The sequence below is a fragment of the Pinus tabuliformis genome, chromosome 7, assembly GCF_031772625.1.
Source record: "Pinus tabuliformis cultivar Carrire ecotype Pingquan chromosome 7, CPIR1, whole genome shotgun sequence".
In the NCBI taxonomy this organism is placed as follows: Eukaryota; Viridiplantae; Streptophyta; class Pinopsida; order Pinales; family Pinaceae; genus Pinus; species Pinus tabuliformis.
The window spans coordinates 346,870,106-347,014,284 of NC_142293.1; the positions used below are offsets into that span (position 1 = coordinate 346,870,106).

The 144,179-nt window shown below is 38.5% G+C and overlaps 1 protein-coding gene across 1 annotated transcript; it reads right to left on the reverse strand.

Annotated features, from left to right (window-relative positions):
- Positions 1 to 5,272: 5,272 nt before the first annotated feature.
- On the reverse strand, positions 5,273 to 108,679 carry LOC149247373 (uncharacterized). The gene is made up of 2 exons (XM_089444053.1): positions 107,972 to 108,679; positions 5,273 to 5,329 (listed from the first exon to the last, which is right to left on the reverse strand). The coding sequence occupies exons 1-2, from the start codon at positions 108,677 to 108,679 to the stop codon at positions 5,273 to 5,275; spliced, it is 765 nt and encodes a 254-aa protein (XP_089300179.1).
- Between the last annotated feature and the right edge of the window lie 35,500 nt (positions 108,680 to 144,179).

Consider the following 144,179-nt stretch of genomic DNA (forward strand, 5'->3'; position numbering starts at 1 on the left):
AATGCCTATAGACCCAATCTACCCCCATACATGTGCATGGTGAATGTAGGTAAGATTAGCCTTCCATGCTAGATCAAGAAGAGGAACAAGTCCTACCTTCTATAAAGGATTTGACACTAGATTCTTAGGAAGAGTTGATAGAGGATACAATTTTGTGGAAGAGGTATATAAATACAAGACGAGGGTAGGATGGCCTTTGGAATATTGGGTTAAAAGGACAACTTTAAGGAAAATCTAAATGGTTCACTCGAGAGAAGTTGGAGGAAAAAATTCCTCACCTTATTTAGTAGAAGATTTTGGGGACGAAAACCCTCTAAAAATGGGGAGCTGAGATCTGGATTGGATCATTATATTATTGTCCATCCATATCAAATATTTCAAAGTGGAAAAAGTGGAGGAATCAACTAACAAGACCATTTTTATCAGTGGGTCCCAATTTGGAAAATTGGGTTTTAAAACCTTTTGGAAGCAATTTGAGGCATCAAACGACATTTTTTTGGCGGGGGAGGGGTAAAATTTGTTCACTCAAGCATGCACCTCCTAGCACTATTCTACACATAGATACCTTCCAAAGGAAGCATGAATCACATGAATCAAAGTTTGTATGCAAAATATATGCCACTTGGAAGTTGAACTTCCTCTTTTGACCACCATGATTTGAGAGAATTCCATGTCAGTTCCCATTATTCATGGAAAAGATGTTAGCCACATGATTGTTATGAAGACAAATATATAAGAGTTGATATTGTAACTCTAGTTAAAAGTCGAAATAATCAAACTTAACCACTAGTAGTCTATTGGGTTGTGTTATAATTGGGCCACTGGGAGGAAAAAGGGCTTGATTATATTCAATTGAATTTTGTTACATAGACAAGAAAAGTAGCCAAGAGAAGATAGGGAGGGAGAAAAAAGAGAGGGTTTGTGCACTATAACAGTCTATGGGCCATAAGCCTTAGTTCTTTAGAGTCACATCCACTTCCATTTTGAGAAGCATAGAGTGCAAATAACTCACCTTCCAATTAGGTTTTCTTCTGAATGGGTTTACCAGGTTATATCTCATGTTAATTTATGTTTTGAGAGTTTATTTTTCTATTCTCTATATTCTACAAATTTATTTGTTGCATGCATAAGAATAACACAACAATTAACGAGATTTTTGTGTTGGCAAAATAAGCGAATGTTCCCGTCGGAGCTCGCGGCGATGGTGGAACCCTAGCTAGGGTTACGGTTCAGAACCCCATTTCATGGCGACTAGCACCTGGATTACTACTGGACTGACAGAGCAGACTGCCTGAACACCGACAGTGGTATCGCATTTCAAGGGGTTACTTTTGTTTTTTATTGTATTTACCCTGCCACGGTCCCCTCCCTGTTTTACCCGCCGTCAACGCCTTCCGTTCTTTCCGCTGGACGGCCCCAACTTCGATCACGGTTACAGGCTATTCACACCGACAGTTGCTATGGGTGAAGAGGATATTGTCGATTATGAAGCGGACCCCATGCCCCAACAGGAAATCTGGGCACACACCAGCAGACAGAGCTTTGTACCGAGGAGTGTTGCGCTCAGGGTTGAGACAGGTGCTTCATCGAGGAACCCGCATTTGTCGCTCAAAGGCAAAGATAAATCTCCTGAGTATAACCTCGCGGACGCTTCCCCGCTGGATTGTCCGCCATTATCTCCTGCTACCCTACAGATCTTGGGTCCTTGTTTCCACTCCTCGCCATCCTTGGACGCTCCGCTACAGCTCCACATTAGACCAGATTTCCCCCCGCCCCCGCCTCCTCCGCCCCCTTCTAGCTCACATTCCCCCTCAGTCTCCTTTATGCCGCAGACCCAACGGCTTCCCCCCCATTCCTCCTTTCCTCCTCCCCTGGGCACTTCTACCTCGGCCCCCCGTTCCCCTATTAGGTCTGGCATCTTCACCCCGTCGTTACCTGCTCGCTCTGTGGGCTCCGCCCAACACAGCTCCTCGGACCCGTGTCGCAGACTACTGAAGGAGACCCCATTTGGCAAACGCACTGAGAAGGTAAAGAAAGGCAGATGCCTTCGTGCTATTGATCCTGATTTCAGCATTATTTTTGGGCCTGAAGCTCCGATGCCAGACGTGATGGACGCCTCTCGTAAAGTCCTGGTGGGTCGGGTTCGTGGGCGCACTTACACGGCAAAACGATTAAAGCTATGGGTGGAGGAGATTTGGGGTTCATTGCTTAAGGATCTTCCAGAAGTCATGGTCCTCACCCGGGGCTGGTTCGCTTTGCATTTTAATCGGCCAGATCTCACCCAGTGGATTCTTTCACAATTCTGGCACATAGAGCTAGCTCCTGTCATGCTCAAGCGATGGGATCCCTTATTTGATCCGGAAAGGGAACAATTGGGGGCTGGCCCCATCTGGGTTCGTCTTCCTGGATTGCCATGGAAATTTTGGAACACGTATGCATTTATGAGGATTGGGAACACACTCGGTACATACTTGGAGCACGACCGTTCATTTGAGAAGACGGGCAATAGGTCCATGGCTCGTATTCTTGTTCACATGGATATCAAACCGGGCCTTGTAGAGAAGATCACGCTGCACCACGGACATGTATCCCGGAAACAGCTACTGGATTATGAGGGCGTCCCATTCCGCTGTCGTAGGTGCCATAAAATTGGTCACCTGTACAAGGATTGCCCATTGGTTACAGGGTTGTCATCAGAGGAACCAAAAGTCACTCGTCCACAGTCTACTGGGGACCAGAATGCGGGAGACAATATACCTACATCGGGTGGTCTAGCTCAACAGGACAACTCTACTAAGAAGCAGGGTGTCGAGGCAAATAAGAGTACTCGAAGGAAGGCATCATCCTCCGCAGAGCCGCCGCGTACACGTTCCAGGACTGCAGAGGCTGCACCAAAGCCGGCGGAGGCTGCATCTACTCATTCGGGGAAAGAAATGCGCTTGCTGACCGGCTCTCGAAAGAGGCGGCGGATCGTCACATAGGTGACTGGCAGATTGAAGAGCACACTCCAGAAGGCGTACACAGTTACTACCACCGCCCATATATCGACGGCCTTCAACAGGGGGATCCTCCTGATACTTAGTAGTTTTTTGATCTACATGTTTATATTTTGTATATAATAGATACTATAACGGCTCTATGTACTGCATGAGGATGTTTATGCCTCAGATACCTGTTTTACTTTCTGCTACTAAACTCTGTTTATTATCGGCACTTTGTGTTATGGATAACTGTACACAGTATCTATCATTTTTGGACATTACAGGACGGTTTGTAATCATTTGATCAGTGGTTAACCCACATTACTGCATATGCTTCGGCATCTACTACATGTAATCTCTGTTATTATCTTTATAATAGAAATTACGAACTCTATTTCTTCGGAAAAAAAACACAACAATTAACGAATCCAAAAATCTAAAGAGAGATAAACCCTAATAGTGTAGATTTTAGATTTTCAAATATATTTTAGTAGATTGGTTGTGATGAACTATCTATTGGAATATCCATAACAGTTTAAAAATCAATATCCATAAATAATAAGTATATGCTAGCACCACCACATAAGGGCCCATTAATTAGTGTGTATGATTACATGGTTAATGGGGAAAATATGATGGTGTGTGGGCACCGAAATTGACCTTAAATCAAATGAACATGGTTATGTAAAGCCATTGTTCAATCAGGGATGGGCCACATGGCTATTAAAATGAGTTTGCATCTATACATTGAGGTTTGGAAGCATTAAATTCTCCCAAAGGTGCACTATGACCTTTTCCTTGTTACACCTCTAAAAAATCCAAAGTTAAACCCTTGATATTATTTGGAGATTGGAGGGAAAAGTGAGTTGTGAGTCTGAGTAATATGATGTGGATATTATGTTCGCTAGTGTATTGATGCATAGATATGAGATTCGACGTAGAGGCCATTTCATGGACCATGGTTTTGAAGCCCAATTTGTGGTATTCGAGCCTTGACCAAATGTTTTTTGGCTAACTTCCAAAACACTCAAGATGGACATGGGAGTTATAAATGCCTTTGGAGTGGTATTGGGGCCTTTGGGACCTTAGGAATAATGATTTCCTACCCACACCAAACGTTTTACATCCCTTTAATCAAACCTCAACAATGCACCACCATCTGATCTCATGCATTGTGATGTGGGTTTACATGGGTATGTGGACCCTTGGTGACACCATGAAATGCGTGGAAGCCACATGGAGTGTGATATAGATGAGGGTTTATATATATTAATTAAATAATGCAAATCGAATTACAATTTTAGCTCTATAGAACCAACATAGATCTGTATTAACCTTAGATTTATCAAGTGTCGAGAGGAATCAAATATTTTGTGGTGCAAACCTCTTTTAGAGTGCAAAAATTGAATAAATGTTTACATCTATAGAAATTTGATCCCTATTACCATTTGATAGATCTAGGGTTAACATGGATCTATACTAGTTACACACACACACACACACTCACACCCACACCATGTGTCAACTCCAAACAGAACATAGAAGGAATTATACATCTCCGTCATCTTGAGAAACACACCTATAAAATGTTTTAATTAAAGAAATTTTAGTTCAAATTCAAAGTGGGGTAGAGTATTTACACCTCCATATACTTTAAAAGTGAAATCATTGCTTAGAGACGGGTCCTTTCTCTCAACGAATAGGGGGTCTCATACACCAATTTGGGCCTTGGCTTAGTCGTGACCTTAAAAATAGATTATTATTATTATTATTATTATTATTTAATGATCATTGAAATATTTTATTTATGACCCACATTCTTGATATTAAAACGTTCTTTTGTTATTATTATATTTTGAGGTACACAACCCCTAAATGGGATATAATATCTCTCTCTGAATATATGTGTGTGTGTGTGTGTGTGTGTGTGTATATGTATATATATATATATATATATATACATACAATATATATATATACATATATATATATATATATATATATATATATATATATATATATATATATATATATATATATATATATATATATATATATATATATATATATATATACACACACACACACACACACACATTGAATTATTTCCATTATTGTTGAGGCACTCAATATATGGGAGATGTTGTTATAAGAAATTTACGATTGTGGACAAAAGTAACTTCCTTGTACCTAGTGGACTAGTCTAGAACAAAAAAAATAAAAGAATATAGAGTTTCCCTTAGAGAAATTAAAGAATTGGACAAAGGCTTACTTGGAATCCATCACAAGATTTAATTTCCTTTTGGATTGTAAGATCCAATCGTAGTTCCAGATGCTATAATTAGAACCTACACATACAACCAAAACAAGCCAAGGATCCAAAAAATCTACGTAGCATAATTCAATTACTCTATTTAATGGATTAACTAGGCATTGAAATACATGGATGTAAATTAACACAACACATATGCAAAAACATGATACTCTTTGTATTAATAGAAATAGGAGAGAGTTTACAACCAAGTATAGTAGCTGATCTTGTAGAGTTCTCCCCAAGTTGACTTGTCCTTCCTTGTCATAAAGCACACCTTAATAGCACCCTAATACATGAAGATGATGATTCTCTTAGATTCAAGGTAGCAACATGAGGGCATGATTAGTCTCCAAAAGCCAACCCTGATGTTATGGATGGCAGTAAATTTATAGGAGAGGGATGGTAGTTTAGGATTTACCATAATGAGCTTGAGATCCACTTATGATGGGAGGATGAGCTCAATGGATAAGAGGTGAAGTCTACAAGGTAGGATCAGATAGGACTCGACCTTCTTATACATATTAAATGGTTAAAACAACCCCTGGAAGCTTCTCGAAGAGGAAGCTTTAAAAATCTTTTTAATTTTTCCGAATTTCTAGAATCAATGCACCCCCAGCAAGGAGTAACTAGTACTGACTACTGCTGGTGCAGAAAGGAGAAACCAACTCTGAATGCAGGTGGCTAAAGGGGCATGGTGTGTTGGGGCTAAAAATCATTGATTTTTAGCAATTAGACCCAAAAAATCAGACATTTGGAAAGATCATTCCTAGGGATTTGTGTAGGGATGATGGAAACATGTTCATGAATGTGGATTGATTTGGTTTGCATGCCTATTGACCATACGCGGCAAAATTTCCTATAACAGATTGCCCCATAAAGCGCAAAGTCAAAAACTGTAGTTGATGACTGAAGTACTTTACTTGGTGACAAGTTTGGATCAAGAAAAACAGGTCGAGACCATCATCTATTACAATACATTTTCATCATGATATATTTGTTGAGAGAGGCATACCCATGCTCAACACATAAGCTAACATTACATGTACAATGATCAAGAAGTCTATCCATTTCATCATAGCCATCATACTTTGTAATCTTGTATTAATCCTAAAAGCGCAACCCTGATGGATGAAACAAGATCTAGGGTCTTCTATCTTGTTCAATCAATCATCCAATTTACGAGTATAACCATGCGAATAAATGAGTTGGAGTTGAACATGGTAGACACCATATGGTTCCTGACCAATGATGTAAGTCGTTAACAGACGCGAGAGAAACCACCAATGGTGTTAATGGTTCTCAAGGTAATGTAGTACAATCTATATGGTTTGAATGAATGAGTAGAAGTCAAACACCACACAAAATCTTTTGGTTGAAGGCCAATGATGAAAAACGGTCACCGAAAGTGAGGAAACTTGCCATTGATGTATGCAAACTCCAAGGTACCAAAGGGAATTTATGAGTCAACTTCTTGTGTAATGATCTAATGTCGATAGGAAGCAACCTATCATAGGAGGGCCTTGATGTATCCCCCATCAACGATACAAACAAGTATCAATATTTGAGACAAAATGATATTGATGTGGAATTGGTTCAGGAACGACAGACATGGAATGAAGGCTTAGGAGTATCATAGCAGGTATCAATTGAATGAATTCTCTTGAACATATCAGCGACACTGAGTGGAGTTGACAACATTGACCCAAAACGGAATGTGGAGGATTTGATATGACGAACCAAAAAGACAAGATAATTTCACAACCAAACAACCACGAAGATGAAGTGGAAGAGTGTCATGTTCAAGAGCGACTCGCTACCATTAGTAGGTGGAGTACCCTATTTTCCAAATTTCCTCAACGATTTATGGTCAATACTTCTTTATTTTCTAACAAGCTTGAGGAGGATAAAATATGCCTGATCTGTAAGTTCATCCTTCAGATGAATCCTTATGAGTATCTTTGACAAACCCTGAGAAGGAGTGGTTCGGTCCTGTCATGTTCGACGAGTCCATCGTTTTTTTATGCTTTCACAAGTCCAACGAAGGTGAAACTCGACTCCTTTTTCATGTTTAGAGAGTTTTAAAAAATAGGTGAAAAACAAAAATCCAAAGGTTCCTTGTAGTAAAGTTGTCTCTTGATTCCAAAAAGGCCAAAAATGATACTCAGGAGAACCTCTTAGCCATGTTCGACTAAGGTATTCCTTTTCCATAAATAGTCTATCTCATTCCAGAAAAGGGTTAAAATTATACTGAGTAGATGTATTTTCATTTACTTTAATGAGTTCGGAAAGACAAGTGATTGACAATCTTTTCATGTTTTGGGAGTCTGAAAAGAGCTAAAACAGGACTCCAGGGGGTTCTTTTTTCGTAAGTTTACAAAGCCCAAAAAAAGCGATAAAATTATGCTCTTTGGTCAAAATGATCTCTTTCGATTCAAACATCATTAAATCTGTCAAAAGACTGTTAACCTACTCAGAACATCACCAAAAGATTAAAAATATGTGATACATTGTAAAATTAGTTCATATTTAGGTCAAAATAATAAAATAAGGATGAAAATGACCATAAATAAGAAAAAAGTAATTTCATTCTTACCATTTTACATATTACCTCTTGGTGAGTGAGCTCTGAGTAATTTTTCCCCCGATCTTCTGCAACTGATTGCGGGCAATTTGGTGGATCATTTTGAGTGTCGTCACTTCCAGATAGGAGATCTCACCTTGCTCTTTCTTTTTATGGTTCAGATTTTACATTTCATGCATATTTTTTTCTAGTTTTGGGTGACCTATGTTGGGTGTGGAGCTTGATTATCTTTTGTATTCTAAGGTATTGCCACATTGGACCCCAGTTCGTAACGTTGCCGCCCGTAAAATATTCGTTGTAGGGGGGGGTCCAGGGGGGGTGACTGTGACCTTTGGGAGCCCCCCTTGGCAGGGGGATCGGGGGAAGTGCCCCTGAAGCTAAAAATAGATGTAAAATTGCCTTGTAAAATGTTGTAATTTCGTTGTCAATATGGGTCATTCATTAGGCGGAGATCTGACGGTAGAAGCTATGTTTAATTTAGGGTTTTTTTCCCTAGAAGTAAACCCCTCACTATATATGAGGGAATTGTATTGCGTCTATGTAGATCTGTATTCTAAGTGAGGAAGAGAGAGGAGATTGAGAGCGAAGAGGGAATTACAACAGATCTTCTGTAGGTTGTATCTCTTCAATTTGATGGATAATATAAAAGGAAGGACTGGTTGTTTCTACGTGGATGTAGCCCAAATTGGGTGAACCATGTATATCTGTGTCTCTCTTGTTTTATGCATTATATGTGTTTATATTTTTGCAATATTTTATGTGTTCCATTGCTCTGTAATATATAATTTACTAACAACCTAGGGCTTTAATTTTTTTCCCAAGATACAACGCACCCCAACAGTGTCGAAAGGTGTGCTGGGCAAGAAAACATTTCACTATGGAGGGTGTTGCAATGCACTGTCTCCCTTTGGTAGCGTGCATTGGGCGCATTTTAAAAATTTGTTTTGCTTGTTTCACTCAAAATTCTCTCAATTTTTTGCACGAGATTCACTCTAATGATTATTCTTGTCACGTTTCATTCCATCGGGACAAAATGGCTCTAATATGGAGAGAAAGAGAGCACGAAGAACAAGACATGACTGTTGCTAATTATCTAACCACCATCCAAGCATTGAGAAACTGTGGGATTATGAAATTCTTTTGGCTTCTTGGGATGACACAATAGATGGATTTATTAGAGTATCTTGTTTGAGGAAGGGATGTTCAGGCACAGGGTTTCAGGTTTGGAGCACATATGCTTAGTATATAGGTGGAAGACATTTATTTCTTCACATGTTTATCGAGGGGAAGTACCCTTGTCTCATTATCTAGTTCGAGTAAGGGTGGAGAGACTCTCAAGGACTATATCATTACACACTATAGAACTCGATCCCAACCAATCAAAGATGGGAAAATTGAGATAAAAGATGTGGTTTGTTTGCTTTTGAGGACAATACTATTTATCATTGCTAGATTGGCCAACAACACTACCTTGCACTTGGCCAGCAAGTCCCAAATTCAATATGCTATAGAGTGCATAGAACCAACAATATTTAACTGGAGCGAGGGAGTGCTAGCAAACATGAAAGAACAACTTACCAAGGAAAATGATAGATGGTTGAAAAACTTTTGGTATGGTTCGATTTTGATTTCATTTTCCTTGGAGTGGATTCCATTACTTCAACCACATCATATCTCGCTCAAGCTCCCATTTCCAAGAGTCCCACAGATGAGGAGATGGGTGGATCTCATGTCCATACATGCAGGTCCATCGTCTATGAGTTTCACACCAGTCTTCTTTTGATGGTTGCACATGCAACTCATTATGATTGAAGACTATCCATATGCTGGGATGGATTTCTGTGGAAAGCCAGAGCTCGTGCTTCCTGATGGCAAGCGATGGGGTGCCATATGTAAAACAACAAATTTTGATCATTTTTTAAGTTTTACAATTTTTTTTGTATTTCCTATGTATTCGAGACTAACTATCAATTTTGACATGCAAATGTTGGACCTGTTCGACCTATGGGTTCATCCTATCTTCAGCATGCTGGAGACCCACAACAAGCACCAGTTGGAGCACATATTGTTGCAGGGGCACGAGAGGTATTTTAGGATCTTAATGTGACCGAGACTATTGCAAAGGTTGAGTGACACATGGAGGGATTGAGCCAGAGCATAGTTGAGACTAGGGTTGATCAGATCCCTATGAGATTGTAGTATCATACTATTGGCGTGCCTAGCTATATCAGTCGATTACTGTGCAAGATGGCCCGCGCAGTTGCCTGTTATCATGAGCATCATCAAGATTAGTCTACTAAGAGGCTATATAGCTGTATTTTGACTGCATGCACATTTTTTGATATGATAGGCCGTGTGGCCATATGTGTCTCGGGTACAAGATTTTTTCATATCAAACATATATATATATATATATATATATATATATATATATATATATATATATATATATGTATGTATATATATATGTATATATATGTATATATATGTATATATATACTTACATATATATATATCTATATATATATAGATATATATACATACATATATATGTAAGTATATATATCTATATATATATAGATATATATATCTATATATATAGATATATATACATACATATATATATATATATATATATATATATATATATATATATATATATATATATATATATATATATATATATATATATATATATATATATACCTATCAATTTTTATCATGCATTCTATTATCTCGTTCAATGTATGTGATTTGAATTGAATTGAATTTACATATGTCGCAAATGTCTGTCTAAAACACGATTTGCTAATGCATTCATCAATGTGATTAGACTTCTATAAATGTGTTGATATTGGATATAATAAAAATGCCTTTCCAGAAGGCGAACCCTTAAGAACATACGAAGCATAGTTGGAATTCTAACTGAATAGACATTAGTCAACTATAGTACTACAAGTTGTGAGTCAAGTCTGATAACTATACAACAGATACCATGAGAAATAACATCAGACAATAGCTCGATCATTGTGCTATACTCAACGATATTATTTGTAGAGAGATCGATACAAATCCCTTGTAAAATCACTAACTCACCACTCGGAGCATATATATCCCATGCTGTGGAAGAAAGGTTCCGAGTACTATGACTAGCACCATCAGCATAACCAACATATGGTTGAAGGGATGCTGACATATGCAAACCAAATGTAAACAAGAATAATAGAAATCATAAGAAACTCCGAAAGGAACACACTACAAACACACTCAACACACCTATATACAACATTTACATAGTGAAATATGCAAAAATAACTTAAGCACATCTTCTTTTAAGGTACAACCTATTTATAGGTTGTACCAATGGAAGTGCATCGAAATCAACAAGCTCGTAGGACCCTTTAGTAAGAATGCATTTAACAATGTATGGGCCTAGCCAAATTGGATCAAACTTTCATAATCCTAACTTATTAGACTCTTGATCAGACAACAAGACAAGGTAACCTTCCCAAAATACATGAGGCTTTACATTCTTGTCATATTGCGCCTTAACTTGTTTCTTATGGGACTCATTATCCATCGTGAAATCACGCCAGGTTTCATCTAATCACATCAAATGTAGGAGATTCTATTCTTTTGCAGAAGTGGAAAGGAGGAGCTCGACAACAAGTTTCAGAGATGGAATTTCACATTCAATAGGAAGGATTTCTTCTAGACCATATACCAATTGGAATGGTGTGAACCCTGTAGCAGCCAGAGAAAAGGTTCGATATGCCCATAAGGCTCCATAAAGGATAAGATTCCAATCTGATTTGTGGATCCCTATCATGTGTTGAAGCATTGTTTTCAAAACTTTGTTGATTTCTTCAACTTTCCCATTCGTTTGAGGCTAGTGGGGAGTTGAACTCTCATGGGAGAGGCCCAACTTGGTAGTCAATTTAGACATCATGTGGTTACATAAATGTTTCCCATGGCCTACAAATATATCCTGTGGCACACCAAACCTTGCAAAGACAAGATTGAAGAAAAATATGTTGGGTTGTGTTATATTCTTTCCACGACTAGCCAACGTAGTTAACCGGGGGGTTAGAGGGGGGGCAGAGCCCCCCTTCGTTGCGCTGATTGTGTAGCAGGGGGGGTCACAGGGGGTTTGAGGCATACCTGTAACCCCACTTTATGGGGTTCGGGGCAACGCCCTGGAAAATTTTGGTTTTGGACCCTACGTTAGGTGGGGCAGACCCACCTATGGTTTTGTGCATGATTTTCGCACATGTTTTTTGGACGTGATGGTTTTTCGGTCCATGGTTTTGGACGCAATGGTTTTCGGTCCATGGTATTGGATGCTTTGGCATGTATAAATATGTATTGTAACATTGAAAGGAACATAATGAAAAATCAAGTTGGTAGTCCCTATTTTGGGATCGAGGGGAAATCTCTGTGTATATGTGTTTTATGTGTTATTCTCTCGCATTTTTTATTTTATGTGTTTTAGAATTCGTATGCAGGTAATTTCTATACGGGGTTAAAACGTACAAAATAAAGTAGTTGTTTCGCCGATGTTATTGTATGTAGGCATCACCTTGGCCCACTTGGTAAAATAATCTACCGCCACAATGATGTAGCCATTATCCCCAGCTAAGAGAGAGTTACATGACATAAATTCAATGCCCCACTTTGTGAAATTTACAATGACGATAATATGGTGCAAAGGAGCGGGTGGAACACAGGCTTTATGATCGTATATCTGGCAAGCATGACACTTTTGGACTACAAGGATGCAGTCACAAAAATAGTAGGTCAAAAGTATACAGCACACAAAATCTTCTATGCGGTGGCGTAACCAGACATATGTCCACCACATGCCCTAGCATGGTATTAATTCATGGATTTCTCATCCTCCTGATGAGTGAGGCACCTTCAAAAAATCATATTGATACCTCGATGATAAAGGGAATTGTGGATTATAATATAATTTTTAGCTTGATATCAAATACATCGTTGGTTAGAGCGATAGGTATCAGACTGGAAATTCTGGGTTTGGAGATATGCAATAATGTCTCCATACCACAGGTCAGATGACACGCTCAGAAACAACAACTCGTTTGGAATAGAATTATCAGATGTTGTTTCAGTTTCGGTAGTGGGAAGATTGCAGATCAACTCAACAAAGGCTAAGGATTTATTCAACTTGGATTATATAAACTCCAAATAGAACTCTTGGAGGAAGAAAATCCATTTGGAGTACTCACCTGCCAATAATTTTCATGAAAAGATGTATGTCATGGGGTTGCAATCATAAATAACCATAGTATTACGAAGCAAGATATAGTGAGAAAACATTTGGACAACTTGGATAGCCGCCAAAGACAACTTTTTGACATGAGTATATTTGATCTCAGTATCATTTAAGTTCTAACTCAAATAATAAATAGGATTTTTGGTCCCTACATCGTCTTATTGGACCAATACCATAGTGATGGTAGTAACTACATCAACGAAGTATAGGAAGTAATCACATTGGTAATCTGGGGCATACAACAAGGATGCCAAAATCAGAACATGTTTCAAGGCATCAAACGCCTTTTGGGCGGTGTCATCCCAATAGTAGGGAACCCCTTTCTTTAAAAAGAAAGTAAATCCTTTGGTCAATTTGGCATAGTTGGGAATGAATATCCGTAGAAAGTTAGCCTTCGCTTGGAGTCATTGAAGCTAAAAAAGAAAGGAAGGAGCGAGCAGACCTAGGATCGCTTGGAATTTCAATGGGTTAATACAAATTCCATGCTTCAAAACAATGAAACCGAGAATTCAATCGTAGCTTACAAAAAACACACATTAGTGTGGATTGAGACTAATGTTATATTGCCAACAACGTAAAAATATAGCCCTAATATGCATCCGATGATCATAACAATGTTTCAAGTGAGCAGGTAGGTCATCCAAATATGGTTGTACAACGTGTTTAATGTCATGGAAGGCATAATTTATTTCCCTCTGAAAAGTAGCCCCAACATTTTTCAATCCGAAAGGGAGATTTCGATATGAAAATGTGCCCCATGGACAAATACATGTGGGTTTATGTTGGTCCGATGGGAGAATGTTGATCTAATTGTAGCCGGAAAATCCTTCCTAAACAAAAATATTTCACATGCACAATCATCAACAATGTAGTCAATGAACGAGGTAGGATAATTGTCCTTAGGACAAGCATGATTAATGTCTCGATAATCGACACACACATGAATTGTTCCTTGTTTTTTCATGATAGGAACACTTTTGGATACCTAATTAGTTAGAGGTATTAGGTATATGAAACTAGCGAGTACAAGTTTTTCAACTTCAACTTTAATAGAGACAACCTTCTTGGGATGGACAGGACAGAGGCATTGCCGAACTGGCTTAACATTAGGATATGTCTTGATTTCATGTACAAAAATGTTTAGATCACTACCTCACATCTCTTTATAAGACCAGGTGAAAATGTCTCTAAATTCTTAGAAAAGGGCTTTATAAGTCTTGATCTCATCGGGAGAGCAAGATGCACCAATATGTACATTCTCAAAAATTCCATGTTTGATTGAAATATCAAGAGGGATAGTCTCTTCGATATTTGACAAATTATTCTCAAAATCGATGTCATGGATAAATACAAAATTCACAAACATCTCAATGACATTGGGCCAATAGAGATCACTAATATTATCCTTGAAGGAATCTGGCAAGGAGGAACGATGGTGATGATCGTCCCATGTCACATCATCTAGCATCATGATATCCATGATTCTCTCATCAATAGAAAATGTACCAGAGAATGGATCAGAGGATGTGCCATAATCTAAGGAATGGTAAACCCAATTGATCAAAGAGGAGATAGAAAAATGCATCGAACAGGGCGAATATATGGCTTCATAGTCTAGCTCAATGGGATTAAGCGGAATGCGGTCACCAAAAGTGTCAATATTAGATTCATTTGGCACTATCCAAGGATCAGATGGAGTAGTACAAGAAGATAACATGTTGATATAGGCAACCGGATTAGAGTTGTCAGGAATGGAATGAGGAAAAGGTTCCCATGAGGGAAGAATCCTTAAGCAATCCCGCCCAAAAATGTTGATATGGATGTGGGGTTTCTCCCACAAGAGGGATGTTTCTAGTAACTTGAGAATTGGTGGCAAATAAAGTGAGCTAATCAATGGCTACTATACCTCCCTTATGAGGGAAAGTGATCATTCTAAAATATGTCGAAACAACAACAACCATAGCATAAACCCACGTATGACCCAGTAGAAGGTTATAATCTAACGACCCGTCTATAACTTCAACTTCTATCGATGTTATCTTGTCGCCTAATTCTACTTGTAACGAATTCATAATTCCATAAGGCTTGAAGCCTCTTCCATCAAAATCCTTTAGAGTAGTTGGTGACTGATTTAATTGGGGAGAACCAATGGCCTTCCAACAAGAAAGTGACATGATATAGGTTGAAGCTCCTTCATCCACAATGGAGCGATGGATGGTCTTACCTCGAATGACAACCTGAATCATGAAAGATAATTGGGCTGGAAGTCAAGGCGTATAATTCTCATGGTTAAAAACTACAAGGTTAGAATCTAAGGGATCAATACATCCAATTGCAGAAAGTAAAGCCTTCTTCTAGGCGAGACAATTTTGCAACACCTTGAGAGTTGACATAGTTGAAGGAGCTTGAGCCAGATCCTCAACTATGTTATAATTCTGAGTAGCTCTTTCACAAGGGTTGAATGTGGATTTATGGATAACTCTTTTGGGAGGATTCATTCTCAATTCAGTAGGAAACACATTTGGAGTAGGATCTGATGGAGATGCGGTAGAACTAGTAGGTTGATCAGTAGCCTGACCAGTCGAGGGATTCACATTACCATAGTCTTTATTCCTAGTGGCCACCATAATGTCATTTTTCGGCTTGGTGGAGGAAAGCATCATAACTGAGTTAGAGGAAGCGGGATCCCGAGCAACCATATTAGTCTCCTGATTTGGAAACGGATCTATCAACACAATGGGTGTAGTGGATAAGTCAAGGAATTGATGTACTTCTACCAAATGTGGATTGTCATGAGTGAAATTCTCCTCATTAGAAATTAAGCATGGATAATTAGGTTTCCACTTTTCTTCAAAAGACTGATTATTTTGTTTATCCTATGGAGGATTATATTTCTTCTTTTTACCTTTTCCTTTCTTCTTACTTCTTAGTTACTGAGATTTGTCTTTGGTGGATTAAACGATATTGATCTTGGAAGTAGAAGCCACAAGAGTAGTGGAAAGAGGGTTTTGGGTAGCCACAATAAGATTTGAACCAAATGTTTTACTCACCAACTGTTGGCTAGAAGAACCTATCACACCATCAGCGGCATGTGATTCATTACCAAGAGGGTTAGGAACAATATTGGAACGTCGTGGAGCATTTGGTATTTTATCATAGAGTGTGCTAGATTGAATATAAATAAGATCAAGATATTGGGCATGAGAAATTACCTGCTCTTCTATCACAACTCTGCCTTTAGGGACGTATTTTGTTATGGATGGTAACAAAGAATTAATAAACCATTCAACTAACAATTGGTCAAGAACGAAGGTTTTAACCAAACGATGGTCATAGTGCCACTCATAAATGTGAGTGGAATCAGATTATTTGAAAATGGTTAAAAGTTAACTTCCAGTCTCATATCGAATGGGTAACAGGAAATGCATTAAGAATGTGGTCGCTAAGGCACTAAAATTATTGAACGAAGCTCATGGCAGTTCAATATACCATTTTGTTGTCGTACTAGTAAGTGTGTGTTGGAAAATATGTAAATGTATAGAGTCATCATTGAGAGAGTGCGATGAACACCACAAATGATAAGTCATAACATGTGAAGATGGGTATTCTCCAGGATTTCCATTGAATTTAGGGATATCACAAGGAAATTTTGTGGGAATAACCAACCACCAAGGAGAATAGGAAATAGGATCATTGGCAAGCTAGGTCAATTCTAGAAATTCAAGAGTTGCTACAAATGGCAACTTCCTATTAAAGTCTGGTGGAGGATACCCTAGGTAAGATGGGATGGCTTGAGCAACATGTATCTGCGCTCCAGGATAGGGAGGATTCTGATAACCAAAATGCACATAACCTTGCTACCCATCTCTAGGATAACCTCATAAAGGTTGAAATGGATGATTTTGGGTTTGTTGACCTTGGTAAGGTATCTGAGGCATACCTTGATACGATTGATATGATTGCCCTGTGGGATTTTTCATCATCCCAACGTAAGGTTGGTTAGGTTGTTCCTGTGCCATACCATATACATTTTTACCCACTTGAATTTGAGGGATATCTTGAAAAAGTGGTGGTTGTAAGATAACTTGAAGAGGCTGGGTAAATGGGGCCTGGGAGGTGCCAAATACTGGTAGAATAGGTTGAGTCAAAGATGCAACCTGTAAAGATTGACTTACATTAAATTGAGCTTGAAAAGGTTGGGCTATAGGCTGATAAGTAGGAATCTGAGATGCGGATGGAACATGTTGAGATATAAGAGATGGATCCACAACTAAACCAGTTTGCACAGGAAATGTAGGTTGCCAAAAATTGACAACCATTCTTGAATGTGGAGGACTCAAAGGAGGTTGAGCATTAACTTGTGATATTTTATGAGGAGATTGAAATATTCCAATGACAGGTTTCCCCCCTACTGAAAGAGGAGGGGAATATGGAGGCAACTTCCCCCCAAGGGGAGGTTTCCCAATATAAAGTGGATTGGGCTATAGTAGGTGTCCATACCCACTGACATAAGAACCAAGCTTCTGCTCAATTGTAGGTGTATATGGAGGAGAAATAAAATAATATGTAGCACTCATTAAAGAAGTGCTAGATAGGATTCCAGAAGAGGATGACATGGGAGAAGTCCATGGACTAGATGTTGTGCTAGAAAAGGTACCATACAATGATTGGTAACCAAGCAGGACAAATGGGTTATCATACAAATGTGTCTATGGCGATATTACAAACATGGATGAAGTTACAACATGGGTTTTTTCGATTAGAATAATAGATACAAGCTGAGAAACCATAGTAGATTCAGTCATGGCTAATTGTCCCAAAGAGGATTTCCGAGGGAAACTCGAGGGAAACTCAAGGGTGAGTTGAAAGGAAATGAACTAGACAAAGGAGCTTGTGATGGAGTAGGAAGAGAAGGAAAAGGATGGGCCTGGTAAATATGACTCCCTCTCAAATGGATAGGAGAGGAGGGTTGAGGCACTTCCCAAGAATATCTTCGATACTCATAAGAGTAGGCGAAAGTGGTTCACCGCCGCGTCCAAGATATGTGGGTTGTGGTTGAGTTCAAGACAAAGCAAGAGAAAAAGAATATCCTGAAGTAACAGGTGTAGACAACTAAGGTGCCTCAAGTTGTATAAATTTAGGTTGTATTGTTTCTGATTCAATAAAGTTAGGTTCAATAACCTCAGGTAATGAAATATCAAGTGCTTTTGTTTCAACTGTGTCAGATTCACCAGTAAATGAAGAAGTGATATCGGGTTCAATACTCACAAGAAGGGATGATTTTGGTGGGTCTATTTTTGGTGGGGACCAGAAGTAGTAGCTCCCGAAGTACTAGATTCATTAGTCTGGATTTTTTTTCTTTTGACGATGTCTGAGAGTTGCGTTAGGTGGAAGAGGATGAAATCTGTGCATCCTATGCGAACAACAAGGTTTTGGGGGTTGTTCTTCCATGTTGGTTTAAATTTTTTTAAAAATTAACAAAAAAATTAAATAAAAAAGGGTAATGTAGGCAAAAGTATTTACCAAGCAACTATGAACTGCAATATTCCACCTTGGAGAACCAAGGATTTATGTACAGGCAGGAAATATCCCTGAATGTTGTGTTATGTGTATCACAGGATACAAGGATGCTGAATCAGTTACCTAAGGTGAGGATAGCAACCTAGAGTGGACTTCCAAAATATAATCGACATTACGTGGAAGTGTAGTTTGTATTAGTGTTTTCTAATGTGTAATCGTAAGATGAGAGTGTTCCCATATACTTATCATGCATGGAGTTCCATCCGATATACCCGAAGGTATGTGGAGAACGGTCTGATACACTTACGTACATGGAATGAGATTTCATCCCCAGAATGCAACGTTGGAAAAAAATGATAGCTCTTATGTTTATAGATGTTGGAACACGTCTCTAGCATAGACCTCTATATGTTTGCGCTAATGTTTCAAATGCTCCATAAGATTGATTCAATAAATTTTAAAGTTTATCTTGAATTATGTTTGAATTTTCAAAGCTCATAGCGAATTTCACCTGAATATCCTAAAGATGCAATCTAGCATGATAAAATGAAAATTTTCTTTTCAATGAAAATATATGTACAAGAGGGAAGAGAACAACGAGTAATGCAACATACAAAATGCAACAAACTGTTTTTGTTAAATCAATTCTCCTAATGCAGCTGTTCCAATTTCCAATTCCACACACAAAATCCTAAATGCAATGCAAAATGCAAAGTGATGAGATTTTTCTTTACAATCCACTTAATTTCAAAATGAAATGAAAACTAAGATGCTTTCTAAATCACTAATAAAATAAACTATACAGAAAGGTGATTGTAATATCAATTATTTCAAGCAATCATTGATCAAGCAAAAGTTTTCTAATGACCTAATTAATAAGAACAAAGCAAAATCCAATAAATTCTTATCAAAGGCTACTAAAACAAAAAGAAAACAAAGTGAAGGCTTTTCAGAAACCAAGACACACTTAGGAACAAAAGGAAAACTAGCTTGAACAAAGCAGATAAGAGAGCAAGACACAAGAGGCAATTTTTTGGATCTAAAAGGGACCAGCGCAGATGCAAAATAGACACCAGTGTTCTATAACGCAGGTGTAGAGAAAGAGAGGGTGCGCTCGAGCGCTATGTCTCCATACCAGGGGGAGCGTTAAAGCAAATCCAGGAAAATTACAACACAAAAAATCAAATCAAGCTAAGAGAAGGGTTTTCCTAGGGTCAATCAAGGTCTGAGTGAGGCAATGAAGGTCAGTTTAAAAGGTGAAACAAGTGCTATGGTCAAGGAAAGCTCTATGGGAAAGAAATGTTTCCCTAGTGGAGTCGCCAAATTTTTATATGGAATTTATGATTGGGGACAAAAGTATCTTCCCTAGATCTAGTGGATTGGTATAAAACAACATAAAGCAAAGAATATAGAGTTTCCCTTAGAGAAATTGAAGAATGCAAAAAAGGCTTACTTGGAACCCGTCACAAGATTTACTTTCCTCGTGGTTTACAAGCTCCAATCATAGCTCTGGATGCATAATTAGAACCTTCACATACAACAAAAACAAGCCAAGGATCCACAACATCTACGTAGAACAATTCAGTTACTCTATTCAATGAATCAACAAGGCATTGAAATACATGAATGTAAATGTAACATAACACATATAGGAAAACATGATACTCTTTGATTTAATAGAAATAAGAGAGAGTTTACAACCAAGAATAGTTGTTGATCTTGTAGAGATCTCCCTGTTGCACTAAAAATTGTCACCTTGACATTCTGTTATTTGTGTGAGTTCATTACAACTCATACTTTCCTCCTCTGCAAGTCTAAAACATCAGTTCCTCATACCAAGTCTGGAAAATAAGAGAAAAGCTCTCAAAAGTTTTAAAACTCTGGTTCCGCACTTTCTCTTTGTCTTACCTGCGGTCCCGCACCTAATGGTCATGTCTCTTGCGCACCTGACCGCACTGTCTCTGTGTTAAAGGTGCGGACCGCTGTAAAAGTTAAAAAGGTGAGAGCATATAAAAAAAAAACAAAAAAACAAAAACAAAAACAAAAAACAAAAAACAAAACAAAAAAAAAAACAAAAAAAACAAAAAAAAAAAAAAAAAAAACAACAACAACAACAACAACAAAACAACAAAACAACAAAAAGAAAACAACAAAACAAAACAAAAACTCACTTTCAGTTATTTCTAGAGGCTTTTGGAAGGAATCCTGAAGTGGCAAGTTCGCTTTTTTAAGGTTCAAGTAACCCGTACCTTAAGGAGCTAATCCCTTGATGTGAGGAGCTTATTCCTTTGAAGGAGGATTCTATCCCTTCATAGGTGGACCAGTAACCTCCTCCTCTGCACTATAAAAAGAAGCATTGAGTTGGTTACTTGGGAGTTAGAAGCTTAGTATTTTTGAGGTAAAATGCTACTGGAACTTAGTCTTCTTTAGTTGAGTTTTTATGAGGAGAGATTACATACCTCTAAGATCTCATTTGGAAGAGTGCAAGACTTGTCAAAGTAAAGAAAATTCTTGTTCAACATCACGGCTGAAAAGGTTGTAAGGTTCTTCTACTATTCAAAGTTAATACAAATATATTTGTTTTTCTCAATAAGCTGTTAATTCATGGTTTATTTTATGGATTCCTTAATCACCATAATAGACATGATTTATAATATTTTCTATTCAAGTGCTATTTAATGTTTGCTTGTTTTTTATTGCAGGTCTTCAAAGGTAACTCTTTCGAATGGTTGGAGGATGACTACTACGAACAAGCACTAGATCTAAGGTAGGATCTTAACACCTTTGTAGTATTTACTTATAAATCACATATGTCTAGAGAAAGATAGGTTTGTTTGTCTGTTTGTTGCTAGACTATCTTCTGATACTAGGGAGATCAGTCTTGTCCGCAAGATCGATTTATCCAGCCAACAAATTGGCGACTCCACTGGGGAAGGGTATTTGATTTTTGGTTTTCCTTTGTTTTGACTTGAGAAAATTATTTCTTTTCTAGTTTTTTATTGATGTATACTGGCTTGGGTAGCTTTTAAACTCTGGAAGTATTTTTGTTTTTTTTGAAGTTTTCTCGGGACCACACTTTCTCTTTACAGACAGTGCGGGCATCTCTGCATTTTCCTTCAGTAGATATTGCGGAACTGCACCTGTTACTTCTAGAGCCTGCGGACCCTGTTAAATTTTTTTTTTAAACCTAAGATATCTTCTTCTAGTTAATTTTAGGTTTGATTTAGGATTTTTAGTGTCTACCCAGATCTGTAATTTTCCTGTCAAAAATCTCTTGTGAGCGAGTTCCGATAATATTTTTTATTTGAATGATTTTCTAGAAGTTTTGCATGCTTGGAGTGGTTTTCACTTTGTCTTTGTAGTGACTCAAAGATCATAAGATTGAGAAACCTTAGATGACCCTGGTGTCTTTTCGTCTTCTTGATGAGTCTGACTTGGTTGTGAAATCTATCCTTTGTGAGAAATAGATTTAGTTTTCTCGTTGCAAATCTTTGAACAAACTTTGTTATAAGTTCTGAATTTCATTTTTACAAAAGAAAACACATCTGGATGTTTTTGATCAGTTTGTTATTCTGTGCAAATCAATCCTTAGTTTATTGAACAACTAAGTAAAATGTCCTCAAAAAAGAATTGAAGCTTTTATTCAATTAGATTTTTAAAGTTTTTAGATCTCAAAATTAGTTTTTGTAGTCTTGAGTGTTTTTCTAGAACTTGTAGATCTCCTTTGAAGCAAATTGGTTTTTTTTTTTTTTTTTTTTTTATTTATTTATTTTTTTTTCTGTAGTTTCGAGTTTTGAAAAAGGGAAAGGGATTTATTGTGAGCATTAATTATTTGTCTCGTTTTGAGTTCTTATTAAAAAAACAAAAAGATTTTCTTTCCATTTCCATGTTGAAAGAAAGAATTGTTTCTTAAAGAATTGCATTCTCGAACTCTTTCTTTTGGCTAGAATTTCATTGAAAGGAAAAATGAATTTCTTATCATTTTAGGTGCATTTTTTATTGTGTTTGGATTCGAGTCTTCACACCATCAAAGTTTCATTTCCATACCTATCGACTTAAAGAACAACCCATAAAAGCAACACTTAATTAAAATTGATCTAGTAATCTTTTCTATTTCTAGGGCTCTTATCACCAATATAGCTTAGGCTAGTATCTTGGAGTAAGGAGTAATTAACTCTCCAAGATAGTTAAAACAAACAAGTAGATACATCTTGCGGTAGGAAATAAATCCAATTGTAATTCATACATTCTGGGAAGCTTCTCTTAAAGGAGTCAATCACGAGATCATGTCCGAACCTTTGAGACAATCAATTTTGTTTCATTAGGAAAGATAGAAGATCTGCGTGTATTATAAATGGTAAACCTCAGATTAACTATTGTTGAGGAGCCTGGGGCCACTTTTTGGTAAACCTCAAATTGACCATGTCAAGGAGCCTTCAAGGGGATTGAGCTTTGTTAATCTGCCCTTGCGCGTAGATCGGATCGTAGACTGTCCCCCCAATTGTATCTTTTGCTGTTGGTAACCTTAGTGTCCATAAACTTAAGATTATTTCCTAAGGTGACGGTGAAGGAAAGATCTCACTGTACCTGGAGCAGACATCGACTAGACTCACTTGGACTCTATGGGGGGTTCTCTTCACTCGAGATAGTTTCATGAAGAAAATTTTGCCAGTCTGTTTCATTAAGCAGGTTGTCGGGGTAACTATTCCAACCGCCCTTTCTGTATTAAACTTCTACTAAGTTGGATTTCATCACCAACTAGTGTTTTTAGTACGGGAAGTTACTATTTGTGTGTGGTTTGAACTCTTATATTTTTTAGGCATGTGATTCAGTTGTTTGTTTCTTTAGAGACTTTAGGTGTTTTTATTGAAATTTTCTTTGTTTGTGTGTAATTCAGTTGTTTGTTTCTTTAGAGACTTTAAGTCTTTTTATTGAAATTTTCTTTGTTTGCGTGTGGTTAATTAATATTTAATCATGGTCGAATTACTGAGACAATCTCGTAGAATTCAAGGGAAACCTCCTGAGTATACACCAAGCCAACTTGAAGGGCTGCGAGCTCTCGTATCACCTAGTGACAGTAGAGTTGGATCACCAAAAGCTAGAGAGTCATCTTTAATTGTTCATCCTGATTATCAAATACAAACAACAAAGTATATTCAAGAGCCAATTTCATTTTTTGAAGTTACTGGTAGTATTCCGGAATCCTTCCAGTGAATTAGCTGCAGAACCTGAAATTTCTGAGCTTGACATTGAACCTGCTGTTTTGGAACCATCTTCAGATTTGTTACTCCAACTTCTAGTGATCCTGGTTCACCTAGGGTAAGAAATATCATTACTCAAAATCTTCCTTTTGGCCTCATTTCTATTAAAGAACTTGTTAGTCTAGACGAAGACGTAACTCTTCCTGAAAACCAACAGACTTTAAATCTTAGGCAGCGTGAATCAATATTCTACAGTCCTTTTAGGAGTGACGCTTGGTATTTATCATTGACAAACTTTTTAGAAAACCCGGGTCTTAGTTTTTCACCACCTCGAATTCCTTTTCATCCTACACCAAGAGGTTATTATCCTTCATCGCTCATGTCAAGACAGTCATCTATGTTTTCCCAATCACCAGAAACATTTTTATCCGGTGGTCCTTCTGTTCCTTCAGGGTACCAGACACTCTCTGGTAATTTTTCAAGAGCAACTCCTCGACCAACTGAACAAGAGTTATCATCTAGTAGGAATGGAACTCAAACGTTAAATGCAGAACAAATCCTTATGATGTCTGGTAGTATTCCAAATCCTCAACCTCAAGGTAGTCAGTTACCGCCTGGGGGGCAACCCCAAGGTAGTCAATTACAACTTGGGGGGCAACCTCAAGGTAGTCGGTTACTGCCTGGGGGGCAACCTCAATGTAGTCAGTTACCGCCTGGGGGGCTACCTCAAGGTTTTCAACCTTCAGGACAATACATATCCCAAGGTCAACCCCAAACTCAGTACATACCCCAAGGTCAACCCTAGATTCAGTACGTGCCTCAAGGTTATCAACCTCAAGGTCAGTACCCAACTCAAGGTTTCCAACCGCCTTCTGGTCAATCATTTTTACAAGGAGCTGGAAATGTACCGCTTAATTATCAGCCCTACGTTCAACCAGGTTATGGTCCTCCATATGCACAACCTTTTATGGGTCCATACTCCAGAATGAACATGGTGTGGAATCCGTCTCAAAATCAACAGACTATGCAACCTAATGTGCAATTACCTAATCAACCTGGACAACATTTGGTTTCTCGTCCAACCTAGCAACCTGTCCAACCTATTTTTCCAATCCTTGCACCTGGTTTAGTTCAGCAGCCTGGGCCTAGCACACCTCGCACTCCGCCTCAAACTGCTGAAACTACTGCAACTTCTGTTCAACCTACAACACCTGTTTCTGGAGTATTTGTAGCTCCAGTTTCTACTATCCCTGCATCAATGCAAATTCCTCAAGTCTCTGTGCCACAGTCAGGACCTACAGTTCAGACTTCGGTCCAGATGCCTGCAGGACAAGCTGGTACAAGTACGATTGCCACAAGTCAACCGCAATTCATCTATCAACCATACCAGGGACAGTATCAATTCGGTCCTACTATACAAAACTCAGTTTATCAGTATCAACTGTATCTTGGCTATACTTATCAATAGCCTCAACAACCCCAGTTTGGTCCAGTTAATCCTGGTTTTCCAGGAGGTTTTAACATTCCTAATGCAAATCTAATTCCAGGTTATCCTAAATATCCTCCTCCTGGAACTGGTCTCATTACTCAAGGTTTTCGCGACCCTAACTGTCAGTTACCATTTATTGCAACTTTGGATTTACCTGATTTGTCACGCCTTACAAACGATCTAATTTACTATCTTCCGTATTGACCGCCAATGCCTAGTAAGTTGCCTAGTGATATCCCAAAATTCAAGGGTAAGTTAGGAGAGGATCCGTCAAATCACGTTATGACTTATCAACTCTGCTGTGCATCTAATTCAATCATTGATGATTCAATTCGATTGCGTCTTTTTCAACGAACTCTTATTGGTCTTGCCACCAAATGGTACATTGAATTACCACGAGGCTCTTTTAATCATTTCAATCAGTTAGCCATTGCTTTCTTAACTCATTTTCAGTTGCCTGTCAGATACGACAATGGCACGGAACTGTTAACTTCAATGAAACAATCCACGTCCACATATATTTCTGATCATATTCATGAATGGCGACGTGGCAGGCGTTTAGTGAAAGTTTTCATTCTGGATCAAATTTTAGCGGAATGGTTCATTAAATCATTGTTACCCAAAATCACTGAAGATGTAGCTAAGGGAGGAGTTGTCACTGAAGAGCAAGTCATTGCTCAGGCTCAGTACCTTAACCTTGTCTATACGCAGTCAGGTACTTCACATGAAAAAATCCCTGATCTTCCAAAACACGGTCAAATAACTGTAGCTCCTTTAGGGTCTCATGCCGCTGATGGTATGATTGGTTCAGTTAGTACTAAAAGTAAGAAGAAATCTTCAAAGAATTCTTCTCCTATAATAACTTTACTTGATTCCCCGAAAGGAGATTCTTTTGTTGAAATTTCTGCTGACATCCATGTCGTAGAATCATCTACGACCAAATCAAAATCCGGTAGTAAAAAGAAGGGGAAGAAGAAAAACAAACAAAATTCAAAAGATAAAACGGATAAAAATGAATCTACTGACGAAAAACGGAAACCCCGCTATCCTTGTTTCATTTACGACGAGGATCATTTTACCAAAGAATGCCCACATCGAGCAGAGGTTTCAAAATTCGTTAAAGGTTCTCAAATGCCTGTTGTCTTGAAGGATCATTTTCCTACTCAAGATAGTAAGATGATTGGTTCTTCCTCGAATGCCTCATAAAAAACCCATTATGATGATGCCTCATGCCAGGATTGCGAAGTGATCACAAGATTATGGTAGTAAAAATCCTGTTGGTGGTAAAGAAGCAGAATCTTCTAATTTAAACACATCAACTACACCTCCTCCCGGTTCTGATCCACTACAGATCAAATGGCTTTCCAAATTCCAGTTTTAGTCAAAAACAGACCTTGCTTTCAAACTGTGATTGATGAAGGGGCTTCTACGTGTATTATGTCAATCCAGTGTTGGAAATCGCTTGGTTCTCCCACACTCAATCAGTATCCAACAATTCTAAAGGCTTTTGATGGCCGAGGGTTCCATCCTTTTGGTATTTTGCAGGATTTTCCTATAGGGGTCAAAGGCAAAACAGTAAATCTAGATGTGGAAGTGGTTGATGCCCCTCTAGATTACAACCTTCTCCTGGGTCGCAGTTGGTCTTATGCTATGACTACTATTGTTTCATTGGTTTTTCGGTTTATCAAGTTTCCTCATAACGGAAAGGTCATTACGATAGACCAACTGACTTATTTTTCATCCAACCTGGCCTCTACAAATAGTATTCAGCACATTGGTAAAACGACTATCCCTTACAAGGATGTTGGCATAGGTTTGATTAAAGATTCTGGTTTACTGGGAACTTTTTCCTTCCCTCCTCCTAACGTATCGCCTTCTATTGCAAATATTCATATGATTTCATCAACTACTATTACTTTTGATGATCCTTGGTTTGTACCTTTCGATTCTGAGGTGGATTCAATTGATGACGCGATGCCTTTGAATCCCTTTGAAATTGCATATTAGGCTATACAGTCATTTTCTGATTCCTGTTCAATCGAAATTGATCCTTGGTATGGAGATATTATTGTTTATCTCCAAACCCAATCTTTTCGGCCTGAAATCTCATGATCTCAGTGACAGAAAATACGTTTCCAATCCCAATAATACAATATTGTTGGTGATACACTTTATCATCGTGGAGCGGATTCTGTTTTCCGACGTTGTCTAACTCATGAAGAAGCTGAAAAGGTTTTGAATGACTATCATTCTAGAGCATGTGGTGGTCATATGTCTAGGTATGCCACAGCCCAAAATATATTGCGCGCTAGTTATTTCTGGCCATCCTTATTCAAAGATTGTATCTATGCAATCTAGAAACACCACAATTGTCAAATCTTTAATTGTAAAATGCATGCTCCACCCACTCCTCTTCACCCTATAATTGTTGTTGATCCTTTCGCAAAGTGGGGTATTGACTTTATTACATGTAACCCTCACTCGGTCGGGGGGCATGCGTATATTATCATAGTGGTAGATTATTTTACTAAGTGGGCCGAGGCAATGCCTACATTTTTGGTAGATAGCAAAACTATTGCAACTTTCGTATTCAATCATATAATTGCTAGATTCGGTGTTCCTCAAGCTATTATTACTGATCATGGAAGTCACTTTCGAAATATCATGATGACTGAATTGACAGATCAACTTGGCCTACGCCACGATAGTTCTACTCCGTATTACCCGTAGGCTAATGGTCTGATTGAAGCTATCAATAAAGTTTTAGTCACGATGATCAAACGAATCATTGGTATTCATAAGTCAAATTGGCATACCATGCTATTTTTAGCATATCAGACCTCAGTGAAAACATCGACTGGTTTCACTCCTTTTCAATTGGTCTACTGTTTCGAAGCAGTGTTACCTATTGAATGCGAAATTCCATCATTACAATTAGCCATAGAATTACTTCCAGCTACTTCTGAAGAAGAGAAACGCTTTTTGTACTTAGCTCAACTAGATGAGAATCGATGCACTGCTGCAATAGCAAATGAGACTCATGCGAAACGAATGAAAGCTCAGTACGACAGAAGTGTTACACCTCGTAATTTTTTAGAAGGAGACCTAGTTTTAGTATATGATCAAGCGAACGGTAACTAGGGGCTGGAAAATTTGTACCTATGTGGCATGGTCCTTACATTGTTAAGAGAAAGCTAACAAAAGGGGCTTATGAATTGATATATTTTGACGGTGTCTCTTTGGATAAACCCAGAAATGGAATTTATTTGAAGAGATATTATGCTTAAATTCTGTGTGGAGATTTTTTGTTAGATTAGTTTCTTTATAGCCGGTGTGTTTTAGTTTAGAAAAGTGTGCCTAGTTTAGAGAGTGCTCTTGTCACTATTCCTACTTATCTTGATTTTACTCTTGATATTGCAGATATCGACGTCTCTTCAAAAATACATTGGTTTCGTTGATGGTGCTTGTCATAGTACACCGAACATTTCTTCCGCAACTTGGGTTATCTATTCACCCTCTGATGAGTTAGTGTCTATGCATGGGGTAAGCCTCGGTCAAACAACGAATAACATTGCAGAGTATAGTGCAGTGATTGAGTTATTATCTGAATCCATCTCATTTGGGATTCGGAGTTTGATTGTTAGGTTGGATTCTGAACTCGTTGTATTACAACTTAACAGGGTTTATGCCATTAGAAATCCAGTGTTATTAAGGTTATTTTTTAGAGTTCGTCTCTTGGAACGTGAATTTGATTACATTGAATATCAGCATATTCCAAGACATTTAAATACATTAGCAAATGCAGTTGCTTCTAGTATGATAAATAGACATTTGCAATAATCAAAATAGTAAATTTAATAACATTCGATAACATGTTACACGAGATAGCCAGTAATAATGATATATCATAGCATAGAAGTGTGTTTCAAAATATACATCGTCTTTGATCATAGGTTGAAAAACACCTTATGATCGGCAAAAATGATAATACAAAAAGAAAAAAATGTTGTGAGTCTACAAAATCGATCATCCTATCCCTGGTGATGATCACAATAAGAAACTACTGCTCGAGCCACCCTACATAGGAACCTCCTAAAAGGTCCTGGGACCCCAATCACATATCTCTGTAACCTAAGTGGAATATCATCTATATCAGTCTCTGGAATATCTAGTGTCAAGCGCTCTAGATGATGCTCCAAGTCGGTTAGGATCTCTGCTGATTGGCCCTGTGGGGTTGGTGCTGCTGCAGCTGGGTGTCTCCTCTCATAAGGCTGGAGAGAAACTGGTCATCATGGACCCACATCTGCATTTAAACTTTTGATTGTCAATTTTGGACGATTTCAAAAAAAAAAAAAAAAACTTAGAAAGTGTTGAAAATGGTTTTTACCTGAATCATCCCATTGCTCTCTTGGTGGAAGAATCATGTCTGGGTCACCGCGGTAATCCATCCCAGCGTATGGAAAATCCTAAATCACAAAAATTTGGTTGTTCAACCAACGAAAATATGCAAGCGGAAATCAAACAACCTCTATGCCCTCAGCTTGATGGGCCATCAAAGCAACCCAACGAACAATTCTAGGCTCTCGAGGAAGACCAGCATCAACAAGAATATGCTGCGGGGCTAACATGGGGATCCTCTCTAAAGCAAAGGTAACTACGATAAATCCATATCCAAAGTTGTTCAGCTTTGCATTCTTTGCTCTGGTTAGTTGACCTTTCACATTTTCCAACACAGCCTCGCACCAGTTGTATATGGTGCCTCGAAAACAGTCTACAGCCATCTGCATCTGGGATCTAGTAGCCACATGCAATGTTGCACTCCTGCATAGTCTAGTAACAGTGAATGCAATAACTTTAAGCTTAGGACGGCTAATAGTTTTAATATCAATCCGTTTATCCTTGGGGTCTGCTTGATCATTGCAAAACTCCAATCAGAGACTAGCAACAGACTGGCCACCTGGCCTAGTCCCGAAAAGAGATAATTGTTTACCCCTCTTGGACAAACCAGTCAAAAAGTATATGTCCTCCAGCTCGATTTCGAGCCAGTGGCCACCAATCACAAAGCACTGGTCCTGTGTGTTCCATCTGTCTACCAGCCATGTCAAGAGATCTACTTGGGCCCTCATGCCCTGTATGGCCCAGAACTTATACAATCCGCAAGCTTTCAATGCCTGCAATGTGGGCATATCATTCATTGCGGCATAATCTACATCCCCGTGCTCGCGTTCTCGCCAAACAAGCATTTTGAACATCCTACAACGCATAAAAAGACATATTAGAACAAGCTTGTTCAAGAAAATTTGGGCAAAAATGGAGAAATTTAAGTTTTAAAATTCATTGCGCGGGGTCCACACCAGCTGCTTATAAACAATGTGTAGGTCCGCACGGGTTGTGAGCAATAGGTGCGGACCCACGACTTTTTTCTTTATAGAAAAAGGTTGGGTCCGTAGGGCCCGCATGTTGCACCTGCGGACCCTCGCGAGCGATTTTTTAAACCTATTTTTCCTTTAAAAATCAAATTTAAAGTCTAAAAACAAAATTTAAATGGATGAAATGCAAGTTAAGGAGGACGCGGATTACCTGGAGCTAATGGTTTTCGATTCCAGCAGACATATTTTTCAGAATATTCACAGGAAATTTTTTACCCAAAAGCTCTCACTTCTCACTCTGAACTCAAATGGTAAAAATGAAGTTAGAAAATCCCTTTTTATAAAAAATTTTGAATAAATGAATTTTTAATTTATTTATTTTTCACTTTAAAAAAGGTAAATTTTTAAAACTTTTTTATTTATCTTAAACAAGTATGTGTAATGTTTTGAGTTTTTGTACAGAATATTGGATTTTTCGGGAAAATTGATCATTTTTCAACAAAGAGCATACTTTTATCACTTTTTTGGACTCTTTCAAAAATTTACGAAAAAGCGAAACATCGGAGTCCTCTTTAAGCTCTTTTCAGACTCTCGAAAATTGAAAAGATTGCTGGGCACTTGATTGTTCGAACTAGTTAAAATAAATGAATAATCATCCCTTCAGTATAAGTTTACCCCTTTTACAGACTGAAATAGACTATTTACGAAAAATGTATACGTTGACTAATTACAGTCAATGGAGTCCTCTTTAAACCCTTTTCAGACTCGTTAAATATGAAAAGATTGTCGAGCGCTTGTCTTTTCCAGCTTGTTAAAGTATTGGAAATGTCATCCCTCCTGTATTATTTTATCCTTTTTTGGACCTGAGGGATTACTTTACGAAAAAGTACCCCCATGGAGTTTTCTTAAGTTTTTCTTCTGACTCCCTAAAATTGAAAAACACCAAGTTTTTCCTATACTGGACTCGTTAAAATTTAACAGTAAAGGACCTGTTCAATTTCAAACAGGAACGAACCACTCCTTCTTAGGGTTCAAATTTTAAACTAAGTTGGACTCATCCGAAGGATGAGCTTATAAACAAGCAAATGTTATCCTCCTCAAGCTTGTCAAAAATAAAGAGGTACTTTCCAGAAATGGTGGGGGAAAAGAGAGAAAAATGAACCTGTTTGTTACACTTTGTTTTTTTTTAAAAGCCATCAACCACTCTTGAACACGACACTTTTTGTTCACCTAGGTTGGGAAAATCCTTTGCCTAACAGTTAATCAAACCACATTGAAAGTCTTCAGCTGGTTTCTGGGTATTAGCTTTGGGTCAATTGTCACCAAGCCATCTGCAGTGTCGCTATGTGTTCAAGAGAATAGTTCAAACAAACCATTCATTTGCAAGATATTTGTCATCCATTTTGACCATCCCTGAGTCAGTGCTTGCCAATATATTTCTTCAAAATTTGATCTATGATTTCGTGTCCTACGACGGATCGCTTTCTATCGACTTCAACTCATTTATTCACATTTCATGGATTGTACTGGGTACTTTGAGAGCCATTGACATTACTGGTGGTTTCTCTCACACTTGTTAACAGTCCACATCATTGACTGGTAATCAAGTGGTTTCTACCATGTTCGACTTCAACACATTCATTCACATGGATAGAATCGTACTAGTTCGGGAAGCGGAAATCAAGACCCTAGATATAGTTTCTACCATCCGGGCTATGAGGAATTTTGTTATTCATTATATAGTGGACTATTCATAAACAGATGGCTGCGTCCATACTGTGTCTACACATGTCTATACTCTTGATGTATTACAAAATCATTCCTATATCAGAACAGTTTAGTCAATTTTCTAGTCAGTTTTGATCTGAGTATGGGAATGCCTACCTCAACGATGATATGTATATATATATATATATGACAGGCTCTATTTCATCTATTATAGACTTCACACTTTAGGGGGTAATCTGTTGCACTAAAAATTGTCACCTTGACATTCTGCTATCTGTGTAAGTTAATTACAACTCATACTTTCCTCCTCTATAAGTCTAAAACATTAGTTCCTCATATCAAGTCTAGAAAATAAGAGAAAAGCTCTCAAAAGTTTTAAAACTCTGGTTCCACACTTTCTCTTTGTCTTACCTGCGTCCCGCACCTAATGGTCATGTCTCCTGCGCACCTGACAGCACTGTCTCTGTGTTAAAGGTGCGGACCCCTGTAAAAGTTAAAAAGGCACAAGTATATTCTGAAAAAACTTACTTTAAGTTATTTCTAGAGGCTTCTGGAAGGAATCTAGAGGTGGCAAGTTTGCTCTTTTAAGGTTCAAGTAACGCATACCTTAAGGAGCTAATCCCTTGATGTGAGGAGCTTATTCCTTTGAAGGAGGATTCTATCCCTTCATAGGTGGACCAGTAACCTCCTCCTCTGCACCATAAAAAGAAGCATTGAGCTGGTTACTTGGGAGTTAGAAGCTTAGTATTTTTGAGGTAAAATTTTGTTGGAACTTAGTCTTCTTTAGTTGAGTTTTTATGAGGAGAGATTACATACCTCTAAGATCTCATTTGGAAGAGTGCAAGACTTGTCAAAGTAAAGGAAATTCCTGTTTTGGACCCTAAGAAGAACTTGTTCAACATCAAGGCTAAAAAGGTTGTAAGGTTCTTCTACTATTCAAAGTTAATACAAATATATTTGTTTTTCTCAATAAGCTGTTAATTCATGGTTTATTTTATGGATTCCTTGATCACCATAATAGACATGATTTATAATATTTGCTATGCAGGTGCTATTTAATGTTTGCTTGTTTGTGATTGCAGGTCTTCAAAGGTAACTCTTTCGAACGATTGGAGGATGACTACTACGAACAAGCACTGGATCTAAGGTAGGATCTTAACAATTTTGTAGTATTTACTTATAAATCGCATATGTCTAGAGAAAGATAGGTTTGTTTTTCTGTTTGTTGCTAGACTATCTTCTAATACTAGGGAGATCGGTCTTGTCCGCAAGATTGATTTATCCAGCCAACACTCCCCAAGTTGACTTGTCCTTCCTTATCACAAAGCACACCTCAATATCACCCTAATGCATGAAGACGATGTCTCTATTAGATTCAAGGTAACAACATGAGGGCATGGTTAGTCTCCAAAATTGAACCTTGATGTTATGGATGGTAGTAAATTTATAGGAGAGGGATGGTAGTTTAGTATTTACCATAATGAGCTTGAGATCCACTTATGATGGGAGGATGAGCTCAATAGATAAGAGGTTAAGTCTCCAAGGTAGGATCAGATAGGACTTGAGCTTCTTATCCATAGTAAATGGTTAAAACAACCCCTGGAAGCTTTTGGAAGAGGAATATTTGTAAATCTTTTTAATTTTCTTGAATTTCTAGAATCAACGCATCCCAAACAAAGAGCAACTAGTGCTAACTAGCGCTAGTGCAAAAAGGAGCAACCAACACTGAACGCGGGTGGCTAAAGGGGCAGTGTGCGATGGAGCTTAAAAGCATTGATTTTTAGTAGTTAGACCCATAAATTAAAACATTTGGAAAGGTCATGCTTAGGGCTTTATGTAGGGATGATGACATCATGTTCACGAATGTGGATTGATCCAGTTTGAAGGCCTATTGACCAGATGCGACAACATGGCATATAACAGAGGTTGTAGGGGTTGTAAGCATTTAAATCAAATAATAATAATAATAAAACAGAATGTCGACTCAATTCTAAAAGTAATAAAAAATAAAAATAATAATCGATTTAATTCAATTTTTTACATTGTAATTTTTTTTATTAATAAAATTACAAAGAAAATTTTCAAGGTAAAAAATCATAATATGCATATCACATTAAGATAAATTTAAATAATAATGATTCATTCTGGGAGCGATGATATTCAGAATAAACATATAAAAACTGAATGAATTTAATTAACAATGTATAATTAAAAATTAAAATATTTCTAAATATAAAAATGTGACACACACACACACATATAGAGACCTTTTTTAGGGATTTTTTCCTCGTTATGACAAATATTTTTAGAAACTTCAGTTTAAGTTGCTTAATCTATAGAATTTGAGTGCCCCAAGAGTTTTTTAGGGTGTTGAATCCATTTATGCATTCAAAAATGTATTTTAAATTAAAAAAGTCATGATATTGCTTGAAATTATTCCAGTTAAAAAGGCCATTTTGCAGAACTAGGGAAACCATATAAATTAAATGGATTGTAAACACCAATAAATATCAAAACACTTCATAATACATCTCTATTGAAATGTGGTTGTCATTGATGTCAACCCAAGCAACGCCAAAATATGCCTTGGATTTGTTGACCAAAATGACATGGAAAAGCACAACTTTTCGAGTCAAGGTCATCCATGTTGGATTCTCATCGTCAAGCTGATTCTAGTGGTATGTGGCACACCACTAGAGCCTTCACAGTTTGGGAGTTATGCTTGTTTTAAATTGAAGCTTCTAACTTATGGACAAAAACCCCAAAGGGTGATGATGTGGCACCTTTTCCTTGGCCACGACAAATGATCATGCCATAAGGCTCCTCACCATGAATTAAAATAGTATCTATGGAAAAAGTTAAAAATGAATAATTGTTTTCAAATGATCAAGGGCGTATGAGGGTTTTTGGCTTTAAAAGTCAATTAAAGTTTAAAATTTCAAAAACCCTCAAAAGGTTTTTCCCTCCAACATATTAGAATTTTAAAAGGTAAATATCCCTCCAAAAAGGGAATTTTGTTGCCTATAGGAGGCATCCAAAAATTATCAAAGGGAATGAGACCTCCCTCCTAAGGTATGAACTTGAATGAGAATCATTTGAAGCTATGGAATTATTATTTTCAGCCCTTAGGAGCATTGATCAGATCGGACGAGAGGCATTAAGGTGTTTTGGTTTGTTTTTGTGGGGTTCGTTGTCTTTTATTGCAGGAACAAGGACTTAGACCCTCTTTAGGGCATTAATCCTAACATAACAAGTGTGTTTCGATGATTGATGAGGATCAAGGTTAGTGAAGAAGTTATCAAATTAGTCGTTGTAGTCATTAAAGGAGGATTCTATTTCTTTGCACAGTTGGGATTCATTGTTTTGGGGTATTTGGGAGACGTGTTTTGCAAGAAGGTTTCTTAGAGTTCCATTATTTATGTGATGAATCTTTTGGTGCGACCCCATTTCTTGTCTCATGAGAACAATCCAAATTTCCTTCAGACTTGCATTTAGGGCATATTTTCAACCTTGAGACAATGAACATTGAGGGTGTTATCTATGCATTGATCCATTTTACGGTTGTGGCATTGCATATAAGGCTTGTCATTAAACTTTGGATCTTCAAGGCACAAATATGTTGCATTATTTAAGGCTTGTTCTGAAATCCTTTGGCTAGAATTTCTTCAACTCTGTGTATAAGGTTGATTACTCATTTCTAGAGCATCGAAGAATCTTATTGTCCACTATGGCCTTATAATCTCCACGGACTTGTAAAAGCTTCCAAAGTTAGTACACCAATTGTCAAGGAATTCATCTTTGAGTGTTTCATGCGGTCATCATATTTTCCTTATGGTAGCAACATATATTTGTATCTAAATTTTGGATAGGCCTAGAAACATCTGCAACCTATGTCCTCCTTTGAAGAATGCCTCATCATTGAGCCTTCAATTGTAAAATAGTTTGATATGTGTAAATAATGCAACAAAAGTACTAAATTTCAGATTCCTGGCCCATATACAAGCTTTGCTTCTGTTGGATATTTGTGGTAGTATTCAACCTTGTCTTAAAAGTGAAAGTATATACATATTTATAGACATTCATGTGGCCCTATTAAAGGAATATGGTCGACCTGTGCAAGTCCTAGACACCAACTTGAAGTGAAGTAACTACAGTTGATGTCTTGGCCTAGATACACCAGGTGGATCTTAGCTAGCAGTGATCATCTATGGTTAATTATGAGTCACATCAAGCTGGGATGTCAATATATATATATATATATATATATATATATATATATATATATATATATATATATATATAGAGAGAGAGAGAGAGAGAGAGAGAGATATATCTAGTTCATATTTTCAAGAAGAGTTTCTGGTAGTAAGGTTTGTAGATAACCTTAACATATCACTCACAGATTGTCATCGACAACAACAAGGACTTCATGGTTGTAGAGTTGTGAAAGGTTCCTTATATGAGTTTTTATAGTTAGTGTAGAACAATCCATCATTCTTGCTAAAAAATATGAGTTTTAGAAGTTTTGTACTTGAATAAGTTTGAGAGACCTAATGTAGGAAATAAGACATCATTAACACTTCTCGTTCTGTCATCTTTAATAGCAACATCATCAGTAAAGGTATCTATCATTGCCACATTATTTTGTAGCAGAGTATCCGAAGCATTGGTTCTATAGCAAGGGTTTCAATTTGGGTTTCATTGTTATTTCATTTGGGGTTTTGTCATTTGTGTGAGGGTTTCATTAGCTGTAAGGAATTTATTGAATATCCTGTAAGTGGGCCATTATCCCTTGTACGAGAGCCCACATTAGTGTGCAAAAGTATATTTATTGTAAGTAGGCCATTTTCCCTGGTACGGGAGCCCACATTAGTCTGACAAATTCTTTATCATTTTAGGGTGGTTGGGTAGTGCTAGGTAGGTGGTTGAAGTCACCTTCAGGTTGGATCCTGAAAACACTTCAAGGTGGTAGGCTGGTGCTTGGGCAAGCTAGAGCTTGCTAGGGTGTTGGAGCATCCTTTCAGTAATAGCTAGAAAAATCATGGCATTGGAGCGTCCTTCCAATTGAAGCTACAAAATTGAATGCTTTTCTAGACTACTAGGGAGTTGGGGCTTCCCTTTTTAATTTAAAGATGAAGCATTTGATGTACTCACAAAATTATTAGAAAATCGTTTGGTGGTTTTTGTCCCAGAGGGGTTTCCACCTAAAATTATGATTTCTATTGTCTATTGTTTTTTTATGCTTTGATTTAATGTTGAATATTAATTAATGCTCTGAAAAGATTAATAAGTCACTAATTGATCAGAAATATTGATTCACCCCCCTCTCAGTATTTCCAACAATTGGTACCAGAGTGGGTTCCTTCACTAGCATTTTAACAACTGGAAGGAGATCATGGAGTGGAATAACCCAAGGATTCCTATACTTAATGGGAACAACTATGCATTTTGGACTAGAAAGATGAGGGCACATCTTCAAGCACAAGGATGTGACGTTTGGAATGTTGAAAACCAAAGGCTTTATGAAATCCATGGAAAAGAGAAAAATTCCCTCATGAATGGTGTGTCAGATTCTATATAAGTTAGAATAGTGCATTTCAAATCATCGAAATAAATTTTGGACAAGCTTCAAAATATATTTGAAGGAGACAAGAAGGTAAAGGAGGCCAAGTTCCAAACCCACCGAGATCAATTTGAGTAGTTGTAAATGAACGAAGAGGAAAATATTGCAACTTGCTTCCTTTGTGTTGATGAAATAGTGAATGATATAGAAGCATTGGGAGAACCAATGAATAACAAGGTAGTTTCTCAAAAGGTACTAAGAACACTTCTAGAGAGGTTCAATGCTAAAGTCTTCGTGCTAGAAGAAAGAGATAATTTAGAAAATCTCAACATGTACCAATTGCATGGAATACTTACAAATTATGAAATGATAAAAGAACAAAAGAGTCCATCTCACTGAGATGTAGCATTCACAACGTCTAATAAGACTGGGAAAAACAAACAAGAATCAAGACCAAGCTCCAGTTGTTGTGAAGAAGGAGAATACTGAGATGAATAAGTTTCTAACTTTGTGAAAAAAATGAAAAGAGGAACATGTAAGTTCAAAGCTAAACTTCCATCAATATTTTTCAATTGTAGTGAGATTGGTCACTTCGCAGTTAAATGCCCTCATAAGAAATCTGATAATGAAGATGAAGCACCTAGGAAAGGGAATAAGGGTCAAAGAAGGTTCAACAAGTAAGGTAAAGAAGAGGTTTTAAGAAAATCTTTTTCTCTAAAGAAGACAACTCCTTATTTGAAGAAGAAAGTGACAACGATGAAGAAAATGACACATGAAGAGTGTTATTCATCACTAGGGAAAACAAGAAAGAAGCTTCTAAAGAAGAAGAAGGAGATGAAGAAGTGATGGACAAGATTGAATTTCAAAACAAAATGGTCATAGTTATAAAGGATCTCAAGGTTGAAAAAGGAAATGTCAAATATTTGGAAGCCAAACTAAAGGAAGTAAAATAACATGCTAGAATCCTCAAAAAGAAGAATGAAGAATCAAATGAAACCATCATCATATTTAAATTACAATTGGAAGAAGCTAGAAAAATTAAAGAATCACTCATAATAGAATTAAAAGAAAGCGACAAGGCAAGGGAAGATCTAGAAGAAAAGATAACCTCTCTAAGAAAGGAAGCACAAAGAAGAAATGTTTTATAGAACTTTGTAAATAGATCTAAAACTTTGGAGGAGCTCATCAGTAGTGAAAGGGCACATAGTGACAGGATAGATTGGGATATAGGGAAAAATTCGTAAAAAAATCAACCTCTTCCATGAAAGAAAATGGATATGAACATAAACCTTATGTGGAAATTACTAGAGAATGTATCGAGAAGGAAAGAGGTTTCCCAACATAACAGAAGGTTCTTGGAGAATAGTTCCATGAAGAAGGTATCCCCCTCTCAAGCATCAAACCATATTTCTTGGTGTTTATTTTTCTTATGGAAATTTTCAACATAAAGTTTTAAATTGTGAGGCATGTGATAGGAACAAAGGAAATTTTGGAAGGTCATTCATGAATGATTATCCCAGAAATTATTGAGAGGATTACAAGAAAACTATAACAAATTTGGATATCTGAGAAATGAAGTGGAATGCTATAAATGCAATAAATTTCAACAATTAGCTAAATATTGCAGGTTAACGGCTCCCCCAAGGGAATCAGAACAAAATCAAAATTCTCAGGTTTGGAGGAAGAAAACTAAGAGATTCACACTTGACCTAAAATATCAAAGCAAGAAGAATGTGTGCTATGTTGACAGTGGTTTCTCAATGCATATGACCAAAGATAGGAATAAATTCAAATCTCTGGAAGAAGTAAAGGACGGAACAATGCTTTTTGGAAATGGCTAATCTGCAAATGTTATAGGAACATGCACAATCAAGCTTGCAGGAAAGGATGCAACAAAAAAGGATGTGCTTGTCATTGAAATATAAATCATAGTCTAATGAGTGTAAGTCAAATGTGTGATCAGGGACACACACTTCTCTTTGACTCAAAGAAATGTGAAATAAGGAGAGAGAAATCCAACAAGCTAGTGGCAACTGCAACTAGGACTCCAAATGACAGATACACTAGATGAAACTGCTAAAAAAGGTTGTTTCTTGGAAAAATAAGATGAAAGTTGGCTTTGGAATAGACGAATGGGACACATTAACTTTGACAACCTTATCAGAATTAGTAAAAAGGAGGCTATAAGAGAAATTTCACATATTTTTAAACCAACCAGCACTACATGTAAACATTACAGGCATGGAAAACATACAAGAGTTGGATTCAAGACCAAGGAACATTCCATGTCAAAACCATTGGAATTGGTACACACTGATCTGTGTGGACCAATGGAGACTAAAGGTCTAGATGGGGAACAATACTTCATGCTTGATCCAAATGGAAAATGGCATCAATCCATGGTATTCATCCACCCATGGAATTTACCCATGGTATTGTAAGTGGCATCCACCCATGGTATTGTAAGTGACATCCACCCATGGTATTCATTCACCCATGGAATTGACCCGTGGTATTGTGACATCCACCCATGGTATTCATTCACCCATGGAAGTGACCCGTGGTATTGTAACTGAAAAATACTATAAGTAACAAGTCACATTTTGTAAAAGGACAATTTTTCTGCCACAATGTAGCTTTTACATTTATTATCTCTTTTAATAAAAAATTTCTTTGTGGTTTTGTTTATTGGGCATTCTCCTCTTTTTCTTCTGGCATTTCAATTTTTCAGATCTAGGGGACCTTTCCCCAAGATCTAGATCAATGGTATGAAAGCAGGTTATGATTCCATGAGAATGAGGGTTTGATGTATATTTCAGTTTCAAATTTTTGCAGCAATATTCAAAAAACTTCAAGCATGTGCTATGTCCTCCACAAAGAATTTTCTTGGGCCAAGCGGGAAGAATTGTTCTTTTTTCATTTTTTTTGCAGAAATGTTTTTGGGTGGCGAGATTGCAGATCAGATTTGAAATTTTTGGTACAAAATTTACAAAAAAAAATAACATATCTCGATTCCTTGCGAGAAAAATACCCAAATTCAAAAAAAAAATCAGCAGAATTGGAGTCCGGATAAGGGAGATATCACTGATTTAAAATCAGCTATGTTGCAGAATTTTTTTCTAACGACAATTCATCAACGGTGAATCTCCTATAATTTTTTGCAATTTTTGTGTAGAATTTCAGAAAACTAATTTCATATATGAGCTCCTCTTGAAAAATCACCTGATTTCAAAAACAATGGGTCAAATTGGAGTTCGGATATGGGAGATATTGCTGATTTAAAATCAACTATTTTTTTTATAACCTCTGTGACGACGAAACAATGTAGCTTTTACAGTTATCCTCTCTTTTAATACAAATTTTCTTTGTGGTTTTGTTTATTGGGCATTCTCCTCCTTTTCTTCTGGCATTTTAGTTTTTCATATCTAGGGTTCTGTTGTGCTCTACAACAACCCCCCATTTCATATCATCTTTATTTATAAACATTAACGTATGAAATGGGTCCCTTTAAAATTTAATTTGGTATCAATGCTATTATGATCCAAAAAAGTCCAATAAATGAATAAATGCACTTTAGAAAACTTTTTGGATAAACCCTTAAAAAGAAATCATGTAATGATTTGTCATTGCGATAAAGCGATCGCAAGATCGCATATCGCAATGACACATGAATTATAATTAAGCACCCCAAAGTTTTCCGCCGATGCGCATTCGGCGATCGGCGATATTCCATGTACATGTTATAATTCCCCATGCCAATAGTCCCGACGCGATACACATTCGGCGAATTCGGCGATCGGCGACACGCTACAACAGTTGTGATGTTCCCAAAGACTTGTCCCGATGCGATGCGCAATCAGGAATCGGATATCGGCGGCAATCTCACCCAAGTCTTATTGCGCTCAAAGCTTTTCGCCGATGCGATATCGCATTCGGCGATCGGTGATATCCAATACACACCATTAAAGCACACTAATCACACCCCCGATTGCAATCCGATAAAGCGCGGTTTTCGACGAAGAGCCGTTAAGTGATGGGATGGCGCAATTCATTTGTAATAAAAGCTTGATCGCTCACGCAATCCTTCATCTATGCTCAACCGCCAAAACGTCCATTTCATGCTTAAGTGAATCGTTCACCCAAATAACGATATAATGGGCATTTAAGGAATGACAGATTGAAAACGGCTAATTAATAAGATCATGTCCTAAAATCTTTTTACGGATTGTATCCGCGCCCATTTTAAAAGCTAAATCCTTCAGTTACGTCTCTATTCATATGTGCTGTATCACTTAAGAGTTTTTCATCGCTATCTCTGTGTATTACGCCCAATTGCCTCTTTGTGCAGAATTCATTCACAGAAGCTAGGCCTGAGAAGATGGGAAAGAAGTCCAAGAAGACTGCAGGTGCTTCAGCAACACCAACTGCAGGACAAGCGGCCGCAAATAAGAAGAAGGGACTAATATCCAATACCACATGCACAGGGCTCACCAGAGTTACTTGGCAGGGCACTTATAACCTAATTGAAGCTGAGCAACCAGAAAAGGTGGTGACAGAAGCCAGTGTGGACTTACTCAAGAAGTCTGATGCAACTCTCAAAGATTTGGCCGACTCTTTCCTTCACAGGATAGCGGCCAGAGATCAAATTCTTCCCTATACAGACGTTGTGCGATGGGCGATTGAAGAAATCCCCATATTGGACAGAACTTTTAATACTAGAGATGGGAGGATTTTCGGATCATTCAAGCCAGATGACCTAAGGCAAATGTATCATTTGCCTGAGGCAGAGAAAATATATAACAAGGCCTTCTTGGAGAAGTTCGCAAGCGAGAATGAGATCGAATCTGAACCTATCAAGGATTGGAGGCAAAATCCCAACAAGCACAAGCACGAATCCTCCGGTAAGTACTCGGTCGATTCTTTGGCTTCTCCTTATTGTTATGCGGGGATTATGATGTGTAGGCTGTGGGGATTGCATGATTCTGCCAATTTTACCATTGAAATGGTTCCTTTAATGGAGGCAGCAGTAAACAGTTGGATTATGGATTGGGCTACTATTCTTTCGGATAAATTAGCAGTAGCTGTTCGTGATTTTAGATCTCATACTGTTGTTTCAGAAAGGAAAATGCCCCCGTTCTACTATAGTGCATATATCTTAGACACTCTTTGTTTCAATTCCGAATTTCCTGTTCTCGGGTGGAGGTGGACTACACAGCACCCTTCACCCATTCATATATATCATCAAAAATTGTGGAAGTCTTCTTATAAAGACCACCTGTATCAAATCTGTAATGGTTTTATGGTGCCCATTTACTATTCCATTTTTGATAAACCCATTTCAAAAATTTCCTATCAAGCTTCCTTTGATTTACCAGCAGTAGCAAGTTGGTTTGGAGAAGAAAATTTCACCTATATCAGAGTTTTCGGCAGTGAAGCCGACCCACATGTGCTTCCTCTATATGTTCCAGATAAGCTGCTAGCAAGGGAAAATGCATATCAAATCATGGCTGAGAGTACTACACAGACTCTCAAAAGAGAAAAGAAGAAGGGATGGCCATCTTTTCCCTTCAGATGTGGTGTTTATACGTTGCATGATCTTAAACATGCAGAAAAGGAAGCCACAAAGCTTCAGTCTTTAACTCTGGCCACGATCCCAAACAGACCATACAACCCAAAAAAGACTGCTTACACTGCATTAGAACAGGCCAAATTAACAAGGTTTGAGCATCAGGCAGATATGTTTGATGACCTGTTCGTTGCCTCCGAATCAATAGGTCATGCTAAAGAACTCGCTAGGATGAGATATAATGATGAGGGATTAACTGAGTTCAATAAACTCAGAGAACAGAGGTTGCAAACTCTGCCTCTGGATTTATTGGCAACAACCCCAGCGACATCATCAAGCGGACCTGTTCAGGAACAGGAGGAGAGGCAGAAGAAGCAACAGGAGAAAGAACTGGCAGATAAGCAGAAGAGAGAGCAAGAGGAACAGCAGAAAAGGGAACAAGAAGAAAGGCAGAAAAAAGAACTGGCAGATAGGAAGAAAAGGGAACAAGAAGAAAAACAGAGGAAAGAAAAAGAGGAGCAGCAGAGGAAAGAGCAGGAGAATGAATAGCAGAAGCAAACCACCAATGTAGACACTACTATAGACCCCAATTTATTACAAGAATGGCAACAATTTCATTCCATCATCAGTGGATTGGAATGTTCAAAAGATGGGGATACTTCTAAGACAAATGATACTCAGGATGTTACCTCTCCTCAGGTTCCAAGTGGAACCAGCGGCCCACCAAGTTCTAAAGAAGTTGAAGTTATTCCAAAAGACCCCTCTGACCAGATTATTCTACAGATAGAAGATATTCTGCCATTGGATGTTTTCTACAGCCCAAGACACAGGGCAGTTGTAAAGCGGTCAAGGAAGAGACGAAGGATTGATCAACCTTCTATCTTCCCCGAACAAACGGTCACGGGTAATGTAGTATGGAAGGAGGAATTGGATCCCTCCGATGACTTAACAAAGCTATCACAGTATGCAGGCGCTTATTCGGCGGCAACAATTGACAAAGCATCGGAGGTGAGCCTTCTATTGAAGAATAAGGACCAAGAAATCTTTGCGTTACAGGAAGAATTGGTTGAAACAAGGCAAAGGGCAACACAAGCAGAAGAACAGTTGCTGGCACAATAGCAAGAGAACAATCAGCTGACTCAGCAATTGCAAGCGGAAAGGCAAAGGATCGATCAGGATGCGATCCAGAAACAAAAAGAATTGTCGGAGGCATTGGAAAATTTGAGAGCGGCGAATGATAAAATGATAAAGACCAAAGATGAGCAAATTGCTCAAATGTCATCGCAGCTGGAAAAGACGAAGGGCGCATCGCAGGTAAAAGAGTTTAAATCAGAGGCATTATTGATAAACAATGCATTGATAGCTCAGGTCAGACTCTTGTGTCAACAGATCGCTCAAGCTGAGTCCCTATGTGAGCTAACTACAGCAGTAAATCAGCAGGTAGAAACGGCCAGGACTGAACTAGATCAAGCGGACGAGGCCATTACTGCATATCTTGACTTGCAAGATACTGATTTGGGAAAAGCAGCAAAATTGCCCAGGATTAATGAAACACAGAAAGATATACTTTTCACAGAATGGCACACTCAAGTGATGAAAGCAGAAAGGGCGGCTTCAAGATGTAAGTCAACCGCCAGCAATCTAGTGGATCTAGTCAATAACACTCTTTACCTGGCCAATATGATTTCTCAATGTACACCGGGAAAGATAACAACTACAAATACATTAGAGCAAACATGCTACCCTGAATTAGAAGAAAAAGGAAGATTAATCACTGGAGTTAAAAGCTTATCCTTAGATGCATATTGGCTCTTTTTAATCAAGCCACATACACAGAGATCTGCCCTAAAGTGCCTTACAGACGCAATCGGGTGTATAATTCCCGATATCCAAGATGCCACCTACGCTGCACAGCTCAGTTCGCGCCTCAACAAACCTCCGGAAGTTGAGCCAATGCTTGCAATTAATCAGCTCAGATTCAAAGGAAAGCAGCCGACTTAATGAGTCACCCTCCCGCTTGCCAGATCGCCAACCAAAACAGGATCAAGAGTTATTGATACCAGCTTAGTAGGATTTCTGTTTAGTAGATATTTAAATTAGATTAGTATTTATATACCCTTTCATTGTTTTGGAAAGGGTCGTAAAATTTTGTAACAGACTTAATAGGCTGAAGTTTGCACTACTGTGCTTCAGTCACTATTCTTTTATGAAATTGGACCAGTTGTTCTGAAATTTGACATTAAATTTTTTAATGCAATTGCGCACTATTGCCTTTGTTGAAGACGATTTCTGTGTTGAAGGAAGAACTGCTAATAGCGATTGATATTTGGGAATGTGCCGCAGCTCATATGGTACTTTTATCTACGTCTGAAGTCATTCCTTTTATATGAATTGTTATGCTATATATTCTTGCTATTGTTGAATACATGTATGCGCTGTAACAACAAATCTCTATCTCAGCCCACTATTGGATGTTTTGCGATTTGCCTTTTCCTTTAATCATGCATGTAACAATGATATAAATGATAAAGTGTAGTAATTTCGCTGTTATCGCTTTGTGTAACTATTTATGCACAGCAATCTTGAACAATTAAATATCTATGTTTGAAGACAGGGTCATCTATATGCCTGTCTAAAAGCTCAGATCATCAAACGCTACCCTTTAGAGATCGATAAAACCCCGGGGTAGATTATAGTTATTATATTCCTGCCGATAGTTTTAGTTGTTTGCTTATCACTAGCATAATCTATAAGTCACTCATCCATCCCATTTTATCTATTTTTGGGAAACTGGTCCCATTATCCCCAGTCGGAGCCACTATTCCAAACGGAAAAGGAGCTGTACTAAGGTCCGGACCGGGTGGTTTCCCCTATGTTGTTGCAGCGATTTTCGAGGCATCAACATAATTGGCGCTAGAAGGAGGGCATCAACTGTGAATGGCACATAAGTCCAAACCTATAAGCCATTCTAAGAGTAATTCTCCCTCCGAATCCCCTCGACCTTCCCATTTGCACACTGGTTCGCCGGTATCCAAACAAGGAGAAGGGGAATCAACTACCACTGCTCAAACCCATCATACCCCAGAACAATTAAGTCTTGAATCACCTGAAGTCCAGTCTCTAATCCATAAACTTCAGAGCTTCTCGATTTCACCACAGAAATCTGAGGTATCACAAAGCAGTGCGACTTCGCAATTCAATCTGACTCATCCTCTCACCAGACTTCAGAGCGAAAAACTCGGTATTGAACCCACTGAGTTCCCTTTACCTAAAAGGAAAAAGGCGAAGAAAATTACTGAAGGATCTGATAGTGAAGAGCTTTCATCCACGTCCTCCATTGCATCTTCCCCTCTGCGAGGTCAACCATCCACTCCCCCATTACAAATTGTCGTTCACCAGGGATTAGAAGCCTCAATATCCCAACCTGTTCACTCCTCATCTTTGATCCCTTCCCATACATCTGGAATCCCAACAGTAGTGTCAACCACCGTCGCTATTATAATGGCAGACCCATGGACTAGGCCAGGCGCAGTCAACATGCCTGCACCATTGCATGATCTACCAGATGCTCCTGAAAAATGGCTGCCTAAATTTAACCCAGATGACGAGACCCAGGCTGAAGAACACATTAATAATTTTATGTTAGCAGTTAACTTAAAAGGAGTAACAGAGCAAGATGTTGTTGTGAGACTCTTCCCCTACACCTTACAAGGATCAGCAGGATCCTGGTATTTTTCCTTACCCTCTGGTTCAATTACCAGTTGGAACACATGCCAAGAGCAGTTTCTTACCAAATATGGAGATGATAGGTCCCTAGCTACTTTAATAAACGACCTCTCCAATCTGAGAATAGAGCACAGGGAACCAATAAAGGAGTTTAATGCCAGATTTAATAAACTCCTGAATAAAATCCCTACAGCTTCTAAACCAAGTGAACAAATTCGAAGCGAATGGTATATTACCGCCCTACCTGCCAACATAGCTATTTTTGTAGACAGGGCTGGGAAACCTACCTTAGCTAAAAACATGAGAGAAGCACTTGCTGTTGAAAAGCGCATTAACGCTCTAGAGAAGAAAGCTGCTTTGGAAGATAGAAAAGCTAAAAAAGTCTCATTTAAAGAGGATTCTAAGAAGAAAACCCCAAAGGACCCATACGACATGGAAGGTTTACAAAAAGTCCTTAAAACGTTGTCTAACGAAATGGTTGAAATAAAGAAGCAGGTGGCCGAAACCTCAAACAAAAGACCGTTTAGGACTTATAAGAAAACTGAAACTAAGCCACCCAATGTTATATCTAACGCAGATTCAGAGCAAGAAGAAGAGGAAGAGGAAACAACCTCACAAACCGATGATGAAGAAGAAGTAGTTGAATGCCACGGAATGTGGGATTTTATACTCCCAAACTCTGATACCGAGAATGAAGAAGAAGCCTTTCCGGTTACTACAAGAAGTAAAAGTACTTCTGAACCTGCCCAGGCAACTTCAAAGAAAAGGAGTGCAGGTGCAACCACGACAAAGGAAAAAGTTCCCCCAAAGAAGTCGCCTGTAGTTATTCCGCAAAACCAGCCTCCAACTTCTAATTCTCCTTCAACATTCAAAACATTAGTGGTATCCGATTCAATGGAATATAATATTGTTGATGATATGAAGAAAACTAAGGCAAACATAACTATGTTTGAGCTTAGTAAATTAAAGCATCAGCAAAAATTACTTCTTAAAGAATTGAATGTTGTTCCCTCTACTCCCCTTCCCAGTGCAAGAGCTGCCAACGATTCAGGCCAACCTCCTTTAGGTATGGTTGAAGCTACCGATTCAGTTCTAATTGTAGATAGATCGAATTCTCATACTCCACCCTTCCTGCTGACCTATGAGATTTATAATAGAAACCTGCACAACTGTTTAATTGATTCAGGGGCATCATCCAACATAATGCCAGCTTCAGTTTGCTCTAAACTGAACATTGAACCCCAGAAGTCTGCTATTCATATTGTACAGTTGGACAGGACCAAAGTGCAGGTTGTGGGAGAAATTAATTCCGTAACCATCAGGTTGTCTGCCGATCCCAGGATTGTACAGAGGATTGATATCTTAATTGCTGATATACCTGAGTTCTACGGTTTAATTTTGAGCAGAGATTGGTCCGAAAAACTGCATGGGTATATTTCCACAGATTGGTCACATATGTGGCTTCCCTACAAGGGAAAGCCAAATCAAATAAGGATCGATCGAGAGAAGCATATGACCCACACAGTTACCGAATTTGAGCAAGAAAACCAACCTGTGGCGTTCAACAACAACATTTTGGGGAACTATTCGTCAGAGTCATTCTTTGGCAACTTTGTTGCCCAACCATCTCCTTTTTCAGTCAATCATTTTACATCTCAGATTGAAAATTTTTCACAAACTGATAAGTCCAGATGTTTTAATGATGCTAAGGAAAATGTAAATATTTTTGTTAATACTCCTTTATTTTGGTCTTTATATTTTGATGGCTCTAAGTCCAGCGAAGGCTCAGGAGCAGGTTGCATTTTGGTTAGTCCACAAGGAGAAAAGACAATGCTGTCTTGTAGGTTAGAATTTGAATGCACTAACAACACAGCCGAATATGAAGCTTTAGTCCAGGGATTATATAAAGCAATCGGCCTTGAAGTGCAATATCTAAAAGTATTCGGCGATTCGGAGATCATTGCCAAACAGGTGATGAATGCAATTCATTGTCTTTCAAGTCACCTCAAGCATTATCAATCGCTAGTACAGGATCTTACCTCACACTTTTCAGCATTTAACATTTCTTCCATTCCTAGGTCACAAAACTCGGCAGCCGACCTACTAGCCAATGTAGCTTCTAAGCTTCTACCTTCTGAAGACTACAGCCTTGATAGATTTTCCGTAGAATTACTTTTTAGACCTTCAATTCCCGACAATGTCACTAATTGGAGAGTATTTAACCATGATGAAGATATCCTGCAGTTTCTAACTTCCGAAAAGTCCTATGACAATCAAGTTATTGAGGAAAGTGACCATGATCTACAGATGAAAGAAACACCTCAAGAAAATTCAATTCCTAAACCAGTGGTAAAGCTTGAAGATCTTTATGATATAAAAGACAGGTTTAAACCTGTAATTAATGTAAAGCTTCAAAGTTCTACCCTTAGGTTTGAATTGATAAATCTAGGTACTGACCATGCTCCTCAAAACATCAATTTAGGATTAGGACTTTCCCAGGAAGAAAAGGAAGCATTTATTAAACTGTTAAGAAAAAACAAACAGGTCTTTGCTTGGAAGTATGATGACTTGAAGACGTATGATACATCTATTATCCAGCATACCATTCCCATGCTTCCTGATCAGAAACCGATTCAACAAAAGTTAAGAAAAATACATCCAAATTTGGAGAGCCAGATAAAGTCGGAACTTAACAAGCTCTTAAAAGCCAAGATTATTTTTCCGGTCCGACACTCAAACTGGGTCTCTAATATCGTGCCAGTCAGGAAGAAAAATGGCGACATTCGAATCTGTATTGATTTCAGGAACCTGAACAAATCGAGCTTAAAAGACAACTTCCCATTACCTACTATGGAACAAATCCTCCAATCAGTAGCAGGCTCTGAATTGATGTCCTTTCTTGATGGATTCTCAGGATATAACCAAGTTCTGGCTCATCCTGATGACCAACTTAAAACCACATTCAGAACAAAATGGGGAACATATGCATATCAGAAAATGCCTTTTGGACTCATAAATGCAGGAGCGACATTCCAGAGAGCCATGGATATAGCCTTTAAAGGGTTGATTAATCGATCAGTAGTCGTCTATCTAGACGATATTACTGTATATTCTAAGAAGAGATATAATCATTTGCATGACTTAAATCAAATCTTTCAGCGATGCAAAAGATATGGTATTTCTCTGAACCCAAAGAAGTCTTTCTTTGCTCTTGATCAAGGAAAACTCTTAGGCTTTATAGTATCCAAAGATGGCATTTATATTGATCCTGATCGGATCAAGGAAATTTCTGAAATCCCTTTCCCACACAATAAAAAGTCGATGCAGTCATTTTTAGGCCAGATTAATTTTGTTAAACGATTTGTTCCAGATTTTTCTCAAATTGTATTACCACTTCAGACAATGATCAAGAAGAATTCAGTCTTCAAGTGGGGATCAGAAGAAAAGCAAGCTTTTGATGTTATCAAGCAATCAATAATCAATGCCCCAGCCTTGAATACTCCAAATTTTTCTAATCATTTTACATTGTATACCATTGCGTCCGATGTGTCTTATGCTGCAGTTCTCACGCAACCAAATGCTCACAATTTAGAGGCACCCATATCATTCTTCAGTTCAAATCTTCAGGGTGCCGAATTAAATTACTCCGATGTAGAAAAACAAGCCTTTGTTGTATTTAAAGCAGTCAAACATTATAGACCCTTTCTTTTAAAAACCCATACAAAAATAATAGTTCCTTTTCCGGCAGTTAGGCAACTATTAATCCAGAAAGAGCTGGGTGAAAAAAGGGCAAATTGGGTCACAACGCTTCAAGAGTATGACCTAGAAATTAAGCCAGCAAAGATTGTTAGGGGCCAAGGTTTTTGCAGGATATTGGCAGGAGCATCCAACATTCCAGAGTCAAGCGATACAGATCAAACTCAAGAAATTAATTAGATAAATGTTACTGATTCTGAATCTCAATATGCAGATTTAATCTTTTATCTAAAGAATGGTTATGCACCTCCGAATTTGTCTTACAAAAACAAAAGGGCCATTAGATTAAAAGCGAAGAATTTTACAATCATTGATGACGTGATTTTTAGACAGAATTACGATTCTCTCTTGTTAATATGCCTTGAAAAACCTGAAGCCCAAAAGGTTTTGCAGGAGCTACATGACGGACCAGCAGGAGGACATTTCGGAGCTGACACAACAGCTCACAAAATTATTCATGCTGGTTACTATTGGCCAACTTTGTTTAAAGATGCTCACGAGTACGTAAGGAAATGTCTAAATTGTCAAACTGCTAGCGGAAGACAACGTAAATCAGCTTTCCCCCTGCAACCAATCAACATTGAACAGCCATTTGAGCAATGGGGATTGGATATCATTGGGAGATTACTCCAGCATCTTCCAAACAGCATAAGTATATCCTTACTGCTACCGATTACTTTACAAAGTGGGTTGAGGCAATCCCTTTAAAGACAGCAAATTTTGAAGCAATCATTGAATTCATAGACCAATTCATCATTACCAGGTTTGGTGTCCCAAATGCTCTTGTTTTTGATAATGCATCTTACTTTTCAGGCAATGTTATGTTTGATTTCGCTATTAAAACAAGATTTAAGTTAAAATATTCTGCTAATTATTATCCCCAAGGAAATGGTTTAGCAGAATCGACTAATAAGAATCTGATTAAAATCATTAAGCGAACTATCGAACAAAATCAGAGGAATTGGCACAAATCCTTAGTGTTCGCATTATGGGCTGATAGGATAACACAGAAAGCTTCTATTGGAACTTCTCCATTTAATCTTGTATATGGAAAAGAAGCAATCTTACCCACAAATCTTATTCTTCCTTCTTTAGCCCTAGTGCAGTTTATTGAGGAAACTCCTTCCTCTTCTATTCAGTTAAGACATGACCAGATCCTAAAATTAGAAGAGGAAAGAGAAAAAGCCAAGGTTATCCATGCTAAACATCAGCAAGTCATCAAAGCAGCTTTTGATTCAGTCTCATCCGGTTCAAAACAATTCCAAGTCGGTGATTTAGTTCTGAAATGGGACAAAGCCCATGAAGACAAGGGTAAACACTCCAAGTTCCAGAAGCTGTGGCTTGGACCATTTCAGATCTATGAGAAGATAGGCCATTCAACCTTTATATTGCAAGATTTATCAGGTTTGAGAGATTCTCTCCCTGTTAATGGCCTTGTCTTGAAGAAATTCTTTCACTGAGGAGGTAACCCCTTCTCCTTTTATTTTAGTAGGATTTTATAGTTTGTAGGATTTTAAGAAAATAAGGTTGTGAGATGTCTCCCATTGACCTTTTGCTGTGTTTAAAAAAGTTGTCCCCATAGAACAAGAACGAACATTTTCTTTTAAAATGATAGAACTTTTAACCAAAAAGGATAATTTCTAGGAAATTAGATGTCTTTGTATTCTGAAATCATAATTCAAATTTTTGTCAACTCCTCTCAAAGCATAGAGAAATTGTAAACCATTTTCTGTTTTTAAATTGGTCTCTAAAGGTTATCCATACTAAGATAGGAATCAATCCAATCTCAGCATCTTCAACTCTTACTCTGTCATCCATTACTCTTAAGAAGAAGATTGTTCACCCCATCCACCAAAGTTTATGATTATTCAGAGTGTAATTATAAAATATAAGATATTTAAGATAAGAGGTCTTATTACAAGCCTGCTTACCACGTTCATAGAGAAACAGTTTATCTGACATTACCAATACTGCAAACCAAAACAGGGTAATGGCTTGAAATTACAAGCCAAGGGGTCTCATCACGAGCCAGCTTGTTCAGTTAAACTACTATCAGTGAGTGGCTTTGTCAAACAGCTGGCCATCAAACCAGGACAATGGCTTTTTATCTTATCAATGGCAAAGAAGAAAGGAAATGAAATACAAAATATGAAAAAATATTTTGAATTCATTCTGTTAATCACACTCTCAATTGGATGGGACAATGGACAATCACATGGTTAAAAGGTATCCCTGTCGAAACTATAGATGACAGATGAGTTTACTATAAAAGGCTGATTTGGAAAGGTATTCTATTTTATCATTACAAACCAATAAAGACCTATTTCAAAGCTTAGAATGTTTTTATTTTCTTAAAAAAGAGGAAGTCAACAAAATAGTTTCATTTTTCTCAGAATATATTGAAATCTAGTTATATTAGAAATTTCCCCATTGATTGAAACTCTATTTTCTGAAAAAGCTTAAGTGTTTCTATTTTTGAAAGAGATAACTGGTTCTTCCAGCGAATCGCCAATTGTTGTGCTCTACAACAACCCCCCATTTCATATCATCTTTATTTATAAACATTAACGTATGAAATGGGTCCCTTTAAAATTTAATTTGGTATCAATGCTATTATGATCCAAAAAAGTCCAATAAATGAATAAATGCACTTTAGAAAACTTTTTGGATAAACCCTTAAAAAGAAATCATGTAATGATTTGTCATTGCGATAAAGCGATCGCAAGATCGCATATCGCAATGACACATGAATTATAATTAAGCACCCCAAAGTTTTCCGCCGATGCGCATTCGGCGCATTCGGCGATCGGCGATATTCCATGTACATGTTATAATGCCCCATGCCAATAGTCCCGACGCGATACACATTCGGTGAATTCGGCGATCGGCAACACGCTACAACAGTTGTGATGTTCCCAAAGACTTGTCCCGATGCGATGCGCAATCAGGAATCGGATATCGACGGCAATCTCACCCAAGTCTTATTGCGCTCAAAGCTTTTCGCCGATGCGATATCGCATTCGGCGATCGGTGATATCCAATACACACCATTAAAGCACACTAATCACACCCCCGATTGCGATCCGATAAAGCGTGGTTTTCGACGAAGAGTCGTTAAGTGATGGGATGGCGCAATTCATTTGTAATAAAAGCTTGATCGCTCACGCAATCCTTCATCTATGCTCAACCGCCAAAACGTCCATTTCATGCTTAAGTGAATCGTTCACCCAAATAACGATATAATGGGCATTTAAGGAATGACAGATTGAAAACGGCTAATTAATAAGATCATTTCCTAAAATGTTTTTACGGATTATATCCGCGCCCATTTTAAAAGCTAAATCCTTCAGTTACGTCTCTATTCATATGTGCTGTATCACTTAAGAGTTTTTCATCTCTATCTCTGTGTATTACGCCCAATTGCCTCTTTGTGCAGAATTCATTCACAGAAGCTAGGCCTGAGAAGATGGGAAAGAAGTCCAAGAAGACTGCAGGTGCTTCCGCAACACCAACTGCAGGACAAGCGGCCGCAAATAAGAAGAAGGGACTAATATCCGATACCACATGCACAGGGCTCACCAGAGTTACTTGGCAGGGCACTTATAACCTAATTGAAGCTGAGCAACCAGAAAAGGTGGTGACAGAAGCCAGTGTGGACTTACTCAAGAAGTCTGATGCAACTCTCAAAGATTTGGCCGACTCTTTCCTTCACAGGATAGCGGCCAGAGATCAAATTCTTCCCTATACAGACGTTGTGCGATGGGCGATTGAAGAAATCCCCATATTGGACAGAACTTTTAATACCAGAGATGGGAGGATTTTCGGATCATTCAAGCCAGATGACCTAAGGCAAATGTATCATTTGCCTAAGCCAGAGAAAATATATAACAAGGCCTTCTTGGAGAAGTTCGCAAGCGAGAATGAGATCGAATCTGAACCTATCAAGGATTGGAGGCAAAATCCCAACAAGCACAAGCATGAATCCTCCGGTAAGTACTCGGTCGATTCTTTGGCTTCTCCTTATTGTTATGCGGGGATTATGATGTGTAGGCTATGGGGATTGCATGATTCTGCCAATTTTACCATTGAAATGGTTCCTTTAATGGAGGCAGCAGTAAACAGTTGGATTATGGATTGGGCTACTATTCTTTCGGATAAATTAGCAGTAGCTGTTCGTGATTTTAGATCTCAGACTGTTGTTTCAGAAAGGAAAATGCCCCCGTTCTACTATAGTGCATATATCTTAGACACTCTTTGTTTCAATTCCGAATTTCCTGTTCTCGGGTGGAGGTGGACTGCACAGGACCCTTCACCCATTCATATATATCATCAAAAATTGTGGAAGTCTTCTTATAAAGACCACCTGTATCAAATCTGTAATGGTTTTATGGTGCCCATTTACTATTCCATTTTTGATAAACCCATTTCAAAAATTTCCTATCAAGCTTCCTTTGATTTACCAGCAGTAGCAAGTTGGTTTGGAGAAGAAAATTTCACCTATATCAGAGTTTTCGGCAGTGAAGCCGACCCACATGTGCTTCCTCTATATGTTCCAGATAAGCTGCTAGCAAGGGAAATTGCATATCAAATCATGGCTGAGAGTACTACACAGACTCTCAAAAGAGAAAAGAAGAAGGGATGGCCATCTTTTCCCTTCAGAAGTGGTGTTTATACATTGCATGATCTTAAACATGCAGAAAAGGAAGCCACAAAGCTTCAGTCTTTAACTCTGGCCACGATCCCAAACAGACCATACGACCCAAAAAAGACTGCTTACACTGCATTAGAACAGGCCAAATTAACAAGGTTTGAGCATCAGGAAAATATGTTTGATGACCTGTTCGTTGCCTCCGAATCAATAGGTCATGCTAAAGAACTCGCTAGGATGAGATATAATGATGAGGGATTAACTGAGTTCAATAAACTCAGAGAACAGAGGTTGCAAACTCTGCCTCTGGATTTATTGGCAACAACCCCAGCGACATCATCAAGCGGACCTATTCAGGAACAGGAGGAGAGGCAGAAGAAGCAACAGGAGAAAGAACTGGCAGATAAGCAGAAGAGGGAGCAAGAGGAACAACAGAAAGGGGAACAAGAAGAAAGGCAGAAAAAAGAACTGGCAGATAGGAAGAAAAGGGAACAAGAAGAAAAACAGAGGAAAGAAAAAGAGGAGCAGCAGAGGAAAGAGCAGGAGAAAGAACAGCAGAAGCAAACCACCAATGTAGACACTACTATAGACCCCAATTTATTACAAGAATGGCAACAATTTCATTCCATCATCAGTGGATTGGAATGTTCAAAAGATGGGGATACTTCTAAGACAAATGATACTCAGGATGTTACCTCTCCTCAGGTTCCAAGTGGAACCAGCGGCCCACCAAGTTCTAAAGAAGTTGAAGTTATTCCAAAAGACCCCTCTGACCAGATTATTCTACAGATAGAAGATATTCTGCCATTGGATGTTTTCTACAGCCCAAGACACAGGGCATTTGTAAAGCGGTCAAGGAAGAGACGAAGGATTGATCAACCTTCTATCTTCCCCGAACAAACGGTCACGGGTAATGTAGTATGGAAGGAGGAATTGGATCCCTCCGATGACTTAACAAAGCTATCACAGTATGCAGGCGCTTATTCGGCGGCAACAATTGACAAAGCATCGGAGGTGAGCCTTCTATTGAAGAATAAGGACCAAGAAATCTTTGCGTTACAGGCAGAATTGGTTGAAACAAGGCAAAGGGCAACACAAGCAGAAGAACAGTTGCTGGCACAACAGCAAGAGAACAATCAGCTGACTCAGCAATTGCAAGCGGAAAGGCAAAGGATCGATCAGGATGCGATCCAGAAACAAAAAGAATTGTCGGAGGCATTGGAAAATTTGAGAGCGGCGAATGAGCAAATGATAAAGACCAAAGATGAGCAAATTGCTCAAATGTCATCGCAGCTGGAAAAGATGAAGGGCGCATCGCAGGTAAAAGAGTTTAAATCAGAGGCATTATTGATAAACAATGCATTGATAGCTCAGGTCAGACTCTTGTGTCAACAGATCGCTCAAGCTGAGTCCCTATGTGAGCTAACTACAGCAGTAAATCAGCAGGTAGAAAAGGCCAGGACTGAACTAGATCAAGCGGACGAGGCCATTACTGCATATCTTGACTGGCAAGATACTGATTTGGGAAAAGCAGCAAAATTGCCCAGGATTAATGAAACACAGAAAGATATGCTTTTCACAGAATGGCACACTCAAGTGATGAAAGCAGAAAGGGCGGCTTCAAGATGTAAATCAACCGCCAGCAATCTAGTGGATCTAGTCAATAACACTCTTTACCTGGCCAATATGATTTCTCAATGTACACCGGGAAAGATAACAACTACAAATACATTAGAGCAAACATGCTACCCTGAATTAGAAGAAAAAGGAAGATTAATCGCTGGAGTTAAAAGCTTATCCTTAGATGCATATTGGCTCTTTTTAATCAAGCCACATACACAGAGATCTACCCTAAAGTGCCTTACAGACGCAATCGGGTGTATAATTCCCGATATCCAAGATGCCACCTACGCTGCACAGCTCAGTTCACGCCTCAACAAACCTCCGGAAGTTGAGCCAATGCTTGCAATTAATCAGCTCAGATTCAAAGGAAAGCAGCCGACTTAATGAGTCACCCTCCCGCTTGCCAGATCGCCAACCAAAACAGGATCAAGAGTTATTGATACCAGCTTAGTAGGATTTATGTTTAGTAGATATTTAAATTAGATTAGTATTTATAGACCCTTTCATTGTTTTGGAAAGGGTCGTAAAATTTTGTAACAGACTTAATAGGCTGAAGTTTGCACTACTGTGCTTCAGTCACTATTCTTTTATGAAATTGGACCAGTTGTTCTGAATTCGACATTAAATTTTTTAATGCAATTGCGCACTATTGCCTTTGTTGAAGACGATTTCTGTGTTGAAGGAAGAACTGCTAATAGCGATTGATATTTGGGAATGTGCCGCAGCTCATATGGTACTTTTATCTACGTCTGAAGTCATTCCTTTTATATGAATTGTTATGCTATATATTCTTGCTATTGTTGAATACATGTATGCGCTGTAACAGCAAATCTCTATCTCAGCCCACTATTGGATGTTTTGCGATTTGCCTTTTCCTTTAATCATGCATGTAACAATGATATAAATGATAAAGTGTAGTAATTTCGCTGTTATCGCTTTGTGTAACTATTTATGCACAGCAATCTTGAACAATTTAATATCTATGTTTGAAGACAGAGTCATCTATATGCCTGTCTAAAAGCTCAGATCATCAAACGCTACACTTTAGAGATCGATAAAACCCCGGGGTAGATTATAGTTATTATATTCCTGCCGATAGTTTTAGTTGTTTGCTTATCACTAGCATAATCTATAAGTCACTCATCCATCCCATTTTATCTATTTTTGGGAAACTGGTCCCATTATCCCCAGTCGGAGCCACTATTCCAAACGGAAAAGGAGCTGTACTAAGGTCCGGACCGGGTGGTTTCCCCTATGTTGTTGCAGCGATTTTCGAGGCATCAACAGGTTCCTCTCCCCAAGATCCAAATCAATGCTAATGATTGATGATTATACCAAGATGACAACACTCAACTTTTTTAAGAAAACGTCTCAAGCATTTGAATGTTTCAAAATTTACAAGGAAATGTTTAAAAATGAAACTAATTTGAAGATCAAATGTTTGAGATCAGATAACGGTGGAGAATTCACATCCAAAGCATTTCAACACTTTTGTGAGGAACACGGAAAAAGTGACAATTCTCAACTGCTAGGACACCACAACAAAACAAAGTTGTCGAAAAAAAATAGAACAATAGATGAAATGGCCATAGCAATGCTGAATGATTCAAAATTGGACAACAAATTTTGGGTTCAGAAAGTTGATACAACAATATACATTTTGAACAGAGGATTGCTTAGAAGCAACTGTGATAAGATTTTGTATGAACTATGGAGGGGAAGACCAACAAACATCAAATATTTTCGAGTCTTTGGAAGAAAATGCTTTATTAAAAGGGAAGACTAGAGGATAGGAAAAATTGACTCTCGGGTAAATGAAGGCATTTTTGTTGGTTACTCACGCAAAAGTAAAGCATACAAATGTTATAATCAGAGACTCAACCAGATAGTTGAAAGCATCAATGTAACATTTGATGAAACTTGTGGGTGAAATATTGAACAAATAAGCTCATACTCAGGCGAACCAACAACATAAGAGGCGGAACTAGAAAATGTCAAAGAGGAATGCCCAAAGAAAGTGCTATCAAATGAGGAAACAACAATCAACTAGGAAGAGATAAGAAATGGACAACATGCACCTTCTAAGATTCCTAAGAAATGGCATCAAAAGAACCATCCTTCAAACCAAATAATTGGGGACATTAATGAAGGCACAAGAACTGGAAGAAATTGATAGCTACGTAGGCTGGAACAAGCCCATCTTGCGCTCTTAGCCACATATGATCATAGCAACTTTGAAGAAGTCAGTCATGATGAACATTGGGTTGCAGCTATGAATGAAGAATTAGATAATATTGGAAGGAATGAAACATGGGAATTGGTTCCATGACCAAAGGATAAAAATGTCATCTATACAAAATAGGTATTCATAAACAAGTTGAATGAGGATGGACAAGTCGCCAGAAACAAAGAAATATTAGTATGTAAAGGGTACGCACGCTTTGAGGGAATAGACTTCGAAGAGTTATTCACACCCATTTCCAGAAGGGAAGCCATTAGGATGTTCTTGGCCTATGCATGTTCAAGGAAAACCAAAGTGGATCAAATGGATGTAAAATCAACCTTTTTGAACGTAGAATTGGAAGAAGAGGTATATGTAGAACAACCTAAAGGATTTATACTTACTGAAAAGAAAGATTATGTTTGCAGGTTGAAGAAGGCATTATATGGTATAAAACAGGCTCCTAGATCTTGGTATACCCATCTTGACAGGTACTTATAGAAACAAGGGCTCAAAATAGGGAATGTCGATAAAAACCTTTATGTAAAGGTTGAGCACAATAGTTTGACTATCATTGAAGTATGCAGATGACATTATTTTTTGCAGTGATGATGACTTATTAAACAAGAAGTTTGCATTAGATATGCATAGTGAGTTTGAGATGTCATTACTTGGTGAGTTGACTTTATTCTTGGGAATTCAAATATCTCAGGAAGAAAAGGGAATATTCATCTGTCAAACCAAATATATTAAACAAATATTGAAAATATTTTAGATGGAAGACTGCAAACTAGTTAGCACCCCAATGGCGACTGGTTGCAAGTTGAGCATAGATGACTTATCTTAGGATGCATATCAAAAGATGTATAAATTGATGATTGGAAGTCTCTTATATGTGACAACTTCCAGGCCATATGTAATGCAGGAAGTTAGAAAAGTAACATGTTGCCAAGTAGCACCAAAAGAATCCCATGTTATTGCAGTGAAGATAAGATTTCGATATCTCAAGGGAACAACATATTTTGGCCTATGGTATGCAAAAGGAAATGATTTAACTATCAAAACGTATACATATGTAGAATGGGCAAGAAGTGTTGATGATCATAAAAGAACCGATGGAGTAGCCTTCTACCTAGGTCGTTGTCTTGTATCATGGTTGAGAAAGAAACAACCTTTAGTCTCCTTATCCACAACATAAGAAAAATACATAACAACAACAACTTGTTGTACTTAGGTCCTTTGGATGAAACAAAAATTGTAGGATATTCAAGTGAATTTTGATGAGCCCATTCCAACTGGGAAAACACCATCGCCATAAACATCTCCAAGAATCCTTTCACGCATTCAAAAACAAAACATATTCCTCTCAAGTATCACTTTGTTCGAGAACAGGTTGTAGAAAGAAACATAAAAATGGAATATATTTGGACAATGGAGTGAATAGTAGACATCTTAACCAAACCCTTACCACATGATACATTTGAATATCTTTGACAGGAACTTGGAGTTCTCCCAAGTTCACATTAAAATGATTTTATCCAACTAAGTAGATAGGGCGAGAAAAGATAGGTTACATGTACGCAACAACAAATAGATTGTCAGGGGGAGTCACCCTTTACAATTGATGTCGAAGGGGGAGAGAAGAAAGGTCAGGAAGATCAGAGGCATGGAGTCAAGGGAAACAATGATCATAGGGGAGTACGTGTGTTTCCATCAATGACAAAGGGGGATATTTTTGAAATGTGGTTGTTATTAATGTCAACCCAAGAAACACCAGGAGATGCCTCAAATTTGTTGACCAAAATTACATGGAAAAGAAAAAATGTTTGAGTCGAGATCATCCTTGTTGGATTCTCCTCGTCAAGCCGATTATAGTGGTATGTGGCATGCCATGAGAGCCTTCACGGTTTGGATTTATGCTCATTTGAAGTTGAGGCCCCCAGATTCTGGGGAAAACCCCCAAAGGGTGATGATGTGGCACCTCTTCCTTGGCCAAAACAAATTATCATGCCATAAGGCTCCTCACCATGAATTAAAATAGTATTTCCTATGGAAAAAGTTAATTATGAATAATTGTTTTCTAATGATCAAGGACGTATGAGGGTTTCTGGTTTTAAAATTCAATTAAAGTTCAAAATTTAAAAAACCCTCAAAAGGTTCTCCCCTCCAACATATTAGAATTTTAAAAGGTAGATATCCCTCCAAAAAGGGAATTCGGCTACCTATAGGAGCCACTCCAAAAATTATAAAAGGGAATGAGATCTTCCTCCTAAACTAAGAACTTGAATGAGAATCATTTGAAGCTATGAAATTATTATTTTTAGCCCTGAGGAGCATTGATCAAATTAGACGAGAGGCATTAAGATGTTTTGGTTTATTTTTGTTGGGTTCATTGTATTCTATTGTAGGAACAAGGACTTCGACCCTATTTAGGGCATCAATCCTAACACAACATATATGTTTTTGTGATTGAGGAGGCTCAAGGTTAGCGAAGAAGTTAACCAATTAACCCCTGTGGTCATTAAAGGAGTATTCAATTTCTTTGCACAATTGGGATTTGTGCTTTTGGGATATTTGGGAGACATTTCTTTACAGGAAGGTGTCTTAGAGTTGCATTATCTCTGTGATGAATCTTTTGGTTTGGCCTCATTACTTGTCTCTTATGAACAATCCAAAATTCATTTAGACTTATGATTAGGGCATCTTTTCAGCCTTAAGATAATGAAAATTGAAGTGGTTATCTCTGCGTTGATCCATTTTGTGTTGTGGCCTTGCATCTAAGGCTTGTCATAAACTTTGGCTCTTAAAGACACATATCAATGGCATTATTTAAGGCTTGTTTTGAAAGCCTTGGGCTAGGATTTCTTCAAATTTGTGTATATGTTTGATTACCCATTTCTATACCAACGAAGAATCTTATTGTCCACGACAGCCTTGTAATTTATGTGGATTTATAAGAGCATCCAAATTTAGTACATCAATTTTCAAGGAATTCATCTATGAGTGTATCCCTGCGATCATCATATTTTCCTTATGGTAGCAACATCTATCTCTCTCTAAATTTTGGATAGACCTAGAAACATCTGCAACCCATTTCCTCCTTGAAAAATGGCTCATCATTGAGGCTTCAATCCTAAAATAGTTTGACCTGTGAACATAAAGCAATAACAGAAGTACTAAATTTCATATTCCTGACCCATATACAAGCTATGCTTCTATTGGATATACGTGGTATTATTTAGCCTTGTCTCAAAGCATATACATATTTATAGATGTGCCTGTGGTCCTATTAAAGGAATTTAGTTGACTTGTGCAAGTCCTGAACACCAACTTGAAGTGAAGAAACTACAATGGAAGTCTCGACCTATATATGTCACTAGGAAAATCTTGGCTAGAAGTGATCATCTATGGTTAATTCTGAGTCACATCAAGTTGGGGTGTCAATATATATATATATATATCAAGAAGAATTTTTGGCAGTAAGGTCTGTGGATAACCTCAACATATCATTGACAAATTATCATCTCCAAAAACAAGGACTTCAAGGTTGCAGAGGTGTGAAAGGTTCCTTATAGAAAGTTTTATAGTCAATGTAGAACAATCCATCATTCTTGGTAAAAACTATGAGTTTCAAAAGTCTTGTACTTGAAGAAGTATGAGAGGTTTGATGCAGGAAAGAAGTCATCATTGACAAATCTCATTGTTTCATCTTCAACAACAACATCATCGATAAAGGTATCTATCATTTCCACATCATTTTTTAGCAGAGTATCTTATGGTCTTGAAGCAAGGGTTTCTATTTTGGGTTTCATAATTATATCATTTGGGGTTTCGTCATTTGTGTGAGGATTTCATTAGTTGTAAGGCATTCATTGAATATCTTGTAAGTGGTCATTATCCCTAGTATGGGAGCTTACATTAGCTTGCAGAAGTCTATTCATTAAAAGTGGATCATTGTCCTTGGTACGGGAGCCCACATTCGTTTAAAAATTTATCTATCATTTCAGGGTGGTTGGATGGTGTTAGGCAGGTGATTGAAGTCACCTTTAGGTTGGAGCTTGAAAACACTTCAGGGTGGTAGGGTGGTGCTAAGGTATGCTGGAGCTTGCTAGGGTGTTGGAAAATCCTTTCAAAAACAACTAAAAAAATTAGTGCATTGGAGCATCTTTCCAGTTGAAGCTGGAAAATTGAACACTTTTCTAGAGTCCTAGGGAGTTGGGGCCTCCCTTTTTCAATCAGAGCTGCAGCATTTGATGTACTCACAAAACTATTAGAAAGGCATTCAGTGGTTTTTGTCCTGGAGGTGTTTCCACTTAAAATTTATGGTGTCTATTGTGTATTGTTTGTTTATGCTTTGATTTGATGATGAAGATTAATTAATTACCCTGAAAATATTAATAAGTTACAAAATTATAAGAAATAATAATTCACCCCATCTTAGTATTTCCAACAATCATGTTGCTAAAATTTAAAAAAAATCATAAAAAATAACTAAATTATAATTATATTTTAAATTATTATTAATATGGATAATTATAAAAATAATTAGTGTATAAGTTAAACATATATACTATAGAAATTAATGTGTATATTCAAAACTATGTATGAAATTTACTAAATCACAAGACTTGAAGCTACGCTATTGATCTGTGAAAGTTAATTCACCATCGAGAACACAAACCATAGACATGCAAAAAGAAACATCACACATGCATAGACATTTATCTAGGGAAAGAAACTGCTCAAAATCCCTTACTATCTATATTCCATTAATCAAATAGTAACGAAGAAATACATATGCTTGCTCAATCCTGAGCACATCTTGCAACTGTAATGTCTATCCCTCTCCCTGACTAACTGACTCTGGCCAACACTTAGCCAGTTTTCAAGCCCTCCAAGCTCCTATTTCCTTGCATTGTTCCCTTTCAAAATTGGCCTCTATTATTTAGGAATTTCCCACTGTTGAATTGTGCAATTCCCTATGGTCCTTCCTTTGATTGCATGCACCACCTGTACACATTGGAATATGCTACAACTGATAGTCACACTGCCTTGGAATCTCCATCTCAATTGGGTAACTCGAATTCTCTACATGCAACAATTATTTTGGGTTGATTTATCAGTTCACTGGTTGACCAGTGAGTGTGGCTGAAGTTCCACTTCCACAACTTGACCTCCACTAGTTCTTCTGACAGTTAGAACTAGTTAAATAGACAATAACTCAAATGAGCTGAAATAGATTGCTACAAATTAACAATCAAACATACTAAATTGAACTCAAGCTTCCCCAAGTTGAATTAACTGAGTGACAAGTGTCATGTCACCTCAGTTAACTACCTCCAAGATTTCTGTTGAAAAAGAAATTCAATTTTTTTCTAGTTTGACCAAGGCAAAGTCAAACTGAAATTTTCTTGTTGCATTTTCAACACTCCTTCTTAGAAAGAAAGGGATTATCAACCACCCCTATCCTGCACCTGTGGAAATCAAACTTCCATCTTAACAAGGCCTTGGTCAAAACATCAGCATCTTATTCCTGTGTTGGTATGTACTGCATCAACATAATCCGCATCTGCACATAATCCTATATATGGTGATTCCAGATATCAATATCCTTGGATCGATCATGAAAAATTGGATTTTCGAAGAGTTTGATACAACTTTGATTATCATAGTAAATCACAATAGGATCCATCATCTGACCAAACAAACCAACAAGTATCTTCCTCATCCAGATCGCCTCACATGTTGCTTGAATTGCAACAATGTATTTTGCTTCCACTGAGCTGAGTGCCACTGATATTTTCTTACTGTTGTACCAAGAAACTATTGCGGATCCAAAACTGAGAATTCCAACTGAGGTATTGTTCCGATCTGATGGAATTCCCACAGAATCTGCATCGGTGAAGCCACAAAAATTCACTCCCTCTATCCGTTTATATCATAGTCCAAACTGGATAGTTCCTTTGAGGTACTATAGAACATGCTTAGCTTCCCTCCAAAACAATTTGGTTGGCCTAACCATAGCTTGGCTCAACTGGTTGACTGCAAAGCACATTTCTGGTCATGTGTTCACTAGATACATGAGTGAACCCTCCAACTTTCGGTAAACATTCACATCCACTTCCTCACTTGAATTGGAATCCTCCTTCCTTGAGTTGTTCGCTAGAGGAGTCTCCATGGGTTTGCACTTGTCCATGTAGAACCTCTGAAGTATCTCATTGGCATACTTTCCCTGAGAGAAAAAAAAATTATGATCACCTTTCCATACTTCCAATATGAGAACGTAGTGCATAAGACCCATGTCCTTCATCAGGACCTTGCAAGATCTAATCAACTACTCATCACCATTCAAGATTGAGTCATCAACATATAAAACAATAATAAAAAATTTACCTTCTACCAAAATATGATAGAGGTTTGCATTCACTTCACTTTTGGTGAAGCCCAAACCAGTGAGATAATTATTAATCTTGGTGTACCAAGCATGAGGTGCTTGCTTGAGACCATACAATGCTCATTTGAGTCTGCACATATGAGAATCTTGATCAAAAGTATCAAAGCCTTCTAGTTGCTCGATATACACCTCCTCCTCACTAACTTCATTGAGGAATGTTGATTTCACATCCATCTGGTGGATCTTCCACCCCATTTGTGCAACCAAAGAAAGGATTGATCTGATGGATGAGTACCTTGCTACAGGAGCAAAGGTACCCTCATAGTCAATGTAACAGTGCAAAATAAACCTGTAATTATTTAGATTAATCAAGTAATTTATAATCAACATGCAATTATCAACTAATTGACATCAAATTTCAAACTATGAGTAGAGACACTTACCTGTGATTTCAGTTGAAGTCTGCTAACTGCAACAAGGTTTTAGGGATGACTCTCCACCTAACTGTAGGCTCAATTGCGCAGAGTCTTGCTACAACCGGCCACCCCCGAGCCCTCAATCAACGTACTACTGCCAGGGAATCCTTTGTCTTAGAACACTATTCTCCCAAGAGAATGAATGATAGAATCTTGGAATGATGGAATCATGGAATGACAGAATTCCTCTCATCTTCCTCACCATCTATTAAATAGAGTAAACATTGGAAGGGGAACCACCTGCACACACTCCATGTGTCAACATGCAACTTTAATGCTTTCTTGTTTTATTTCTTTTGTTTTTACTTTTTGATAGTTTTACTGATTTTTACTTCTTTCTTGTTTTATTTCTATTTATATTTATTTAGAGATTTAGTATTGTTATTTATTATTTTATTATTATTTATTATTTATTATTTATTTACTATTACTATTTTTTATTTTTTATTTATTATTATTATTATTATTTATTATTTATTATTTATTATTAAGGGACATTACAATCAATCCCCTCAACCTGAGAGTACCCCTTGGACACAAATATGTCCTTGTACTTTTCTATGCTTCCATTTTCTGCATGGTCCACCTTGAAGATCCATCTTGAAACGCACGACTGACTTGTTTGTTGGTCTTCGAAACACTTCCCAAACATTGTTCTTCACAATGGATTCATACTCCTCCACCGTTTCATAAACCCATACTATTTTCTCTATTTCTTCATGGAAATAGGATGGCTTAGTCTCTACTAGCTCAGTCATTAAAGCCATTCAGCCAATGTACCGATCTGGTGACCTTCTCTTCCTGTGCTGATTCAAAGGATCACCCACATTGTCCCTCGCATCTTGCACAAGTCTCTCAGCTTCCCTGGTTCTCTTCCTAGATTCTCTTGATGGTTTTGCTTGAGTGGATGTCTCCACTCTCTGCTCCTCAACTTGTGGATACTCCACAACATCCCGAGGTTCTTCCTTTGGAGCTAAAATCTCTTCCTCTGGTGGGATCTAAAACTCCCTCTCAAGAAAGCACTGCATGGCTTTGTATTCATCAAATTTGATATCCCTTCGAAACTTCCATTCTGAGGGATGACAAGTACACACAGTAGTTGTGGGGAGTTTCTGTGTAGCCCACGAACACCCCAACTCTGTTGTCGACGCTATCTTCTTCCTTGTTTCTTTGGTGACATGGCAGTAGATAGAGGCTCCAAAAATCCTAAAGTGTGACACATCCGACTTCCTCCCCAAGAAAGCCTCCTCTGGTGTGATCCTGCCAAGAATTCGATGAGGACTCCTTTTCGACAAATAGACTGTCGTGTTGCATGCTCTAGCCCACAATGTATAGGTAGGCTTTGGTCATGAAACATCACTCGTGCTTCTCCCACAATGCTACGATTCTTCCTCTCAGCCACCCCATTCTATTGTGGGTTATGGAGTGCTATCAAATCTCATTGAATGCCTTCTTTTTCACATAAAGTTCTAAACTCATTCGACACGTACTCACCTCCATTATCACTCCTGAGAGCCTTCACCTTCTTGCTTATTTCTTTCTCCACCAATGCCTTGAACTCTAGTAACTTGGAGAAAGTCTCATCCTTATTCCATATGAAGAAGATCCAACACTTTCATGATAAGTCATCAATAAAAATGACAAAATATTTGTGTCTGGCAGTGGAGGATATCAAGAGAGGTCCACAAACATCAGAGTGGATCCTGTCAAGGACTACATGTTCTTTGTTGTCCTGATCATGGAAATTGGATTTTGTGTACCTCCCCAAGGTACATCCTTTGTATGTATCCTACTGCTCTAGTGCTCCTTTGAGGAGGCCTATGGTAATTTGTTGCTTTATATTCAAAGTGCCATGATGAAAATAGACAAGTCTTTTATGCCAAAGTTCACCGACATCACGACTCTGCACCTTCTCCGCCTGTGGGCTCAATGCAAAACAATCCTCCACATCTGGCTTGTAGAGGTTCTTCACATGAAACCTTGATATGCTTCACCTGTCCCATGGCTATGTGTATCAGGAATTCCTTCCCTTTGCTAAAGATCACATCATAACCATAGTCGTCCAAAATTGCAACGGAGACAAGATTCTTCTTTAGACTCGAAACAAACATCACATCCTTGAGTCTGAGAGGGGAACTTAACTCCCTTTGAAAGGTGACTGCACAAATCACGGTCGTGTTGTACCTTCCATCATCTCCCATATCGATGTGCATCTGGATATCCTTCTCCTCCAGATCACTGAAAAATTCTTTATTCCTGACCATATGGAACGAGGCACTGTTGTCTAGGTACCACACACTTCCCATCACTGTGTTGTTCATGCATGTAATGAGAGTAAAATCAAGCTCGAACTATGAAGACAAAGCTTCACCTGTCTCTCCTCTGGAGGCATTATTTCTTGTGTTCTTGTGTGGACACTTCGTGGCATAGTGCTTGGATTCATGACACTGAAAGCATTTGATTATGGACAAGTCTTTCTTCTTGTCCCCTTAACTAGATTCTGCTTTGGATTGGGATTTATTCCCTTTCCCTTTCTTTTCCTTTCCAACCAATTCATAGTTCTCCTCATCCTCGCCCTTGGATCAAGTCTTGTCTCTGGTATTCCGCCATATTTCCTCCTGTACCAAATTGGACCATAGGCGTTCCCAATTTGGTATTTTCTCCCTCCCATACACTAAATCTTGGTAGTTGTGCCAACTCTTGAGAAGGCCTAGAAGGGCTAGGCTCACCAAATCATCCTCTGCTATAGTAACACCAACTTGACCAATTTCATCACGAAATTGTGTGAACCTACTCAAGTACTATGGAATGGTCTCGTTCCTCTGCATCTTGATATTTCGAAGTTTGTCCTTGAGTGTCAGCTTCCTATGGTCACTACTATTATGGAATAGATATTTCTTATGTTCTTGTGTGGACACTTCGTGGCATAGTTCTTGGATTCATGACAGTTAAAGAACTTGATTATGGACAAGTCTTTCTTCTTGTCCCCTTGACTAGATTATGCTTTGGATTGGGGTTTCTTCCCTTTCCCTTTCTTTGCCTTTCCAACCAAGTCATATTTCTCCTCATCCTCGCTTTTTGATCATGTCCAATCTCTGGTATTCCACCTTATTTCCTCCTGTACCAAATCGGACCATAGGCATTCCCAATTTGGTAGTTTCTCCCTCCCATTCACTGAATCTTGGTAGTTGTGCCAGCTCTTGGGAAGGCCTAGAAGGGTTAGGCTCACCAAATCATCCTCTGTTATAGTAACACCAACTTGACCAAGTTCATCATGACATTGTGTGAACCTACTTAGGTACTGTGGAATGGTCTCGTTCCTCTACATCTTGATATTTCGAAGTTTGTCCTTGAGTGCCAGCTTCCTATGGTCACTACTATTATGGAATAGATATGTCAATGCTTGCCATGTTGCATACATAGTCTCTTTCTCATGGATATTTGAGACAATATGTTCTCATACTCCCTCCAATCCCTCCAATATGATTCTCCTCGCCTTGGCTACACACTTCTTCCATTCTATTAGACCCTTAGCATCAAATGTTGTTGGTTTCGAAATATCATTGTCAATGAATTCCTTCAACCCATAATCTTCCAACACTACCTCCATGCAATCCTTCCAAGCAACATAATTTAATCTTCCCTCAAGGGCATACTCGAGCCTTAGTCCATTGAAATCCATATTCTCAATCTTGAAGAAAACATACAACATCGATCTTTAAATTCAAACCTCCTGCAATGACAACTTCAAAATCTCTACTCTACAGTGATTCCATCTCTGATACCATGTAGAAATTAATGTGTAGATTAAATATTGCTCATGAAATTTATTAAATCATAAGACTTGAAGCTATGCTATTGATCTACAGAAGTTAATTCACCATCAAGAACAAAAATCATAGACATGCAAAGGGAAACATCACACATCCATAGAGATTTATCTAAGGGAAAGCAACTGCTCAAAACCCCTTACTATCTATATTGCATTAATAAGAGAATAGATAAGAAATACATATGCTTGCTCAAGCTTGAGCACACCCTGCAAGTGTATAGTCTATCCCTTTGCCTAACTGACTGACTCTAGCCAACACTTAGCCAATTTTCAAGCCCTCCAAGCTCCTATTTCCTTACGTTGTTCCCTTGGGAAATTGCCCCTATTATTTAGGAATTTCCCACTATTGAATTGTGTAATTCCCTAGGGTCATTCCTCTGACTACATGCACCAAATCTACACATTGGAATATGCTACAGCTGATAGTATAATGCCTTGGAATCTCCATCTCAACTGGGTAACTCAAATTCTCTGCATGCAACAATTATTTTGGGATGACTGATCAGTTAACCGATTGATCACTTAGTGTGGTTGAAGTTCCACTTCCATAATTTGACCTCCACTAGTTCTTCTGACAATTAAAACTATTTAAACTGACAATGACTCAAATTAATTGAAATAGATTGCTACAAAATAGTAATCAAACATACTGAACTGAACTCAAGCTTCCATAACTCGGATTAACTGAGTTAATTGAGTGACAAGTGCCATGTCACCTTAGTTAACTACCTCCAAGATTTCTGTTGAAATAGAAATTCGAATTTTCTCTGGTTTGACCAGGGAAAAGTCAAACTGAGATTTTCTTGTTGCATTTTCAATATATACATTCAAAGTAAAATGGAACAAGATTCTTAACGGTAGAGACTTACCCCCTCTTCACCATGGAGATTCTTATTCTATAAATAGACTTTGTTACAAAACCATGGCTTATCAATACCATATTCCCCAAAAACCATAACTCACTTCACATAACAATTTATTTTTTTCTTCTAATTAATGAATTTAATTAAAAGGACAAAACGAGTCTAACTAGTTTGGAGATAAATCTCAACCTTTGATTTGTGTATACTACTAGAAATATTATACAATATTCCTTGGAGATTAAATCCCTACCATCCACCTAATAGTTATTGATAATTAAATTAAAATTTTGGAAGTCGTATTAAAAAATAGACACACCTATTGGGATGGATAGAGCACCCATATAAGTTAAATGGTTGGTGAATTCCTATAGGCATCAATCCATGATAAGCATAAAAACACTTACGACAAGATATAACACAATGCCTAAATTTATATATATTAACTAAATTATAATTTTATTTTAGATTATTATTATTGTGTCGGCATAAATAAAAATAACAAAATAAAAATAAAATAAGCATAAGAATAAAAATGACCCCTGGTATTGAGAACTGATTGTGTTCAAGTGAAATATAATCTATTTAAAGGGGAAATTAAACCAGCCTAGGCCTAGATCCATCTTAACTCGCCAAACACCTAGAGGGATCAAATTTCTTGAGATGTAAACTTCTTTTACAGAGAAAAGAGATTTGATCACTTATTTAAAGGGGAAATTAAACCAATTGAGGCTTAGATCCATCTTAACTCGCCAAACACCTAGAGGGATCAAATTTCTTAAGATGCAAACTTCTTTTAGAGCGAAAAGATATTTGATCACTCTAAAATGGATCTAGATTGGTTATTAATTATAGCAAGAATTAACTAAATTATAACCTTATATTAAATTATTGCGCCGAAAGAACCCAGTATGGTAAAGATGTTGTAATGTAATGTTTAACATTTTGACTAAGTCAAATTAAATAAACATAAAATTAAATTAAATTTTAAAAATGAATAAATAAAAAGTTGAATGAAATGTAAACATTTTAACTTGGTCAAAATAAATTAAAAAATAAAAATAAAAAAAGACCTCAAAATAAAATAAAAAATAAAAATAGCAAATTAAAAATAACTCTATAAAAATAAAATACTAATAAAAATAAAAATGGCCCATGGTATTAACTCATGGTATTCATGTGGAATATAGCCTATTGATGAGCCCCAATTTTTGGTAACAAATTGGGCTCATTTGGCCTACTTACCTTGCTCAACCCTTCATCTTTTATCACTTATGCATTCATTTCTTGGTATATTCGTGTTATTTGTAGGAAGAAGGGCAGGCATTATATCTATGTGGCTAATACATGATGATTTCAGGTTTTTTGGCATTAAAGGGAGCAAAGACCACGCATAAGGAGACAAGGAGATAGCAAAGGTGGCATTGCAGGTTTATAGGGAGGTTGTCTACAGCCTTAAATAACCTCCCTCGTGATCTCCACCCTAACTCCGAGCTCCAACAGCTCTCCCCACCGAGCTTAAAGGCAGCCAACAGGTTCTACAGGAACAACAGTTTACAGCAGTTTAACTTTTAGTTGGACAGTCGAGCTCCATTAATTGAGGAAGCCAGCTTGATCCTCATCTTGTATAAATATTAAGGTCGTAGCCTTTGATAGGAGCTTTTTGAACTTTTGAACTACTGTTGCAATTTCTAAGCACGAGCTACAGCTCGGTTTTTGCTCTTTGTAAGCCAGTTTTGGCATGTCATTAGACTCATGATTATTCAATAAAGACAGGCATCTTTTGATTCAATTCTGAGTTTTTAAGGGGGCTATAGCTCTCAGGTTAGGGCCCAACCTGAGAGCAATAGACCTCCTCTTATTTGTATTGTTACTTGTCTTTCTTTTCAGCACTTTATTCCTCTGTTTTGACATGCATTTAGAATTTACAGTCTGCTGATTTGATTTCTTTCATGTGATTGAGTAGAATTAGTTTATGGTTCAAGTGCTTTTAGTTGCTTAGATTAGAGTAAGAGGATCATCATTCATTCGAGCTTCAAGAAAAGGCTGATAGTGCACTCACTGCCATCTCTGTTTAGAGATTGGGGGTGTAGACCGTACTAGCCACCAAAAACGCAGTCATACACTTTCATTCAAGTTGCAACACAGTCATTTCAATTGTAGGTCCATCCATGCATTCTGATCTTGAGCAGTACTTCGTCATTCCAACTCCATGCACGGTTTTCCTCTGAAGTTTACATTGTTGTTCGTTAAATTAATAACACAGTTAGGATAAGTTGATGAATTCTTGGTTTTGTGCAGATTTGTTTCCTTTACACTGCGTTGCATCACTCTGCTATCTTCTTCTTCTTCTCAACCGCGTCTAAAGCCACCTACCCAACCTCTGTTCAGATCGTTTGCCTTCCAACACTTCCCCTGTTCACGTAGCTCCATCTTTTTGGACTTTTCATTGTCTCCACCCTTCCATTCTCCAACCTGCTGCACCCACTCTTTCCTCATCTCATATCTCTGTCCCTAAACCATCATAGGCTCCCTCTCCATCCTACCTATCCACCCATACAACTCCTCCACTCCTCCATCACCCAACACTCCAACCACAGAGCATCCTGTAGAAGTTAGCAGCCTTCCTGTAGAAATCCCAAGCTTCCTGTAGGATCCCCTGCAGACATCCTGTAGAAACCTGTAACCTCGGTTCCCGAGCACCTGAACGTTGTGGACTTCTATGGAATGATCTTTTGGATCCTCTGGAACCTCTCCTAGCCCTCCTGACCTTTCCCAAGCTTTCTTTCCTTCGAACTACCCCTGCACAGTCAAACCTTAATAAGAAACAAAATCATAATAACTCCAAACCACTTAAGAAAAAATACAAAAACAATGTTCTTTTCAGTAGAAGTAGCTTAGTTTCATGCATCTCATATCACTAGAAGTAATGGCACCATTTCTAGAAGTTTGCACACCCACCATTGCATCATAGAGATTAGACTATTCAGATTAGGGTTTACTAGGGTTTCCCTGTTTTGTTGGCTTTCCATTCATTATTGCAAAGTAGGTTAATCTCCTTTGAGGTAGTCTTCGTCCATCATTTAGAAAGCTTCTTCTGAGAGCATATAGAAGTTGGCTTGAGCCCTAGCGGACTTGTACCAGCTGACCAAGTGACAGCTGCGACAAGAGCTAGTACTTGTGCATATAGCACCGTCGCTTCCAAGTTTGTTACGAACTACCGGGTTGATAAAATTAGAGATAGGAAGCTCCAGGAGTTGTAGCATTATTGCTACAATACTGGAGCCCACCATCTTTTTGGCGCCGTTGCCGGGGAAGCGTCAGAGTATTAGTAATTGTTGCTTTTCTTCTATTTTCTTACTCTTGCCTTCTGCTAAGTAGTTTATTTCATTTCCATTCTGCAAAAGTAGCATAGACATTTCCTGCTTTCATAGATTAGCATTTCCTGCTTTCATAGATTAGCATTTCCTGCTTTCATAGATTAGCATTTCATTTCTGCAAGCATAGATTAGTGTTTCATTTCTGCAAGCGTAGATTAGTGTTTCAATTCTGCAAGCGTAGACTAGCATTTCCATTCCTGCAATTTCATTTGAGCAAAGTAGATTAGTTCTTTCCTGCCTTCAGTTTAATTCTGCATCTTTATAGTTAGTTGTAGATCAATCTGTTTCAGTTTTGCAGGTACCACAGAAAAACAAAAGCAATCAAAAAAGTCTTTCCATTTCATGCCTCGTAGGAATCTAGATAAATCAGGCAAATTCTTACCCAACACCCCCACCACATCACTGAGTCACCCTTCTCTCTTCTTCGGTGACAGTGATCCAGAAGAACCTATAGGTGAACCTCCTGAGATATACGAAGATCCTATAGCAGAAGAAGAATTAGAGACCATCCCATCTGAAGCTATGGCTGACAATAGAAGAGAAGATGAGAGAATAGAAGGTGCCTTCCCCATCCGAGAGACCAATGGAGAGATGAAAATGAAGAACATTAGCCCCTCCGCCTTACCTCACTTCCATGGACTGACTACTGAAGATCCTGATACCTTCCTGTTTGAGTTTGTTGTCCTTTGTAGAACCTATGACTATACTGAAGATGAGCAGAAGCTGAAACTCTTCCCTTCCACTCTTAAGGATGCAGCATTACGCTGGTTCATGGGCTTACCTGGGAATAGTATCACCACTTGGGCTCAGATGCAGCAAGCTTTCAATACCAAGTACAGGGATTACTGTAGGTCCAAGGAAACCAAGGGAGAAATCTTTCGGATGACCATGGGAAATGATGAGTCCTTAGAGGATTATGAGGAGAGGTTCCAACTTAGCTATAAGCGGGCCAGGTGCACACTTGACCCTGAATCCCTCAAGTTGGTCCTGCTCCGAGGAGTCCCTGAAGACCTCTTAGATACCCTTCACATGTTAGCTGGGGGGGAAATTTACCAACTTCCTTATGAGGACATTAAGACTGTGTTTAGAAACCACTCCAGGGCAGCTCGGAAACGAGGTAGAGGAAACCTCCTCTCAACTGGTGTCCCTTTCTCCAAACATGAGTTTGCAAATCAATTGGAAGATCTTAAGAGTGAGGTGAGACAGACCATTGCCATGCAGCTAGACACATTCAGGATCCAGCAGAAGAAGGAAGAAGTTGAGAGAGCCTTGGCTATCGTCTGCCCTAGATGTACCAGGAGGCACCCTAAGAACGAATGTCCATTGCATTCGGTTGAAGTGTGTTTCGTTTGTGAGGAGGACCATCCCACAAACCAATGTCCAACCTTACCTGGATTTAAAGCCATGTACCAAGGGACAGAAGCTCCCACTGAACCTCTCTATTACCTCAACCAAAGGAGGCCACAAGGACCTAGAACTTACCAGCAGGGGATGCAAGGGGCACCTCAAGCTTATTACAGCCCCAACCAATCGACTCCTATGCCTTCCTGGGGTCCCCCTGCTCATCCTTCCTGGTCTATGCCTCCTCCATGGTCTTATCCACCTCAGTACCCTACTCAACCCACTAGTCATTCTTATCACTCACAGGCCCAGCCACAGCCTCAGTGGAATGCACCTCAGTTGGGGTGGAGGCCCCAATACAACACTCCTCCTGCCATTTTGCCTCCACCACCAGTTCAACCTCAACCATTACCTCCTGCTCCTCCAAGGCAACCTCAAATACCTGCTCAACCGAACCCGAACCCCAACAATAGACAGGCCCAGCAGGTATACACTGGGGAGACATCATGCCCTACTTATGCTGTGGAGATCCAGGAGATCAATCTTCGATCTGGCAAGACTCTTCCAGATCACCAACCTCCTCCCCCAGAGGATGAGGAAGATAACCAGGAAAGTGAACCAAAGGCTATTCCACCCTTTCCTGAGAGACTAACAGCCACCACACAACCCAACCCAGAGGAGGATGAGCTTCTGGGTGAGCTCAAGCAGTTGTGTGTAAAAATACCACTTATCCAAGCCATCAAGGATGTGCCAATATACAACAAACTGGTTAAGGAAAAGTGTTTCAAACACCCAGGCAGTCGAAAGAGAGATGCTTCAACCATCAATGTCTTAGGACAGCTGTCTGACCTTATGTTAGGACAAGTCATCTGCCCAAAGTATCTAGATCCTGGGAGTCCTGTAGTAGATGTCCACATCAATGGCATCATCATACCTCACACTTTGATTGATTTGGGGGCTGCCATTAATGTGATGACCAGGGACACCATGCTCAAGCTCAATCTTCAGGTTTCCTTGAGGAAGACCTCGACAGTTCTGCAACTTGCAGATCGCTCCACTGTGACTCCCGAAGGGATTGTGGAGGATGTCTTGGTCTCTGTCGACTCTTGGGAATACCCTGCAGATTTCTTGGTTCTGCAACCCAAGGCAAAGCTTACTGGATATCCTCTTATTTTGGGAAGGCCTTGGTTAGCCACTGCAGATGCTTACATAAGTTGTCGTGCAGGAAATATGACCATCAAAAATGGTCCTATGTCCAAGCAGCTAGTCCTATATCCTCCTGCCCAACCTTCCTTAGAGCATGACTTACCACTTTGGTTGGAGGAAGGAGATGAGGATGAAGTGTACTCAGCACCTTTGTGCACCCTAGATACCACCAGAAGAGACCCCCCAACCGAGGATGACTTGTTGAGACCTTGATCCAGAATCCACCTTCCAGTGCACTATCCTTAGAGAAATTGGTGGAGGATGCCCAAGCCAGCACCGTAGTGGATCTTTGTACGACCAACCCTGTCACTCCTAGAGTCAAGAATGTGGAGTTCGGCCCTGAGAGAACGTTAAAGATCAGCTCCTCCCTATCTCCTTCCCAGGAAAAGGAGCTGTGTAACCTGTTGGCCAGTCACCTAAATGCTTTTGCTTGGAGCTATAAGGAGATGAAAGGAGTCCATCCCTCGGTCTGTACCCATCACATATACATCAAAGAGGGTTGTAAACCGGTTAGGCAACCTCAGAGGAGAATGAATCCAGCCCTTAAGGACATTGTCAAGGAAGAACTGCAAAGACTGTTGGATGCCGGATTCATTTACCCCATCTCAGATAGTGAATGGGTGTCCCCTCTGGTGTTGGTTCCCAAGAAGAATGGGAAGTGGAGAATCTGTGTGGACTACCGAGAACTGAACAAAGCTACCAAGAAAGACCATTTCCCTCTACCTTTCATAGATCAAGTGTTGGATGGACTGGCAGGAAAGAAGTTCTTCTCTTTCCTAGATGGGTTTAGCGGGTACAACCAGATTCAAATCAGCCCGGAAGACCAAGATAAGACCACCTTCACTTGCCCTTGGGGTACCTTTGCCTACCGAGTTCTTCCCTTTGGGCTATGCAATGCTCCTGCTACCTTCCAGAGAGTTGTCTTGAGCATCTTCTCGGAGCTGGTCCATGATGCAGTGGAAATCTATATGGATGACTTCACTCCTTATGGGGCCAATTTCCAAGAAGCATTGTCCAATCTGGGAAAAGTCCTAACCAAATGCATTGAGATGAACCTGTCCCTTAGTCCCGAAAAATGTGAATTCCTGATGACTGAAGGGACCGTGTTAGGCCATACCATTTCTTGCCAAGGGTTACAGGTGGATCCTAACAAAATTGCTCTCATCAAGAAGGTTCCACCTCCTCAAAAGGTAAGGGATGTTCGGAGTTTCTTAGGATTAGCAGGGTATTACAGGAGATTCATTAAGGACTTCAGCAAGCTAGCCTCGCCATTGTTTGGCCTGTTGGCAAAAGATGTGGAATTTAAGTGGACTGTGATTGTCAGAGGGCTTTGAATGAATTAAAGGACAAGTTGGTGTCAGCCCCAATCCTGAGAGGTCCAAACTGGGCCCTACCTTTCCACATCCACACTGATGCCTCGAACAAAGCCATAGGTGCAGCTTTAGGACAAATCGAACAAAAACTTCCATATGCCATTTACTTTGTTAGTAAAAACTTGTCCAAAGCTGAGCTGAATTACACTGTAACTGAGAAAGAGTTTTTGGCTGTGGTCCATGCACTGAACAAGTTCCGACACTATATCATTGGCTATCAAACATTTGTACATACAGACCATGCTGCCATTAGATATTTAATGAATAAACCAGATGTGAATGCTCGTATTATTAGATGGTTACTTTTGTTGCAGCAGTTTGATTTGACCATTGTTGACAAACCAGGTAAAGAAAATGTTGGTGCTGACTTTTTATCTAGATTGGATTTGTCTGCAGATGAGGATGGAACGATGGATGACCAGATGCCTGATGAACATCTGTTTGCTATCTCAGCACTCTCTCCATGGTTTGCTGATATAGCAAACTACCTTGTTTCAGCCCAGTTCCCTCCGCACCTATCTTCAAGAGAGAAGAGCAGAATCATCAGAAAAAGTGCCTCATTTACTTGGATCGGGGGCAATCTGTTCAAGCTTGGCCCCGATCAGATCTTAAGGCGTTGTGTAAGGGAGGAGGAAATCTTTGATATCCTCCTCACCTGTCATGATGGGCCTTGTGGAGGACATTTTGCAGCAAAGAGGACTGCCTTCAAGATCCTGCAGGCAGGCTACTATTGGCCCACACTTCATCAAGATGTCAGAAGATATATCAGCCAATGTGACCAATGCCAAAGAATGGGGAAACCGACTCAAAGGGATGAGATGCCTCTCCAACCTCAAGTGACTCTTGAACCATTTGAGAAGTGGGGCATGGACTTTGTGGGTCCAATCAACCCTCCTTCGAGGCAAAGGTCTTACATCATTGTGTGTACTGACTACCTGACAAAGTGGGCAGAGACTAAAGCAATCAAAGCAGCAACAGAAGAAAAGGTGGCCGAGTTCTTAAGAGAAAACATCTTCTACAAGTTTTGCTGCCCAAGAGAGCTGGTCACCGATCAAGGGAGCCAGTTCACATCCAACTTAGTTGAAGATCTACTAGCTCATCACAAGATCAAGCATAGGACTTCCGCCCCCTATCACCCTCAAGCAAATGTGCAGGTGGAAGTCACCAATAGAGCATTAGAAGGGATCTTGACTAAGGTGGTGAGCAGCAGCAGAAAGGACTGGGCAGATCGCCTGGTTGAGGCCACATGGGCTTACAACACCACCTGGAAGACCACCACCGGCTTCACACCTTATGAGCTGGTCTATGGGAAGAAAGCTTTGCTGTCCATTGAGTTTGAATACAACACTTTGAGGATGGCAGCTCAGCTGGATCTAGATCTCAGCCATGCACAACAAGAAAGGTTATTGCAGCTGAATGGACTGGATGAGCACTGAATGCAGGCCCTCCTTCACTCAGAAGTGGTTCAACTTCAGAGAAAGGTGTGGCATGACCAACATCTCCATGACAAGCAATTCCAGCCTGGAGATTGGGCTTTGTTGTATGACTCCAGATACAAAGATTTCAAGGGAAAGCTGAGAACCAGATGGCTAGGACCATATGTAGTGGAAAAATGTCATGACAATGGATTTGTGCTTATTCGGACCATTGATGAGGAAGCCATCCCCATGCTTGTCAATGGACATAGATTGAAGATCTACAGGAAGCCTCTCTCAAGACAAGAGTTCATCAAAACTATGGAGAAATCAGTATTGGTCATAGAGAAGGGTTCTGCCTCTCCTTTGGGCATACCCTGAAAGGTTCAAAAAAAAAAATATATATATATATATATATAATAAAGATCCTTGGGTGAAAACCTCTCTGAGGCGCCCAAGGCAGGTATTAGGGGTGAAAACCTCATTGAGGCGCCCCTATTATCTTTCAAAGAGAAAAAAAAGATTGGAAAAAGATCCTTGAGTGAAAACCTCTTTGAGGCGCTTAAGGCAGATGGCAAGGGTGAAAACCTCAAGGAGGCGCCCCTGTTATCTTTCAAAAAAAAAAAAAAGAGAAAAAAGAAAAAACAAAAGAAAAAAACAAGGTCAGCAGATTCATAATGTAAAATTGCATGCAGGTTGCAGGTGTTCTATGGAGGAGAGGAAACCTCTGAACTCAAAGCTCAGGATCCTTATCGTGCTGTCAGGAGACCTCACCAGCACCTCCTCCAAGAATACTCATTTTCTCCAAGGTATGTGCAATTTTATTACAGCTTGAGTCTTCTACAGGAAGACGCAGATTTTCTACAGGAAGACACAGATTTTCTACAGGAAGATGCAGATTTTCTACAGGAAGGTGTGGACTCTCTACAGGAAACGCAACCTTTCTACAGGAAGCTCTGTATTCCTACAGGAAACTTCCTGTAGAAGCCCAGGACGGTCCAGAATCCATGTTATGAGAAGATCTAACGACTAAGGATCGGTTTGGACGCATGCAAGCTATTGTTATCTCCCTTGCACATTGTTGTCACCTCGTCCTGCCATCCTTGTCGACATGCAACGAAGTTACCTGCACCAGCAAAGCAGATCGATGAGTTCTCAGAAAAAGCAAGTTTTAAATGAAAAAAACGCTGAAGATCTCATACCATATCCATCTCAGTCATCCAGAAGCCCTAGGAGCGTGATCGGGAGGCCAGATCTTTCGTCGTGCAGCATGCACCCAAGGAGGAAGAATTGTTACAAGACATCCCGCGGGAGTCCTGTAACAGTTAAGCCCGCTAGAGTGTATACTATTCACAGCACTAGCCATATGCAATGAATGCGGACGCATGCAGCCAAGCATCAACTCCATCGTCGGCAGCCTGTAAACGTGAACCTCCGGGCCTGTGCAAATTCACCAGCAGCAGGTAGATCCATTCATCATCGTCCAAAACCCGAAAAATCGTGTTGCCGCGCAGGTAAGTGTCTCGACCCTCTCTTCCGTCAAATCGCATGAATTTTACTTTGAATTGTGTGCAAAGTGTAAAGTGAATGGGTTGAGCGGCTGTATGGCCAGTTGACTGGCCACGTTGACCAGTTAATGGTCCAGTCAGATGTTTGGGTGGCGGCTGTGACAAAAGGAATGATCAGCACACACGTGAGAACAATCCCCGTCGGAAAAAACGGATTTAGCAGAAGAAACGGTGGCGGATCTGCTGGAGGGATGATGCGGTAGTAAGTGAACGTGCAGTCAAATGATGGAACGACGTCATCCAATGGTCCGGCGGGGACAGCTCACCCCCCCGCCACGGATTCCGCCGATTCAAATCTAATCGGCTAGATTGGCCGCATGCATTTATCATTCGCCGTTCGAACCTCGAGTGCACATTCAGATCTCTCTGCAGTTAGAAACTCCAAGCCTTTGGCTATCAAAACGGCTGTGAAGCACCACCGAGAGCGCAGACCAACTGTAGTCTTCCCCAGGAATCACGCGCTGCTCCTACAGGAAAGCTGCTCCTACAGGAAAGCTGTTTCTACAAGAAGGCGGGTTCCTCACGTAAAAAGGTGGCAGATAAAAAGGTAACCCTGAACTCTCCATGCAATTGGTTTTTAAAGGTGGCAGGATCGTCGTCTACAGTCTGGTTGTAGGAAATGGTCGAAGTTGTTGTCTGCTGTGCATAGACTGTCGTTCTACAGGATGTCAGTGAATTAAACTATGTTAAGGTCCTCAGGGATAAGTTGTGAATTATTTGCACAACAGAAGCATAATTCCACGCTCTGTCTCTGTAAGCTAAACTTCTTCCGCATTCGCCACCTCTAGCATAGTTTTTATCATGCTGGGTGGGTTTATTAGACGGGAACCCACTGATTCATCAAAATTAAGAGAAAACCCGGAGGTGGTAGAGCTCTTCACACGGGCACAATGGATATCCTTTTGTGACAAGTTGCAGGGTCATGACGACGAAGTGGCAGAAGAATTTTTACAAGCCTTGAGGCCGAAATCCAAAACACTGGCCACCGTGAACTTCAGGGGCCTAAGCCTCAAGCTCACCCCACAGTATATCAGTCGGATTACTGAACTTCCAATGGGTTTGCCATGGGATAAGGAAGAAAGGAAGTTGAGCCAGCAGGCAAAGAAAGAATTCTTTCCACCTGAGGAGGAATTCACGGAGGACAAAAATGGGGTGCGAAGAACCAGCTTGCTGCCACCATGGAATGAAGTTAGCCTGCAAATCATGAAGTATATAACCTGTGAAGGCCGTTTTAGCATCGTGTACGCGTATCACTTCAGGTTTCTCACTGAATTGAGACACCAGATTGATCTTCTTGTAGGAAATAAACTGAGCATTCCTTATTTCCTGCTACAGTCTCTAATTGAGTGTGACACAAAGTTAAAAGAAGGCATACCAAATCAGGTAGCCCACCATGGGTTGATCAAACTTCTTGTGGAGGATGCGCTTCATTAATATAAGGTTCCCCTCTCATGGGAATCATCCAGAAATTTGACAAGAGATGGAGACATAAGGATGTTGACTGAAGAAACGGGTTCCTCCAGCAGTGAGGAAAAAGAAGCAGTGGCCGCGGAAAAGAAAGAAACAGGCCAGAAGATCCCGACCATAGTGAAAAAGAAAGAACAAAGGAGGAAGCACGAGAAAAAGGATGCTGAGGAAAAAGGTGACACACCCATTTTGTCAGCAAGAGAGAAAAGGTTGCAGAGCAGAACGGACAAAGCTGAGAAGGTCCACATCAGCCCAAGTACCTCATCAGCACCCGCAACCAAACCAAAAAGCAAAACCCATGTAGCAAAGCAAGCCAAGGTGGCGACACCTGTGTCTACAGGAAAGCAAAAACAGGCTTCTACAGGAAGCCCAAAAACAGTAAAAGGGTCTTCTACAGGAAGCCCGAAAATCATTGAAAAAGGGGCTTCTACAGGAAGCCCGAAAATTACCAAAACAAGGGCTTCTACAGGAAGCCCGAAATTGGCTAAAACAGGGTCTTCTACAGGAAGCCCTGAAAAGGTGAAACCCAAGGAGAAGAAGGCGGACATTCTAGCAAGGGAGGCAGCAGCTGTACTAGCTGGCCTCAGCACGCCACCTAAGCCAAAAGAAAAGAGAAAGAGGGAGACCCCTCTATACTCCGAAGTTCGAAGAAGTTCGAGAATAAAGACGGGCAAGCCACAGCCCCCATCCAGCAGCCAAGTCACTACAGGGGATGCCCCTACTTCACCCAGTGAGAGGTCCCCCTCGAAGATATCGGTCACCTACGAGAAGGGGAGCCCAAAAGCAACTACTTGGAAAAGAAGGATAGACCAATCGCCTTCAAAAGCCCGGCTCAAGGTCAAGGAAACAGAGAAGAGGGAAGGAGCGGCACCCTCATCGCCACCAAGGGCAGAACAGGCAGAGCCACCAAGAGTAGGGAAGAAAGAGCGTATTCCAGAGCCTAGTTCTCGGCCAAGGACAAGGAGCTGGGGCAAAATTGCTCAAGGATGAGCAAATATTTTAGCTGGGGGGTGATGATGAGCCCCAATTTTTGGTAACAAATTGGGCTCATTTGGCCTACTTACCTTGCTCAACCCTTCATCTTTTATCACTTATGCATTCATTTCTTGGTATATTCGTGTTATTTGTAGGAAGAAGGGCAGGCATTATATCTATGTGGCTAATACATGATGATTTCAGGTTTTTTGGCATTAAAGGGAGCAAAGACCATGCATAAGGAGACAAGGAGACAGCAAAGGTGGCATTGCAGGTTTATAGGGAGGTTGTCTACAACCTTAAATAACCTCCCTCGTGATCTCCACCCTAACTCCGAGCTCCAACAGCTCTCCCCACCGAGCTTAAAGGCAGCCAACAGGTTCTACAGGAACAGCAGTTTACAGCAGTTTAACTTTTAGTTGGACAGTCGAGCTCCATTAATTGAGGAAGCCAGCTTGATCCTCATCTTGTATAAATATTAAGGCCGTAGCCTTTGATAGGAGCTTTTTGAACTTTTGAACTACTGTTGCAATTTCTAAGCACGAGCTACAGCTCGGTTTTTGCTCTTTGTAAGCCAGTTTTGGCATGTCATTAGACTCATGATTATTCAATAAAGACAGGCAGCTTTTGATTCAATTCTGAGTTTTTAAGGGAGCTATAGCTCTCAGGTTAGGGCCCAACCTGAGAGAAATAGACCTCCTCTTCTTTGTATTGTTACTTGTCTTTCTTTTCAGCACTTTATTCCTCTGTTTTGACATGCATTTAGAATTTACAGTCTGCTGATTTGATTTCTTTTATGTGATTGAGTAGGATTAGTTTATGGTTCAAGTGCTTTTAGTTGCTTAGATTAGAGTAAGAGGATCATCATTCATTCGAGCTTCAAGAAAAGGCTGATAGTGCACTCACTGCCATCTCTGTTTAGAGATTGGGGGTGTAGACCGTACTAGCCACCAAAAACGCAGTCATACACTTTCATTCAAGCTGCAACACAGTCATTTCAATTATAGGTCCATCCATGCATTCTGATCTTGAGCAGTACTTCGTCATTCCAACTCCATGCACGGTTTTCCTCTGAAGTTTACATTGCTGTTCGTTAAATTAATAACACAGTTAGGATAAGTTGATGAATTCTTGGTTTTGTGCAGATTTGTTTCCTTTACACTGCGTTGCATCACTCTGCTATCTTCTTCTTCTTCTCAACCGCGTCTAAAGCCACCTACCCAACCTCTGTTCAGATCGTTTGCCTTCCAACACTTCCCCTGTTCACGTAGCTCCATCTTTTTGGACTTTTCATTGTCTCCACCCTTCCATTCTCCAACCTGCTGCACCCACTCTTTCCTCATCTCATATCTCTGTCCCTAAACCATCATAGGCTCCCTCTCCATCCTACCTATCCACCCATACAACTCCTCCACTCCTCCATCACCCAACACTCCAACCACAGAGCATCCTGTAGAAGTTAGCAGCCTTCCTGTAGAAATCCCAAGCTTCCTGTAGGATCCCCTGCAGACATCCTGTAGAAACCTGTAACCTCGGTTGCCGAGCACCTGAACGTTGTGGACTTCTATGGAATGATGTTTTGGATCCTCTGGAACCTCTCCTAGCCCTCCTGACCTTTCCCAAGCTTTATTTCCTTCGAACTACCCCTGCACAGTCAAACCCTAATAAGAAACAAAATCATAATAACTCCAAACCACTTAAGCAAAAATACAAAAACAATGTTCTTTTCAGTAGAAGTAGCTTAGTTTCATGCATCTCATATCACTAGAAGTAATGGCACCATTTCTAGAAGTTTGCACACCCACCATTGCATCATAGAGATTAGACTAGTCAGATTAGGGTTTACTAGGGTTTCCCTGTTTTGTTGGCTTTCCGTTCATTATTGCAAAGTAGGTTAATCTCCTTTGAGGTAGTCTTCGTCCATCATTTAGAAAGCTTCTTCTGAGAGCATATAGAAGTTGGCTTGAGCCCTAGCGGACTTGTACCAGCTGACCAAGTGACAGCTGCGACAAGAGCTAGTACTTGTGCATACAGCACCGTCGCTTCCAAGTTTATTACGAACTACCGGGTTGATAAAATTAGAGATAGGAAGCTCCAGGAGTTGTAGCATTATTGCTACAATACTGGATCCCACCACCTATTTAAAGGGGAAATTAAGAATAACTCTACCAAGCTCCAATAGGATCAAATCTTTTGATACACAAATCTCTTAGAGTGAAAAGAGATTTGATCTCTTGGGCGCTTGGTAGATTCAGAGTTAAGATGGATCTAGGATATAATACAAATATAGGGTACCAAATATTCTTTTGTGAAAGGTTAATTGACTCAAATATTATTATAATTATTAATTATAATGATAATTAAGATATGAGTTAAACAATATTCTTAACCATTGAGATTCACCCCAGTATACCATGGAGATTAGATTTTGTTATAGAAACATTTCCCAATACCACGGGGTCTCAATACCACATGCCCAATACGACATGTTGATATGACATTCTCTTTAATTAATTAATTTGAGATAAATTAATTAAAAGAACACAACTAATTTGGAGACAAATCTCATCCCTTGATCTATGAATACTACTATGAATATATCACATATTTCATGGAGGTTAAATCTCTATCATCCACCAAATAATTACTACAAATAAATTAAAATTCAAGAAGACCTATTTTGAAATAGACATGCCTATTTACATAATAATGATGGAGGTTAAATCTCTATCATTCACTTAATAATTAGTATAAATAAATTAAAATTCAAGAAAAACAATTTTGAAATAGACATACATATTTACATAATAATGATGCATATTCATATTTAAATTTAATTAATAAACATATAAAAATTAGTTATATATATACATATATAATATAAAAAACTATCTTTTTCGACTAAAATAAAACTATTTTTAGGCTGGAATAAGACTTAAAACTGAGTTTTTCTTCTCAACCCTAAAGGGATTGATTAACCACCAAACACGAGAAAGTAATTGATAAGAGAAACTAATTAATAAGAATTGATTTTTGCTTTATTAAAAACTAACCAAAAAATGATTTTAAGTTGCATAATTTCCTTTAAATAACTGTAGTAACTCAGCTGCATAATTTTAAATAGTAGTAACTCATCTTACATTCATGAAACATAGCCAATGATAAATTTAATTATTGTTTGACAATTAAAAACTAATAATAATCCCATTTCCAAAATATTTTTAACCTATATTAAAGAAAAACATTAACATTCAATAAAATTAAAGTGGGGGAGAAATAGTAAAGAAAATAAACTAATAAAGAAACGGGATAGTTTTTAAGAAAAAAAAGTGATAGAGGGACAAAGCACATTCTTTATGAGAAGGTAGAAATGTTATCTGAAAAGCTAAAGTTTCTAAAAGTGTGAAAATATATTTATTAAAAATATTCATTATCTTTTATATTATTAAAAATATATATATGATGATGAAGATGGTTAACGTCCGCTGAGACCAAATAATGATCTATCGGACCTAAAAAGACAAATTATTTATTTTGATTTAAGATTTTATTCCTATGCTCAAAAAGCTTGGAGAGAAGCCTCCCGAGTTCACTATAATTTTGGCATTGTAAAAGGCTAGGAAGGTCAGTATTGTAACAAAGGTTGTGAAATTGAGATCTAATGTGGTTGTATGCAGGGCACTCTAAGAGGAAGTGGTTTTCATCCTCGATGCTCCTATTCTCACAAATATGGCAGATCCTTTCCATCCATGGCGTTTTAGGAACTGCCCAGCGGCCAGTTTCACTATGGAGCTCATGAGAATTCGTTCTAATCTTTGCTATATTAATTTTCTTCTTTGAGCTAGTTAGAATAGAGAGATACTTTTGATCTTCAAGGGTGGGGTTGATGACCTTCTTATAATAACTTAATTTTCTTTTAGACGCTAAATCTTTCTCACACCACAATTTTTCTTTGAACTTAGAAGTAACAATATCTTTAATGTTATTTATGTTTTGCAAAGCATCATTCTCATTGATCTCCCAATAGTTTAGCCAGGCCCTTGTGTCCTTATGCCATCCTTTACATATATATATACATACTTTATCGGAAGGTATAAATGTTATTTGAAAGTTAAAGTTTCTAAAAGTATGAAAATATATTTATTAAAAATATTTATTATCTTTTATATATATATATAATTTTATAATATAATAATTTAAAGTAAATTTTAAATTTATTATATAAATAAGTTTGTTTTCAAATTTAATAGAATTGAAAGTGTTATATTTAGTAATTAAGTTTTAAAGTATAATGATTTTTTTTTTTGGATAAATTGTATTTTTTTCTAAATATTGGATATATGATAATTATGGAAAATTTAGATTAGTTTTTTTAATTGGGGACTAGACCAAAGACAATTAATTCTATGTAGAGAGGTATAATATGACAAAGTATTAAGGTAACTAAAATTAATCATAAAAAAACTAAAAAGTGGGTTTATCTGGGCTTGCAAGTGAATAGTAAGAGCTAGAAACTAGTAAAAAGAGGCATAGTAGAAACTAAGAAGAAGGATCATAATCCATGGATGCAACTTGGATGGGATCTTTGTTGTCGCCTGAGATGCCTCCAGGTTGAGGGTGGGATGCCATCGTGTTGCTCTATGCATTCCATCCTTTGCTCAAGGTCCTTCCTGTGGTGATGTAGATGCTTAATTGAATGGAGGAGATCAATCTGATGCTCTTATGGATCCAGTTAGGTTCTTCTAAGAAGGAATTTAATGTTCCAAAATAAATATACTGTGTGCATGTATTGGGTGAAGTGTCCACAAGTATGCCAATTATTCGATACTTTCTTTGCCATCTCATCAAGTACCTTTGTATTCGAGAGTTGGTGCACAAGTTCCTTCCCCTCAACACAGGTAAGCTCATCCTAGATGGGGCTTGGAGTGAGCTCGCGAAATTGGGTAGTGATTTCCTCCAAGCAGTGGTGCATATGTGTGCTTCCCCATGGGCCTATTCTTGGTAGTAATCTGCTCCCCTGTGGAAGCAAGTGCGTTGACGAGGCATGGAGGAGATGCCATAAAGAAGTAGGTGGAAGAGGGCCAAGAAAGGGGAAGTGAAAGCTTCTAAAGGTTATGTGTGTGTGGGAGGCGGGGGGGAGAGGCAGGGGGAGGGGTGGGCTTGTGGAGGGGACATGGGTGAGAAAGACAAAGCAACAAGGACTATGCCCGAGGGAAATAACCAATAGCTTCCAAGGGAAAAAGGTGGAGAGCCAACCAAAGATGGAGTAGAGCGAATAATACAATGTCGACTAGTGAAAAGGCCAAAAGACTAAGACCACATAAAAATTGCAAGAATACTAAAGAAAACATATTATAGGACCCATCAAAACTAACCAGAGATAAAAGCAAAGGAGAGACAAAGAAGAACCATAGAGGAAGAGAGGAAACATAGAGTCTGAATGGATTGCAAGGCCATGAGTAGTCTAGCAGAGCCATGAACAAAACCATTAGCCAACAAGGTAGCGTGTTTGCACCTTGCATGTAAAAAAATCTAGATGTAAAAGCAGTATGATTGTTGCCTAACCTACAAGAGAAAATAAGCTATTAAATAAGCGCCAACCTTCTGGAATTCGAGAAATTACCATCAGCATTGCAATTCCATACGGTAAAAGAAGAATTGACTATACAAGAGTAGTGGTTGCTTGGTGAAAGTTTCCAAATGTTGCCACACCAAATCTTGAAAGAGCGGTCCAATGGAGAACCTTAAATGGAGTTGTCACAATCCATAACTTATGAGACAATGATAGGGTGGTTCAAGTAAGCTTGACTTTGTCAAGTTACCGACAATTTTCAGGCTCTAGGTTCAATGTGAGAACCCATGGGTTTTCCCATGGTATTCATCTCTAATGTAGCCTATTTAAAGGCAGAAAAACTCCTGGACAATTTGTCCTAGTGACCAATTGGATCCTAGCAATGATGTCTTTAGACACCACCACTTCTCTTGGTGTTTTTCGATCCTAAAAACTAGTATAAGAGCTTAGTGAATATCAAGGCCCGGTGAATATAAAAGCTAGAGTTGAGCATGAATTGCCTAGTAGAATATGTGTGTAGAAGGTTGATCTTAAGTCAAAGTTGAAATTTGGAGAAAAATGTGAAAAGGTAAAATCCAAGATCCATAGAACAGAAAATAGTGGTTTGGAAGGCTGCACTAAGGAGAACATCAGAAAAAGGAAGGGTTTTGAAGAAGGAACTAGAGTTGGAATTCCAACTAGACGGAATAGCCTCTGTACCACTAGAATGAGGCATGTGATTTGTAGAGGCAAGAAAATGATCATGGATGTACACGTGTGGCTGACACTAAGGGAGGTAAATGTTCAACAACAAGAAGAAAAGACAGGAAGATGATGCATAATGATAATGAGGATCTAGTTGAGTAGCATGGGTTAGAGATATAAGGAGAGAGAGGTCAAGTAGAGAGAAAGGCCAAGTTAAGACATGGATCAACAAAGCTAGAAATGTAGCAAGAGAGTGGTTGTATGGACAAGAAAGCAGAGATGGGGTCAACGGTTTGAAATTTAGTGAGGGACCCATTGTGTGATAAGAGTTGTAGTGGTGTGATAAAACAAGTGGCAGTTGAACATGCTTAGGGTTTTGGTCGAAGGAAGGCGTTTTTGTCCATGAAGTTGTAAACCTGTTGTTTTGTTGAGGTATACATGTTGTGCAAGAGCACAAACTGTTGTAAGGCCTTAAGACTTTGATCGGTGATACATGTAGTGTAGTCACACATGGAGTCATGAAGTTATTAAATGAACCACTTGGATTTTTTTTTGGCGGGGGGGGGGAGGAAGTGAGATGTTAGGTGAGATGGTTGATGAATGATTGGGACTAGGTTAATCTTCTCAAGTCAAGTTTTTTTTTTTTTTGGGGGGGGGGGATTATTAGGGTGGTTTGCATGAACTTGACTTGGTCAAGTTACCAGTGGTTTTTGGGCTCCATTATTGTGAGAACCCATGATTTTTCTCATGGTATTCATGTGGAATATAGCCTATTTAAAGGCAGAAAGGCTCCAAGAAAATTAGTCCTCGGACCAGTGGCATCTGGGAAATGATGTCTTTAGGCACCATCACTTCTCTTGGTGTTTCGTGATACTAACAAATGAACTTGTTTCTCTGGTTGTTGACAACATCAAAACTATGTTCATTCTGGATGATAATGTGAGGAGCCATAAACATAACTGACATAGGTTGGTACTCTCCATGAGTAGAGTCCTGGAAAATAGATTGTATGCGCAAATTATAATCAAAACTTGAGTATGCAATGCTCAACGAGTTAATGGTGTGATTAATAGACTAAATGCAAGGTATTATGATTGTATATTGAGATTGCATATAAATATTTATATGGGTACATGTCTCTATGTCCCTAGTCTTCAGAGACATGCTACCATGTCCCCGAATCTTTTAGCCAAATAAAACGACAACACAAAAAAACACTCGATCCAAAATAGATTATAACAAGGCCGCATAGCTAGCATTCCTTGCCACTTAGTTTAATTATTGAACTTTGAAAGGTATGAACACTTACATTTGAACAAGGGTTACAGAGTAGCTACTCTTGCTTAGTTTAAATATAGTTAAATTAGAGTGGAAAATAATAAAGACATATAGTTTTGTGGCTTAGTTTATATATATAAATTGGTTTATATGTTAACCTTGTAAATGGTTGTTTAATTTTTTTTCAAAGCAAGATTAATTCCCTGTGGCTAAATAAGATGGAAAGAGTTGCACATATTAATAATAAACACTTATATGTTCAAATGATAAGAAAAATAAGCACGTTGTGAAGGTATGAGGCCAAAGATAATTAAATCTTGGTTGAAATCTGTCGACAACAAAAATATGCAAGTCAATATGTCTCGGGGAATATACTACTAATAAAAAATATGCAAGTTGTTTATGCTATGGTTTCTTTACAAAGTAATAACTAGGCTATCACATGGCATAGAATAATTGCCTAATATTTTAAATTTATTTATTTTCTTATTTTCTTTTTTTATTTTTTTTTTTTTATTTTTTTTTTTTTTATCAGGTCACTCACAAATATATATAATCAGGTGGATGTGTTGTAAAAGTTCATAAAGGGTTGTAAAACTTGTCTTAACAGTTGATTGTGGTGGTGTAGGCTTGACTTTGAACTTATTGTAGAATGGACTTGAATTTGTATTCAAGTATTAAATTATTTTTGTTTGATTTTTTAGGCAATTGGTGGTAATGGTCAAAGACCACCTGAGAATATATATATATCATTTGTTGCCTTTAGGCAAAAGTGGAAAAGGATTGCTATGAGCCCTAACTAGTTTGGTGGTAAACAATAGTGAATAATGAATAATGAATATAAGAATGATTTAAAAAATCATAGTATCCTAGGATAATTTATTCTAGAAGATAATATTGGTTAGAATAGTTTTTGTTTTTGTTTTCATTTTCTTGATTTAAGATATAATATTATATTATTATATAAACTTAAATTGGCACAAATCCTATTTTTCATAACTTAATCTTCTCTTATTAGTATAAAATATAAATTAACCCAATTTTTTAACTCAAAATATTATTCCTTACATATTTCATAATAATCTTATTGATTATTTCAATTGAAATAAATTTGAAAGTGAACCAGTTCACATTCCATGTGAACTTATAACCATTTTTATTATATTTATCTTTATTTTATATATATATATATATATATGGGAGATTTTGTTTTCAACATAAAATATAATGACTCATTAAATGCTTCTCCCACCAAAATAAATTGCAAAATTATAAGATGATTAAGCGGATGACAATGGTTCGTGAATTATGCCACGTTGATGTGTCTGTTATTGGTGTTGTTATTAATTTTTAATAATATATAAATTATAAAAAAAATTGAAATGATTGGCAGGACCATCCATTTTCTATAAGGCAAAGTTACACACACAGTTTTACTAGGTGCCTCAACTTGCCCCGAGGAGCAACCGAGTCTGTTGACCACTGGTCAGCATTATATGCCATCCAAAAACAAAATTGCTTTAGTCTTTCTAACAAGGCTAGGTAAGTCTCAGGCTCATATCCAAATACTATATAACATCTGACATAAACAACAGGAAATTTAAATGTTATCCGCATAAACAAAAACTAAGCATAGAGGAACTAATCCTTCTTGACATTCTACTCCTCAGAGTCTGAGGCAACAGGGGCGGGATCTTCAGCAGTTGCCTCTGGCATTCCATACAGCTCTACAATGCAAGGGATGTGACGATCGATACGATCCATCTTAATATCCTATTTGTGCAACTGAAATAGGATTTTCTCCATGTCTTTTTTGTAATTGGGCAGGCCCTGCAGTGTGACTACCATCCCCACAGAAATTTGTTCCATTGCTTTACCAAGCAAACTTTTCATCAAGAAGTACAGGTACAAGGTGTGTTTGAACTGCGTAATTCTACCTCGTGTATTCCCTGGGTCAGGAACCATCGTCCTCCAGACTTCTATCTCGTCGTCTGGTTCCCTTTCCTGTTTTATCTCAGCTTCCCAGTCATCGATCAACTTTTAGATACCTTCGTCAGTTTTGTCCCTGTATGTCACAACTGCCTCTGCCATGAGGTGTTCAGCAGGCTTGCGGCCCTTGCGGCCTTCCATCAATTGGGTCTCTTGGCTTCCCGGGGGGCGGGCCCTTACTTCCACAACCACATCCTCGTTTTGTTGGAGCCATGCCCTGTTCCTTGATGCCCTGTAGACATTCAAACACCATTAGATTCCTCATGCCATTCACATCAACCCTTCGTGACTAGTCATGTCGTGCTTCTCTGCCCTGCTTGGCTTGTGGCGAGTTAAGGTATCCCTGTGACCATAAGTGGCTAGGGGAATTGGGTTCCCAGCTCAGGTCCCTAGTCTATTCACCGTGTCGCTCACCCTTACCATGGTGTCGTTGCTGGTCACCCCCCTACAATTGGAGCCAGTCTTTTAAGCCCGTTTGGAACCGAACTTTGCAATTGTTGTCATACCTGCATGCCCTCCCTTAGCTAGCAGTGCCTGCCAAGGGTGCGCTTGCCCCTCTGCCACTTATGCCACCCGGGGTACCTAGCTACGCTCTTTCTGCCATGCATAGGAAAATGTCAGGGCTGTAACAGCCCCGAAATAAAAACATGTAATTAATTAGATTAATCATGCGATTTATAATCAACACGCAATTTATCAACTAATTAATCGGCGTGCAATTTATCAACTAATTAACATCAAATTTAAAAAATATGAGTTGAGACAACTTACTTGTGGCGATGATGTTTCTCACTTGTGATTTCAAGGTTGAATGCTAGTTGAATTCTGCTAACTGCAACAAAGTCTTGGGGACAACTCTCCACCCAACTGTAGGCTCAATTGCACAACATCTTGCTACAACTAGCCACCCCCGAGCCCTCAATCAACGTACTACTGCCAGGGATCCTTTGTCTCACAACACTATTCTCCCAAGAGAATGGATGGTGGAATCATGGAATGATGGAATGCCTCTCATCTTCCTCACCAACTATTAAATAGAGCAAACATTGGAAGGGGAACCACATACACACACTCCATGTGTCAACATGCAACTTTATTGCTTTATTGTTTTATTTATTTTGTTTTTACTTTTTGGTAGCTTTACTTATTTTTACTGCTTTCTTGTTTTATTTCTTTTGTTTTTACTTTTTTATAGCTTTACTGATTTTTTACTATTTTTCTGTTTATTTTTATTTATATTTATTTAGAGCTTTAGTATTTATTATTTTATTATTATTTATTATTTATTATTAAGGGACATTACATACTCCCCCACTTTAAGGAACTTCGTCCCAAAGTTAAGTTGAATTATTTAACATTTTATTTTGTTATTTATTACTTCATGTTCGCCGACACCCTCTGTTGAACTAGTATAACCAGCAGGCATCGAAAGTTTCACAACACCCAGGAAATCCCAAGGAATCTCTGTCCTTTTTCCCACTTTTGGAACCAGGCATAAGCCTCCTCGGTCTGTATCCTAGTCCAAGGCTGGCCCCAAGGCTCGCGCCTGACTCAGACCTCATCTGCCCCAAGGCAGGCATCCGGTATGGTACTCAATGACTTTGGGCATCTCGCAAGGCTGGCCCACTCCCTCCACAACTACTAAGGCGCACAGCCCCAGGCATCGAAGTCCTTACACCCCCACCAGACTTTGGCATCCCAATCCAATAACAGGCACCTAACCTAGAACATCAGGCACTTGGCCTCCTCAAGATGGTCCCATAGCCCTTCAAGAGCTGTCCATCAAGAGCAACACAAGACAAAGGAACCACTAGCATATGTAGTGTTGATTGAGTATGTCCCCAGCCCATATGGTGTTACATATTCTCCCTCACAGGTATGGGCTCCTACAAGATCATCAAATAAACTGGCCCTTTCGGCCCATTTGTGGATTTCTTGTCCATCACCACATCTCAACATACATCCAATGCATTAGCAATAACCATAGTATCATAAAAATAATCCATATGCCAAATCTTACATGTTATCCAAATAACATATCATCATTGTTATCACAACATTCTAAATAGTAAAGAACTACATTCTCTTGCATGTCGTAAAATTTGCATGCAATTACCACATGCTTCACATCATAAAACACCCTCATAAGTTATAACATTAACATATTTGCATTAAAGATATATCATGACATCACATAATATAACCTCATATCATAACATCATTATCCCTATGCATATCATATTCATCATGAGCATTCAACATCATTATCATACCAAATAAATAAATAAGCACCACATATACGTCATTAACCTCTCATGAGAACTATATCCATTTACCACATACCATCATATCATGAAACATCAATAATATGAAAATCATCAAATACTTTATCAAATGTAGAACAACAATACACTATAAGCATTCTTATCATGAATTAATTTCATTTACATATATGAACAATGAATGCTAACTATCAATTAACATTATCTAACTTCCCTCTAGGATCTATGTTATCTCATGAGTACTATTAGTGTCATGATATCATTCATTGTTATACCATATCTTTTACAAAATGAATACCCGCCAAATCTAAGGTTTTGAGCTTGATTTGGGTCATAGAAAATACTAATCTTCATAATTACTATTATGTCATGTTTTCATTGAGATACCAATTACTTTTCAATAATCATTCCATATTCCTTCAAATAGGAAACTAACGATTACATAGTAGATATAGTCATTTAAGCACATCGTTAAAATTCAAATGATCCTCATCACTTGAGCCTTAATTTCTAGTCATGTATTCTTCCTTCTCCAAGGGAATTTAGTGAAATTCACCATTAAGGTATTAATGGTCATACAATCATTCCTTAAATTGTTAATATCAAATTTTATATCCTTTGGTTTAACATCAATTTACACCCTTAGATTACTCATTCCAAGTATGTTGTACACTATGTCCTCAAGTGAGATTGACTCAAATGACGATACACATTGCCAATAGTCATCATGAATTCATCATATATATAATAAATTCTTCACATTAATATTGTGCCAACCTAATCATACCTAAACAAAATTAAAGTTATCATACCATATATGTATTGTAAGGAAAATTAAATTGTTAGACTAAGCAAAAAAAAATATAAATTTCAGTCTCTTAATCTATCTTAAACTAACCTAATATACATATATTAATATTAATAATATATTATAATAACCACTTATATTATAATTAAATAACAAATACATTTAATTTCAAATTATATTTAAATTTTCTTCATTTATTATATTATCTAATTATTATACTTAATAACTATTTTTATCAATATACTAAATTAGTATCTACTATATTTACTACTTCAAAAAGAAATCATCTTTATTAATTACTTAAATATCTAATAGACTATAATATTTACACATTCTTCTCCATCAGCTACCCCTCATCCCTTTACCATTTAAAAAAAAAAAAAAACAAAACAAAAAACCAAATCTACTTAAAACATGGTTAAGGTATATTTTAGACTATTATTTACACCTATGAATCAGCACCCACCAAAAAATAATTTAAATTTGTCAACTACTTAGATGACCTCAATTATCCATGGGATTATATGAATAAATTTTAATTTCACTTTGTACGACGGTTTTTTTTTTTTCAATCTCTCCAAAATAATGTTTGTAAGTAGTAAAAGCTACAGTGACTACAACTCAAAAATTACTATCACACTCGGTGATTCAACCTTTTTAATATATAACTTAAATTGCAATAAATAATTATAATTAATAATAAAATATATAATAAAATATTTCCATTCTATTATGATTTCAAGTTGTTTTGGAAAACCATTGTAATTTTAACTAATTTTCTATATATATAATTTTATTGGTTTTTTTTATTTTTATTTTTATTTTATTTTTTTTATTTTTCTTCTAACAACCATGATTATCTTAATGTATCGGCCAGAAAACTATATTATTCAATGTATTTATCACATTTCAATCAAAATAAATAATTAAATATTTTTTTCAAACTTTTACCTAGAGGCCACTTAGAGTTGAAACTCAGTTCTGATACCATATGTAACAGACCCGAAATAAAAACATGTAATTAATTAGATTAATCATGTGATTTATAATCAACACACAATTTATCAACTAATTAATCAACACGCAATTTATCAACTAATTAACATCAAATTTAAAAAATATGAGTTGAGACAACTTACCTGTGGCGATGATGTTTCTCACTTGTGATTTCAGGGTTGAATGCTAATTGAATTCTGCTAACTGCAACAAAGTCTTGGGGACGACTCTCCACCCAACCGTAGGCTCAATTGCACAAAATCTTGCTACAACTGGCCACCCCCGAGCCCTCAATCAACATACCACTGCCAGGGATCCTTTGTCTCACAACACTATTCTCCCAAGAGAATGGATGATGGAATCATGGAATGATGGAATGTCTCACCATCTATTAAATAGAGCAAACATTGGAAGGGGAACCACATGCACACACTCCATGTGTCAACATGCAACTTTACTGCTTTCTTGTTTTATTTCTTTTGTTTTTACTTTTTGATAGCTTTACTATTCTTGTTATGAAACCAGCTCAAGAAAAAGATAGAAAAGATAGATCAACGCCTTAAAATTCAGCCTCTTCGAGGGGGCAACCTCCTTTACATTACATAAATGAATAATTCTTGGATGATACAAATGACAAAACCTCATTTCTATATATAGGAGTCTAAAGAGTCACAATATAACCCAGCCGAGCTAACAATAATAATATAAAGCCACAAAAATAATAATAGAGGGATTCTATGGGGCACAGTAATAACAATATGGGGATAATAGGGGCACAACAATATTAATAAGGGGTACAATTACAATAGTAATGGGGTAATCACTAGTATTATAGGGACCCAACATGCCCCTCCTTCAAAAAGTGTTGTCCTCAACGCTTGAGTAGTTATGGATACTTTTGTATAAAATTCTCATCCTGCCATGTGGAATCTTCAACGGATAAGTTCTTCCACTTGATAAGATACTCCGAAATTGATCGATTTCGTAGCTGTCGAGTTCTTTTTTTTGTGACTGCTTCCGGTTCCAATATAATTTTTCCTTCCTCGTCAAGTTCTGGCAATATTGTTTTAACTGGGAGCTTGTCGCCTATAACCCTCTTTAAACATGAAACATGGAAAACTGGGTGCAATCCAGAAGTTGCAGGAAGCTCCAATTTGTATGCCATAGTACCAATATTTTGCAACACCTTGTATGGACCATAGTACTTTGGTTTAATTTATTATCCTTCTTAGCTTGCTTGAGGGACATTTGCTTATATGGTTGTAGCCGTAGGAATACCCAATCACCTACATCAAAACTTCTTTCACTGCGATGTTGATCTGCCTATTGTTTCATTCTATTCTGTGCCAACACGAGGTTATCCTTTAAGAGTTGGAGGACTTGTTGTTGATGTTCGATGTGATGTTCCACTGCCTGAACCTTAGAATTTTCTCTTAAATATGATGTGATGGATGGTGGCTGATACCCATAAAGTGCCATAAATGGGGTCATTTTTGTTGTTGTATGGAAGGAAGTGTTATACCACCATTCAGCAAAAGGCAACCATTTGACCCATTGTATCTGTTTATCAGATACAAAGCAACGAAGATATCCTTCCAAACATTTGTTTACTATCTCAGTTTGCCCATCAGATTGAGGATGATAAGATGAGCTATGAGCTAACTGAGTACCAAGACAACAAAATAATTCTGTCCAAAAATTTCCAGTGAAAATGGGATCTCTGTCACTTACAATAATCTTTGGGTTTCCATGTAGCTTTTGAATTGTTTCCATAAATGCAGTAGAAACTGTACTGGCTTTAAATGGATGTGATAATGCACAAAGGTGTGCATACTTGGTAAGTCTGTCAACTACCACCATGATGACACTCTTTCCCTCAGACTTGGGTAAACCTGTGATAAAATCCATTGAAACCTCCTCTCAACGCTGGCTTGGAATGGATAAAGGTTGTAATAGACCCGGTGTCTTAACTGTTTCAACTTTATTTTGTTGGCAAACCAAACATTCCACCACAAACTTTTGAATATCTGATTTAAGGCCATCCCAAAAAAATTCCTTCTTAACCCTGTGGTAAGTTTTTAAAAATCTTGAGTGCCCTCCTAAGGGAGAAGTGTGCAATTCCATAAGAATATTTTGTTTTAGCTGGGAATTCTTACAAAGGTATAAGCGATCTTTGTACCATAACGAATCATTTTGCCAGCTAAATGTATCAGACGTACTGGAATCTTGTTGTAACTTTCGAATAAGTGCCCACACTTCTTCGTCATTCTTCCATTCCTCCCTTGCTTCGTTTATCCAATCTAGTTGGATAATAGAAATGGCGCACAACAATGCTTCCACATCCTCATCCTTTCTTGAGAGTGCATCTGCCACCACATTTTGCTTCCCTTTTTTGTAGATGATTTCAAAGTCATAACCCAACATCTTTGTGACCCACTTTTGTTGCTCTTCAGAGGATAATATTTGTTCTAAAAAGTATTTAAGGCTATCATGATCCATTTTTACCTTGAAGTGTCTTCCCATTAGGTAGGGTCGCCATTTCTTAAGTGCATGGAGTATTGCCAACATTTCCTTCTCATAAATAGCTTTGTGTAAAAACTTTCCCTTGATTGGACGACTTTCAAAAGCAATGGGTCTTTCATCTTGCATTAGAACAGCACCAATTCCATTTCCTGAAGCATCACATTCCACAATAAAGGTTTTTTTGAAGTCCGGTGTAGCTAAGACCGGTGCTTGGCACATTGCCTCTTTAAGATGTTCGAAGGCCTTTTTGCTTCTGGAGTCCATGAAAATGCATCTTTCTTCAATAATGTTGTTAGAGGTGCTGCTATTCTCCCATAATTCTTAACAAACTTGCGATAATACCCTGTCAACCCGAGAAATCCTCGCAGATGCTTTATGGATGTGGGGATTTTCCATTCCTTAATGGCTTTAATTTTTCTAGGGTCTACCTTAACCCCTTCATGAGATACAATATGACCCAGATATTCCACCTCTTGGACTCCAAAGAAACATTTGGATCTTTTTGCATATAATTGTTTTTCCTCCAATAGTTGTAGCACCCTGTCAACATGTTCAACATGATCCTTCCAAGACTTGCTGTAGATTAGTATATCATCAAAAAATACTAACACAAATTTTCTAAGGAATGGTTTGAAAATTGAATTCATCAAACCTTGAAATGTTGAAGGTGCATTGGTAAGGCCAAAAGGCATGACCAAAAATTCATAATGACCCTCATGAGTTCTAAATGTTGTTTTCGGAATGTCTTCAATCTTCATTCTGATTTGATGATATCCTAAACGAAGATCCAACTTGGTGAAGTAAATTGATCCATGCAATTCATCCAGTAATTCATCAATGACAGGAATGGGAAACTTATCTTTAATAGTGAGCTTGTTGAGCTCCCTATAATCCGGACACATGCACCATGATTCATCCTTCTTGTGCACCAATACTACTGGAGCAGAGAAAGAACTTTGACTCGGTTGAATTATACCAGCCTCTAGCATTTCTGCAACCATACGTTCAATTTCACTCTTTTGGGCATAGGGATATCTATACGGCCTGATGTTTGGAGGAACACTTCCTGGAATCAGATGAATAGCATGATCATGATCACGCATAGGTGGGAGACCTTTGGGAGTCTCAAATACCTTGGAATGATTGTCCAAGACTTTTTTGAGATCTAGAGAAATAGATGATTCCGATGTGGAAACATCTAGCGAACATAATTGTGCAATTACACCTCTTTGTTCCTTTTTTAGAAGCTTTGTCATACCATTAGAGTTGATTATCTTTCCTGGTTTCCCTGCAATACCCCTTAATTCAACTTCCTTTCCTTCCGTAGAAAATTTGATGAAAAGTTCTTGAAAATTAAAAGCTATTGTACCCAAGGATTGTAGCCATTGGACTCTTAGTACAACATCAACACCTCCCATTGGAATGGAAAGCATTGGGCTAGTCAATACATATTCTCCCATGGATAACTTGATATTATGGCACTTTCCAGAGCAATTTATTGCTCCTCCATTTACAACCATCACTTGACACTCTAGTGTTGGATATAAGAAGCAATTCAATTCTTTTTCTACCTTACAATGAATAAAATTGTGGGTACTTCCTGAATCAATCAACACTATTACCTTTTTCTTCTTGATTTGTCCTTCTATCTTGATGGTTTGAGGAGTGGTAATTCCCGCCAATGCATTACAAGATATGGTCGGACTCATTTCTTCTTTATCTAGGCTTTGTTCTTGGAGTATATCCTCTTCTTTTGACCCTTCTTGCTCCTTTTCTTCTTCCTCTTCACAATCTATGTAGAATAATTTCTTCTCAGCACACTTATGACCTTTAGTGTATTTGCTATCACAACTGTAACAAAGCCATTTTTCTCTTTTTTCTTCCAATTGTTGTGGTGTCAACCTTATAGGTTGTGGAAGACTAGGGGCAACAACACTTCCTTCTTTATAGTTGTGAGTGGTATGCTTCCTGGTTGCCATAATTTTTCTTTCCATTTTTCTTGCTAACCTGAATGCCTTCTCTAATGAATCAGGTTTCCAAAGGCGAACATCATGTTGGATATTATCCTTTAAAGACCCTATGAACACATCAATCCTATGCTCCTCTGGAATATTTTTTACCCTTATGTTCAATTTTTGGAACTCCTCAATGTGCTCCATTATTGAACCCTTTTGTTTGAGACTTATTAATTGGCTAAAGAAAGTGTTGCTTTTTGTATCCTCATAATGTGCTATCAATTCTTCCGTAAAAATTGCCCAAGTGATAAATTGTTTACGAGAGCAAAGCCATTGATACCATACAAACTGATTTGGTTCCAAATATAAAGTTGCAATACGTACCTTTTGTATGTTTTGCACATTATTGAGATCGAAAAATTGCTCCATCTGTAATATCCATGTTGCGGGATCCTTGCCATCAAACTTCCTCATATCGATTTTTGGAATATGGTGGGTCTTCGATCCAACATTAGAGTCTATGAAATCATGATTAACATTTCTTTTGTTCTCATCATGAGTTTCCTTTACTACCCTTTCACCATTAGTAAGCATTTCTTGTAGAAACTTTGTTAAATCTGTCTTCAAATCTTCCATGCCTGTCTTCAAATCTTCCATGTTTGTCTTCAAATCTATCTTCAAATCATCCATCTTAGCTTCCACGTCAATCATCTTAGCTTCTATGCCTTTCTTTAAACAGTCCATCTTAGCTTCTACACCTTTCTTTAAACCATCCATCTTAGCTTCTACATCTTTCTTTAAACCATCCATCTTAGATTCTGTTCCTTTTTGTGCAAGGGACAGTTGTTGCACTTGGTCTTGTAATTTTGATATATCATGTTGCATTTCTTCCTCTTCTTCATGAGTCATGCTAGAGCTTTCAGGTTCCTTACTAGGTGTTTGCATTTTCTTTCCTCGGGGCATCAGTTACCGATAATAATGCTCTACTATGCCCTTTGAATTCCTTCAAAATAAATTTCAAACCAATCTTAAGCAAAAATTTAAAAGAATCTACACACCTTTTTTCACTTTGTAGGAGCTCGATATTGCCTCTGATGTATCTCTGTACATTCAAATCATCCAGTTCTGAAATTGTGATCTACAGTAGCCCTCTTTGTCCTCTTTCCAATGCCACTAGTCTGATCCAAATTGGATTCTCCAAGGAAGAGTTATGTGAAATCTCCCACAGTGACATGATTATAGACTAGTTCAGTAGAGCGAACTTGTACGATGTGCCACGAGTCACTGTTTCAGCCTTTGGCTCTACAAAATATATACAAGAAGCTACAGTCCGTCCTCTTTCTATACCTTCTTATGAAATTTCAAACCGATGCTCAGAGAGAAAGTTATGACGATTTTCCCCAGGTCACCTGTTTGGAATGTAATTTAGGAGTCTGCAAAAAGACCAACTTCCTCAGATCATATCTCCGCAAATATAGCGCAAAAAGCTCTGAAATTCGAACCTGAGCTTCAACGCGATGTCTTCTCAAATGGGTTTTTTTTTTAGCTTCTAAAACATCACAGAAAAAAAGTTATAGCGAAAATTCCACGATGACCTGTTTGGAGCAGCGAAACCCTAGAATCCAAAGCTCTGATACCAAATGTTATGAAACCAATTCAAGAAAAAGATAGAAAAGATAGATCAACACCTTAAAATTCAGCCTCTTCGAGGAGGCAACCTCCTTTACATTACATAAATGAATAATTCTTGGATGATACAAATGACAAAACCTCCTTTCTATATATAGGAGTCTAAGGAGTCACAATATAACCCAGCCGACCTAACAATAATAATATAAAGCCACAAAAATAATAATAGAGGGATTCTATGGGGCACAGTAATAACAATATGGGGATAATAGGGGCACAACAATATTAATAAGGGGTACAATTACAATAGTAATGGGGTAATCACTAGTATTATAGGGACCCAACAAATCTTTTACTATTTTTCTGTTTATTTTTATTTATATTTATTTAGAGCTTTAGTATTTATTATTTTATTATTACTTATTATTTATTTACTATTACTATTTTTTATTTATTGTTTATTATTTTTTATGTATTATTTATTATTTATTATTAAGAGACATTACAAGGGTTTTCGCAGCGAATTGCTCGCGTTGCTAGTGTCCCGTCCCCCTGCCCACGACTCTTGCTTACCTCTCTCGGCATCACTCGACCCCCCCAACATGACGTGCCCGTTATCCCAAATACCCTAGGTCTGAGCAAACAGGTAGGGGCATGTATGTTGGCTCAACCCCTTATTGTCCATGTCATTGCCTAAACTTTGGCTGAAAAGCAAAATGAATGACACGTAGAGCTAGGCCATGGCCCTCCCTTTCCTCCCCTAGTTTCTCCCTGACTGTGCTAAGCCCCATTGGGACGGCCCCTTGCCTCTCCCTTCCCCCCAGCGGAACCCCCACCAATGCATGTAATCGTTGTAGGAACCCGACCAGAGCATAGAAATTAAACAGGGGTGAGACCAGACTACATACCAGAAAGTCGTCGCTAGCCCACAGACGAAGTTCCTCCTCTCTTCCGCTTTGAACTTCCTTCCTTTTCCACTATTAAATTCACTTGCCCGGCACGTTGAATACCATTCCTGTCTCCGCCACCCTTCCTTATTCCTCCCTCTGCCACCTTGCCAGCCCACATCCCATGCATTCATGGCTAAGGACACCACACCCCCTGCCTTAAGCATGTGGGGGGCGGTTGTAATAAAAGCCCTGGTACTAACCATGTCAACTCGAGGCCTGTCGCCTCTGACACCCTCTCTCATCCTGGCTCTGCCTGAGATCTTGTTCCAATATTGCCTCCAGGGTTTCAAAGGTTGTGTCCCTTGGTCGAACTGGCCATTGTTTTTCCATCTGATCCTGCTGATGGTTACACCCCCAATTAGCTAGGAAATCGGCCCCCTTATTTCCATCTCTCCGGACATGTTTCACCTGAATGTAGTCGAATTTGGGGATGATTTCTCCTATCTCCTGGATCAGTCTTGCAGTTCTCCAACTCTGGCTAAGTTTGTCCCACTTAGTGCCATTGTTTAATTTTTCTATTGTGTTGATTACCAAGCTTGAATCCCCTTCCACTTCCAGGTTTCTGTATCCCAATCTGATAGCTATTAAGAGGCCCTATCTAACTGCAGCAAACGTCACCTCATTGTTACAGGTAATCCCACAACTTTCTACATATATGAGACGGGTGTTTCCCTAGGAGTCTCTAAAGAGGTCCCCTAGGCCTGTCTCTCCCGGGTTGCCTTTGGAGGATGCATCAAAGTTGAGTTTTATGAACCCTTCTTTCGGAGGGGTGAAATGGGACCTCGAGCTCATGGCCACATTGCTTATCTTCCATGCTTTGTTGTCAATCATCCTCGATGCTAGGTTTAGCTTTTGTAATATTCGACCTTCTTGGGGTGACATTTTCCAGTCCTCTTCGTGCCATGGTTCTTTCAAGATTATTTCCCTTATGTTTTGGAAAACACCCTCCCATACTTTTTCTTGCAAGGTTATTTTGTGCTTGAAAATTCTATGATTTCTCTCCTTCCATATGGCCCATAGGATGAATCCAAGGCCTAGGTTCCAAGCCCTATTTACTACTGGACTGGAATAGATGTGGGTTCGCCATAATAGGATTGTTCCTTTGATACTATTTTGGTCTCTATCCATCCTTTCAAAAACTCCTTGCATTTGTCTCAATTTTTGTTCCGCAAATGGACAATTGTTGAGGAGATGTTCCATGTCTTCCCCGTTTTGGTGGCATAGCCCACAGAAGGAGGGCCCCTAGAAGCCTCTTTTCTGTAACTGATCCCAGGTCAAGATTCGTCCTTTTCTGACCATCCAGAGGAAGTGGGTTACCTTTGGCCACCACCCCCCATTCCAGACCTTTTTCCATATGATATCTTGTCCTTCCTCTTCTTGTCGGGCTTGGATATCATAGGCTTCGCTTATGGTGAAGGTTCCCTTGGTAGTGTGGCCCCATCTCAAAATGTCCGAGTCTTGATGAATCATTATCTACCTTGTCCTTAGTTCTTTGTCTAAGTTGCCCCATTGATCTGTGTCTGCCGCCTGTTCCCAGTCTTCTCTAGTCTTCCATCTTCGCCAACTTTCCTCCCCCTACTCCTCTTCCAGTATTGTTTCACTACCTGTGTATTGTTGTCCCGAGTTTGCTGATATATTTCCTTGATTTCTTGTTTTTTCCACCATTTTCCCTCTTTGCTGCCAAGCTTCCGTCCAAAATCGGGATGTTTTTCCATTGCGGACCTCCTAGAAGGCATGCTGGTGGATAAGGTATCTATTGTTGGCCACTAGGTTCCAAATTGCAGAGCCCTTGGGAGGGTCTTGATATCTGAGGATGGCCTTAGGTCTCGCGGGCATATTATACTTACGAGTTTATATTCGTTTCCATAGATCGGTTCCCCCATTCATCCATCGCCACCATAATTTGGAGCCCATGGTTTGGTTCAGGAGGTATGGGTCTCTATGTCCTAGTCCTCTGTCCTCTTTTTTCTTGACAATGCCCTGCCACGACACCAATTCCCATTTCCTAATCTGCTGAGCACCTCCCCATAGGAATTTCTTGAAAATGTTTACCATCTTGGTGCATGCTCCTTTTGGGGCCGCTATTCCAAAAAATTGGTATATGGGGATCGACTGAAGAACTGCTTTGAGAAGAACTGTTCTACTTGCAATATTTAGGGATCGAAAGGTCCAACACTTGAGTTTATCCTATAATTTTTGGAGAATGTTTTGCTAGCAGTTATTTCTTAGAGGGTTATCTGAGAGAGGCATACCCAGGTATTTAGAAGGCAGGTTGCCAGAGCTAAACCCAAGGATTCTAGCAACATTTCCTTGGGTGTTGAAAAAGAAAATGCAGGATTTGTCACTATTGATCTTGATTCCCGAGGCTTCCATGAAGTTGTTGAGGATATCTCTTATGCTACAGGATTCCCTCAAGGTGGCTTGGCAGAAGAGCATAATGTCGTCCACAAACTGCTGGTGGGTGATAGGCATGTCATTTCCCCAAATTCTTAGCCCTTGGAGTTGGGAGGTGTGTACCTATTGCTTTATATACCGGCTTAGCCCGTCCGCTGCTAGGATGAACAAGAAGGGTGAAATCGGCATCGGGGCTTCACTCAATGAACCTCTAACATATCATGTGCATTCATGGCATACTAAACAATACCCCTAATTTGACTAGATATTGGAGAATACCTATAAAAATCACATTATTTAACCCCCTACCAATACAAATCCAATACACCTTCCCAATTTAAAAAACCCCTACTTTCACTAGATATTGTACATATCCATTTTTTCATTAACATTTTTATACCCCTTTATATTTTGTCATTAACTTTGAGCTCCATTTTTTATACCTACTAATATAAAAACCCTTTACCCCCTATATATTCCCCAATATATTATGTCATTTTCCCCTCAATATATATCCCCCAATATGAATGTACGTGGTATGGTATTTCTCCCCCAGTGGAGCCCCTGTGGAAATCGAGTCCCCCTGTCTCAAACCTCGAGATGGGTAAAAGGTCGTAGTGTGGGTTCCATTAAGAAGAATGGAGAAGACTGGAGAGGATATCATAGCTAAGATCCAGTTGATCCATCTTTGGGCAAAGCCATAGGCTTTGAGAATGCTCGTGAGGTAGCCCCAGCTAAGTCTGTCATAAGCTTTGGAAAGATCCAGTTTTATCATCATGCTTGAGAGCTTCTGGGATTTGAGGGAATGGACTACCTCCTGGGATGAGATAAAGCCATCGAGGATTTGACGACCTTCTACAAAGCTTGTTTGTTCAGGGGAAATGAGACTGGGGAGAAGGGGTTTCAGGCATTTGACAATTAGGGTGGCGATAATCTTGTAAATGACATTACACAGTGCAATTGGCCGGAATCCTTGAGGATCCTCATATTTAGATGCTTTAGGAATTAAAGCAATAAAAGTAGAGTTAAGGCTAGGACATACCTTTTGATTACATCTTGATTCCTCCACTACCTCCAGGATGTCCTGTCCCATGAATGGCCAGGTAGCTTGGTAGAATTCCGCAGTGAATCCGTCTGGACCTGGGGCTTTATTCTTTGGCATTCCTTTCACTATTTCCTCTACTTCTTCTTTGGTTACAGCTCGCATCAGTGCCATATTTTGTTCATTCGTTATCATCTTGGGAATTTGCTGCGTGATTCTTTGGATGGCTTCCGATCTGTTGTCCACATTCTTCATAAGCAGGTCTTTGAAATGGTTGACCAGAATTCCTTCCATTTCTTCATGTTGTGTTTTACATTGTCCTTCTGCATCTTTGAGAGAGTAAATGTGGTTATGCTGTCGATGATGCACCATAGCTTTATGGAAGAATCTCGTGTTACGTTCTCCTTCCCTCAGCCACTGAACCCACGATTTTTGCTTCCACATGATTTCCTCCTGTTGTCTTCGTTCCTCTATCTGATTGATCAGTAACCCTTCTTCCCACACCAGGTCCTCTGATCTTCCATCTTTTATCATTTTTTGTTGGACGTCTGCCATATGCTTGCTGAGTTCAATTTGGTCTTTGAGGATGTGACCAAACTCCTCCTTATTCCACTTTCTGAGCCTCTTTTTTAGTTCTTTAAGCTTCAGCTGGAAGGTATGCATCCTATTCCAGCCCTGTTGGGTACTTTGTGTCCACCATTCCTCCATCTTTTTTAGGATATCTGGGTTCCTAAGCCAAAAGGATTCAAACCTAAATGGCCTATTCTTAGGTCGATCTTTTAGATCCACTTCTAGGCGGACCGGCCAATGGTCCGACCCCATACATGGAAGTATCACTGCTTCTATGAAGATATATTTACTCATCAGTTGTTCTGAGATTAGGAACCTGTCTAGGCGACATGCTATTTGGTGTACCCCTCCTATCCCGTTGATTGTGTCTATATCCACTAGGCGTAAATTAGTAATGGTTTCACTAAAGCCTGCCATATCTGAATCTGCTCTTCTCATTCCTCCCTCTTTTTTCCCTGGGGTGGTGATCATGTTAAAATTCCCCCTACTACCGATAGCTCATCTGGGTATAGATTCCTTAGGTCATTCAACTTTTGAAGGAAGGCTCCTCTTTCTCCTGGGAGATGCGGGCCATATACCCCTGATAGTAGAGCCCATTCACTGGAGCCTAGAGTCTGAAATTTGCCTGTGAGAATTCGTGGTATACTTACCCAATCTTCAAACAACACTTCTGTTAGATTCCATAGGATCGCCAATCCTCCTGCACTCCCATTTGCATCTTGGGCCATGACTTAGTATTCTAGCTTGAAGTTTTCCATTATATCTTTTAGCTTTTTTTCGCTAATTTTATTTTCCTGTACTATCATAATGCTGGGATTATCCTTTTTCAATCTCTCCTTATGGTACCTCTGTTTGCCTCTGTTTTTTAGGCCTCTAATGTTTCGGGTTGTAATAATCATTTTAATAGTTTTATCGGCTAATGAAAAACCTTCGACAATGGCACTACTCTCCCCAAGTTCACCAGTAATTCCCCAACCATTTGTATGGATTCATTCAACGATTTCCTTCCTCTTTTTTCCCCCCTTTTCCTTGTGTTCTCGTCTCTTGTCCTTGATTCACTTGGGCCCCTAGCTGTTCAGGTTGGCTTATGATCGTTGTGCCCTGCTTATCTCTATATCATTGAAAGGTCTCTTTTTAGAGTTGTTTCTGATCTTTCGAGATGAATCTTTCATCCAAATGTCTCCATTCCTGCAGTAGCCTTTTCATGACTTGTTCTTCTACACTTAGGTCATCCTTCTGGTTGTCTATCTCCATTAGGGTTTCCACCATTTGCATGTTATCCTCTGGTCCTTGCTCAACCTCAATCAACATTTCCTTCTTTTTCCCCCCTCTATTCCTTTGTCTTCCTGATTTTCTTTTGCCTGAGGCGTGTCCCCTGTCTCCGCCTCTAGATCTTCTTCCTGTAGGACTGAAAATTTGTTCTGCAGCCCTTGCTCCTTCTTTGCTTGGTGTGCTTCGTGGTTCTCGGCCTGTCTCAAGGTTCTTTTCTTCCTTTGCATCTCCTCCTACCCATCTCCTTCTGCTTTCGCCATCGGGTCTCCATCCTTTTCCCCCGCCAAGTGGTTGACTGTTTGGTTTAGGGGGCAAGCTCGGAACAGGTGGCCATATTCATGGCATCTGCGGCACCAGAATGGGATGTGCTCATAGTCAATCGGTTGTGGCCATACCTCATTGTGGTACTCCAGCTCTATGTAGTTTGGAAGTGGTTTTGTTATATTCTTGCAGACACAGAGTCTAGCATAGGAGGTGTATCGGCCTTTCCTTGTCGAGTCTGCTACCTGAACAAAAGTGCCAATCGAGTTTCCAATGCCTTCTAGTATCTCTGGGTCCCAAAATTCCATTGGTAGGCCAAAAATCCGAACCCATATTGGGGCAGCCAGGAGTTTCTCCTGGTCCGGGTTGTAGCATTCTTCCCAATGCTTGATGAAGAGGCCGACATTGTTGAAGAAGTATGGTCCATCTTCAAATGTCCTCTCTTTGTCTTCCAGGTTTGAGAAGATCACTGTGAAGAACCCTTTTGTTCCCAGCTTTAGATCTGTGTGCCATTTTGGTTGCCATTGGTGTTGGATCCATTTTATCAATTCTTTCTCGGTCGGCCATGCCCCTATAAATTTGCAGATGAGAGCATGGTCCTTCATGTACCTTCTATATTCTTCCAGCTTATTATTCGGGATGACGAATCTGGGTTTTTTTGCAGCTCTTGGCAGACATCTCCCTCCCAAACCTGCCTGCCATTTGGCACCCAAAACTGGGATCCCTTTACCTTTTCCCCCATTCCCACCCGCAGCATCGTATTGGCTTGATTCGCCTGCTGCAACATTCCTGTAGGAGGGGATCTCTCCCCCCCTGTCGTACCGATCATCCCTTTCTCAGCCATCGTCTCCGTCTGAGTGTAGCCTCCATTTGGTTTCTATTGTTGTAGGTTTGTCAGGGCAGGGTCAAGAATCCATGAAACCCTAACCTACCGCGTTCCTTATTCGCTTCGCCATCACGTATGAGGGAGTACTAATTTTAATATATATATTATAATTGTTTGCAACTCTTTTATCAATTTATTAATAGACTGACCAATTTAATGCAAACATGGTACCAACTTCTGAAACTTCTATAATTTGACAAAGATAATGTACATATTTGAGATCCTTTAACTAATAAAAAATGATGGTCATCAGCGTTGTGATTTAGTACACATTTTCTTTAATATATGACGACTAACCGCACTTACAATCACAGATTAGATCGTCCAGTTCAATATATAATTTTATTTCTCGGTTCTTCAAGTAAGTAAAAAAATATATAGATGACACTGCACGGCCTGCTTCGTTTCAATTCGCCTGCACCTGACAAGTAGAACTTGATGGTAAATCTAAGCCAAAAGTCTCGGTTTTGTGACATCAAGCGATATGCAAACTTTTCGTCATCTAGACATATTTTGGTTTTGAAAGCAATATTTAGCATTCACTGCCAACGAAATTAATTGCATCTGATTGTACAATCGATTTTGGAAAATTGTTAGAATAAACATAAATATATTTCATTCCATGTGATTATTAGCAGCTTCGTTTAGTGATCAATATGCTTATTAAACTGATGGTCGCATGGATGGGGCAGTTGATTCCTCTCTTGTTGAATGATCAATATGCTTGTTACTCGCTTCGTTTAGTGATCAATATGTTTATTAAACAGATGGTCACATGGATGGGGGAGTTGATTCCTTTCTTGTTGAATGATCAATATGCTTGTTACTCGCTAGACTATGCATTGTTTGGATATATTAAAATTGGCAGTGAGGGGTGCACGAAAGAGATCTCACGAGATCTCACGCTCAACAACCCCGTTCAAAATATTGTGTCAGTATTGTGTGACAGTGAAATCATCACAACGAAATTATATGACAGTGAAATCATCACAGTGTAGAAATTTTTAATATTTAGTCAAATAACTACTAATTCGCTAGTCAATGACTTACCCAATTAAATCTAATGACTTACCCAATACCATGCCATGCACAAATATAATAATAAATAATAAAGATATTTAAATTTTCATTTTTATTAAATATGTTTTAATTTTAAATCATTATTTTTTGATTAAAAAATCAACTCATTGGAAATAGTTTTACATTTTAAAACACAACAAAATAAAATACTCTCGTATTATTCTGCATTGAATTAGTTTTTCTCTATACCCTTAATGTTTCATTTAAATATGATGATGATGATGATGATGATGGTTAACGTCCACTTAGACCAAATTGGTCTATCGGACCTACAATTTTCTTAATTTTTACTTGTCTGGCTCCTCGTCTTTCTTGGCGAGATTGGTGTTGTAGCTTTCTTTCTTTTCTCTACGGTCTTCCAACTTCCTTTGTCTTGCATCTCCTTCATTTCTTCTGGTTCTTGGGACATTGGTGTCTTAGCTTCGCGATCTATTGTGTTCGTTCTTTTGAAAATAGTTGGAGAAAAAGTTTGGTTTAGGAGATCTGCTTTGCTGTTATATAAATAAAATAAATTTATATTTATTTTCATTTCAATTTTAATAGAAGGCGGTGAGCACAAGAGAGGCCACCAACTTCCATGCATAATACTCCATTGAAAATCACATTAAAGAAAGGAAGAAAAACATTCGGCCATGCCATAAGTATAGATTGTTGTACTTCGAACTATGACTTGACAAATGCCTCTTTCGTGTTCTTTTGAACCTCTTTTTAACGTTGCAAAATAAGAACATTAGAATGAAAATACAATATTTTAAAAATAAATGTTTTCGTTTTTATAATATTAACTTTAGAAAAGAATTTTTAATTTTTAGTAAAAAAAAATTACTAAGCCAATGAATTAACCAAAAATTACTTTTTTAAAGCTAGTGTGATTGTCTGTCCCATTGAGTACCGGGAAGAATTACTCTTTTTAATGCTTCTGAAGTACACAACTATTATTACCAAGGGGCCCACTTTATTTGGAATTGGTCCATGATGGTTAAATGGGTACATGAAAATTATGTAAGGGATATAATAATATGTCATAGTAATTGAACCAAACACTTATTATTTTTAATTACTTAATATAATATATACATAATTCACATTGAAATATTTTGCTTAATATGATTGTTGAAATATTTTATTCACGTTATCTATATTAAAATGTATTTTTGTCATCAATATAATTTTTCATTTTTATTTGAAAGAAGAAAACATATATCCAAAGACAACATCTCTCTTTTGGAATATACATTGGATTTTTGTTATTAAAATTTGTTTAAAATGTTAAATGTCAACTCCATATTAAATATAAAATGAATTAAAGATGCTCTTTCTCTCTATATATATATATTCCATAGATATTAAATTGGAATAAAATTATTTTACATTAAATGTGATTAAAATATTTTATTTATAGTCAATGTTAACATACTTTTTTCCTCTCTCTATTTCTATATATTTATAAAGGTAACATGAATAAAAATAAAAGAAAATTTTTACTTTTAATTTCTTTCTTTCTATAAAAAGTTGATATAAAATAGAAATAGAAATATTTTATTTATGAGTGATACTAGAATGATTATTTTTATCATTAATATTTCTTTTTAAAATACCATGTGTTAATTCTATGTTGATGGTGGAAGGAATTTCACATTTCCTTTATAATAGGTTGTAATATAAATATTATTTTAGATTTTATAGTAAATTCCATATTAAAGAGTAGAAAATACTTATAAACAAAATTATAATTTTAATTATCAATTACTTTATTTCTATATAAAAAATTATGTTCTTTTCAATAAATATTGAAACATTTTATTTATAACTCATATTGAAAAAATTTATATTTTTAATATTTATATTTGATATTAACATTTTTTATATTATTTTATTTATTTTAATATAACATTCGGCACAATATCTATTTCACATTACTCATTTCTTTTAATTTTAAATAAAATTATAATCATTATAAATTATATATATATATATATATATATATATATATATATATAATTATAATTTTATCATTATAAGTATTTGAATGGATATAAAAAAATATATTATCCTTCACACTCATTTAAATGTCACTTATGATATATTTATTATAAATACTTTAATTTTATAATTAATTTATTTAATTTTATATAAAAAATATTAATAAATAAATTTTATTTATGATATATTTATTATAAAAAAATAAATTTTATAATTTATTTATTTAAATTTATATAAAAATTATAAAAATATTAATAAATGAATGTATAACCATTTGTTTGAAACAATTAAAAAAATTACTAATCTTCAAATTTCGTTTTTTTGGACATATTCTATCGAATCATGGATCATGTAGTGTCTTATCGATATAACCAAAGTCATAGTGGTAAAGGAAACTTAGGTTAGGATGGGGATAAAAGTGATACTTTTTAGTTTCTCTCAAATATATCTATTTGCTTAGTAATCATCTATTTATATACTAATGGTTTCAATTGTTTGGTGAGTGGATGGTTGGGAAAGAATTTGATTTTTTTTTTGGTTTATTAAGATTTTTATTTCTTCAAAATATCATCATATAAAATGAGATGTCATTGTTTATTTTGAGTTTTTGTCACAAGAGAAATCATAACGGCCGATAAAGGTATATATTTTATTAGTGAAAATCATTTTAAAATAAGCTAATTTCTAGTGCAAGTTTCTAACCTGCTTTAGTCTAGATATATCAAAAACCATAGTTGTTAGATGCATGGTCGTTGAAAGAAACTATCTTAATGAAAATAAAAGACATAATCCTAGAGGCTGGATGAAGCATTAATTGATGAAGTGATAGGGGCCAAATCCTAGGCGCTTGTGCTTCATGGAGCTAGAAGCTTGAGGCCACACTATAAATGGCCCTTTATGTGATCCATATGAGACTCCAAGCTTATAAGACATGATAGTTGGTGGCGCTGGACTCATTAAATTTCATTAAGATAAGAGATAATATCATTATGATCCTCATGCTTTTCCTTCAAGACCCTGCCTAGAAGCATCTTCATTTTCCAATGAAGGGTAATGGAGTTATGGTATTGGCTTTGTCATCCCCTAGTATGACCAGGGTCGGAAACCCAATTGGCTCCTTCATCTTGGATTTTGGAATCAAAGTATGTCCGGCAGTCTTTTGTAGTTAAGGCCTTGAGTTGGCGAATTTCCTCTTGGATTTCTAATGGCGTGGATGAACGAAATATGGTTGTAGTGTGTTGAACCTAGGATTGAGCCCAAGGTCATCATTGATGGAATTTTCCTCCAGACCCTTGGCGACACTGCATTTGTTGGCGAGGCATGGTACATAGTGATAAGAGAGACCCGATTACAGATGACCCCCATAATAAAGGAAAATTAGTGAAACAAGTTGATAAGAGTATGGACAATATTAGCAAATATTTAACACTCTGCTACCACAAAGGTTTAAAACTTAGATTAGCAAGTTCTGACAGGGGGTGACCAAAAAAATATAAACTCTATGCAGGGTCCAACAACCATAAAATCCTAGGCACACCAATGGACATACTCACTACCAAGATTCCCTGTAGACCATGAACTAGAGTCCACTAGGTAGAGACTAACAAACTAAAAAAGTTGAAGAGATTGGACATAGAATAAATTACCCCATAGTTGCTTGCTCATCGACATGGAAATGTTGTATACGAGTTTCGAATCCTTTCCAATCATTCTCATTCTAGAGGTGTCCCTTGTTTTCACCACGTTCGAAATCCTAGAGGTCGTCACCTCAACCACTCTTTCCCTACTCCACACTTGCATGATCGACACTAGGTACATGTATTGAAGGCAACCTTTCTGAGAACTAAGACCTTCGAGCAATTGAATTCTCACAAAGCCATCACCATGGGAGAGATATCCCACTTGTAGGGGGAGTGCGCCAAAAGAATTCCAAAAGAAACATAGCCACGACATACAGATAAGGTTTCCACAAAGCTAGTGTTGTGGGGGGAATATCCCACGTGCATAGGGGGAATGTCATAGATATAGTAGAAGAACCCATAGCAATAATAGATGGGTCGAGAGCTTGTAGACAGAATATAGGCTGGCATATTAATACAAAGGGAATGTATGATGATTAAAATGTGCGCTTACATGGGTGGGATAGCCATGCACCCACCTATTAAATGTAATGGGAGGTGGTGAGCTCCACCCCTCCTCCATTGACACGTACTTTGACCTCGGTCAAGGAGGGAAATATTTTGTTCTTGTTTTTTTATTATTGTTATTATTTTAATTTTTTTATAAAATATAATTAATAAGTTAAATAATAAATATTTTTATATTTAAAATAAAGAAGAATATAATATTATGTTCTAGAGTTTTAACTTTAATTGTAAATTTTGTCATGTAAAATAAGTAATTGCATGAAAATTGTGAGAGTCAAAGTCATCTACTTTTTTATAAGAGTAAAATGGATTTTTTCTTAAAGGATTTAAATGGATATTTACACATTATTTTATAAGAATGACATTGAAAACCTCTATCATAATTTTACTACAACCCTTTCCACCGCCATTAGCAATTTCTCTACCAACACATCATATAAAAAGGATAATAGAACTACCAACCCTTGGTATGATAATGGTTGTAAAATTGCTAGAAAAATGATTAAGGATGCTCTTGACAAAATGTTAAAACTTGCTAAGATAAATGCATACAAGATTCTCATTAAAGGAAAGAAAAGATAATATATAAGTAGAAATCTAGAGCATTTATTGCTCCTCTCTAACTCTAAAACGTTTAGGAGGAAAATTTTCATTTATAAGACTAAATAAAATCATTTGATTCCCTTGAAAGCTAGAATATTTACCTTAAAAACCTCTATGTATCCCCTAACTCCATGGGCACTATTTTGAATGTCCCTATAGAGGATGATATCCTTTTTGGGAAGACATTGAGTTTTGGGTTAAGAAACTCATGGATGGGAAAGCTAAGGACATTGAAGACTACCAAGGTGAAATTTTTACAATGGGAGAACCTATACTCATCTCGCACATACACAAGCTCTTTAATTTGGTAGTGAATCTTGGATGTAGAGCCTTATTGTGCTTATCTTTAAGAGTGGGGATAAAATCATTCCCTCTAATTATAGGGCCATTATGATTAACCACATTATATCCAAGTTGTATGTGTAACACCCTCCTCCCACATCTACCCAAGTAACCGGCCAACCAGGGTAAACATGTGACGAGAGGCTACTATGATTGGATTCAACCTCCTAGGCGACCTTAAGGAAATGGAATCAACGGAAACATATCATGCAAACCTTCCAAATTAGCTATAGGACCCCGGAGAACCATCCCAACTATTGAAAATAGCAACAAGAAATGATAAAAATAGAATCCAGAAATTCCAGTTTAATTTGTCCTTGAATTAATGTGAATTAAAAATCGAATTCTATTCTCATAGCAATTTGTAAATAGTTAATTAAGTATATTAAACTTAATTAGCGTAGGAATTTCGAGTTGGAAGTCTTTCTGAAGTCATGTATATGTTTTGCCTGTATTATAGGGGTCCAGGATGAGTTAAGTATGAGTGGTAATTAGTTAACTAAATTTATTGAGTTAAGTCCAGTTAAATTAGTTCCAAACTATTTGAGGAACTAATAGTGAGTTAACAGTCAGTTGATGCATTAGTACACTCAACTAGTGCTACTCCAGTTAACTGAAGATTCCCTCAGCAGGAACTCATGCATGTCGATTATGAGAAAGACCCAGTTGAGACTAGAGTGCATGGATTGTGTACTATTTGTTGTATAATTTTCTGAGTCGTACATATGGTGCAAGAAATCAAGAACTAAACCTAGAAGGGATTGCACAGTTATGGATGAGGAATTTCCCTTTAAATACGGGCTAATTCTCTCAGGAGTTGTGCAAAGAATTAGAAGCTTGGAGGCTTGGAAATTTGGCTAAGTATTGGAAAAAGGAAGTCATCAGGCGGAGGATAGGAAATACTTGTGCTGGTTGAGCTCAAGGTTGAGAAGATCATATTGTATTCATCTGAATTCTTTGACCAAGGGCACAAGGAAATAGGAGGCTTGGAGAGCAGAGAAGAGGCCTGGATTTGGCTTGGGATTTCTCGTGAGTAGGGAGATTGATTTTACTAAGTGCTGGGATTGTTCTTATGAGAACAAGCATTGTATTATCATCTTGGATTTCTGATTAATGCAATACAGATAGTGGGGTTTTGAGTTGTGGCTTCCCCCGGATATTTATTGTGTTATGTGCCATTGATGTTCTTCCTCTTTTCGATTATTATTTTTCTCGATCTTTATGGGCTCCCATTGTAAAGAGTAGAAGTAGAATATTGTCTCTTGCTTTAGCAAATTGCACTAGCTTGTGAATCTATAGGATTATCTACAAACACTTATGGTAAACAAACCTTAGGTCCCACTGAGGTTTTAGACCTCTTGACCTCTGGAAGCTCCCATGCTATGGGCCTAACAATGTCCAGGAGGCTCTGGACATTCTCATGACAAGGCATGCCAGTGTCCCGGGACTATTTTGCTCAGTGTTGTGCCACTATCCCTGGGATTTGAGCCACTTTTTCAGGCCCAAAGCCCAGGTCACTGCCAAGAATTGAATGACACCTTCAGAACATAAAGATAACAATGGAACAATGATGGAAATGACAATACTTGAACAATCGCTTAACTAGACCGCTACTAGCCATGACAGGAATTTTGTCAAACATATCACAAATATATAATCTACAGGTATAAACAACATTTCTAAGCATAGGGGTCTCATACTCATCTAAGAATTGCTAAGAGGCATTGATGCCTCAACGCATTAGCTATAGTTTCATCCATTAGGTCATAGATACATTGTTCATTCATTTACAAGTAAAAACATGATGAGATCCATACATAGTTACTATCATAAATGATCCAAATTTAAACATGAACACAACAAATTACAGATATAACCATAAATACAAAGATGCAGTAGAAATAACACTTCATTTCATTAATATCAAATATTGAAATATGCTTACAAACAGAATGGAAATAAGACTAGCTCAGGCGATGGTAGCTTATCTCTGAGAAGAGATGTGGTGGCTACATGCCTCTGAACTGTGTTACAATGAGGCTCAAGGGCCTTTTTATTATTGAACAATAAGAGCAAACACTAAACAACCAAAACCCTAACCCGAAGAGATATAACACCAAGAGTTTATGGGCCCTGTTGGGGTTAGGTGGACAACCAACTTCCCAAGGTCGCGACTTGGTCATATTATCTCTGTTTGACACACATGATACCCCATTGGAAATATCTCTCTGAGGACTACGACGAAAAATACAATTTTTATCAAAAAATCGATGGCGGTAGATTGCCAAAAAAACGTCGTTTAGGGCCTCAAAACAACGCCAGAAGTTTAGGACCCGAAAAACTGCAAAAAATAGTAAATTGTGCTACAATTAAGGAAACTGAAAAACTGAAAGAAACAATGGTGGGGGTCCAGGTGGAATTGGCGGGTGGCCACTAATATCCACCTGGATCATTCCTCCCCCCTTCGGAAGCAATGGTCCCCATTGCGTTCAGTTCCTCCATGAGATGAGGAAACTTCTGCTGAACTTGGTCCCTTGTGAGCCACTTGCCCTGGTGAAGGAGTTGGCTTGCTTTGACAACTCGATACAGTTGGATCTTCTGCTGGCAAGTGTGCTTGATCTATGTGTCCATGATCCGATCAGTTGTGGCTTGTTCCATGCAATCTGGATTTAACTCTGTAGGTGTGAGTTGTTCTGCAATGTCTGATGTGTCTAGCAATGGTGGGAAGTATGGTTGAAGGCGGTCCACATTGAACACTAGGTGCAGGCCAAGGAATGGGGGAATGCTGAGCTCAAATGCATTGTCTCCCACAGCCTTGGTAATGGTGTAAGGACCATATCGAAGTGGTCTGAGTTTCTGATAAGCTCCAGTAAGGGGTTCATTTTACAAATGCAACTAGACTTTGTCGCCCACCTGAAACGTGTGTGGCACCTGATGTTGATCATGTTGTTGCTTGTACTTGGCATTTGGTTTCTCTAGAATGTCGTGGACCTACTAGCGAATATGTTGGATGTGCTAAATGAAGTTGTTTGCCTTATCAATTTCGGACTGGACATGAGCCGAATCTGCCTGAGTAGCTGCAAATGGCATGGCCACATCAATGCGACATAGTGGGTTGAATCCCAAGCCCACCTGAAAAGGGCTATGGCCAGTCAAGCTATGGAGAGCCTGCTTATAGCTGTGTTGGACATAGGGAGACTCTCATCCCATGTACGTGGATGCTTTGAGTTGTACATGTGCAGAATGTGTACAATCATCATGTTGACAACCTCTGTCTGGTCATCAGTTTGGGGATGGAAAGTTGTGGACTTAGTGAGCTTGGTGTCCAGCATCGACCAGAGACTGGACCAAAATGTACTGAGGAACCTACTGTCCCGATCTAAGATGATAGACTGTCGGATCCCAAAGTGTATCTACATTCGTTCAAAGAAGAGTTTAGCAGTGGCTTCCACTATGATATTCTTCTTGCACGCAGCCATAATGGTCATCTTCAAGAATCTGTCGACGACCACAAAAACACAGTCATTTCCATGCTTAATAGAAGGAAGGCCTGACATGTACTCCATGGAGATGGATTCCCAAGGTCTACTAGGGGTAGGCAGTAGAGTATAGAGGCCTTGCTTCTTGATGGTCGGTTTGGCAATGGCGCATGCAGTGCAGGACAACCTATCGAAGATTCGGTCAGTAGAAATACTTCTGCAATATTGCCATCGTTTTCTCGGCCCCGAAATACCCAATGGCCCAACTGTAGTGTTCTTCCCAAATCAGCTTGGCACGCTCGCTTAAAGGAACGAAAAGGTGTCCCAGGTGGCTTAATAGGGCACCCTAGAGGTGAAAATCTGGAACTTGCTGACCCTCAAAGAGCGCCTGGTATGTTTGGCCGAATTCTGGGTTGCTTTTGTAGAGAAGTGGCCAATCAGAAGTCTCGTGCCCACAAGAGTTGAGCATAGTGGTTAACGCCATGATCGGTGGTTGGTTGAGGCAATGTGCAACATTATTGGTGTTACCCTTCTTATACTTGATATTCAAATGGAACTGTTGCAGGTATGTGGACCACTTCTGATGGCGATCATTCTACAACTTCCCTTGTGTCTGTATGAACTGAAGGGGCCAGTGGTCTGTGTGGATGATCGTTTCCTTCCCCAAAATGTAATGCTTCCATTGTCGGCAATCCTGCACAATGGAATACATCTCTTTTTCATAAGTTGGATACTTCCGGACTGTGGATGCCCCTGTTGAGTAAGGACTGCCCCAATAGCATAGTCAGAGGCATCTGTCTCGATCTCCAACAGTTGTTTCAAGTCTGATAATGTGAGCACTAGTGTAGAGTAGAGGCGACGTTTCAACTCTGTGAATGCCTTCTATTGGGATTCAAGCCAAAATAAGTTTGCTTTCGCTCCTCCCTTGGTGACTTGACTCAAGGGCCAAGTGATATGGGAGAATCCCAACACGAACTTGTGGTAGAAATTGGCAAGACCCAGAAAGCTGCAAAGCTCTCTCAGAGTGGTGTTGAGTCCCAAACTTGCATCTTCCCTATACACCTTTTTAGCCTTTTTTTCCATTTACCTGGACCTCCTAAGCTGTCAAATCATTGCATATTAGTTTAAAAAGAGCATATAAAATGGTTTCCTAACTATGTCTTGTGACTGATGTTTGATCTAGATTTTTGCTCAGTCAGCTGCGGAATCTTGGCACTTTCCGCAGCCAGCTCAACTTTCCGCAACCTTTTTGTTGAAGTCTATGTTACAGGTGTCTACAGGAGAATCCGGCCACATGGGCAAGTTGCAAATGATGTGGACATGGAATGTGTCCTCTTGGTTCAGCCGAATCCCTCACAGAAGGTCGTGGTCAAAGACAGCCAAGCGGTGGTCAACCTAAGAGTTTTACGGTGGCAGAACTCTGTTTTTCGCCACACGAAGACTTGCGTGGCAAATTCCTAAATCTCAGGAGGCGTGCTAACACCTGTGGACTGCTCCATGAACCGAATCTAACAGCCACCCTCCTTGGATTTAATTTTCACGGCTACCATCATGCTAGATTTCTGGACGTGGTTATTCACGTGTCTATTTATCAGCGCAGATTTTAGGAAAGTAGTTGTGTCATCCTCTGTTATAAATTATGCGTTCTCATATGCATATTAGCTAGCTTTTTGGAATGTAATATTGACTGTTTTACGAACCCACTGTGTCGTGACTTAATCCTTATGTTATGACTGCATTTTAATACATGAGAAGACACTGTTTTTAAGCTCAATTCGTGGTTGATCGTTGATTGGCCGAGGTTGTGCAGAGGGCCCCTGTACACACCAAGGTTCTGTAATTGTTGTATAGTTTCATGCTTTCTTCCTTTACGTTTCTGATGCCATAATTGTTTGCTTGTATATATTACACAGATTATGGTATTCATGTTGATTGCTGTCCATAGTGTTTTTTATGCTTTCTAATGACTGTTAACTGATCAGTGTCTTTATTTCAGGTTCTAATAGACAGCTCGGGAAATTGCACATAGCTTTTTAATGACTAATGACATGGAATTATCTTGTACTTCTGTTGATTTATTTTCTTACTTCTAATTCCAGCACTGCTTATTTCTTTCAGTTTTGTTTTGTTCATTTACTTTTCTACAAGATAGATATTAGATTACTCATGTCATTTTCAGTTACCTCCTATAGCCAGAGTGAGTCAAATGGTGAGGGATTGAAGTATGAATGTGTAGTTTGATATTAGTTTATTTTTCTGCAAGTTAGTTATTGAATTGCTCATGTCATTTTCAGTTACCTCCTATAGCCAGAGCGAGTCGAATGGTGAGGGATTGAAGTATGAATGCATAGTTTGATCTTAGTTTCATTTTATGCAAATTAGATATCAGATTGCTCAATTTGTTTATGATTACCTTCTATAGCCAGAGCGAGTCGAATGGTGAGGGGTCAGAATATGAGTTGATGCAATATGATTTAGTTTACTTTGTTTGCAGTTTTTGAATTTCTCTGAGTTCAGTTTCTTTTTATACAGCAACAAGGATACTGGGTTTCATAGTCACTAGCTCACTGTTTGATTTAATTAGAATATAGGTACATTTTTATTTTCTCTTAGGAATTGATTTCATCATTGCAAGTTTTAAAACCTTTTTGAAAACTTTGAAGTTTGGAAATCATTTTAAAGGTCACCATTTCCTTGAACACTTACATCCATACTTGACTTTTAGAATTGCCATCTCACATTAGGGAATCAACAAAAGATAAACCCAAAAACAAACCAAAAATCAGAAACGACAAAGAAGTAAGAAATCAGTTATCTTGCATATATAGTGCACCTCACTTCAGCAGTTTACGACTCCTGGATTGACAATTTATATAGAAATTTAGGACACACTAAATTGACCAAACATTTTGGCGCCGTTTTCGGGGAAGTGAAACTAGGTAGCCAATTTCTTAAAAAAAAAAAAAAAAAAAAAAAAAAAAAAAAAAATCAAGGAAGGTAAAAATTGATAACTTCTCAAAGTATGCTCTCCTCTTGCACCTAGTGTGACCTGGTGTTATAGACATTTTTGGGCACTGCAACCCCAAGCATAAAATGTCCATAAACCAAGGGCTCCTAAGTCCCTAAAATTGTTGTTCTAACCCCTAAAGGAACAAGTTCAACTGATTACAACTTCTCCCAAAAGTTCTCCATGAAAAACCACTCAAAACTGGTCAAAACAGGATCATTTCACCTGCTCCATAGGCAAAGTGCGTTGCATCTCACCTAAGTACACTTTGTGGGTGCGTTGCATTTCAAAAAGGCCTTCTATGGGTTGCGATGGGCGAGAAGAGACAAATGGCAGTGTCAATCCGCGAGGTGGAGAGGCATGGAATCTTCCAGAAACTTCTCCTGTGACACTTGCCTCTCTGAATTCGACCAAGGATGAGTAAAAGATAATCAATCTCCAAGTGGAAGCAAGAACTATCAGAGGGAAGACACTAATCAAATCACAAGCTGAATCATCTCCCTTACAGATATCTATATATGGATCCCTCATCCCAGAGATCCAGAGGCTGCAATTTTGCATCTTGTAAGGAATTGCTATTGGTTTCTTGAGGCAACATCATAGTGTTGGGTGATCTAAGCATTGCATGAGGTGAAGAAGGGCTTACTTGCTGAGAGGATGATGCTGGGTCAGAACAACTGGTTGTAACTCTCTTGGCTCTTTCTTGATTATCGATAAAGCTATTCAATTTTTCCTCCATACTCCTGTGTAATCTATGTTTTGTGCATTTGTATGATCAATTTACATCTGATCCTAGATTGTTTATGATAATAGATCCATGTTCTCGTATAGTGTTATGTTGCTTTGATTCTACAGGTACTCTATAAATCTGGGTATACAAGGAAGCAAGTAGCAAAGGACTATCAGAAGAGAGAGGAATCGATCAAGGAACCAAGCGCAAGACAGAGGTTGGTCTCCTTCATTCTTCTCTCATCTATCTTTCATAAAGGAAAATGAAAGTAGTTTTACTTTGTTTGTTTCTAAGGTAGCTACCACACCTTAGTGGGATTAGCAGTTCTACATAGACACTTTTCCCTGTAACAAAATGGCGACTCCACTGGGGAACTACTAGGTTGTTTGTTTATCTACATTTGTTTACTTTATAAACTTACAGACGGAGCCTGAAGTTGAGCCAGGTAGATTTCGAACTGCATTTTCTATGCAAATGCAAAGTAGATAAATGTCGCTTCAGTGAATCTCCAGGTTTTGTTTATGAATTAAACAACTGATTTACAAACTCTCTAATTGCCCTTGTGGTGGCTCTAGTAACCTCCTTAGATCTACCCCTGTTGCTGATTTACTGATTACCACTTGCCCGGCCAAAATCCCTAGACTGAACTGCAAACTGTGACCCGGAACCCAAGCAAAGTCTCGTCCCTGGCCCAGCGCACTCTTTGTTCTGTGAATCTGAAATTCAGCGCACTTCCCGAGTGTAGTAGGTGCGCTGCATTTCAAATTCACTGTGTTACAAGTGCGCTAATCAGACTAGGCATTGTTCCTGAATTTTGGTTTCTATGTTCACTCTTTTCAGATCTATTCAAGAATTTTGCTGCCTATAGTCAGTACACCTCTGTTTGAAACCCCTTTCCTTGCTGATATTCCGCCTCCATTGTGCAAAGAACTGTAAATGTTTTTGTGTATTTGTTGAGTCATTTTCAGTTCTCCTTTGCAAAAAAGTAACGTAATTGTACTGTCGTTTCTTGATTTGAAAGTGTCGCAAGTGTCGTTTTCAGTCATAGAATAGAGTCTGATTGCTCTTGATAGTCGATTACCCTGTTACTATTGTATTTGATCTGAATTTGTAGTTTTTCTAGTGTCGAAAGCAAGTCTTCATTTCCAAATCGCAAAGTGTTGTCATTGTCTTCATTTTGATTTTGAAAAGAAACTTGTTAGTAATTGTCGCTTGAAAAGTAATTCATATTTGCGCATTAGCTTTCTTTTTATCATTCACATATTAAGAAGGCTGAAAACAAATACATGCATGTGCATTTGCATTTAGACTGTTTGATTGGTTTGATTTAGGACAGTGCATATAGTATGTGCTCTATGCTCTTTGTTGAAAGAATTTTGTCTTTCTTTCCTTAGTAGCTAGGATTTTCATTGCACAAAGAAGATAAAAAGACTGTTTATCATCTTAGATTGCATTTTAGGAATTGTACATCTACATCACGCGGTGAACCTGAAAGGCAAATTTCTTAAGCAAGATCAACTATAAAATAAATTTAATGAATCTAACAACGCTTTGGAACCTAACGCACAACATCTAGAAGTCTAGGCTAGAGACATATTCCGGCGTCGTAAAGCTTGGTAACTGTTGTTCTCACTATTGGTTGGGTCATTCCTCCACTTTGAGACGATAAGTGCCAGTACGGACTTGTGCTCCCACGTACCGTCGAGTATATTTTGGGAGACCACAATAGGCTTAATCCTTTATCCATAGGAAGCCGTGTCTGTCGCCCTATCGATCGCAATGCACTGAACACAGCATTCGGGAAGATTGACTGCCGTACCATAAAAAGTATTCTGCAGTTTTGCGATTGGTTTGGTAATCCCTCTGCCTAGATTTCCAGAGCAGTCCCTTTCGTTCCTTTTCAGACTCCTTAACGGAAAAGGTCCATCTGAGCACTTGTCACTTCAGGCTCATTAAAAATCGAAGGCGACTAGAGTCATATTTTGTTTTTTCTCGACTCTTAAAAATTGAAAAAACAAGTTGTGTCAAAGCGTCTAAAATTCATCTAATTCGGAAACATACTTCCCCTTGATTTTTAGTTGATCGAGTAATCCGCAATCGTGGAAGAAAGTCAATCGAAATTGCTAGAAAATATTTTGGATAGACTAGACATGTCTGAACAACCGTCGACATCCAGGACTATGTCATCCGACACAGCAGCGGCAGAGCCTCCTGTTGGTACTCCAACAATGTTCGACGGTATACCATCTATCCCGGCAAGTTATCAACAACAAGCCAGAGTCCAATCAGGGACTGTTTCGACGACATGGTCAATTCCTATTTCTTCATCCGGATTATCATCTGGTATTTCTTATGTTGAAACTCAACAAATTGATCCAATGTGTCTTCAAAGGCCAATCTACCCTTTAAGTAATGGATTGCCACCATATGGTGGGCAGTATGCCTTTTCATTGTTCCCTCCCGGAGAACAATCATATGGGAGTTTACAACAAAGTTCAGGTCAAACTGGAATTACATCCAGCGGTTGGGTACCAATACTGCCTCAGCAACCAAGGGTTGTATATTCAATGCAACCAGTCCACCCTGTGTCGAATATTCCCACTATACCTACTATGGTGACTGCGTCACAAGTACAAGTGCTACCTGTTGTATGTCAACCCCAAGTTTCTCAGGTTGCAATACAACAGCCTCTTGTCGACGACTCAATCACGACCTCAGGTTAGTGCCTCCTTATCTGGAGCGACTCAGGCTCAAACAAGTACTATGACTCCTCATCTTGGTCAATCATCCAGTATTGGACAACAACAAATGGTCCAACAACTAGGGTTGGTTCAATCTCAACAACCGCAATTCCAGCAATCATATCAAGGACCTGAGCAACAAGTCTTTGTAAGTAATGGGCAACTGCATTTCCAAAGCGGTTATCAACAACCATACTATAATGGTTATGCCCATCAACCTTATCAAAGTTACCAGCATCAAATACATTATGCTGGTATGCAAAGACCCACTGCTCAGGCGATTCCATCTTATCCTAGGTATGCTTCACTTAACCTGAATCAACAGTTTCCCTTTGTAGCAACTCTAGAATTACCAGATCTAAACCGGCTGACGAATGATCCAATTGCTTACGCCCCTTGGTGGCCGGCGATTCCGCATAAACTTCCGTCAGATATTCCTAAATTTAATGGAAATCCGGGTGAATACCCGTCGAATCATGTGATGACCTTTCATCTGTGGTGTTCATCTAACACTCTAAACGATGATTCGATTAGGCTTCGCCTTTTTCAGCGAATGTTAACCGGTTCGGCAGCAAAATGGTATATCGAATTGCCTAGAGATTCATTCGATAACTTCAGCACCCTAGCCACAACCTTTTTAACCCATTTTCAGTTACCAATAAGGTACGAAACAGGAACAGAGCTTCTTACCAATTTCAAACAGACAACGACCACTCACATATCTGATCATATTCATGAGTGGCGACGTCGTCGCAGAATGGTAAAAACATATGTTCCTAATCAGCTGCTAGCTGAATGGTTTATTAAGTCATTATTACCTTCTATCACAGAAGATGTGGCAAAGGGAGGAGTCGTCACTGAAGAGCAAGTTATTGCTCGTGCACAATATCTAGACTTGATCTATACTCAGTCTGGCACGCTCTACGATAAAATACCTGATGCTCCTAGACCGGAATTTTTGTTCCTCCCCCTCCTAAATCAAACAAAGACTCTCATGCCGGCGATGGCGTGATAGGTACGACAAGCACGAAATCGACAAAGGCTACATCTAAGAAAGCCCGTAAGATTTCTGATCAAAATGCAAATGAAGAACTTCTCTCCTCGGAGGTAAATGCCATGTCTACCGACAAGGGTATACAACTGAACCAACTAGGGGGCAAGAAGAAAATGAAAGGGAGAAAAAAGAAGCAGGATGAGTCATCTCCTGAAAAACCTTCTGCAAACCCTTCTGGGCAAAGGAAACCCCCTGCGGGGTGTCAGATATGCGATGAGGATCATCGGACGAGAGATTTTCCACATAAAGTTGAAGTTAAGAAACTCTTTAAGAGTTCAAAAACTTCAGCAGTATTGACTGATCCGTTTCCAAACCCGGGAACCAAACTGGTTTCTAATCAAAATGCTTCCCGATCCCAAGTGCTTATGTTGTCTATCTCAAAGCAGCAAAATGATGCTTTGACAAGGAATAAAGATTACGGGAATCCACAGCTGTCGAATAACAAGGCTAATGAACGACCTAGTAGTTCGACAACAACTTTGACCGAAGTTGTGACACCCATCATTCCTGAACCAATGATAAAGCCGCCAAAAGGAGTAGTACACAAATCGACATTTAATCCTCGTGCCAAAGTAGCACAGAATTATAATATAGTAGAGGACCTGGCCCAATCACCGTCCGCTATGTCGACACTTGAGGTACCATAAAATTACCTCTCCCAAAAGCAGGATCTATTATCAGTAATAGGTGGGATTGACCCAACGGATTCCAATCTTGTATCCTTTAATCACAAAGGATATGACCCTCAGTTACCAGCTCAACTAGCTTTCCTTATTCAAGTGAAAGCCCTTAACAAAACTGTTCATCGAACAATTATTGATGAGGGGGCATCTACATGTATTATGTCAATGAGTTGCTAGAAAAATTTAGGCTCACCACCCTTGTCGAGATCGTCAACGATGTTAAAAGCATTTGATGGACGATCATACACCCCATATAGGATTTTAAGTAACTTGCAACTTGAACTAGGGGGAAAAACAGTAGAAATAGATGTTGAAGTAATCGATGGAAACCTCGATTACAACATCCTACTGGGAAGGCCCTGGATATATGCCATGGCCGCAGATGTGTCGACCTACTTCAGGAAGATTGCATTTCCCTTCCAAGGAGGAATTACAATCGTCGACCAACAAACATTTCTCCCCAACAGTTCACAAGTTACGGGAAGCATTCCAATGATCCATGGAAGCAATCATTCGCTTCAAAATATTGGAGTAGGCCTCCTAAAAGACCCTGCCTTGATGGGTACTTTTGCCCTACCACCTTCGAGTAATTTGGCAAAAGTGGCCACAGTGGAAACCTGCAATATGAAATCTTCTATATCTAATGGATTCCGAAGATTCCTAAACATTTTGTCAGCATGGATCATCGCCATTTTAGAAATATTATAGCAATCAATTTTCTTGGCTTGGGGGGGAACCCAAATCAACGCTCATCGAGTGATTGGATAGATAGGTCTAAGGAATATGGCACCTCTTCAGATCCTTGGTCACATGTACATTCTACAGACGAAGGAATCATTCAATCAATGATGATAGGAGAGGCACCATGGGAAGATTACCACCATCGCTCCCATCTTCCGGATTACCACGAAGATTATTCCAGCAACCTTAATCATCCATCAGTTTTTTATTTTCTATCAAATATTGTAAATACGGTGGATTTCGAGGATGGTTCTTATCTCATGTCAACCTCGTTAAAAAATGAAAGAAGGAGTCATAAGGATAGTTCTTTTACTGTGTCAACCTCATTAAAAAATGAAACGACTCCCTTTACAAATCGAGTCTTTGATTACGATCTCGTAAAATCAAAGTTGAGTCTTTCGAAGATCTTGAAGGTAAACCTTCATTCCAACCACCGAGATGAATGCAATGAAGCTTGGGGGGAATGCACCTCGATTTGCATTATTATGCTGGGGGCATGCAAACTTATCACAAGCAATGTTACTGCAGGGTTCAAGCTCGTTAAAAAATAAACCCGCCACGAGCAGTGTTACTACAGGGTTCAAGCTCGTTAAAAAATAAACCCGCATCGAGAAGTTTTAACGCGGACTTCATGCTCGTTAAAAAATAAACATAAGCAATGAGCAAATGTTTCCCCAGCATTTAAGCTCAATAAAAAATGAACCAATTCCCGGTAAATAATCATCGTGAATGTAGTACTTCAGCCTTTAAAGCCTTGGTTGTGTTCCCATCATCACCCCCACTCTGTATTGGCCGATCATTCACCTCCATTTGATTGTTCACCCCTTTTGAGGAACAGCTGCGAAGAGTGATCCTATTAGCCATCCTTGTAACACTGCCATGATTGGAAAATTCCAAACCTTACCTGGAATCAGCTGCTACCCAATTTTATCACTCGTTCCTCAAAGACGAGTCTCCTTTAAGCTCTTTTCAACTGACTCGTAAAATATGAAAAGATTTCCGAGCCATTAGCCTCTCCAGCTCGTTAAAGGGACCGGAAGTGCTATCCCTCCTTTAGATTTTAATCTTTTTGGACCTGAGGGATTATTACACAAAAAGATCGAGCGCTTGTTTTGTTCGGCTCGTTAAAAGTATCGAAAATTCATCCCTTCTGTATTGTTTTATACTTTTTCGGACTTAAGGGATTAGATGACGAAAAAGGATTTTTGGAGTTTCCTTTACGTCCCTTTTCAGACTCTCTAAAATTGAAAAGGACCGAGTTATCTTTGTCGTTAAACTCATTAAAACCTAATAGTGACAAACTTGTCCATAGCAGACAAGAACGAGTTTCACTATCGTTAGGCTCGTTAAAACATAGCGATGGGTTTGCCCGAAGGGCAAATTATAGAACAAGCATATGTTATCCTCCTCAAGCTTGAAAAAAATAAAGAGGTACTGGTCAGCAATGACTGGGGAAAAATTAGGAAGAAAACTTGAAGAAACTTTGTTGGTAGCAAGTCGCTCTTGAACATGACACTTTCACTCCGCATCCAAGTCGGGTTGGGTTGTTTCATTCACCGGTCACATCACCATGGTCCCATCACACCATCCGCATTTGGGGTTAATGCTACCAATCCATCACGTCAGTGTCACCGATATGTTCAAGAGAAGTCACTCAGAGAATTCACCTGTGTCTCACCCACTGCAATACATTTACGCTCCATTCTTTCATAACCGCCACCCTGAACCTTATATCACCAGATCGTTTTCACCTCCATTAAAATCATTTGCTCCATTCCGTGTCATTGATGTGGGATTCATTAAGGCCCTCCTAAGATGGATCACTTCTTGTCGACATCAGCTCATTATCCAAGAAGTCGATCTAGGAACACCCCTTTCAGTACTTTGAAGCTTGCATGCCTCAATGGCAAGTTTCTCACTTCCGGCGACAGGTTTACATCAATGGCCTTCGACCGAAAGATTTTGCGTGGTGTTCGACGCCAAGTCCTTTATTCACACCATGTGAATTGTACTGCAGTACCTTGAGGGTCATTATCATTATCGGTGATTTCTCTCGCGCCTATTAACAGCTTACATCATTAGCTGGTAATCAGGCGATGTCTTTCCATGTTCGACTCCAGAACATCTCTCACATGGATCGACTTGTACTTTGAGTGAAGATCGAACGAGATTGAAGACCCCGGATCTAGTTTCATCCATCCGGGCTGCGATATATATTCAGGAAAATAAAGACATCAAATGTACATCATTGCTGCACAGATAATCATCCAATCAAAGGGATGATGGCTCTACCAGAATCATTAGTCTACACTCAGACGATTGTCTGTCCTATGTACATGAAAATGAATTTATAAAGCTGAGCATGGGAATGCCCGCCTTAGCTAGATCATGAAAATATTATGAAGATAATGTATTGTATTGTATCTTATTACAGGTCTCCTCCCAGCTTGAAAGAACTTCGGATCCTCATGATAAAGCATTTCACCCGACATCAAAAAAGATTAACAACCTCATGCTTTAGGGGGCAACTGTTATAGACATTTTTGGGCACTGCAACCCCAAGCATAAAATGTCCATAAACCAAGGGCTCCTAAGTCCCTAAAAGTGTTGTTCTAACCCCTAAAGGAACAAGGTCAACTGATTACAACTTCTCCCAGAAGTTCTCCATGAAAAACCACTCAGAACTGGTCAAAACAGGATCATTTCACCTGCTCCAAAGGCAAAGTGCGTTGCATCTCACCTAAGTACACTTTGTGGGTGCGTTGCATTTCAAAAAGCCTCTCTATGGGGTGCGATGGGCGAGAAGAGACAAATGGCAGTGTCAATCCGCGAGGTGGAGAGGCATGGAATCTTCCAGAAACTTCTCCTGTGACACTTGCCTCTCTGAATTCGTCCAAGGATGAGTAAGAGATCATCAATCTCCAAGTGGAAGAAAGAACTATCAGAGGGAAGACACTAATCAAATCACAAGCTGACTCATCTCCCTTACAGATATCTATATATGGATCCCTCATCCCAGAGATCCAGAGGCTGGAATTTTGCATCTTGTAAGGAATTGCTGTTGGTTTCTTGAGGCAACATCATAGTGTTGGGTGATCTAAGCTTTGCATGAGGTGAAGAAGGGCTTACTTGCTGAGAGGATGATGCTGGGTAAGAACAACTGGTTGTAACTCTCTTGGCTCTTTCTTGATTATCAATAAAGCTATTCAAGTTTTCCTCCATACTCTTGTGTAATCTATGTTTTGTGCATTTGTATGATCAATTTACATCTGATCCTAGATTGTTTATGATAATAGATCCATGTTCTCGTATAGTGTTATGCTGCTTTGATTCTACAGGTACTCTGTAAAGCTAGGTATACAAGGAAGAAAGTAGCAAAGGACTCTCAGAAGAGAGAGGAATCGATCAAGGAACCAAGCGCAAGACAGAGGTTGGTCTCCTTCATTCTTCTCTCATCTATATTTCATAAAGGAAAACGAAAGTAGCTTTACTTTGTTTGTTTCTAAGGTAGCTACCACACCTTAGTGGGATTAGCAGTTCTGCATAGACACTTTTCCCTGTAACACCTGGAGGATCAGAAAAGAGAGTTATTGGTTCAATAATTTCTTGAGTATGCTCTCTTCTTGCACCTAGAGTGATCTGGAAGATCAGAAAGAGAATTGTTAACCCGACTTGAAGAAAAAAAAAATGACATGCATAGAGCAAGAGATTCTAGGGGAAGGTTTATAGCTAGGGCCAAGAGTTCGATTTTTACAACTCCATCTACTTCAAGGTATAGACAAGATACACCTCCATCATCTCCAACTCACACTCCTAGCCTTAGGATTCCTTTCAGGAGGCAGCAGCTGAATTGGGAGACTCTCCCACACTATCCACCGAATCTGAGATAGGAAAAGACCCTTTCTTTACTTCTACAGGAAAACACATTGTAATCGAGGAAGTAGAATCACCTAAAGAAGAAGAGGGAGAAATTCCTCCTCGTTTGCCATTAGTAGAAGAACTAGAGGACTCTGAAATCTCTGAGGAAACTATCATGACAGAGGAAGTAGTAAACGGATTTGGAGGAGGTAGAGGTAGAGGTAGAGGAGGAGGAAACAATGGAGGAGGTAGAGGTAACAAAGGGGGAAATAGGGATGGAGATAACTCATTTTGATTTCCTATAGTTGATAAGGAATCTTGAACAACAATGAAAAACATCTCACCATCTGTCCTCCCAAACTTTTATGGGTTGCGAAGTGAGGATCCTGAAACATTTCTATTTGAATTTGAAGTCGTGTGCCGAACTTATGATTATATGGAAGACTCTCAAAAACTCAAATTGTTTCCTTCAACATTGAAGGGAGTTGCTCTGAAATGGTTCATGGGATTAGTCACTCAATCTATTAGGACTTGGAATGATATGAAACAAACATTTTTGGATAGATACCTAGACTATTGTATGCCCACCAACAATAAGGATGAGGTATTCAAAATGGTGCAAAAAGAAGATGAAAACTTGGAGGATTTACTTGCAAGATTTCAATACAACCTGAAAAGAGCAAAAATGAATAACCTAGATGAGGAAACCTTGAAAGCCCTTCTATTGAAAGCCATTAGAGATGAATGGATAGATATTTTGAACATGATGGGAAAAGGAGATATATCTCAACTTCCACTTCATGATATAGCAGAGCTATGTGTCCATCTCTCAAGGGGAAAATCTAAAACTGGAAAAGGGCCTAGAGATCCTTCTCTCATTAGAGCAAACAAATCTGCAACTGGATCAGTAAGTAGGGCTGAGATTGGCAACATGCTTGATGAGTTCAAAACTGAGATTTTAGGGAGCCTTAGTGAGCAACTAGACACCTTTAAGATACAAAACAAGCAGAAAGCAGAAGCTGAAGCTTTGGCCATCTTTTGTCCAAAATGTAGGAAGAAACATGCTCTAAGGGAATGCCCCTTGGATGCAAAAGTTGTAGAAACATGTGCGATTTGTTCAGAAATCCATGAGACCAAGGATTGTCCTTCAATTCTTGGGCTCAAAGCTGTCTTTCAAGAAGACCCAAATTCAATTGAGTCTCTCTGTTTTGTTTCAAGGATACCTTGGCAGGGGCAACAAAATCAAGGGTTTAACAACCCCACAAACTTTCAACCCCCACCAAATTGGAATCCTTGGCAACAACCTTGGTCCCAACCTCAAAATCCATTTCAATCATGGGTACAAGGTATGCAAAATCCTTATGGGAGATTTGCTCAATTTTATCAATATCCTCCATCTTTTCAAAATCAACAAGCTCCATAACTTCCAAATCAAAATCCACAACTCTCATTGCCATTTCCACAACAACAACAACCTTCTCAACAAAATCCAAATTCCCAACTCTTGCTTCCATTCCAACAAAAGACAAATCAACTACCTTTCCAGCCATTGCCAAATCCCAATAATAAAAACCCTCAAAATGCTTACATGGTAGAAGGACAACAATTTCCTACCTATATGATTGTTCCTCTCAATGATGTACAACTCAGATCTGGTAGAGTTTTAGAAAAGCCTTCTATAGATGCTCAAAAGCAAAGCATTTTTGAGGAAGAGTCTCTTGAAGCCAATAAAGGTTCTGAAGCATCTCTTCAAAACCCAAGCACTCAAAAAGAAAAAGAAAAAGAGTCAACCCCCACAACTCCTATAGTTGAGCAACCTACATCTTCATCCACACCTCCTTTTCCTGAAAGATTACAAATTGATAAAGGAGTGGAAAAGAAAATCTTGTTTCCTGACTATGATTTCCTAGATGAATTAAAGAATGTATGTATCAAGATTCCATTGCTACAAGCCATTAGATAGATTCCAATTCTATCAAAAACAATAAAGGAGTTGAGTCTCAAAAGACCAGGAAGGAAACCAAGAGATACAAGAAGAATCCACCTGGTAGGAAAAATTGCAGATATCATGATGGGAAAAATTACCATGCAGAAATATGTAGATCCTAGTAGTCCAATTGTCAAAACACATATCAATGGGGTAGAAATTCCAAATACTTTTATTGATTTAGGGGCTGATATCAACATTATGAGTAGACAGACTATGGAACAGCTAAAACTTCCTAATCTTCTTTTTACACCTACTCTACTGCAACTCGCAGAACGATCAATTATCAAACCAGATGGTGTATTAGAAGACATTTCGGTCTCCTTATATTCTTGGGAATATCCAGTAGATTTCATGATTTTAACTCCCAAGAGTAATCTAGGAGAGCACCCCCTCATCTTAGGAAGACCTTGGCTAGCCACAACTAATGCTTTTATCAGTTGTAGATCTGGGGATATGTATATTTCTGATGGTAATTCGACAAAGAAATTCAATCTGTATCCTCTAGCAAAAGCAATTACAGAAGTAGGAGATAATGAATGGGTCGATGATGAGGACACTATACAACCTGTCTTTACCATTTCTGAAATCAGTGAAGATAGTCAAATTCTGAAAACATTAGAAAACTTTGAAACATCTTCAGAATATGACCACACACAATTTTAGTTAGATTCTGACATTGAGTATCTATCATCTAGACAAATGTCTCTTTACTCTATGGAAGAGTTTGGTAGTTCCGCCATTGAGTTTTTTCCAGGTAAAACATTGAATATCAACAAAAACTTGGGAAAATCACAACAGGGAGAGCTAACCAAAATCTTGCAAAAACATTCTACTGCATTTGCATGGGAGTATACTGATATGAAAGGTATTGACCCTAAGACTTGCATTCATCACATCTACATCGAGGAAAATAGTAGACCAATCAGACAACCTCAGAGAAGGATGAATCCAAACCTTAGGGAGATAGTGAAAGAAGAGGTCCAAAAATTACTCAATGTAAACTTCATTTATCCAATTTCAGATAACCGATGGGTTTCTCCTTTGGTTATAGTACCTAAAAAGAATGGTAAATGGAGGGTATGCATTGATTACAGGGAATTGAATAAAGCAACTTTGAAGGATCACTTTCCTTTACCCTTTATCAATCAGGTATTAGATACTCTAGCAGGAAAAAAGTACTTTTCATTTTTGGATGGTTTTAGTGGCTATAATCAAATTCAGGTAGCACCTGAAGATCAAGATAAGACCACATTTATATGTCAATGGGGAAATTTTGCTTACCGAGTACTTCCTTTTGGATTATGTAATGCACCCGCAACATTTCAAAGGGCAGTACTAGGAATATTTTCTGATCTAATCCATGATTATGTAGACATCTATATGGATGATTTTACAGTTTATGGTGATTCATTTGAAGAGGCATTAGAGAATTTGGAAAAAGTCCTTATAATATGTAAAGAAACAAACCTTTCATTGAGTCATGAAAAATTCTTTATGATGTTTACTGAAGATATTGTTTTGGGACATCACATTTCAGGGGATGGGATTAAAGTTGATAGATCAAAAGTTAAAGTCATCTCCAAGTTGCCTATTCCAAATTGTCAAAAAGATGTTAGAAGTTTTCTAGGATTTACTGGGTACTATAGAAGATTTATAGAAAACTTCACCAAAATAGCATCTCCACTCTTGAAATTGCTTACAAAAGACTGTGAATTCAAATGGGATCCTGATTGTCAATCAACATTTGAAACTTTGAAAACAAGAATATCTGAAGCACCCATCTTGAGAGGGCCAAATTGGAAACTTCATTTCCATATTTCTACAGATGCTTCAGATACAGCTCTAGGAGCTGTGTTGGGTCAAAAGGATTTAGTTCCTTATGCCATTTACTATACCAGTAAAAATTTGACTCCCATTGAGTTGAACTATACTGTGACTGAAAAAGAGTTCTTAGCTGTTGTTCATGCAATCAATAAGTTTAGACATTATATAATAGGCTATGAAACTTTTGTCCATACTGACCATACTGCGATTAGATATCTAATGAACAAACCTGTTACTAATGGCAGAGTTACAAGATGGCTCTTACTTTTACAGGAATTCAATATTACTGTGTTGGATAGACCAGGGAAACAAAATACAGTAGCTGATTTCTTGTCTAGGATCCAAAATACTAAAGAAGATTCCCCTGTAGAGGATAAGTTTCCAAATGAATATTTATTTGCAGTAACTACTAAGACTCCTTGGTATGCAGATATTGCTAACTATTTGGTTACAGGGAAACTACCTCCACATTTATTTCCTAGTGAAAGAAGAAGAATTATTCAGGAGAGTTCAAAATATTCATGGATCTCTAACGAATTGTTTAAAACAGGGCCAGATTGTGTGATCAGAAGATGTGTTAGGGAAGATGAAATGCCTGACATCCTCAAGGCATATCATGATGAACCATGCGGTGGACACTTTGTTGACAAAAGGACGGCCTATAAAATCCTTTCTTTAGGATATTATTGGTCTTCCCTCTTCAAAGATACAAAAGAATATGTCAAAAGGTGTGACAGCTACCAAAGAGTAGGGAAACCGACTCTTTCAAATGAAATGCCATTACAACCACAGGTACTCATCGAACCCTTTGAAAAATGGGCTTTAGATTTCATTGGACCCATTAATCCACCATCTAAACAAAAGAAGTATATATTGGTATGCACTGATTATGTCACTAAATGGGTAGAAGCCAAAGCATTACTTTCTGCTACTGAAAATTCAGTTGTTAGTTTTCTTTATGAGGATATTTTTACTCGCTTTGGTGTCCCAAGAGAAATTGTGACAAATCAGGGAAGTCAATTTACATCCAACATGATGGAGAAGCTGATGGAAGAATACAAAATCAAGCACAGAAAATCTACTCCTTACCATCCGCAAGCAAATGGCCAAGTGGAGTCTACAAACAAAGTTATTGAAAGCATCATCACCAAAACTGTTCATCTACACAGAAGAGATTGGGAAGAAAGGCTTCCTGAAGCCTTATGGGCCTACAGAACTACATGGAGGAATACAACAGGACATTCTCCCTATGAACTTGTTTATGGGAAAGAAGTCCTGCTCCCCATTGAGTTTCAAGTCAAAACTTTCAAGATGGTAGTTCAGTTGGGAATGGATCTATCAGAAGCCCAAAAGCACAGAATGGAGCAGTTGAATGAGCTGGATGAGATCAGACAAGAAGCAATCCTAAGAACTGATCTAGTTCAACATCAAAGAGCTAAGTGGCATGACAGATACATCAAAGAGAAAAAGTTTCAAGAGGGAGATTGGGCATTACTATTTGATTCCAAGTTTAAAGACTTCAAAGGTAAATTTCAGACCCATTGGCTTGGGCCATATGAGATTGACATAGTCTTTAGCAATGGAGCGGTGAGAATCAAGACCATTGATGAATTTCAAACCCCTCTTATTGTGAATGGCCATAGATTAAAGATTTATCATAAGCCACTCTCAAAAGAGGAATTTGTCAAAATGTTTCAAGAGGATTCTGCAATAAGGCTGGTGAAGAAGAATCCTTCTTCTCCACCAGCCTAGCCTTTATTCCTTTCCGTTAAATAAATAAATAAAATAAAATAAAATTTGTATAAGCCTGAAAACCAATCACTGATTGGTAGTCTTATACAGAAAATGTAGAGTGAAAATCAGGAACACCTGACACTCTATATTTTCCAAAAAAAAATCTCTCTTTCTTTCCCATTTTCACTTCACTTCATTTCCATCCCACTCCATTTCATTTTCATTTCACTCCACTCCATTTCATCCCACTCCATTTCATCCATTTCATTCCATTTCATCAATAAAAGTCTTTTTCATGACCATTTCCATTTAGTTAGTTATTATCTAACTATCTTTATTCATCCAAGTGGTTGCTGTGTCAGTTTCGGTAGCTGGAGTCAGTTTTCGCAGCCAGAAGCAGTTTCCGCAGCCACCACTCTGTTTTTCAAATTAACAGTCAAGATGTTAGTTCAATAATCATGAAATTGCAGGTATGACTGAGCATATGCTATGAAGACATGGAGCATCTACAGACATCAATAAGGAGTAGTTGATTAAGGGCTAATGGACAACAAATGGCGAAGATTCTAAGGTATGAGTAAAAATTTCTTTCAAATAGCAATCAAAGGCACAATTTTGCATAGTTATTAAACCTTAAAGCTCCACTATATGCAATGATTATCACGATAGCTCCATTACCATTCCACAACATTCCTCCATGAACTATGCATTTATTCCTTAAACGGTCTCATGATTAATTTTCGGTTTAACTCGTAGTTGACTGCACTTTCACACTCCACTTGTAATCATGAGATGTGACACATTTCATTACGGCTCCTCTCCACCGCACTTTTCACAGCCATTTCATAAACGTGTAACATCTCCTACGCAGCCGTTCAGTTCAAAAATTCCGACTTCACTTCACTACCCTACCATTTTTTTAAAGCCACACCTCGTTCACATACGTCTCCACTCCATTTCGTGAACTCACCTCGGCTGCCTATCCTCTATTTCCGCTTACAGTTCTTGAACACTCCCGCTACCTGTTATCCATCTTCCATTTTCAGCCACTGTTTTCTTCTCCATAAACCCTGCAACCTAGCCGTCTTACCTCTACTAAACCCTTACACGCAGTTGAATTTCAAACAGAGGAAAGGATGGGCTGGTTATTGAGGGTAGAACCGGAAGGGCCTAAGTTCTTAGAATGATACCCTCCAGTAAAAGATTTGTTGAAGAAGACAAAATGGCTATGTTTCATTCAAAAATTTAAGGGCCACAATAAGGAGATAACAAAAGCTTTTGCAAGGTCTTTCAACGGCCCGGTGGTGGAAATTGGAGACCTTAAGTGCACGGTCACTGAATCATCCATAGCAGCTGCCACAGACCTACCCCAGGAAGGTGAACGTTGGTTTAAAAACAAAAGTTTGGACGAGCAGGCATGGAGAGTTATATTACGTAACCCAGGTATGGATGTTACTATATTCACAAAAGGAATTCCTATTCATGCATTAAAAGAAGAGTGGGCCAGCTTACTGTTAATCATTCAAAAGTTCATCACTTGTGAAGGCCGGTTTGGAGCAATTTACATGTATCATACTAGGTTATTGATGAACTTCTTAGAGAACCAAACTCTTAATCTGCCCTATTTCTTATTGCTGAGCTTAAAAAAGATGAGCACAACAGTCCAAAAGAACATAGAAGACATAGAACCTCATTTATATCATCATGGGCTCGTGAGGATTCTAATTGAAGACCAATTGAAGAAAAACAAAGATACCTGGGAATGGTTTTTAGTAAGAAACTACTTTCAAGAGCCATCTGAGGCACCTGAAAGCAGTACACCAAAGACACCAAGAAGGAGTAGGAGAAAAGAAAAAAGTGCCATAATCCAAGACTCTCCTATTAGCAAAACTAAAGAAGTTGGTCAAAAAGAGAAGGAGGAAAGAACTAAGGACAGAAAACAGAGGAAATTGAAAGGAAAAAGGAACATAGAAGATGTCTACCAATCACGAGAACCATCTGTAGAGGAAGACTATCAAGTGTTGTCTGAGAGACTAGTGCATCTTCGAAAGCAAGCTGCTACAACCAAGAAGAAAGAAAAAGGAAAACAGAGCATGGAAGAAGAGAGTACTAGCCTACAGTATTTAAGAAGAAGCAGCAGGCTTAGAGGGAAGTGGAGGAAAACACAAGTAAAAGGACCCCACTTTATTGACTTGGGTGGGGAAACACCCAAGAAACCTCCAGCTGGCCGTAGCCCACCTCATCCTCAGCCAAATATTGAAACCAGTCCTCTAGATGTTGATGTAAGTCCTTCTCGGCCAGAATTAGAAATCAATCCTCCTCCTCAACAAGACTTTGAGGTCAGCCCAAGGAAAACACCTGAAATAGATCCAAATCAGCAAGAAGTGTACGATTATCTCGAATCCTTAGAGAAGACAGCTGCAGGTCCGAGCACATCATCCACTCTGCCTCACATAACACAAGAAGCACAAGTCCAATCCTTGAAACAAGAAGTGTTTGAATTGGAGGTTTTAAACAGGCACATTAAACAAGAAAATGAAGCATTAAAGGAGCAAATCAAAGTGGACAAAATCATTCATGATAACACTATGTTACATTTGGGATTGTGGCAGAAAAAGAACAAGAAATTAAAGAAAAAGTGCAGGAAGTTAAGTAGGGAATTAATCAATCTCAAATTCATATGTTTGATAAGGAAGCCCAGGATGGTAGTAGCACCAAGAAAGAAGAGAAGAGGACTAGATGTACTAGCAGAGGCTTCAGAATATATGGACTAAAGGGGGATGACCAATTTTGGTTGCATGAGGACATGCAACACCTTCACAGTGGGGGTATGTTGAGTCCCAAACTTGCATCTTCCCTATACAATTTTTTAGCCTTTTTTTCCATTTACCTGGACCTCCTAAGCTGTCAAATCATTGCATATTATTTTAAAAAGAGCATATAAAATGGTTTCCTAACTATGTCTTGTGACTGCTGTTTGATCTAGATTTTTGTTCAGTCAGCTACGAAATCTTGTCACTTTCTGCAGCCAGCTCAACTTTCCACATCCTTTTTGTTGAAGTCTATGTTACAGGTGTCTACAAGAGAATCCGGCCACATGGGAAAGTTGCAAATGATGTGGACATGGAACGTGTCCTCTTGGTTCAGCCGAATCCCTCACAGAAGGTCGTGGTCAAAGACAGCCAAGCGGTGGTCAACTTAAGAGTTTTACGGTGGCAGAACTCTGTTTTTCACCACGTGAAGATTTGCGTGGCAAATTCCTAAATCTCAGGAGGCATGCTAACACTTGTGGACTGCTCCATGAACTGAATCTAACAGCCACCCTCCTTGGATTTAATTTTCACGGCTACCATCATGCTAGATTTCTGGACATGGTTATTCACGTGTCTGTTTACCCGCGCAGATTTTAGGAAAGTAGTTGTGTCATCCTCTGTTATAAATAAAGCGTTCTCATACGCATATTAGCTAGATTTTTGGAATGTAATATTGACTGTTTTACGAGCCCACCGTGCTGTGACTTAATCCTTATGTTATGACTGCATTTTAATACATGAGAAGACGCTATTTTTAAGCTCAATTCGTGGTTGATTGCTGATTGGCCGAGGTTGTGCAGAGGGCCCCTGTACACACCAAGGTTCTGTAATTGTTGTATAGTTTCATGCTTTCTTCCTTTACGTTTCTGATGCCATAATTGTTTGATTGCATATATTACACTGCTTATGGTATTCATGTTGATTGTTGTCCATAGTTTTTTTTATGCTTTCTAATGACTGTTAACTAATCAGTGTCTTTATTTCAGGTTCTAATAGACAGCCCGGGAAATTGCACATAGCTTTTTAATGACTAATGACATGGAATTATCTTGTCCTTCTGTTGATTTATTTTCTTAGTTCTAATTCCAGCACTGCTTATTTCTTTCAGTTTTGTTTTGTTCATGTACTTTTCTGCAAGATAGATATTAGATTACTCATGTCATTTTCAGTTACCTCCTATAGCCAGAGCGAGTCAAATGGTGAGGGATTGAAGTATGAATGCATAGTTTGATATTAGTTTATTTTTCTGCAAGTTAGTTATTGAATTGCTCATGTCATTTTCAATTACCTCCTATAGCCAGAGCGAGTCGAATGGTGAGGGATTGAAGTATGAATGCATAGTTTGATCTTAGTTTCATTTTATGCAAATTAGATATTAGATTGCTCAATTTGTTTATGATTACCTCCTATAGCCAGAGCGAGTCGAATGGTGAGGGGTCAGAATATGAGTTGATGCAATATGATTTAGTTTACTTTATTTGCATTTTTTGAATTTCTCTGAGTTCAGTTTCTTTTTATACAGCAGCAAGGATACTGGGTTTCATAGTCACTAGCTCACTGTTTGGTTTAATTAGAATATAGGTACATTTTTATTTTCTCTTAGGAATTGATTTCATCATTGCAAGTTTTAAAACCTTTTTGAAAACTTTGAAGTTTGGAAATCATTTTAAAGGTCACGATTGCCTTGAACACTTACATCCATACTTGACTTTTAGAATTGCCATCTCACATTAGGGAATCAACAAAAGATAAACCCAAAAACAAACCAAAAATCAAAAACGACAAAGAAGTAAGAAATCGGTTATCTTGCATATATAGTGCACCTCACTTCAGCAGTTTACGACTCCCGGATTGACAATTTATATAGCAATTTAGGACACACTAAATTGACCAAACAAGTGGTTGGACCTAGCCAATCCCGAATGACTTGGATCTTGGCTAGATCCACCTGCACCCTTGTTCATCAATAATGTAACCCAAATACTGAACCTGGGTCATGCCAAAAGTGCATTTCTCCAAATTGGCACATAGCTTGTGTTGCTGCAGTGTTTGTACAACCTGTCAGATGTGGTGGAGGTGCTCTTCCCAAATTTGGCTGAAGATCAGGATGTCATCCTAGTATACCACTACAAATGAGTTGGTTAATGGCCGCAAGATGTCATCCATCAGCCTCATGAAGGTTGCAGGAGCATTCGCCAACCTGAAAGGCATAACCAACCATTCGAAAAGGCCCTCCTTGGCTTTGAAGGCAGTGTTCCACACATCAGAGGGTTCGATTGGTACCTAGTGATATCCTAATTTCAAGTTGATCTTGCTGAAATATCCCCCCCCCCCCTTTAGTTGGTCCAGAAGGTCATCAATCTGTGGGATCGAGTACCTATTTAGGATAGTGATCTTGTTCAGCGCCTGA

Coding starts and splice junctions, on each gene's coding strand:
- LOC149247373 (XM_089444053.1), bottom strand. CDS start 108,679: ATGGAGGAATGGTGGACACAAAGTACCCAACAGGGCTGGAATAGGATG. Junction 5,330..107,971: donor AATCAAGATGTAATCAAAAG/GTATGTCCTAGC, acceptor TTGTATGTGTAG/GTTCTAATTATAGCATCTGG.